This window comes from Prunus persica, chromosome G5 (genome assembly GCF_000346465.2).
Source record: "Prunus persica cultivar Lovell chromosome G5, Prunus_persica_NCBIv2, whole genome shotgun sequence".
NCBI lineage: Eukaryota > Viridiplantae > Streptophyta > Magnoliopsida > Rosales > Rosaceae > Prunus > Prunus persica.
Genome location: NC_034013.1, coordinates 14,171,006 through 14,292,901, shown reverse-complemented (window position 1 = coordinate 14,292,901; position 121,896 = coordinate 14,171,006). Strand labels below are relative to the sequence as shown.

General features: G+C 37.7%; 23 protein-coding genes, 1 non-coding gene and 1 pseudogene across 31 annotated transcripts in view; 18 read left to right on the top strand and 7 right to left on the bottom strand.

The window, feature by feature from the left end:
• LOC18776031 (cytochrome P450 71A1) lies at positions 3,293–5,239 on the top strand. Its single transcript, XM_007210740.2, has 2 exons — positions 3,293–4,281; positions 4,388–5,239. Exons 1-2 carry the CDS (start codon positions 3,340–3,342, stop codon positions 5,003–5,005), a joined length of 1,560 nt encoding a protein of 519 aa, XP_007210802.1. The 5' UTR covers positions 3,293–3,339; the 3' UTR covers positions 5,006–5,239.
• LOC18776735 (serine/threonine-protein kinase AFC2) lies at positions 5,583–9,062 on the bottom strand. Of its 4 annotated transcripts, XM_007209095.2 has the most exons (11): positions 8,837–9,062; positions 7,966–8,158; positions 7,591–7,771; positions 7,438–7,486; positions 7,228–7,342; positions 6,865–6,959; positions 6,598–6,754; positions 6,453–6,517; positions 6,268–6,365; positions 6,069–6,171; positions 5,583–5,976 (listed from the first exon to the last, which is right to left on the bottom strand). In XM_007209095.2, exons 1-11 carry the CDS (start codon positions 8,933–8,935, stop codon positions 5,830–5,832), a joined length of 1,302 nt encoding a protein of 433 aa, XP_007209157.1. In that variant the 5' UTR covers positions 8,936–9,062; the 3' UTR covers positions 5,583–5,829. The 4 variants fall into 4 exon arrangements, with proteins under 4 accessions (XP_007209157.1, XP_020419435.1, XP_020419437.1 ...); XM_020563846.1 differs by lacking the exon at positions 7,966–8,158 and having other exon boundaries at positions 8,837–8,950; XM_020563848.1 differs by lacking the exons at positions 7,228–7,342; positions 7,438–7,486; positions 7,966–8,158 and having other exon boundaries at positions 8,837–9,060.
• Positions 13,152–15,509, top strand: LOC18777741 (cytochrome P450 71A22). The gene is made up of 2 exons (XM_007209846.2): positions 13,152–14,477; positions 14,630–15,509. The coding sequence occupies exons 1-2, from the start codon at positions 13,563–13,565 to the stop codon at positions 15,263–15,265; spliced, it is 1,551 nt and encodes a 516-aa protein (XP_007209908.1). The 5' UTR covers positions 13,152–13,562; the 3' UTR covers positions 15,266–15,509.
• Positions 21,224–24,891, bottom strand: LOC18777749 (rhodanese-like domain-containing protein 11, chloroplastic). 2 transcript variants are annotated; one of them, XM_020563772.1, is made up of 10 exons: positions 24,588–24,891; positions 24,382–24,477; positions 24,007–24,114; positions 23,818–23,914; positions 23,522–23,561; positions 23,363–23,437; positions 22,631–22,718; positions 22,428–22,495; positions 21,854–21,926; positions 21,224–21,755 (listed from the first exon to the last, which is right to left on the bottom strand). In XM_020563772.1, the coding sequence occupies exons 1-10, from the start codon at positions 24,747–24,749 to the stop codon at positions 21,672–21,674; spliced, it is 891 nt and encodes a 296-aa protein (XP_020419361.1). In that variant the 5' UTR covers positions 24,750–24,891; the 3' UTR covers positions 21,224–21,671. The 2 variants fall into 2 exon arrangements, 1 of the variants encoding a protein (XP_020419361.1); XR_002271654.1 differs by having other exon boundaries at positions 21,672–21,755; positions 21,854–21,960; positions 24,588–24,761.
• Positions 26,772–28,769, top strand: LOC18777008 (cytochrome P450 71A9). Its single transcript, XM_007210879.2, has 2 exons — positions 26,772–27,778; positions 27,947–28,769. Exons 1-2 carry the CDS (start codon positions 26,879–26,881, stop codon positions 28,580–28,582), a joined length of 1,536 nt encoding a protein of 511 aa, XP_007210941.1. The 5' UTR covers positions 26,772–26,878; the 3' UTR covers positions 28,583–28,769.
• On the top strand, positions 33,539–35,343 carry LOC18776019 (cytochrome P450 71A9). Its single transcript, XM_007210123.2, has 2 exons — positions 33,539–34,438; positions 34,620–35,343. Exons 1-2 carry the CDS (start codon positions 33,539–33,541, stop codon positions 35,253–35,255), a joined length of 1,536 nt encoding a protein of 511 aa, XP_007210185.1. The 3' UTR covers positions 35,256–35,343.
• On the top strand, positions 42,945–47,015 carry LOC18776786 (E3 ubiquitin-protein ligase RGLG2). The gene is made up of 12 exons (XM_007209083.2): positions 42,945–43,346; positions 44,032–44,306; positions 44,653–44,737; positions 44,813–44,953; positions 45,035–45,151; positions 45,240–45,337; positions 45,466–45,545; positions 45,621–45,726; positions 45,829–45,956; positions 46,069–46,246; positions 46,388–46,444; positions 46,528–47,015. The coding sequence occupies exons 2-12, from the start codon at positions 44,055–44,057 to the stop codon at positions 46,606–46,608; spliced, it is 1,323 nt and encodes a 440-aa protein (XP_007209145.1). The 5' UTR covers positions 42,945–43,346; positions 44,032–44,054; the 3' UTR covers positions 46,609–47,015.
• On the top strand, positions 47,565–49,271 carry LOC18776922 (aldehyde oxidase GLOX). Its single transcript, XM_020564774.1, has one exon. The coding sequence runs from the start codon at positions 47,565–47,567 to the stop codon at positions 49,269–49,271; it is 1,707 nt and encodes a 568-aa protein (XP_020420363.1).
• LOC18777563 lies at positions 50,011–50,421 on the top strand. The gene has a single exon (XM_007210037.1). The coding sequence runs from the start codon at positions 50,011–50,013 to the stop codon at positions 50,419–50,421; it is 411 nt and encodes a 136-aa protein (XP_007210099.1).
• On the top strand, positions 51,398–53,874 carry LOC18775825 (putative pentatricopeptide repeat-containing protein At5g37570). The gene has a single exon (XM_007210692.2). It carries the CDS (start codon positions 51,453–51,455, stop codon positions 53,154–53,156), a length of 1,704 nt encoding a protein of 567 aa, XP_007210754.2. The 5' UTR covers positions 51,398–51,452; the 3' UTR covers positions 53,157–53,874.
• Positions 53,965–55,644, bottom strand: LOC18777052 (annotated as a pseudogene).
• Positions 56,417–59,503, bottom strand: LOC18777561 (proline transporter 1). Of its 3 annotated transcripts, none has more exons than XM_007210167.2 (8): positions 59,158–59,503; positions 58,190–58,414; positions 57,997–58,091; positions 57,702–57,888; positions 57,463–57,587; positions 57,174–57,389; positions 56,832–57,062; positions 56,417–56,750 (listed from the first exon to the last, which is right to left on the bottom strand). In XM_007210167.2, the coding sequence occupies exons 1-8, from the start codon at positions 59,273–59,275 to the stop codon at positions 56,601–56,603; spliced, it is 1,347 nt and encodes a 448-aa protein (XP_007210229.2). In that variant the 5' UTR covers positions 59,276–59,503; the 3' UTR covers positions 56,417–56,600. The 3 variants fall into 3 exon arrangements, with proteins under 3 accessions (XP_007210229.2, XP_020419653.1, XP_020419652.1); XM_020564064.1 differs by having other exon boundaries at positions 56,946–57,062; XM_020564063.1 differs by having other exon boundaries at positions 57,463–57,581.
• Positions 57,032–75,532, top strand: LOC18777731 (protein SIEVE ELEMENT OCCLUSION B). The gene is made up of 10 exons (XM_020564062.1): positions 57,032–57,036; positions 58,560–58,567; positions 66,070–66,075; positions 72,149–72,412; positions 72,523–72,627; positions 72,928–73,385; positions 73,471–73,580; positions 73,754–73,890; positions 73,991–74,470; positions 74,648–75,532. The coding sequence occupies exons 3-10, from the start codon at positions 66,070–66,072 to the stop codon at positions 75,266–75,268; spliced, it is 2,181 nt and encodes a 726-aa protein (XP_020419651.1). The 5' UTR covers positions 57,032–57,036; positions 58,560–58,567; the 3' UTR covers positions 75,269–75,532.
• Positions 61,741–64,480, top strand: LOC18776273 (probable galactinol--sucrose galactosyltransferase 2). Its single transcript, XM_020564065.1, has 8 exons — positions 61,741–61,964; positions 62,052–62,284; positions 62,672–62,762; positions 62,863–62,976; positions 63,081–63,200; positions 63,284–63,694; positions 63,799–63,939; positions 64,059–64,480. Exons 1-7 carry the CDS (start codon positions 61,795–61,797, stop codon positions 63,800–63,802), a joined length of 1,143 nt encoding a protein of 380 aa, XP_020419654.1. The 5' UTR covers positions 61,741–61,794; the 3' UTR covers positions 63,803–63,939; positions 64,059–64,480.
• On the top strand, positions 64,972–67,371 carry LOC18777996 (28 kDa ribonucleoprotein, chloroplastic). The gene is made up of 4 exons (XM_007209349.2): positions 64,972–65,558; positions 65,676–65,777; positions 66,438–66,719; positions 66,978–67,371. Exons 1-4 carry the CDS (start codon positions 65,112–65,114, stop codon positions 67,041–67,043), a joined length of 897 nt encoding a protein of 298 aa, XP_007209411.1. The 5' UTR covers positions 64,972–65,111; the 3' UTR covers positions 67,044–67,371.
• Positions 67,382–70,144, bottom strand: LOC18777908 (protein-L-isoaspartate O-methyltransferase 1). Of its 2 annotated transcripts, XM_020564066.1 has the most exons (5): positions 69,844–70,144; positions 69,463–69,618; positions 69,015–69,285; positions 68,646–68,810; positions 67,409–67,843 (listed from the first exon to the last, which is right to left on the bottom strand). In XM_020564066.1, exons 1-5 carry the CDS (start codon positions 70,102–70,104, stop codon positions 67,593–67,595), a joined length of 1,104 nt encoding a protein of 367 aa, XP_020419655.1. In that variant the 5' UTR covers positions 70,105–70,144; the 3' UTR covers positions 67,409–67,592. The 2 variants fall into 2 exon arrangements, with proteins under 2 accessions (XP_020419656.1, XP_020419655.1); XM_020564067.1 differs by lacking the exon at positions 69,463–69,618 and having other exon boundaries at positions 67,382–67,843; positions 69,844–70,140.
• LOC18775789 (cyclic nucleotide-gated ion channel 1) lies at positions 77,389–81,726 on the top strand. The gene is made up of 8 exons (XM_007210861.2): positions 77,389–77,737; positions 78,238–78,360; positions 78,699–79,152; positions 79,342–79,545; positions 79,703–79,992; positions 80,314–80,425; positions 80,643–80,888; positions 81,004–81,726. Exons 2-8 carry the CDS (start codon positions 78,302–78,304, stop codon positions 81,517–81,519), a joined length of 1,881 nt encoding a protein of 626 aa, XP_007210923.1. The 5' UTR covers positions 77,389–77,737; positions 78,238–78,301; the 3' UTR covers positions 81,520–81,726.
• LOC18775917 (cyclic nucleotide-gated ion channel 1) lies at positions 84,330–87,143 on the top strand. The gene is made up of 7 exons (XM_020564773.1): positions 84,330–84,397; positions 84,583–85,015; positions 85,149–85,355; positions 85,576–85,859; positions 85,967–86,078; positions 86,204–86,449; positions 86,573–87,143. The coding sequence occupies exons 1-7, from the start codon at positions 84,330–84,332 to the stop codon at positions 87,125–87,127; spliced, it is 1,905 nt and encodes a 634-aa protein (XP_020420362.1). The 3' UTR covers positions 87,128–87,143.
• On the top strand, positions 91,087–93,310 carry LOC18776648 (leucine-rich repeat receptor-like serine/threonine/tyrosine-protein kinase SOBIR1). The gene has a single exon (XM_007208979.2). It carries the CDS (start codon positions 91,188–91,190, stop codon positions 93,087–93,089), a length of 1,902 nt encoding a protein of 633 aa, XP_007209041.1. The 5' UTR covers positions 91,087–91,187; the 3' UTR covers positions 93,090–93,310.
• On the bottom strand, positions 93,450–96,635 carry LOC109949136 (centromere protein X). Its single transcript, XM_020563558.1, has 7 exons — positions 95,573–96,635; positions 95,443–95,491; positions 95,305–95,345; positions 95,134–95,173; positions 94,964–95,017; positions 94,760–94,864; positions 93,450–93,779 (listed from the first exon to the last, which is right to left on the bottom strand). The coding sequence occupies exons 1-6, from the start codon at positions 95,594–95,596 to the stop codon at positions 94,761–94,763; spliced, it is 312 nt and encodes a 103-aa protein (XP_020419147.1). The 5' UTR covers positions 95,597–96,635; the 3' UTR covers positions 93,450–93,779; position 94,760.
• LOC18777768 (probable pectate lyase 18) lies at positions 102,384–104,588 on the top strand. The gene is made up of 4 exons (XM_007209123.2): positions 102,384–102,617; positions 102,798–103,544; positions 103,658–103,796; positions 103,972–104,588. Exons 1-4 carry the CDS (start codon positions 102,484–102,486, stop codon positions 104,191–104,193), a joined length of 1,242 nt encoding a protein of 413 aa, XP_007209185.1. The 5' UTR covers positions 102,384–102,483; the 3' UTR covers positions 104,194–104,588.
• LOC18776062 (4-coumarate--CoA ligase-like 5) lies at positions 109,749–111,271 on the top strand. The gene is made up of 5 exons (XM_020564772.1): positions 109,749–109,770; positions 110,170–110,350; positions 110,470–110,535; positions 110,937–111,039; positions 111,146–111,271. Exons 1-5 carry the CDS (start codon positions 109,749–109,751, stop codon positions 111,269–111,271), a joined length of 498 nt encoding a protein of 165 aa, XP_020420361.1.
• On the top strand, positions 116,118–118,999 carry LOC18776476 (BTB/POZ and TAZ domain-containing protein 1). Its single transcript, XM_007209127.2, has 5 exons — positions 116,118–116,508; positions 116,651–116,784; positions 116,968–117,271; positions 117,445–117,761; positions 118,507–118,999. Exons 1-5 carry the CDS (start codon positions 116,200–116,202, stop codon positions 118,682–118,684), a joined length of 1,242 nt encoding a protein of 413 aa, XP_007209189.1. The 5' UTR covers positions 116,118–116,199; the 3' UTR covers positions 118,685–118,999.
• Positions 121,021–121,102, bottom strand: TRNAS-AGA. The gene has a single exon. It is a non-coding gene; the product is annotated as a tRNA-Ser (tRNA).
• LOC18776143 (peptide methionine sulfoxide reductase) overlaps positions 121,254–121,896 on the top strand; it is a 1,545-nt gene continuing 902 nt past the window's right edge. The window contains exon 1 of the mRNA XM_007209566.2: positions 121,254–121,643. Coding sequence (XP_007209628.1) covers positions 121,311–121,643 — 333 coding nt within the window. The 5' untranslated portion in view covers positions 121,254–121,310. The remainder of the gene's footprint in view (positions 121,644–121,896) is intronic.

The window sequence follows — 121,896 nt, the reverse complement described above, 5'->3', positions numbered from 1 at the left end:
GGTGAGGGGCAGAGTGTGACCCAAAAAGAAACTTGCAACATGGGGCAACAGGAAATGAGCTTAATTGTTTTTGTTCAAAATCGTGTAAGCTTGTTTTGGTCGTCCAAGATTCTCAAACAAACCATTTAAGTTCAGTTACTAGTTTTAAGTTTTGACACAAATTATTTGTGAATTGGTTGAAATGAAATCTACCCCGCATGTTGTTGCAGCACTTAAGAGCACTTTCATTCATTTGCCATGGCAAAGAGCAAGGGGAGGTAAGGTCTATTACTATTCACATGAATAATGCTAACCCTTGCAAAAGGCAAAGTGTATTTCCACTCATTGCCATGACAAATGGCAATTATTATTCACTTTAAATTATTTTTATTTTTTATGCATAAAAGATTAATTTTGATAGGGTTTTGGCGTTGCAAGTAAAGACTATGGTTTGATATTTATAAATAAAAAATTCTGAATTTTTTGGTATTTTTTTCTTTTTAAATTTTATTATTATTATTATTTTAACTGACTACTGATGTCATCATTACGTCACTTGCCCAAGCAGCAGCACATGTTGAATTTGCCTATGGGCTTGCCCAGGTTGGTGGGCCCCACACCTTGCCCAAGCTTGGCCTTGGGCGCTGAAGCCATCACGCGGGCCTAAGCCCTCTCCTGCCGAGCTTCCCCTCGCCGCTGGAAGTGCTCTAATTTATGTCATTGCTGCTTCACAAGTATATGCTTAATTGCTTGCACACAACACAACTTCAAGGGCTGACTTGCACTCTATTTTCAATTGTTGCTTCTTCACGATATATTCCTTTATCCCACAAAACAATTTTTCATGGTCACCATTTTATTTATTATTTTACTTTTTTCTCTCTGTCCCACTATTCCAAAAGCTTACAATATAATGACACCTTAATTCATCGTTATGACGGGTTCAGTTATGATACATTCATTGTTGGGTCATCATGATCCATTGATTGGTACATTTAATGGATCATGATGATTCAACAAGTAGAGTATTTCTATTTTCTATGTATTTATACTGCATATGTGAATGAATGGTAGAAAATTTGCATCATGATGGTTGAGTCCTTAGATCGTGTAGGTTTTAAATCAGCTGGGTGACAATAATCCTTCACATATGCTTTCATTTTAATTTTTCACATAGGCAGTCAATGTGATTAGGCCTGGACCAAAATAGAAGGGAAATAAATCAGCTTGTCTTCATGCATGGCTTGTCTATCTTATTTTGGTAAGAAGCATGAAGAAGTTAGATTTTGTCTTCACGTAACAACCGTCGTCGGCCAATTCAAAGCCGGACCACATCAGACTTTGGTCCACAACCTCATGGACCAGTTTTTGCGGTAGCAGGCAAAAAACGTGTTTATTTGAGTTTAAAAGCATGGCATGGCATGGCATGCATGGCTCAGACTCTGAGCTCACTCAAGACTACCTGGAAAGCGATCCTACACCTCTCCCTCTGCCCTTGATACCACGGCAACATCTTCCCTTGTTTCGAATTTAAATTCTATGTTTATTTTCCAGAAATCTGTAAATATAGCAATTATCATTACTTTTATCGACATTACCTATAACTGAAAAATCTAAGATCAATGGCAAATTATAGATTTGCAGCAGATTTTGATCAAAGAAGAGTAGGCTTGGTTCTTAAGTTGGTGGTGGATATTACGTCTACATATACATCGGGTCCATGAGGTTGTGCCTCAAATTGTGATGTGGTCGATCGGATTTGGAATGGCCGAGAACGGTTTGTCACTAGTAAATACATAAAGAGAAGAAACTTTTGAAATGACCATTCTACTGTAATGTTCTATAATTTCTCAATGGTGCAATAGTAAGGTGAAGAAGATAAAAGCGGCAACTGCGGCGAGTAGTTGTGTGCATGCAATTAATTACGACAAAACTGGAACTGAAAACCAGCATGTCTTTGTTATCCAAAATGGGTTGAAAATTTTTCATCCAAAATGGGAAAATCTTGGACCATCAAAAGGGGGCAATGTCAGAATCTTTCCCAACACATCCAGAAATTTTTTTGCCATGTCGTATAGTAGGTTGGTGGAAGAAGACATCCTGGTGGACCCGATACTTATTGTCAATTTGTAGCAGTTTCACTATTACACCAAATCTCTGGCGCAGGCTTAATTGCAAGCTTCAATAATTGTGGAAGACGACATCTGGTGGATATTAATTCTTCTGCAACTTCAAAAGAATGCGTGCATGCATGGCTCTCTCTCTCTCTCTCTCTCTCTCTCTCTCTCTCTCTGCCCTCCATCCTTCCCTTGATGCTATGACAACATCTCTCTGTTGTGTTGGCTTTAATTCTAACTTTTATCTTCCCTTGATATGCTACGGCTAAATCTGGTCCACGAGGATGTGCCGGCTCGAATTCTGATGTGGTCGGATTTGGATGGGGCCGAGGACGGTTGTCATAAGTGTACGTGAAGACGAATCTAACCTTGTCATGCTTACCAAAATAAGCGAAACAAAAATCTGAAAAAATTCCATGCAGGAAAGGAAGACAAGTTGAGAAAAGACTAATCTCTGATTTAATTCCTATGAAAATAAAATTCCAGTATTGTAATCCTCCTAAGCTACATTACTAACATCACAGTTGGAATTAAAGCCAACAGAAACTAAACACATAACTCATCAAATGTATCCCTCCACAGACAATAATTATTGTCTCCACGAGTGTGATAACTGTAGCATAACCGAACTCTGTCATTATGTAACTTTTGGTTCCTATGTAGTTTACCAGTTTTTTCATTTTATTCTCTGTAGTTTTAATTTTGTCAATTTAACATCTAAATTCAATCAGAAATACCCCTCCAACTAAGAGACACATGTTTATTTCGTTAAGAAATTAGATGGAAATTTAAGCATATCCTTAAATTGCAATAAAATCAAACTACAGAGATCAAATTGCCAAAATTGAAGTTAAAGCCAGCCCTTCGTGCAAAGAATTTCATTTCATTACAAATGATATCTTTAAATTACAATAAAATCAAACTACATAGATAAAATTACCAGACATGTTCACAAATAATTTGAGTGGTTGAAAATTAGCAATTGAATTTGTTGATTTGAAATGGTGTTTGAAAATCTTGGACCACCATTTTGAACAAATATCTCAAATATTTATATCGACATTATATTGAAATCAACCCTTGCTCTGAATAAAAAATTATATCTATTTGACAATTACAACCGACCTCTGACGCAGGCGTAATTGAAAGTTTCAATAAGTGTGGGCTCCCAAGCTGGACAACTTATCTATAAATAAGAAGAAGAAGGCCCTCAGATTTCAACTGGCAACCCAAAATTAAAGCAATGGCGGTACTTTCACTTTTCAATCAAATGTGGCAGCAACTACAGAGCAATCTTTTCCTGCTTCCTCTTCTCGTCCTTTCAATATTCATATTGTTTGCACTTACAAGATCATCCTCATCAAGTGGGAAAAACCAGAAAATCAAACTGCCACCATCCCCACCAAGGCTGCCTTGGATTGGGAACCTTCACCAGCTAGGATCATTCCCACACCGCTCTCTTCAAGCTCTCTCGAAGAAGTATGGCGATGTTATGCTTCTGCACTTAGGAAAAGTTCCAACGCTGATTGTTTCATCTGCAGAGATGGCCAAGGACGTGATGAAGACCCAAGACATTGTGTTCTGCAGCCGGCCTCAAACCACGGCTCCAAGTATATTGTTCTACGACGGCCATGACATTGCGTTTGCTCCTTATGGGGAGTACTGGAGACAAGTTCGAAGAATTTGTGTTCTTGAGCTTCTGAGTCTCAAAAGAGTGCACCAGTTTCAGTACGCAAGGATGGAGGAAGTTGCAGAGTTGGTCAGCAAGATTCGCAAAGCCTCCGCCAGCGCGAACGGGGCTCCCATTAATCTTGGGGAGCTGCTGGTGTCAACCTCCAACAACATTATCTGCAGGTGCATTCTTGGACAGAAGTTTGAGGACAAAGAAGACAATTGGTTTGGAGAGACCACAAAGGAGTTGATGACTCAGGTGATGAGTTTCAGCTTTGGAGATTTCTTCCCTTCTTTGAAATGGATTGACCGTGCCAGAGGCTACCTTGCGTATTTGAAATCCATTTGGTTAGAATTTGATAAATTTTTCGATAAGTTGATTGACGAACATAAGGCAGCACAGAAAGAAGGTAAGCCTCGGAAGAAGGATATTGTGGATATTCTCCTCGACGTTCAAAAGAACGGCTCACTCGACTTTGAGCTCACTACCTCCAATGTCAAAGCAATTCTGCAGGTATGTATATCCCCCATCCCCCTCTCCCCCCTCCCTAGCTTTAGTCACATTGATAAATATATATGAGGCTGAAGATTGATTTGGCTTGTTGATTTTATGATTTTAGGACATGTTTGTGGGTGGAAGTGATACTAGTTGGACAGCAGCGATATGGTTAATGTCAGAGCTTTTGCAAAATCCACGGGTGATGAAGAAAGTCCAAGAAGAGGTAAGAAGAGTGGCGGGGAGAAGGGGATACGTAGAGGAGAGTGACATCAAGGAAATGAAATACATGACATGTGTGATCAAAGAAAATTTAAGACTTCACCCTCCAGCGCCTCTTTTACTTCCTCGGGAGGCAATGTCAGATGTAAAATTGGGAGGTTACGATATACCTGCGAAAACACAGGTGTTTGTGAATGCATACGCTGTACAAAGAGACCCCAAAGTATGGGACAAACCAGATGAGTTTATGCCAGAGAGGTTCGAGGAGAACTCCGTTGGTTTCGTAGGTCAGGAGTTTGAGCTGATCCCATTTGGCGCTGGGAGAAGGGTGTGTCCTGGACTCGCCTTTGGGGTTGCTTCAGCTGAATATGTGCTTGCTAACATCCTGTTTTGGTTCGACTGGAAGTTGCCTAGTGGTGGCAGTAAATTGGCTGAGACCTTGGACATGTCCGAAGTTTACGGTCTCACAGTCCATAAGAAAACTCCTCTGTATCTTATTCCAACACCATACTCCCCTTAATCCCTCCATCATCGCCCAGAGTTTTCATGGCCTCTTTATTTTATTTATGATCTAAATCTAGTTCTTTTTTGTTTTTGTTGAGCAATAAGTTGTATCTGCAATGCCTGCAGCAACATAAATAACATGGTGGTACGCCATCAAGAGTGTTTAGTCTTCCATTCTCTCGGCAAAGTTAGGCAACTTCGTGTTGCCTTCATAACAGTAATGATGACAGTAATGAGATTTGCCTGCTCAGCTTGTCCTCATGCATGGAAAATCAGATTTTTGTCTCTCTTATTTGGCTATGTGAAAGAGCATTTAATTGTAGTTTCTCCTGAAGATCTCAAGATAGAATGGACACGGTGAAACGAAAGGAGAGAAACGAGAACCAATAATAGCCACACCAAAATAAAGACCCAATTGATTGGTATAATGGCCTGACTGATACAAACTAATTTTGTATCAGTCGTGCATGGAAGAACCAAATTATCAGTTGTGCATGGAAGACCCATGTGTATATATAGCAGAGCTCGCAGAATTATTACTCACACAGAAGTGTCTGATTCATTCAGGTAAAATTTAACAAATAACAAGGTGGCCGGAAAGTAATGTGAGAAGACATTTGTTCATTATTTCAAACTGTCAGTTCTGTACAATAATCAAAGGCAGGTGGCGTTGGGCAACTGGGAGAGCAGAATGGGTGGGCCGCTCGCGGTTAACAAATAATCATCAGTACATTCGGATATATCTACATGAGGGGGATGTTATTAACAACACCTGTCAGGATTTCAGGCCAGCCACATTGCACACTTCACTCAGCGGCAGGCACAAACACAATAATAAACTCATCTTCTAAGATTGTCCTTCGTGAAAAATGAATGTCTGAGGGCTTCCCGAGCTGAAAGCCTATCCGATGGGTCGTACCTAAGGAGACCCTGCAAGAGGTGAATGAGGTCCCCTGCGGAATGGTCTACATGCTGCATTACAAGATTCTGGAAAAAGAAAAAAGAGCAACAAGTTAAACATTAAAGTACAAAAATGAAATTAAATGGCTCTAAAAGTCCACCAAGTATGTAACACAAACCTGAAGACGAGGAAGTTTCTGAACAGCTCTGATACTCTCTCGCGAGGCTGCACCCTCTGGCCAATCCAATCTACCCCTCCTGACATACTTCTCAGCATGTCGGCTGTAAATTTCCACAAGCAACATTTAAGTAAGAACATTTATCATCTTCATGCTTCCAAACAGAAATTACAGAGAAGGATAGAAAGATCTCACTTACTCTGCTCTCTTCAATATGTGCTGGGGCAAAGGCCCAAGTACCCGCTCCATCATGGCAAGATGCTCCAAATTTTCATGAGTCTGGAACAAAGCCTCACCCTGTTGCAAGGAGAAGAAGCAGCATAAGTATGGCTTGTATTACTTAATACATACTGATAATCAAAAGCATATAGTCAGCAGACAAACCGTGCATAACTCCACTAAGATACAACCAATGCTCCATACATCACACGGGTAGGTCCATCCCATTCCTGCACCATCATCATAAATATTAAGACTACTTACAGGTATACAGCACAAAGACATCATTACAAATTGAATTCAAACTTACCAAGAATAACCTCTGGAGCTCGGTAATGTCGCGTTGATACAATATAGTTTTGTTCTTGACGTTCATAAGTTGTGCTTCCAAAATCAATAACCTTAATAGCACTTGACTTTGGAATTCTTTTAAAATATGAGCTATCTTTGGGTGATCGAGATGAGTTCTACAGTTAGCAAATTGATAGAACGTCAGAGAAAAAACAGGCAAAAGATCTAACCATATGATACAATCAAACAACAGGCAAAGAAGGTAACAAAGGAAAAGGGTAAGCACCTTATTATAATCAGGAACTTTACTGTAATCGTGAGAAACAAGGAGTATATTCTCTGGCTTCAAGTCGGTATGAATCAGGCGAAGGTCATGCATGACTGTGTAGAAATGGGAATATCATCAGAAAGCAGGACCACAAAGAAAAACAAAACCAATTAACTTATAATTATGACCATTTACAAGCAAAAAATTAGAAAATATATCAGCACCCATTGTGAGTTTTTTTTAATGAAATAAGACAGAACAAAATAGATTTATTACTCTAAACACTAGAGGACGTAATTTCATTGCAGTGAACTTGCAAAAGAAAAGCAGACAAGCAATATATAGTTATTGAAAGAGACTAGCTTAGGTTTTACTACACACATGCTACACATTCCAACAGTTGTCGGCCAATCTCACGGACAAGGTCAATGGGAAATGAGCGGTAATTGTTTTTCTTGAGAAAATCGTATAAGCTTGGTCCAAGCTTCTCAAACACCTGTTGAAACCATTTAAATTCATGCACAAGTTTTAACCCCCGAGTTATTTGTGAATTGGGGAAATCAATCCATCACAAATTAATCTCATACTTACAATACAAATATGGTTACGATAGTCAAACCAGTTCCGTAATTGCACACAACTGCAAGGAATGAACCCATTTAACATTGCTAAAAGTTCAGGAAAAAACTTCTTCAAGCACTCCATTGAAGTAAAAAATTTGAAAAATTAGGAACAACTACTCACCGGTTGCCACCTTTGTCATGTTTACCAAGCTGTTGCAGCACTTCAATTTCGATCATTGCTGCTTCACGATATTTCTTGACCCCCCGAACAATTTTTATGGCAACCATTTCCTTTTTTTCTCTGTCCCAACATTCCAAAACCTGACCAAAGGTACCTTCACCCATTTTGCTCTGGATTTTGTCTGCATGAAGTAAGACCAATAATTAAAGCCCACAACTAGGTTGTAATGTTAACAAAAACAAGTCCATAGAGTTTAGTGAAAAACTTGCACACACTGGAAATCAATTGAAACATCAGAAGTTAAAAGATCAAATAAACCAGAAAAAATTGCACCAGAACATAAGAAAGAAAATTATGTGTTGATTGTGTAATTACAGCGAGATGTTAAATTTTCTCCGAGCGAAAACACGTAATGCCCATCTTTGTCATCCTCTCTCCATGGGGGGGAACCATTTCGAGCCACTTCCTTATCAAAAAGAGAGATAGTAGTGTGGTCTGATGGTGCCATCAAAGATGCAAAGCTTGTCACATTCCCAAGCTCTTGTCCACAAAACATTCCTACCTGAGCCTACACACAGCCATCCATTCAAGCACCACCCAACAAATTAAGTCAAATTCTGCCATCCCCAATACCGTACCCCCAGCCAAGCCATACCCCTTGGGTTACGTCAGAATCTCATAAATCATAACCAAAACCTAATAAATTACCAGAAACAAGAAAGAGCAAATTCTACACACAGATATGCATTAAAGCACACATAAGAGAGGTAAACCTAAACATCAACAACAAAGGTATCACCAAACATTACAAACAACAATATTACAACTATAAACATCCTTCTCGGGAAGCTTTCAAATAAAAAGTTCAAATATTAGAGCATTAAAATAATGAATAAATCGAGCTAGTTGTATGTAAATTAATCATTCAAACGAGATAGAACAAAAGGGCTACTGGTAACTTGATAGTTTTCTTGGCAATAACACGTTCTGATCAATCATTCAAAGTTTTTTTTCATGTATATTCAATAAACTTATCCATGCTGCGATCTGAAAGGCTGAGATTCTAAAAATCTTCCAATAAATTCAGAAACTTTAATTTCAAATCTGGATGCATAAAATAAAGATAATGTTTAATCACCGACTGTAATAGCATCAACCACAAAAATCGAGCGATCCCTGAACAGTGCCAAACAAAAACCACAACAAAATTGAATCAGGCATAAAATTTTCGGGACAAAGATAATACCTTTGGGGCCTGAGGAACATCCCAGCCCAATCGCGCTCTCTTTCGAGGGCGACGATCCAAGTGAGTGAAAGGAAACTCCGTCACGCGCTCAGTCTCCATGGCCGCAGATCAAGAAATCGAAGATCGCTAGAAAGAAAGTAAAAAAATTTTGACGAGAACGGAAAGGAAGTAGAGGATCGGCGAGATGAAAAATAGGGGAAGAAAGGTTGTGTTGTGTGAGAGATCGGCCAATGCGAACCCTAATTTTAACCTAACAACGATGCGTAAGACGATTCAGCCGACATCTAACCGCACACGTGTCGCGTTCCTGTCCGTGTGTTTGACCGATCATTGTTATCCAGCTAATCAATGCTTTTCTTTTACTATGGTCAGAATTTGGGTTGGGATTTAACCGTGGTTGAGTTAGCTTTATTTTACAGCGAATTATATACCCACGAAAAGGAATTATAGTCCAACGAGAAAAAGACGTCAAAGTTGGGCCTAAACCAGTCTTGTTCTTCTTTGAATTGTGGGCTAAAAGTCCAATTAGGATAAGCTAGATTTGGCCCAATGTTTATCCCTCTCTAAGTAGAGTCAAAATAGTCATTAATAATTAGGGTTCATTTCAATTTAGTACCTGAATTCTCACTCTTAAGGCATGTTTGTCCATACACTCTTAATTTTAACATTCATGTACCCTAATTTTTTTTAATTTTTTGCAATATGATTCTGATGTTAACGTCACGGTCAAAATTTATGTTAATTGCCTACGTGGCAAGCATGTGTTCCTCCTATTAGCTTATTTCAATGTCAATTGAAGCGTATTTTTCGGCACTTGGTGTCATCCCACTCGAACTTGTAGAAAATGTGTCATACTTTCTTAACAACAGTACTAGCATAAGACAACAATATCCCAAAAATATCCTTCAATTAACATCAAAAGAAACAAATAGGTGGAAACCAGACCTGCCTCGTAGGTAATTAATGTAAATTTTGAAGGTAAAGTGACACCAGAACTAGATTACAAAAAAAAAAAAAAAAAGGTACATGATTGTTAAAATTGAGAGTATAGAAGCAAACAAACCTTAAGGTAAGAATTCTTGGTATTAAATTGATATTAACCCTAATAATCAATACGAACATAGAAAATGGTTAAGCCAACAACCTTTAATTTGCAATGCATAACTGTCAACTCAAAAATGATTTTTTTTATTGAGAAAAAGAGCAATGATTTTATATTAATTCATAAAATAAAATCTTTGGTAAGCATTATATCAGTATTTTTATTTCGGCATAATAAGACCATATGAGTATAATATTTTCGTTTCATAAAGGCTGGTAACTTTCCTATTGATAGAGTTACTATAAAGGCTCTCATATTGTTAAGTCTCTATGTTTGTGGCATATATAGCACATTATATATACACACAACGCTTGAGAGCGCTAACCGGTTAGAAAGTTAATTTGAAAGCATTGCTAGAGTGGGCAATGACTGAGCTTTTGAGGCATCCCAAGGTCATGAGTATGTTGCAGAGCGAGGCATGAGGAATCGTCAAAAACGAAACAGACCTAATTACAGAGGATAATATGGTTGGCATGCACTACTTGAAGGCAGTGATCAAGGAGACTCTTCGCTTACATCCTGCAGCTCCATTGCTAATGCCAAGGAAGGATGGGCAAGATGTGATTAGAAAGTGGTGCTGCTAAAAAGAAATGGTCGTAGGGTGTTATCTTTTTTCATTTTTGGTACAAGAATTTTGACTCATCCCAATTTTGTATCCGAACAATAGTTTGTCTTACTTTAGTTTTAAAATTAATTTTGTTTTTAATAGGTAGCAAATCAAACTAGGTTTAAAACAGTTAACATCTCTTATATATGAGGAATTTTGCGTTTTTCTTCGCATTACCATTGAAGACACACATGATGTACTTTATAGTAACCAAGATTGTCCTACAAGATCTGTTAATTACTCTAAAAATAGAAATATGAAAACTACCCTTTGAATAATGCTTGCTTGAACTCCGGTTGAGAATGATTGAACTTCTTTCGAGTAATGTTTAGTGTTGGAAACCGCTTCTTTCAATTTCAGTTAAAATTTTAAAGAAGGGTTTAGAGTAACTACTTTTAAAAAAAAATTGGAATCGAGAATGGACATTTACGTCTTATAAACTTCACTAAGGAGCTATTTCGCATAATCAAATATTTTTATCCAGAAAATGAAATTGAAACTAGCAAATTTGCAATTAGGCAGAAGTAAATTAATGTCAAACGTTTGACCCCCTCTCCCCCCCCCCCCCCCCCCCCCCAAAAAAACGAAAAAAAAAGTTAAAAAACATTTTTCTAGTGATAGTTTGTATGTATCACCCTTTTTCTTTTGGCCTTTCCCACAATTGCTTGGTAACACTGGGAAAATACAACTGCAACTCCTAATAGCCAAAATTTATTCTACTAGTATTGCTACTTCTTAACGTGCACTTCCCCACACTCGCTTATTGCTAGATTTTGTCCCGAAAAGGAAAGAAATACCATGTTCTGGTCATTGGTGAATCATAGGCAGTTAAGCTTTTTGCCTCTAAAAGATTTAGTTGTCATTATCTTAGAGGTAGCAAATCCAGTTTTAGCTCTTACATTAATGGCAGCACTACGAATTTCCAAGAAGGATTGAGCATGTCAGTAGATAAAAAGGGATTTTACCTTTACGAAGGAGCTGCATGAGAAACTCGCACTAAATTTATTTTCCATCCGATCTTGTCTGCTGAACAGATTGCGGAATGTTTATGTATCCAATTAAATAATTTGGACAGGATTTTAATGATGTTTTCATGTAATGTGTGTGTATATATGTTTTTAAGACAAAGGAATTTAATACATCTTTATATATAAATGCGGAGAATTGTGAAACATTCAAAATACCAGAAAATATTATTGGTTAATGCAAACATTAAAAATTGAAATTATTAATTAAATAAGGATAATATGGTATATTCACACTTTTTCATATTTTTTTTTTAAAAAAAGAAGATAATACATCCTATTTTTATGGAACATAATTATTCACTAGCCCCTTGACACATGCTCACGCATGTGCCAATTGGTTTTCTTTTTCTTTTTTATTTTATTTTTAGAATTAATAAAAGATAACAGAGTAGTTATGTTCCATAAAAGTAGGACCTATTATCTTATTTTGTTTTTAATTTTAATTTTTTTAATATTAAAAAATGTGAATTTACCATATTATCCTCATTTAATTAATAATTTCAATTCTTAATGTTTGAATTAACAAAGGGCATTTTCTAGTATTTTGAATGTTTCACCATTCTCTGCCTTTTGCTTTATATATATAGATTATCTTTTTTAATTCTTAAATAAATTTAAAATTTTCTAAAAAAAACCCTCTAGCAGGCGCGGCAGCGCGTGCGGAGAGGCTAGTATGCGTATGTATAAAGAGAAAAGGAAGTATCTCTTTTGGGTCCGTCGTGTAAACTTCACATAATCGGGAGGGGGAGAGATTTGAATCGACTTTTAGCGGCGGCTTTTTAATTCGCTGACGGTTAGCAGTGGCTTTTCCCATCGCAAAAGGCATTTTAAGGGGTAGTTAATTCATCACGAAAGGTAGAAAAATCGTCGTGAAAGATGAAAAACTGCAGCCAAAACAATTGACTGTGACATATTCGCAGAAATATGGTGTTTTCCCTTGCTATTTTCATGTAGGCTTTGTTTTACTTCCCCAAAAATGCTACTGCACATTTGGCAAGTCGCATAGAAGCTGCAATAACGTTCATTGCACCAATGCAACCCAAAATTTCAATAATTGAGAACCAAGCCCCAATTGCATAGTTAAGAGTCATAAACAAATGCTTAATGTGTTTGGAGTAAGTTTCATATTTTGTGAATTATAGTTTTGATGATTATTATAATTTGATTCCTGATCCCCCTTCAACTTTGTTATTGTATAATAAACATTAACATACTTAGACACAAATAGTTTATTAATTAATAATTTACATGGTATTAAGCAAATAAAATGGACTTGTTCCTTTATTTTGTCCCAATTATATAAGAAGAGCAATACCTACACGCTCAAATAATTTTCTGCTTGTCTTTTTCTTAATGGTTTCATTTGTATTTCTCTGTCACTGTGATGAGCCTGATGCTCATATGGTATATCTGCTAAATAAACATTTGCTGGAGCTGGTGGAGAGCCAGAAAATCACATGAAGAGACCTGAAATTTTTATATACTAAATTGAACAAGTGTAGGTAAACATCTAGTGTGATGACCTGAAATTTTCTATGTTATAGCAGCCATGTCTTGCTCTTTTTTTTGTTTTTTTTTGTTTTGTTTTGTTTTTTGTTTTTTGTGGCTGCGTTATAACAAAATGACCCTTACTTATAATCTTATAATCACATTGATGTAACCGCATAAGACTGTGCATTGACTAATACTAATCTGATAATGTTTACTAATGAGAAGTGATCACACCGGCATTAATGGTATCACTTAATATATTGATGTAACCGCATATTATATTCTGCCATTCTCACTTAATATATAGCGACGAGATTGACTAGTATTCAGAGAGAGAGGAAAGGTCATACTGGGAACCCTCTCTCCTCACTGTCAATAGATATAAAAAAATAAAACATAAGAGAAAGAAAGGTCTCAAAAGAAGTTAAGAAACATCTATATATGTGGCTATGATCAACATTTGACATTGAGTTCTTAGGTATTGAGCAACCAGTAGCTATGCACCTATTTGTAATTGCCCTTCCCTTCCTCATCTTCACAATCTTCCTCATCAAAAGGCTTACAGATACACCAAAACACAAAAACCTGCCTCCTTCACCACCAAGTCTACCAATACTTGGAAACCTCCACCAACTAGGCACTTACCCTCACCGATCCCTACAACGACTAGCTCAGCACTATGGTGAACTCATGGTGCTTCGTTTTGGTATGCAACCAGTGCTCGTAGTTTCTTCTGCAGATGCTGCTCGTGAGATCATGAAAACAAATGATATCATCTTCTCTAACAGACCCAGATCAACCATTGCAGATAAACTTTTGTATGAAGCTAAGAGTGTGTCTTCAGCTCCTTATGGTGAGTATTGGAGGCAAATGAGAAGCATCTGCGTGCTCCAACTTTTAAGTAACAAAAGGGTTCAGTCTTTTCGAGCAGTAAGAGAAGAAGAACTAGCCTTGCTGACTGAGAAAGTGAAACAGTCTTCTCTGTTGTCATTGCCTGTGAATTTGAGTGAGTTGTTTGCTTCACTAACTAATGATGTGATTTGTAGGGTGGCTTTTGGGAAAAAGTATAGTGGAGATGAAGGTGCAAGGAAATTTAAGAAGTTGCTTGGGGAGTTTATGATCTTGTTGGGTGGTTTTTATGTAGGGGATTTTATTCCATGGCTTGGTTGGGTTAGTCAAATTAATGGTTTAGATGCAAGAGTGGAGAAAGTTGCTAAGGAGTTTGATGAGTTTCTGGATTGTGTAGTTGATGAGCATATGTGTACTCTTAACATGAAAGGAGAGAGCTGTGGTGATAATATGAGTGTTGAAAGTGAAGATGGGAAGGATCTTGTGCATGTTCTGCTTGAAATTCAAAAGCAAAACAAGGCTGGCTCTTCCATTGATAGGGATAGCATCAAAGGTATCATTTTGGTAAGTCTCTTCTCTGTCTCCACAACTAAAGCAAGAAAGCTCAATAGCTTTATGTGCCTAAGATACCTACATCAGAATATATAAAATCTTATATCTCCATCCATTGCTAATTGATTTCGGGGGTGAACTAAGATCTTTCTTGGTTTATGCAGGATATTTTTGGTGGTGGAACTGATACTAGCTACACAGTTCTAGAGTGGGCAATGACCGAACTCTTAAGGCATCCGAGAGTCTTGAAAAAACTGCAAGATGAGATGATGGGAATTGCTAATGGCAAAGCAGACATAACCGAGGGCGATTTAGATAAATTTCCTTACTTAAAAGCAGTGATCAAAGAAACACTTCGGTTGTATCCTCCAATACCGTTACTGGTTCCTCGCGAATCAACTCAAGAGGCTAAAATAAAGGGCTATGACATAGCAGCAAGAACCATGGTCCTGATCAATGCTTGGACAATTGGAAGAGACCCCTCAATGTGGGATGAACCAGAGGAGTTTAAACCAGAGAGGTTTTTGAACTCTTCTGTAGATTTCAAAGGGCATGACTTCCAATTAATCCCATTTGGAGCTGGAAGAAGGGGCTGTCCAGGATCCTTGTTTGCCATGATCACTAATGAGATTGTGTTAGCAAATCTTGTGCACAAGTTTGACTGGACATTGCCCGGTGGAGCAAGAGCTGAGGATATAAGCATGACAGAATGTACTGGCCTTGTCATCCACAGAAAAGCTCCTCTTGTAGCTATGGCAGCGCCAAGGTTTTCTGAGAATTCCTGCTTTCCCATTTTATGATTGTGAAGGCCTTTCTGCAGTGTCACCTCAAAGTTTCATAACAGAAGCCCAAAGGAAGCATAAGATCATGAAATGCTGAGTCATGCTTAGCCTATATAAAATGATTCTTTATATTGTTCCTTGATAAAAAAATAAATTAAATTATAGGAACTTAGACTGTCATCCTTAGATAAGATGTATTTTCCATTAAACTTGGATGTTAGATTGGATTTTGATTTTAAAGTCTTTTGGATCCACACGAAAACAAATTTCTACCTTGAATTTTCCTATGCACAAGATAGAAACTTAAATGAGGCACGGAACTCTTTTAAGTCAAAAGTCAAACACTCCATGCTTTCCAAAATCATCTAAATTTTTTTGTTGTCTTCTGCCCAAGTGGATGAATTCGTGTGGACTAACTCATCCCTAGAAGAAGAAGAAGAAGATAACGAAGATAACAAATTGAAACAAACTAACTCGTCCATAAACTTTTATGTGGCTCTCCTCTTACAAATGACTAACTCATCCCTGAAATTTTCTATTTTACTAATCTGATAATGTTTACTAATGAGAAGTGATCAACCGGCATTATATTCTGCCATTCTCACTTAATATATAGTGAGGAGATTGACAAGTATTCAGAGAGAGAGAGGAAAGGTCATACAGGGAACCCTCTCACCCTACTGTCAATAGATATAAAAAAATAAAACATAAGAGAAAGAAAGGGCTCAAAAGAAGTTAGAAACATCTATATCTGTGGCTATGATTAACATTATACCAGAAATGTACTTGTCCGTTGTTGATGTGAAAAAGTGGTTCGGCAGGTGTCTATCTTCGGAAGATGTCTAACTTCAGAAGGGTAAGTACCTGCAAAAAGACACGTTCGGTAAGACCTTGGGGTATCGGTGTGGTACCGGCCGAAGGCTCTCCGATGCTTTAGTAAGTACGGTTTTAGTAATGTTAACTGACAGATCAATCGGTAGCATACCGTTAGTTCTGATTCCCCCCTTTTGAGGATAGGGGTCTTCTTATATAGGCCTTGGGAGGCGTGCACTATGCTCATATTTCCGATGTGGGACTGTAGGAGCGGATTGTGAGCATGACACGTGTCCGGTAGAGTAATGATCAAAAAAGAAAACGATCGGTAGGCACCATGCCGAAGGTCATCAGTGATCAATACCAACCCTGTCCACGTGTTCGGAGGTCATAGGTCGTTTATTCCGGGTATAAACATCCGTAAACTTTTATGCGGCTCCAAGTTGGCACACAAATTTGTGAGGCGGTGGTTTCAACTTTTAAATACATTGGATAGTCCTATCCTATATGTTGTTTTGTTTTCTTATGATCTTTGCCTTTATTTAAACACACACAACACATTCGTTTCTAGTACCAACTCTGAAGATGCTAAATCCCTTGCAATTATTGCAAGAGCTAAATGAAAGCTCCTCCTTTTTGCAACCTTTGGCCTTCACACTGCTGGCCATTTTCCTTGTCCTCCTATACACATGGTACTCTTCGACTAAAACCACCACCCAAAAATCAACACAACCACCTTCTCCACCAAAGCTACCTATCATTGGAAACCTTCACCAGATAGGCTCGTACCCTCATCGCTCACTTCAAGCCTTGTCCCAACGCCATGGCCCTCTCATGCTTCTCCACTTTGGAAGTGTCCCGGTGCTTGTTGTGTCTTCAGCTGAGGCAGCTCGGGAGATCTTGAAAACTCATGACCTCGCGTTTTCTGGTCGACCCAAGTCCACCTGTAGACAAAGAAATTTTGTTGAAATAAATTCCATTGGACGAGAAAATAATTAGGGTTCGGTGGATTGAATTGTGGGCCTCATAATTCGCACATGTGGCGTATGACTCATCAAAATCGAATTAGTTGTCAAAAATTGACACGTGGCGACATCCGACGGAGTGCATCAAACAGTTCAAGATGAAAACAAAATTAAGGGAAAGAATCTTCTGTGATTGACTATGATTTAAATCAAATATTAATCAGGTCAATCAATTGAAGATAATCTGGTTAAATTGTCAGATTATGGGAATTGATTTAAATCAAATCAAAATCCCACAAAACAAGGTTTTAAATAGGGAAAGTTATTTAGGTCAAGCATCCTACAAGAGCCTATAAATAGGAGGCCTCAAGACGAAAGTCAAAAAAAAAAAACCTAGCACTCAGAAGAAACAGAAAACTCTCTGCATTTTTCACCCTACTTTGGAAGAGCTACCAAGCACAATAAATACGTGCCGGTTCCTTTACCATAGAAAAATCCCAAACACCAAACAAGCTTCGTGCTACCTGTTTGATCAAGATCAAGTCTCTACGACCCTTGTATCAAACACATATTTTCTTTAAACACATTGGAGATCGAATCAGAGGATTCAATACAGAGATTGTAACCCTAAATTTCATAAATACAAAATTATTTTGTACACGTGTTCTTGTCTCATTTGTCGCAGGAAATTCGTGTTTACAAATTTGGCACGCCCAGTGGGACCATCTTTGCCTCTCATCTCTTTCTCCAGTTCCAAAATCAATCAACACATCGAAAAACGATGGCTTCCAAGAAGATTCAATCCGTTCCCGCGACGAGAGGTAAAAGCGTGAGCGCCTCCTTCTCAAGCGAAAATTCTGCTGGGGTCGTCACCCGGAGCAAGGCCAAGGCGATATCCGTAACTCGACATGTCACTTCCATACCGACTCAAGCCAAGGCGAAAGATGTGAACCGAAGGCGTGAACCAGTCATCAATTTGGCAAAGAAGACTATCGCCAAAGCGGATGAGAGAAACTCTTCGAACGAAGAAAAGAGTTTTTCATGTTCGAAGAATTCAAGAGAACGCTCACTCTCGCTTGTTTCAGATGCTGACTCGAGCACAAGTTCATACCATGGATCCCCGCCTGACGACCAACAGAAGAAGATTGCCTCGGCGTCTGTAGGTGAGTCTTATTCTATGGCTATGCAGGTCATGGTGACGGGAGCAATGTCTATTGAAGAACAGCTGGCCCATATGAGCGAAGCGGTCACGAAATTGATGAAGATGGTCGAAGAGAAGGATGTGCAGATTGCTTCTCTCATTAACAAGTGGGAGACACATCAAGATAAGGAACCTAGTGAAGACGTGCATAAGAAAGAATCACATCATGAAGCTGAATCTAGCGAGAAAGGATTGGGTCATGAAACAGAGTCGGGTGATAAGTCGCACGGAAAAGGCAACACAGCCTCGGTGGGTTCTTTATCTATCCAACAACTTCAGGACATGATCACGAACACCATCAGGGCTCAATATGGTGGGCCTTCTCAAGATACATTTATCTATTCCAAGCCTTACACCAAAAGGTTAGACAACCTTCGAATGCCAACAGGCTATCAACCTCTAAAGTTTATGCAGTTTGATGGAAAAGGTAACCCTAAACAACATGTTGCCCACTTCATCGAGATGTGCAACAGCGTTGGCACTAACGACGATTATCTCGTGAAGCAATTTGTCCGATCACTCCGAGGCACTGCATTCAACTGGTACATTGACTTGGAACCTGAGTCAATTGACAGCTGGGAACAAATGGAGAGAGAATTCCTCAACCGCTTCTATATCACTCGTCGCTCAGTTAGCATGATAGAGCTCAGTAGCACAAAGCAGCGAAAAGACAAACCTGTTGTTGACTACATCAATCGTTGGCGTTCATTAAGCCTCGACTGCAAAGATCGAGTCTCAAAGTTATCGGCTGTAGAGATGTGCATTCAAGGTATGCATTGGGGTCTGCTCTACATTCTTCAAGGGATCAAACCCCGTACCTTTGAAGAATTGACCACTCGTGCGCATGACATAGAGCTAAGTATCGCTAATCACGATGGAAGAAAGGAAATGGTGAGTGGTCATCGAAATGACAAGTCATCGAGAAATGGGGCAGACTCTTTGAGGACACGCATCTTGGAGTCAATGACGATCAGTGCTACTCCAATGAAGATTTCCACTCGAGGCAAGAAAGATGCGAGGAAGGCCGAGTCGACTCAAGATCAAGAACCGCGAGGATACACCCTAAAAGAAATGAAGGAGAAGAAGTATCCTTTTCCAGACTCTGACATAGAAGGCATGCTGGAAGACTTACTTGAGAAGAAGGTGATTGAGTTACCTGAGTGCAAACGCCCTGAAGAGATGAATCATATTAACCACCCGAAATACTGCATGTACCATCATGTCATCAGTCACCCAGTGGAAAAGTGCTTCGTGTTGAAAGATCTCATCATGAAGTTGGCACAACAAGGAAGAATCGAAATGGATCTTGACAAGGTGGTAGAGTCTAGCCATGCTACGATCTCGTTTGTCTTATCTGGTTAGGCACATTCGCCCTCACTTCAATCACTGGGGGCATTCTCTGAAACCCATCAACTCAATCCGTATGAGTGTGTTGGAGTGAAAAGTCAAAGTAGTGTCGATTCATTCGATGACGATAATGAAGGATGGGCATTGGCTACTCGGAAGAAGTTACATACGAGTGCACCTTTGCCAAGAACTCCTCGATCAAAAAGATTTGTAAGCAAAAGAAGTTCTCCTCAATCACATAAAAGGCATAGAGGAAATGAATTATCAAATATGAACAAAATGGTTCCAAAAGATGAACTCTTGAAACAAAGGTCGCCTAGCCCCATCATGCTACATGACTTCTTCCCCAAGGGATTCTTCAAGAATAATGCGTCGAGCACCTCCCGAGGTGAAAAACATAAGGAGGATACTTCTCACTTCGCTTAACACAAATTCGACCAAAATGCTCCTTCGCCTGCACGAGCCAAAACTGCACAAGGCACCAAACGCTCATTCGCCAGCGCGAGCCAAAACTGCATAAGGCACCAAACACTCCTTCGCCTGCACGAGCCAAAACTGCACAAGGCACCAAAATGCTCCTTTGCCTGCAAGAGCCTAAACTACACAAGGCACCAAACGCTCATTTGCCTGCACGAGCCAAAACTGCACAAGGCACCAATTGCTACTTTGCCTGCACGAGCCAAAACTGCACAAGGCACCAATTGCTCATTTGTTCGCCTACTCGAGCCTAAACTGCACAAAGCACCAAATGCTCCTTTGTTCGCCTACTTGAGCCTAAACTGCACAATGCACCAAAAGTACGAGGTGTTGTCGGAGAAAGAAGAGTCGTGTTAGAGAGTGATCTGCCTCAGCTGGACTACATGAAAGCTGTCATCAAAGAAATATTTAGATTGCATCCACCTGCTCCAGTACTAGTCCCTAGAGAATCCATGGAAGATGTAACCATTGATGGGTACGATATTCTAGCCAAAACACGAATTTTCGTCAATGCCTGGGCAATAGGGAGGGACCCTGAATCTTGGGAAAATCCAGAAGCATTTGAACCAGAAAGATTCATAGGTAGCACTATAGACTTCAAGGGGCAGGATTTTGAGCTTATACCTTTTGGGGCTGGTAGAAGAGGTTGCCCTGCTATTACATTGGGAACAGCAACCATTGAGCTTGCTCTAGCTCAACTTCTGCATACCTTTGATTGGGAGCTTCCCCCTGATACTGCAGCAAAAGATTTGGACATGACAGAAGTTTTTGGTATCACAATGCACAGGATAGCCAATCTGATTGTTGTTGCCAGACCACGGTTTTCCTGAGACGAGAAATCATCAATAAACTACATGATACTCTATGTATCATCCAATTATCTCTGCTTTCATCAAACATACAAGAGACGAGCAAGATGCACGCAGTGCCTTTTGCCTGTATCTCAAAAACAGACTCTTATAGTTAATGGAAGAATATATACTTGTCTTTTTTAAATAAGATATGCTTTTTCTTTCCTTTTCCCTCCCTCCTTTACCCCAACTATGATCTAAACCCAGTGTCAAGGTTGGTTTCCAAGAACAATGTTATGGTTATAGCTTCGCAAGGAAGAACAAGTTAATTCCCCTACTTGCCTCCGCATGCATATCAGGGAGCTATATACTTCAAAAAATATTCAAAAGAATTTATTCAAGTTCTTTTCAATATAAATTGATTGATAAAAGATGAATTTTGAAAAGTAGTGGAGCTCACAGAAGGTATACATTGCTAGGCCGTAAAACCTTCATGGGAAAGAAATAAAAAACAAGACTAGTACTAGACTAGGACTTGTTACAAGGCATAACTGTCTTGACAAAATTTTCTGGACTAATCATTGTTCTACTTCTCATGGAGCGAGCACATGCATGGTAGATCATGCATAGATCCAACTTCATTGAAAAGCATGGAACAATATGAGAATAGAGGGATATGTGGTTAAAAGTGGAGAACGCAATCTTCTCTCTGAGGTACTCTGGCTTCCAAAATTGTTATCCTTGGCAAATCTGTTCTCTGTGGTGAACCAGTACTGCAAAATGTTGTACATTGATATTCAATCAAGTACTTCAAGCACAGCTGTTGAATCTCATTGTGACCTTATATCCTGAAGATAATGAGCTACTTTCTGAGCACCAAAAAACAAGGCATCAGCAAGGAGAAAGACTCCAACCTGTGCCAAAAAAGAAATCACATTTGAGATTGGACTCTTAAAAGTGAGGTGACTAAACAGCAGGCCATTTTAGCAAACATGTTAAAGAAAATAAGTACCAGCCGGGCAGAGAACACTAATCGGTAACTCCAACCTTCTTTGGCAGCTGCAGCTCTTTGCTGATCAGTCCAACTGTGGATTGGGGATTCATAAATAAATGCACTTTCTGTAAAGTTGTATAAGAACTGCCTTAAAGTTGTACTCTAATATGCACCAATAACTTAAGGCCACTGTGCATCAGCAGAAAGTAGATACCAAGTAATTTGTATTATAAGCCATAAACTAATGGAAAATATACAAAGTAAATCACCAAATCATAGACCTTGAGTCAATCTGGCAGCAATAACTTGAAGATTATAGCTGGAAATTACCTTTTCAATGGTCAAAGTAACGTCAACCTTGGTCAATTAAGTATACCAGATTCAATCTACATGCGTATTTACCTGATTATGCATCTAATAGCTATCTAGTTATCTGTACTAGATGGCATTGACATAACCTTTCAACCCAGTTTCATGATCCTTACAGTTTCATCTTATCTTCCCATTTGAAACAAGAAAAAATGAAAAAGAAAATTTTGGTCTTCACAATGCACACATCATAAGGAGAAGTGAGTTAAGATCAGATAGTTACCCAAGGAATTCTGAAACCCCACCAATTCCAGCAAACTTAAATGGCTGAGGGCCTTCTCTGACAAGATCCTGCTCCGACATAAGATGAGACTCACTACATTAACAGACGTTTTCAGGTTGGCTCACAACAAAGCACTGAAAAAGTTATAAATTTAGAAATGCTAAGTAGAAAAAAAATATCTAAGTTACACAAACCACAACTACCTCTTCTTCAGCAGCCTCTAAACCCCCTTGAACCCAGAAAAGGTTTCTGTATCCCGCATTGTACAGCTGCTCACAAGCAGCTAGAGATCTGCCCAAGAAAGGCGACAGTGGTGAAATTTGATTGATTCATTTTAATTAATATAGGCTATTCTCTTCATTGCCATCTTTTCTTCCATGTATTTAAAGTTAAACCATAGTATTAGTTAGTTTTTTTAAAATAAAAAAAAAGTATTGGGTAGAAGTATAAGTTACGAACTGCTGTTCTCTATTTGAGCTGGAGATATGTTAGTGATCAAAGATTCATATACACAAAAAATTCAACTTGGACAGAAACATGGGTCTGATGTCTAGAACATAGAAAATAAAGGGCTGAATAAAGATTCCCCCCTTTTTATCCCTTGACAATTTCCTCCAATTATATGGTCACCTTGTGGGGAGAAGATAATAAATGATCATATAATATTCATAATTTTGGGACAACTTTCACTAAAGTTTTCTAAAAGCTTTTCCAGTCTAATTTTAGACAACTATGAAAATGAGGAAAAAAAAAATGGATTTGCAATGCATTCTGAATATAGGATGACATAACTACATATATGATGCAATAAAAAACTCAATCATATCAATTATATAAAAACCAAAATAGAATTATGTTATAGCAGAACTTCCACATTCCTCATTATTAAACCAAAGTTATAACCGAAACTACAATTAGTTGAACATAAAGCGCACCTCAATCCCTTCTGACATGCAACAATAAGATCTGTATCTTTTGGAAACTTCTCATCAACTTTGGACAAGAACTGGCTGTTGCAAAAGAAAAAACAATGAAAATGCAATTCATCATGTGAACAAAGCAAATCACGCCAATAATATGATTTTTTGAAATACCTATTATAAGACAATGTAGGCACACCACTCCACCAACCCCCTACACGAAAATATTATGTCACATTTAGGAGTACAGCCGCCACAAGATTCAAAGCAATGACAGGTTACAATTCAGATGTTATTTGAGGAGTTAAGAAAATACTCTCTTGTTCCCTCCAACATATCACAAAGATACTATGATTTGACTATTGACTAGAAACCTATTCATTTGTTGCCAAAATGAAAATATAAAGCACGCAACAATGCAAAACTGGATAGCAGTTAAGAAAGACAAGATAGCAAGAATTGCATGATACCCATCGTGAAACTCATGAACTTTCTGGAAAGAGTTCCAGCGTCGAATTCGTTACCAACATCAAATATTGGAATCCAGGTTGAGCCTTTAACCCATGCCTATAAAAGAGGGGGAAAGAAGAGGTTTATTGAAAAATAATGAAAAAGGATGCTATAGAGAAAAAAAAAAAAAATCATGTTAGGATGTCTACCTTTTTGTGTTCTGTAGAGGGACGAACATCAAGAAGGGTTTTGTTAGATAGCTGAATTGCATACCCAGCTTCCCTTGGTGTTAAAGCTTTAACCTTTCCTTCCCTAACCTGTATTAATCAAGTAGCTACTACTTCAAAAAATTAACAGAGCACAAATAAATTCAAAAGCATATGCAAAAGAAAACACACAACCTTATTCAACAACAACAACAACAAAAATTTCAACTGAAATAAGGCGCAGCAAACGAAAGAATGTTGCTTTCTTTTCTTAAATCCCCAGCTCACTTAAATATATTACCATAAGTTATAAAACCAATCGTTTTTCGGTTTTCTTTTTTTTTTTTCTTCTGATTTTATAGGAACTGAGCAACATACCAGAGCTTCCCATCTCTTCTTGGCAGCAGCCACATCCCTCATTTGCTTCAACTCGTAATCTTCATTGTCAGCTTGCATTCGAGTAGCACTCCTACGCTGAATCAAAAACAACAAGAAGAACAACCCAGTTGAGAAAACAATTAAAAACAAGAAAAATAAAACAAAGCCACTAATTAGAATATGAAAAAGGTGCAGAATTTACATACAAAATGGAATGGTCTGTAACAGGGTCTAAGTTTTAGCGAAGATAAAAGTGAAATGCTTGAAAAGCGTTCTCTTTGACATGGTATTTTGGTCGTTCTTTGTTTCTGAAAACTAGAGCACGAAATGGTGTGGGTGTTGAGAGAAGGAAATCCCAGAGCTTCCATTGCCAAAGAGCTTTTTACGATACTGAGAACCGATTAGATGATTATCGGATTTGGTTTATCTTCAGTTGCGTGTCGTTTGTTGCCCAGTGGCCCGAAACGCTGCGTTCAAGTGGACATGAAAAGAAAGACTCTTTATTTTTTTATCAATCACCATGGCGGGGGAGAATTATATTGAGTTGTCTAAAAATTATCTTATACGTGAATTAAATATGGATGCACTTGAAGAAAGGAAGAGTTTGGCCCGCTTTTCCAATGCGATGGTGCCACCCGTGTGTGACTTGAAAGGAAAGATTCACAATTTTACAAATTTTTGAATAAGACCTAATTTATTTACAATATATAAAAAATTATATGTCTAGTATGTTTTAAAATTGAAAATAAGTTTGGTCTTTTCCAAGGTTATGTTTTTTGGTTTCTTTTTCTAATAGACTAATTTCATTATAGGGAGCGCTAGCAAACTTCTCTCTAACATTCTCTTTTGGACCTTCTCATGATAAGTGTCACTTTCCTTACACTTAAAGCAATGTCATTAATGCATCACACAAACTAGTTTTTGTTTTCCAAGTTTACCCTTCTTGTATTAATTTTTTTTAATAACAAGCTTTTTTTTTTACAACTTTTTTACCACCTTGTTAAAAAATTAAATAAGAAAATAAAAACTGAAGTTTTTTTTAATTTTAATTTTTCCAAAGAGAGCACGTGTTTTTGTTAAAAACAAAATAAAGATGATAACAATGTCATGAAACAAACTTTATTTTTATTTTTTAAAAATATGACATTTTTCTTCTTTTGTTAATTATTTAATTTTTAACAATGTGCTAAAGAAGTTGTAACAAAATTTGAATAAATTGAAAAGAAAATATAAAAGAACAAAAACTAACTTATGTGATGTATTAATGACATTGTTTTAAGTGTAAGAAAAATGACACTTGTCATAAGGAGAAGGGAGAAGGTCCAAAAGAGAAGGTTGCTAGCATAACCTTCTCCCTTTTTTGCTCATTCTCCTTACACTTAAAACAATGTCATTAATATATTATACAAGCTAACTTTTACTTTCTAAGTTTACCCTTATTAAATGTATTCAATTTATGCAAAAAAATTTCACAACTTTCTTACCATCTTATTAATTTTTTTCTAACGTCAATTATTTTTTTTAAAGAAAATATCTGCTTCTAAGAGGAAATGTCCCTTTTTTTTTCTTTTTATTTTTTTAACAAAAAGGGTTTAGATAGGGAAAAAAAAAAGTCCTTTGTGTTTTTAAAAAAACAGGCATTTCCTCTTTTTTGAAAAAAGCAGACATTTTTTAAAAAAAATAATTGACGTTTAAAAAAAATTAATAAGATGGTATGAAAGTTGTGAAATTTTTTTGGATAAATTGAATACATTTAATAAGGGTAAACTTGGAAAACAAAACTTAACTTGTATAATATATTAATGACATTGTTTTAAGTGTAAGGAGAATGACACATGTCAAGCAAAAAAGAGAGAATGGCCAAAGAAGAAGGTCTAGAGAAAAGGTTGTTAGCATTCCCCATTTATTGATTGGAAGTTGTGAATATGGCAATGATATGAAAGGCAATTTGATGTGAATTTGATTAAACAAAAGAGGAATAAGAAAGGGGATAATATCTGTTGTTTTATACTTAAAGTAGAATATTATGTCTTCATCTTCAAAATTGAACTGAGTGTTGATTGATGACATGTGGTGTCATGCCACCCCATGTCCGACATGAAAGGAAAAGATTCACAATTATAGAAATTTTTGAACAAGACCTCTTATTTATTTACAATAATTAAGAAATTATCACATCAAATGCTAATAGACTAATTTCATCACCTGTGAGTTAAGCAAAGCCTTCACCTTACGTCATCATTAATACGAGAAATTTCACCACTGATTCTTTAGTTGAAGGATTGACAATTTCCATCGATATTACTGTATTACACACATTCCATTCCAGTTAGTTTTAGTCGGCTTCAATACGACATAATATTTTAATCCAGTTGCTTTTAGTCTGCTTTCCGCCGGATATTTTAATCAACTTGCCACTAGGCTCTGCACCGACTGACTGCCATCCTTAAATGCCTATCAGCAGCAACGGCCTTGTTTGCAGCCTCAGAAACCAGCCATGGATTCTCAATCTTCCTTGGTCATCCTCTTTGTTTTCCTCCTACCCTTTATTTTATTGCTCTTGATCAAGCAGAGGAAGAAAAGCTCTGCTTCTCAAGAGAGGAGGTTGCCTCCTGGTCCTAGGAGGCTACCTCTCATTGGGAACCTTCACAAGCTTTCTAATGGCTTACCTCATCATGTCCTTGAACACCTTGCCCTTCAATATGGACCCCTCATGTTCTTGAAATTAGGCTCAATATCTACTTTGGTAGTCTCTTCAGCCCATATGGCAAGAGAGATCTTCAAAACTCATGACCTTGTTTTTTCCGGTAGGCCAGTCTTGTATGTTGCAAAGAAGCTTAGCTATGGCTGTGTCAACCTATCATTTGCTCCCTATGGTGAGTATTGGAGGGAGATGAGGAAGATTGTGATCTTGGAACTGCTTAGTGAAAAGAGGGTTCGAATGTTTCAGTCTGTGAGGGATGAAGAGGTCACGCTTATGCTTGACTCTATAGCTCATTCTAAGGGTCTCATCAATCTCACTCAACTGACACTTTTCTTAGCAAACAAAGTCTTGTGCCGTTCGGCTTTCGGTAAAAAGTATGATGATGGAGGAGGAATTGGCAAGAGCAGAATTCATGGATTGCTTGAAGAGACAGGGGCCCTGTTAGGAGGATTTTTCATGTCAGATTTTCTACCATGGTTGAGTTGGTTAAACAAGTTCAATGGTCTTGAGAAAAAGGTAGAGAAGTGTTTTAAAGGCTTGGACAATTTCTATGACAGAGTGATTGAGGAACACCTTGATCCTAGAAGGCCTGAACCAGAGCAAGAAGATCTTGTCGATGTTCTGCTTCGGGTTCAGAGGGATGCCAGTCAAGCAATACCCCTCAGTAATGACCAAATTAAGGGTGTTCTCACTGTATGTCGCTTTTTCTTTCTTCTTGTATTTGAGGTGTTACTTATTTGTTAATATACTTTTGCTATTACTTCGGCAACCTTCATATTAGCTTGATATATACAATCGGTATTCGTATGGATATATATGGAATTTCAGCTGGCTTGATATATACAATCGGTATTCTTGCAGGACATGTTTATTGCAGGCACTGATACTTCCTCAGCCACACTGGTGTGGACAATGGCTGAACTGATTAGGAACCCCCTAGTGTTGAGGAAAGCACAAGATGAGGTGAGAGGAGTTTTAAAGGGAAAAGCAAAAGTGGAAGAAAGTGATCTTTCTGAACTCATGTACCTAAAGCTGGTCTTGAAGGAAAGTTTTAGACTACATCCAGCAGTGCCCTTACTACTTCCAAGAGAAACCTTAAAGAGTTGCACTATTGAAGGGTACGAAATTCCCACCACAACAATGGTGTTTATCCATGCAAAAATGATAGGAAAAGACCCAGAATGTTGGGAGAATCCAAATGAGTTCTGGCCTGAAAGATTCTTGGACAGCTCAATTGACTACAAAGGAAACCATTTTGAACTTTTACCATTTGGGGCAGGAAGGAGGGGTTGTCCTGGTATTAGCTTTAGTGTGAAGCTAATTGAGCTTGCACTTGCTAATCTCCTCTATCGTTTCGACTGGGAACTCCCTCATGGGGTGAGAAGAGAAGACTTGGACATGGAAGATGCTGCTGGGCTTGCAGTTAGCAAGAAAGTTCCTTTATTTCTAGCTGCTAAACCTGTGTATCCTTCCTTGACAAGCTATGTTGCACAATAAACAGTCCCCATGGCACCACAGTTATTTCCATATATGGTAATAAAAAAAGGTGGTTGTTCAAATCTAGTTATTCTGTTTATCTTCTAGAAAAGTGTTGCTTCCTTGGTTTAAGTCATGAATAAGACAGCTGACTACAAAAATATATTTATTGTTCCGTAAGAGTCTTCTTTGTTTATGTTTTATTTGTCATTGTTGTTTCCTCTTCTTCATACTCCATTAATTAAAATAAAGAAATAAATCCACCTGGTTATTAAATAATTATATAAAAAAATTCAATATCCCCAAAATCTCTTATGAATTATTGTGTTGGTTTGTGGCTCTGTTTTGGTATTTTGAAAACCCAAAATTTCAAAGTTGCCAACAGATTATCAACTATGTTGAATGTGATCAGCTCTTCTGAAGCTGAACAGATCATCAAACAATTACAAAGTTACAAAAGCATACCTGGCCTGAAATATAATTGCATGTTTAGTGGAAGAGAAAGGAGAGGACAACGAAGAGACACAGATTGGGTAGTCACTTTTCGTTAGTGTAGCTGGACGAATCCCATACGTAGTTTTAGTTTTGGCAATATGACTCATGTAGTTTGATTAATGTAATTTAAGGACACGTTTAAATTTCTGTCCAATTTTTTGATGGAATAAACACATGTCGTGTCTCTTACATAGACGAGGCATTTTGGATGAAATTGGATGAAAATTTGAATGTGTCCTTGAATTGCGAAAGAATTAAACTACATAAGTTAAATTGAAAAAATTAAAACTACAATAAACAAAATGAAAAAACCGGCAAACTACATATGCAAAAGTGACTTTATTCCTTCTTCTTTTTTTGGTCGAAAAGTTACTTTATTCCTTAGTTTTTATTTTTGGTATGGCGAGGTAGGACAATGGTGCTGGGGTAGTTAATTAGGTACCAATAACATTTGATTGGAGAGAAAGAGCGCGGGCTACAATATATTTTAGTCTGTTCACATTGACTTGGACAGTCCTGACTATTTCTCATTGAAAGTGTTTGGTTGTATTTGTTTTGTTCTTCGTCCTCCTGTCGAAAATACAAAATTATTTGCTCACTCTGCTATGTTTGTTTTTCTTGATTATGGCAAAGGACAAAAAGGTTATCGATGTTATGATCCTAGTGTACAAAAATTGTATGTATCTCGTCATGTGGTTTTTCTTGAGCATATTCCTTTTTTCTCCATTCCTACTACTTTATTGAATTCTAAGCTCATGTATATTGATCCTTTTTCACCTACTAATGATGATTTCTCTTATTCTGACAATGTTAACATTTCTCCTGTTTCTAGTTCTCCTTCTAATCCTTGTGTTACTTCTCCTCCTATTACTCAAGTGTATTGTCGCAGGAAACATGTCATAAGTTCTGACACTAATAATCCTTCATCTCCTTTGGCGCCTGCTTCAACTTCTGTGGATGTAGATCTAATAGCACCTTGTTATCCTTCGCGCACTCATAAGCCCCCTCATCGGTTTGGTTATTCTTCTAATGATTTTAGTTATTCTTGTTATTCTCATGATTTCTCTTCTTTCTTATCTCTGAACCCACCTCCTACAAGGAGGCTATATGTAATCCTCTTTGGCAACAGGCTATGACTGAAGAACTTTCTGCTCTGCATAAAACTGGCACATGTGATTTGGTTCCTCTTCCTCCCGGTAAATATGGATTTAGTCCCTAAACCCTAAACATGCAGTTGGATGTCGATGAGTCTATAAAATTAAGACTAAGTCTGATGGTTCTCTTGAGAGATATAAAGCTCGTTTGGTTGCTAAGGGATTTACACAGGAATATGGCCTTGATTATGTAGAGAGCTTTACTTCAGTGGCCAAGATGACTTCTGTTTGTACCTTACTTGCAGTTGCATCAGTTCATCAATGGAGTTTATCACAAATGGATGTTAAAATGCCTTTTTGAATGGGGATCTTTTCGATGAGGTGTATTTGGTCCCCCATGGTCTTCATAATCCCAGGGAGGTGTATCGTTTACGGAAAGCTTTGTATGGTCTTAAACAAGCTCCACGTGCTTGGTTTGAGAAATTCTCTGCTGTTATTGGTTCTGTTGGTTTTCGATCAAGTGCTCATGATCCTGCCTTGTTTGTTCGTTCTACCTCTGTTGGTCATATCCTTCTCCTCCTTTATGGTGATGACATGATTCTTACGGGTGATGAATTGAATGGTATTGCCCAATTAAAATTGGCTTTACATGATCAATTTGAAATGAAGGATTTAGGTCCCTTACATTATTTCCTTGGGATTGAAGTTCCATCTTCCCCTAAAGGTTATCTCCTTTCTCAGTCTAAGTATGCCGTTGACGTTCTTCAAAAAGCTCGTATTACAAATACTAGAATGGCTGATACGCCTCTTGAGCTCAATGTGCGTTATTCTTCGTATGATGGTACCCCTTTGGATGATCCTACTCTTTATCGCACTATGGTTGGGAGCTTGGTTTATCTAACTATTACTCGCCCTGATATTGCATATGCCATTCATATTGTTAGTTAGTTTGTCTCCTCTCCCACTACTTTTCACTGGGGCTGCTGTGATTCGTATTTGCCGCTAACTTCGAGGGACGTTGTTTCAAAGCTTATTGCTTCCTTCCACCTCAACTTTGGAGCTTCGAGCCTTTTCTGATGTTGGTTGGGCTAGTGACCCTTTTGATCGGAAATTTACTACTGGTTATTGCATTTTTCTTGGTGATTCCCTTATCTCCTGGAAGAGTAAGAAACAATCAGTTGTTTCTCGTTCTTCTACTGAGGCTGAGTATCGTGCTATGGCCTCTATTGCTGCTGAAATTGTTTGGCTTCAGTGGTTGCTTCAAGATATGAGTGTTTCTCTCTCTATGCCTACTCCTATGTATTGTGATAATAAAAGTGCCATTCAAATTGCTCACAACTCTGCCTTTCATGAGTGCACAAAGCACATCGAGTTGGACTATCACTTTGTTCGCCATCATTTCCAGCAAGGCACTATCTCTCTTCCTTTTGTCTCCTCTACCATGCAATTGGCCAACTTCTTCACCAAGTCTCACACGCTTGCTCGCTTCCGCTTTCTTCTTAGCAAACTCTCGATGCTTAATACTGTAACATCGTGAGTTTGACAGGGTTTGTGACAATTGTATAGCCAATATTAATATATATTTGAGTCGGTGTCTTCTAAGGGTAGTTAGGTCTTTTACTTATATAGGGCATCTTTATATGCCTATATATTGTAATCGTACAGCAGCTTTATAATTCAATTGATTTGTGAATATATTGGCATTGTCTGCTTCTGCTTGAATTGTTCACACTCACTCACCAACTGAATTTCTTGCCAGATGTTGTATCCTGCTGTACTGCACAGATGGAGGGAAAGTGATTGAGCTAATAGGCAATAAGAATGACAGAAATCACAAGACCAAGGTAGTAAGGTACATGGCTCCGCAGAGAAACAAGAAAGATACAAGTAAAGCTCTTCAGAGTCAGAAAAAACCACTCAAGTACGGCATAAGAGTATCCCTTGTAGTTTGTCGAGCAAAAGAAATCAAAATGCATAAAACAGATCAGAAGGAAAGCTCTCAGGCAAAAGTCTTATATATTAACAATAAGAAGCTCACCAAATGACACTCCATCCACAACCAGTCCAGCAAGGACACTCTTCTGCAAATTTCTCAGCATCATCACTAGAACGAACTCTACGGGATATAAGATCATCATTACAAAATATCTGCATTATTACAATTAAACATTACAAGACATGTATACAAAAATAGGCAGTTAACTTGAGGATCAAAAATAGAGAATGGCTTGAACTCTGTACGAGATTTGTATCCTTCAGAAGTCGTGACCAGTTGAAGCTCTTATCTCATGCAGTACGTGGGTACGTAATGCGTAATCTACACAGGTAGTCGTCGCTGTGGATTAGTCCAGGACCTAGCAAGAGCTTCAAGTAGTCGATAGTTTGGTTCAAGTAGTCGATAGTTTGGTTTTATGATAGATCTCACCAGAATTGGTGCAAAAACTACCTGTTATTCTAGTGTAACTACAAAATGGTTGGAATATTAGTGCTTTAGGCTACTGCCATCAGCTGCTCGTTATCGGTAATTTGCCTATATTTATGTTTTCCTTTTAATTTTCATCTCCCTCCGAGTATTATTCCATACGTGTGGAAAAATTGTTTTGGTGTTGCTTGCAGTGTGGTTTATCATCTCTACTAAACAGTATAGCCGATAGGCTGTACTTGTAAAATATTCGAAGAATTATATCCAAACAGTAGAGCAGCCGGTTATACGATTAAAATATACGAATTTATTTTTGAAATACAGCCGTCCGGCCATACTTGTAAAATGTTAAAATATTCGAATTTATTTAATTATATAAGAAGAGCAATACCTACACGATCAGAACTCAACAACCTTAATTTCCAATGTTTATAACTGCCAACTCAACAATGATTTTTAGAAAAAAAAAACACCACCACCATATATAACTGTTAGTATGTAATTCACCTTCTTGTTTGTTTTGGGGGCGACATGCATGAGTATAATACAAGAAGAAAGAGCAAGGAAAAATTGTTTTCAAATCATTTTCTGCTTGTCTTTTTCTTAATGTTTCATTTGTATTTCTCGGTCTCTGTGATGAGCATGATGCTCATTTGGTATATCTGCTAAATAAACATTGGCTTGGAGCCGGCGGAGAGCCAGAAAATCACACGAAAAGACCTTAAATTTTAATATACTAAGTTGAACAAGTCTAGGTAAACATCTAAATTGAACAAGCCATGTCTGTTCTTTTCTTTTTGTTTTGTGTGGCTGCGTTATATCAAAATAATCCTTTTTTGTTTTTGGGGGGTGTCTTCAAGAATCCAGGGCCATGTGCAGTGGATCACTTGCACCACCCCAAGGCCACTGCCTTCCTTAAATGCTTATCAGCAGCCATGGCCTTGTTTGCAGCCTCAGAAACCAGCCATGGATTCTCAATCTTCATTGGTCATCCTCTTTGTTTTTCTCCTACCCGTTATTTTTTGGCTCTTGATCAAGCAGAGGAGGAAAAGCTCTGCTTCTCAAGGGAGGAGGTTGCCTCCTGGTCCTAGGAGGCTACCTCTCATTGGGAACCTTCACAAGCTTCCTAATGGCTTACCTCATCATGTCCTTGAACACCTTGCCCTTCAATATGGACCCCTCATGTTCTTGCAATTAGGCTCAATATCTACCTTGGTAGTCTCCTCAGACCATATGGCAAGTGAGATCTTCAAAACTCATGACCTCGTTTTTTCAGGTAGGCCAGTCTTGTATGTTGCAAACAAGCTTAGCTATGGCTGTGTCAACCTAGCATTTGCTCCCTATGGTGAGTATTGGAGGGAGATGAGGAAGATTGTGATCTTGGAACTGCTTAGTGCAAAGAGGGTTCAAATGTTTCAGTCTGTGAGGGATGAAGAGGTGGGGCTTATGCTTGACTCTATAGCTCATTCTAAGGGTCTCATCAATCTCACTCAACTGACACTTTTCTTAACAAACAATGTCTTGTGCCGTTCGGCTTTCGGTAAAAAGTATGATGATGGAGGAGGAATTGGCAAGAGCAGAATTCATGGATTGCTTGAAGAGACAAGGGCCCTGTTGGGAGGATTCTTCTTGTCAGATTTTCTACCATGGTTGAGTTGGTTAAACAAGTTCAATGGTCTTGAGAAAAAGGTGGAGAAGTGTTTTAAAGGCTTGGACAATTTCTATGACAGAGTGATTGAGGAACATCTTGATTCTAGAAGGCCTAAACCAGAGCATGAAGATCTTGTCGATGTTCTGCTTCGGGTTCAGAGGGATCCCAATCAAGCAATACCCCTCAGTAATGACCAAATTAAGGGTGTTCTCACTGTATGTCGCTTTTTCTTCCTTCTAGCATTTGAGTGTTACTTATTTGTTAATATACTTTTGCTATTTCTTCGACAATCTTCGTGTTAGCTTGACATATACAATCGGTATTCATATGGCTATATATAGAATTTTAGCTGGCTTGCGGGCAAGATAGTAAAGACAGTGAAATTTTTTCTTGCAGGACATGTTTATTGCAGGCACTGATACTTCCTCAGCCACACTGGTATGGACAATGGCTGAACTGATTAGGAACCCCCTAGTGTTGAGGAAAGCACAAGATGAGGTGAGAAGTGTTCTAAAGGGAAAATCAAAAGTGGAAGAAAGTGATCTTTCTGAACTCATGTACCTAAAGCTGGTCTTGAAGGAAAGTTTTAGACTACATCCAGCAGTGCCCTTACTACTTCCAAGAGAAACCTTAAAGAGTTGCACTATTGAAGGGTACGAAATTCCCACCACAACAATGGTGTTTATCCATGCAAAAATGATAGGAAAAGACCCAGAATGTTGGGAGAATCCAAATGAGTTCTGGCCTGAAAGATTCTTGGACAGCTCAATTGACTACAAAGGAAACCATTTTGAACTTTTACCATTTGGGGCAGGAAGGAGGGGTTGTCCTGGTATTAGCTTTAGTGTGAAGCTAATTGAGCTTGCACTTGCTAATCTCCTCTATCGTTTCGACTGGGAACTCCCTCATGGGGTGAGAAGAGAAGACTTGGACATGGAAGATGCTGCTGGGCTTGTAGTTAGCAAGAAAGTTCCTTTATTTCTAGCTGCTAAACCTGTGCATCCTTCCTTGACAAACTATGTTGCACAATAAACAGGCCCCATTGCACCACAGTTTTTTCCATATATGGTAATAAATTTAAATAAATTAATTAATTATATAAAAAAAGAGGTTGTAAAGTTAATCTTAAATTCTCATGTAGAACAGTTTGTATAAAATTTCAATTATTCTGTATTTCTTTTAGAAAAGTGTTGCTTTCTGTATTTCTTTTTAAAAAGAGGTTTAAATCTAGTTATTTGTTTTCCTATAAGCTCCGGTGCACAAGGAAGCCTATTATGTCATGAATAAGACAGCTGACTACAAAAATTTATTTCTTGTTCCATACGAGTCTTATTTGTTTATGTTTTATTTGTCATTATTGTTTCCTCTTCTTCATACTCCATTTATTAAAATAAAGAAATAAATCCACATGGTTATTAAATAATTATATTAAAAAATCCACGAGCCCCAAAATCTCATATGAATTATTGTGTTCGTTTGGAAAATTCTTTAATTTTCTTTTTTAAGACTTTTTTAATTTTATTTTAAAAGATAAAAGTTATGTAAGTCCAGCTGTTATAAAGTAAATAATTTCTTTTCAAAAGTGGACATGTGTTAAAATTGGAATTGGAGTATCATATGCTGACGTGATGCATCTGTACTATTCTATAATTTCTCATTGGTTTATGGCTTTGTTTTGGTATTTTGAAAACCCAAAATTTCGAAGTTGCCAACAGATTATCAACTATGTTGAATGTGATCAGCTCTTCTAAAAAGCTGAACAGATTATCAAACAATTACAAAGCTACAAAAGCATACCTGGCTGGAAATATAATTGCATGCTTAGTGGAAGAGAAAGAAGAGACACATATTGGGTAGTCACTTTTCGTTAGTGTAGTTGGACGAATCCCGTATGTAGTTTTAATTTTGGCAATATATGACCTATGTAGTTTGATTATTGTAATTTAAAGACAATTTCAAATTTCTGTCCAATTTTTTTACGGAATAAACATATGTCTCTTACATGGAAGAGGTGTTTTGGATGAAATTGGATAAAAATTTGAATGCGTCTTTAAATTACGATAAAATTAAAGTATGTGGATTAAATTGAAAAAATTAAAATTACAAGAACCAAAATGAGAAGACGGACAAACTATATGATCAAAAGTGACTTTTTCCTTCGTCTTTTCTTGTGTGTGTGTGTTAATAGGTATGGGCTGCTGGGGCAGTTAATTTTTTTATTTTTTTGGGGTCAAAGCTGGGGCAGTTAATTAGGTACCAATAACATTTCATTGGAGAGAGAGCGCGGGTTACAATATATTTTAGTCTGTTCACATTGACTTGAGAATTACAAAATATTTTACTCTCAGTTCACATTGACTAGTTTTGGATCTGATCTGATTCCTAGCTACTTCCTCCCCTCTGCTAAGAGGCATTGAGTTCTAGTGTAGAACTGGTGAGATTTTGAAAATATGCAGAGCTTAGTTTCTAGAACAGAGGGAGAAAAATTAAGCTAAGAGAGGATAGAGAAGAGAGAGCAGAGCGTCTGTTACTTCGTAATGAATATAGCAATGCATGCACACACTCTAATTTCATTCCAACGGAATTATCCCTTTTTCAATGAATGGAAAAGAACAGATTTAGCCTTACAAAATATGTCAGCAATGTGAGCTATACACTTGGCATAAATTTAGGACATACAAGTCTTCCAATATGATGGCATCTAAGCCTTACACTTGTCTAACTATGGATTAAACCAGAAAACAATTTATATTTCAACATTCCCTTCTAAATTGTTAACTGGTTTAACTCCAAGACAGAGCTTTTGTGAAAATGTCAGCCACTTGTTCTTTAGACTTGCAGTACCTCAAGTCCACTACACCTTCTTGTAAGGCATCTCAAATGAAGTGATATCTGCAGTTGATATGCTTGGTCTTTTGATGGAAAATAGGATTTCTAGTCATTGCAATGGCAGAAGTATTATCTATCATCCATGGAGTTGCTTCTGTCTGCAATTCACCAAAATCCTCTAGCACAAACCTCAACCATATAGCCTGAGTAGTTGCTTCACTTGCACTGACATACTCAGCTTCAGCTGTGGAGAGAGCAACACTATGTTGCTTGATAGATGCCAAGGAAAACACACCACTTCCAAAAAAAAAAAAAACATATCCTGAGGTGCTCTTCATGTCATCTTGAATTCCACTCCAGTCACTGTCGCAATATCCGATTAATACAGCTTCTTTTCCCTTCTGATATTCAATACCATAATCAATTGTGCCTTGGATATACCTCAAAACCCTCTTAGTTGTTTCATAGTGTTTATTTGTAGGACAATGGATGAACCTAGCTAATACGCTAGCTGCAAACATTATGTCAGGCCTTGTAGCCGTTAAATACAACAAGCTTCCCACAATCTGCCTATATTCATTCTCATATACAGGATCACTTCCATCATCTTTGCATAGTTTCTCACTTGCCACCAAAGGAGTACTAACAGGCTTACATTGCTTTAAACCAAACTTTCTCAACAATGTCAATGCATACTTCTTTTGGTTTATGAAGATGCTATTTTCAGTTTGAATCACAGCCATTCCAAGAAAATGATACAAAAAACCTAAGTCAGTCATTTCATACATTCTCATCATTTCAGACTTGAACTCTATAATCAACTCTACACTGCTTTCTGTGTACACTATATCATCAATATAAATTGAGACAATCAGTGTTCCTGAATCTTCCTTAGTATTGTAGTACAATGTAGCCTCACTTGTGCTTCTGACATACCCACAACTGACGAGATAAGCATGAATTTCTTCATACCAAGCCCTTGGTGCCTGTTTTAAACCATACAAAGCTTTCTTCAATTTGTACACCTGATCCTCATATTGTTTAATCACAAAACCATCAGGCTGATCCACATATACCTCCTCCTTAAGCACACCATTTATAGATGCAGACTTCACATCTAACTGGTATAGCTTCCAACCTTTCTGAGCAGCCAAAGCTATGAGAGTTCTAATAGTATCTGGCCTGGCCACATGAGCAAAAGTCTCATTAAAATCGATTCCAAGCTTCTGTGCATATCCTTTGACCACCAACCTAGCTTTGTGCTTCTGTTGAGGCATCAAGATTCAATTTGGTTTTATAAACCCACTTAACACCAATTACAGGTTTCTCACTTGGTCTGTCAACTAGCTCCCAAGTCTCATTCTTCTCAATCATTTCCATCTCGGCTTTCATGGCTTGTTGCCAAGCTTTGTCCCTTGAGGCTTCTTCAAAATTTTCTGGCTCAATGATGCTCAAATTGCATCGAGCATATATCTTAGTTATATCTCTGAGCTTCACAAGAGTAGAACTTGGTGATTCACCTTGTGCGTCAGCATTAGAGGAACATGAAATTATTTTAGTTACACCAGCGTCATCTTCAGTCTGAGATTCTGATGCAAATGGAGTTGTAACATTATAATCTTCTTCAGTAACATTAGAATGCTTTTCAAAACTCATAGGAACTATGACATATTCCACATTCTGCTTCTCCCAATTCCATAAAGATCTTTCATCAAAGATCACACTTCTAGAGACTTCAATTTTCTTAGTGTGCAGATTATAGACTCTATAACCCTTCTCACATTTGCCATAGCCAACAAAAATGCATTTGACAGCTGAATCATTTAACTTTGATCTCAATTGACTAGGTACATGACAAAATCATATAGAGCCAAATACCTTTAAATGTTTGATTCCTGGTTTCCTTCCACTAAAAGCTTCAAATGGGGTTGAACTTTCCAAAGCTCTTGTGGGACACCTGTTTTGAATATAGACAGTGTATTCACTGCTTCTCCCCAGAACTTGAATGGAAGTCTCTTCTCATTCATCATTGCCTTGCTCATTTCAATAGTAGTTCTATTTTTTTCTCTCAGCAACCCCATTTTGCTGAGGTGAGTAAGCCACAGTGAGCTGCCTTTCCATGCCTACATCTTCACAAAACTTTAGAAATTCCAGTGAGGTATATTCTCCTCCTCTATCACTTCTAAGCCTTTTGATTTTGTAGCCACTTTGCAATTCCACCATAGCCTTGAACTTCTTGAAAATACCAAACACTTCAGACTTATGTTGCATGAAATACACCCAACACATTCTAGTACAGTCATCAATAAAAGTCAAGAAGTATCTATTTCCACCAATAGTTGTGGTCTGCATTGGTCCACAAACATCTGAGTGAATGAGTTCTAGTGGCTCACTTGCTCTCCAAGTATTTTCTTTACCAAAGGATTCTTTATGTGCTTTCCCCATTGCACAACCTTGGCAAATTCTCTCTGCACTCCAAATTTCTGGCAGTCCATAAACCAGTTCTTGATGTTGTAACAATCTCAAACTTTGCATATTGAGATGACCAAACCTCATATGCCAACACCAAGTAGAGTCTTCAACTGTTGCCTTCATAGCCACAGAGGTCACATAATTCAGTGAGAGTGGAAAGCATCTATTTCCTGTCATTGGAACTTTAGCAACCAAGTGCTCCATTGAACTGTCATCAAATATCTCCACCATTGATTTTCCTAAAAACAGAAAATATCCATGTTCCACCGTCTGACCAACAATGAGCATATTTTCATCCAACCCTGGTACAAGCATGACTTCTTTAATATATCTAGGCCCAAATTTAGTATCAATCACCAAAGTACCTTTCCCAGTGGCCTGCACCAAATCTCTTGTGCCCATTTTTACCTTTGCAGTGACATTGGTATCAATATTAACCATAAGTGATTCATGTGAGGTCATGTGATTACTACAAGCACTATCCACATACCACACATCATTGTTTTGCACTACAGTAGCAGAATGACAGGCATAAAACATTGTACCTTCTTCCTCCTTATGTGTTGCATAGTTAGCTGTCTGAGTTGGTTTGCCTCTGCAGTCCTTGGGCACGCATGACGTCTTTGCTCCAACTTGAGGGGGAGTGTTGGCAAGATATCCTAGTCCTATTAGGATATTTCTTTCTTATTCTATTATGATTTTATTTCTTTCCTTTTGTATAAATATTATGTAATTAGGACTTTTTTTATTTTCCTAGTATAACCCTACTAGGGTTTGTAATCTTATATTATAAATACCTCCTTTTGGAGAATAAAATATATTTGAAAATATTCTACCCATATTGTTTTACTAATGTAACAAAGGAATCAATAATAAATTAATTACTTTAGCGCCAAGAAACACCACAGTCAATTGGGGATTGACAAAGATATTGCTATAAAGATTGCCCTATCAAAACTCTGTGATTAAGGCTGCATATAATCACCCTTACATTCTCCCCAAGTTTTTGCATAGTTCCAATATTATTCACGAATCTCGAGTCTTTACATTTACCAATTACGCATTTACATGCATTTAGTTTAATATGAACCATCACAATAATCCAAAGGTTAAAAGCATGACACAATAATTCTTTTCACTGAAAATGAGGTTCTATGAGGACCAAATTCATCTTAACCACAAGATTGACCGCTTAAAAAAATATCCAACTTAAAAGGTCAAAACCTTTTTTTTATTGGGAACTTTTTTTTTTCTTTCTAGCTCCTTCGTCAATCCCATTCTCCCTCTAACTCTAATATACAATCGAGAGAAATATTAGCAGGGGGTTCCAAAAGTTAACACCAGGATGTAGTGGAATTTACTAGAATAAGAGTAGTTAAGGAGATTTGACTGCAAATTATTTGTTGCAGACGTAGTTGACGTTGTGGAAATTGAGTTTGTTCTGAGTCAAATTCTGTGTGGGTTTTGACTGCAAATTATTCACATACTTTACCGAGTCACAACTCAGTTTTTTTTTGTTAGGGGTTTAGTTTGTGGTTATGTCCTTTATGACATGAATTTATAACTAAACAAATTCAGAATTGGGTTTGTTGAATCTTGGATCTAGACAAAACCATTTTTATTTGGCTACGAGGGCGTACGGTTCTTTTACTTTGAACTGATTTTCTCCTCTCTTTGTGTTTAACCAGAATGAATTATATTACACAAGCTTTCATATATTTTTTGCTACAGAAACGAATTCAAGGATGATGGGTCAGAAATCAGATCAAATTTCTAAATCAATCCTCTAAAACAAAAAATTGTTATGTTGTCGTTCAGGAAGAGCACAATTGACTCAACCATGAAATTTGATTTCTATCGTAAATCAAAGAGGGAGAATGGCATTGAGGAATGAGTAAACCAATGTGAACTTGTTGGGAAAAAAAAGGGTTTTGACCTTTTAAGTTGCAAAATATTTTAAGCGGTTGGATTTAATTAAACATAATCTTATGGTTAAGATGAATTTGATCTTCACACAAGACCTCATTTTCATGTCCTTAGACGAACATGACTGATTCTTTTCATATTCCAATTTTCATTTAACTCCTTGAAGAATAATAGCAGTCTTCTCTCTATTATCTTTTGTTTTCCAAGTTTATCCCTATTAAATGTATTGGTTTTTTTTACAATTTTATTGCCACCTTATTAAAAATAAATAAATAAGAAAAACGACAATTTTATTTATTTATTTTAAGAAGTGTAATTTTTTTTTCAAAGATAACATTTGTTTGTTTGTTTGTTTGTTTTTTAATATATCTGTAAAAGAAACTAGTTTATTAGCAACATTTGTTTTCTAGAAAGAAAAAAAAGGGACATTAAACAAAAATTGACGTTTAAAGTAAAAAAGGCAAAAAGAGAGAAAGTTTTAAAAAGACTAACTTCTTGTAAAAAAAAAAAAGTTAATATATTTAATACAGGTAAATTTGAAAAATAAAAATTAGCTTGTGTGATACATTAATGACACTTTTTTTTTTTTTTTAATTTTGAAAAGTTTAGGGGCAAGAGAGGTTACCCCATCCTAGGGCCAGGGAATACCAAAGCCTCTTTCAAGACTTAGAGAGGGGGGTCTTAGCCCATTTTTTGATTTTTACAAATTACCCACCAAGAGGGTTTGTTAACAGCGGGACTTGAACCTAAGCCTTGATAGTGAAGAGAACGATCCTTACCAACTCAACCAACCCTCCTTGGCTTAATGACATTGTTTTAAATGTAAAGAAAGTAGCACATATCATGAGTTGAAAGGAGAAAGTAAAAAAAAAAAAAGTTGGAAAAAAGATTACTAGCATCTCCTTAAATTCATTCGGCTTTCATGCCAGGACAAACCCTTAAAAAAGAAAACAAATAATCATGGTGCATAACATGTGACTGTGCTTCCAAGTTCCCCACCATTAGCAATTGGTTCATGAAGGAAGAAAGAAAGGTTCCCTTAAATCCTGAGTCGAGCAATATTTTGACTATAATCTTGGGAAAGCGTAGGAATATCAACTCAAGTCCCTTTTTTGATTATTTTTGTTTATTATCGTAATTAGTATATTTAATCATCCCCACACCAATTATTGATGTTTAAGCAAGTTTTTAAAACTATGTAAGGAATGATACTTTTCTTTGATGAGATTCACACGGTTTCAAACATCTCTTTTCGCGTTAGGTGTAAAACTATGCATTAATCATTTGACTCACTTGTGATTTTCATGACAAATTGACAATACTATTTACTTCAAGATCAAGAAAAGGGCTAAAAGTGGAATAATTGTTTGTTGATTATAACAACGCGTGACATCTCTCCACAAAATGTCATATCACGAATCACTTATAATTATAGTGTGCTCTGTAATTTGAGTATAACACATTTACATTATTAATAATCTAATTAAATTGATAACACAATCACACTTTATCTTTGATGTCTATCATGTTTACACAAAAAAATAAAAAAAAACATGGAAAAAACAAACAAAAAAAAGAAGAAAAAGAAAGAAAGCAACCAAGTCAATCAGTGGGAGGGTGACGCTATCAGCCAAAACCAGAAAAGAAAATACAGAGACTCTTCCTTTTGTGTAAGGAAACTTCCTAGAACCAGCCTCCACCAGTAAACTCCGAACGTGAGTATATCCATCTGTCTCTCTCACAAAGACTCAAGACTTTTTACTCCATTAGCAAGAACAACCAACCTTTGCCAAGTTACCACTTTAGCCCTTTGGACTTCTCCGCCCACTGACAACATCTTCAACTCGGAAAATGCTCCTCAGCAGCACCTTCAACTCAGAAATGTCTCTCTAAGAGGTTCCAATTCTTTCTTCTTTCTTTTTTCTTAGCTTGTGAAGTTTTCATGTCTTTGGTCTTTTCTGAAAATTGGGTATTAGGGATTGGGGCTATATTTTTTATATATTTGTCGGTGAGCTCTAAAAAGTCTGCATCTTTCTCTGACTTTGAGTCAAGTGGGAGATAATATAAAATGTGGGTTGTGAAAAGTTTGGGTCTTGTTAGATAATAATTATGAATTCGAAGAAGAAACTAGATATCTGGTTTTAGGGTGCAAAAGATTTCTTTGATTTACATTCTTTTTGCCCTGAAAATGTGCTGATATCTTCTGGGTTATGTTCTTACGTTTCACTAATCCCAATATGAAGTTGTCTTAATATTTCCAGCATTATCGAATTCAACCCCATTTCTTTGCCTGTGAATGAGGCTTGGGATAGATAGTTGGCCCTGGTTATCTTAAACTTTTTGTTCAATTTTCTTGAGAATATTTTATTTCATTTTTTTGTCTTTATTTCACAATTCTGTTTCTTGAGGTTATATTCAAATCAGAATATGAAGCAAATGGGATTGATTGTTTTAGTTACTTTTTCCATATATGATCCTTTTATAATGATTGTTAGATTAATAGAACAAGCCTTTCAATGTGTGAACTCCATGGGAGATTGATTTATAACATTTACTTAATTTTTGTTTGTTGAATGTGTAGTGTTCCTGTAGAATATACAATTGATGGGTGGGATAATTTCGAAACGTGCTACTTCGAGACAGGCTTCTTTTGGGTCTGGATCGCATTCTTGGAGTCAACAAAGTTATCCAGAGGTACCATATGCACAACCATATGTACCACCAAGCCAAGACTATGGGCAACAGCAGCATTTTGCACCACCACCTCAAAGCCACGGTAGTGCTTGGCCAGGGTCGAAAAAGAGGTTGGAAAGGAAGTATTCAAAAATAGATGATGATTACAACAGCCTGGAGCAGGTAATTGAACTGATGCAATTGCAGCACATAAAAAGTACAGTCAATTTCTTTTATGTGGTGGAGAGCTTGCTTTTAGTCAGAATGTACTCAACGGTTGTCTACAAATGGAATAGTTCATCTCAAGATGTTCTTTTTTATATATATCTCAAGATTTTTTTTTTTTTTTTATATCCCCCTTCTCTCTCTCTGAACATGAAAAAAAAAAAAAAAGACTATTGATTACCTACGTGCATTTTTATATTCTTGTCATCTGTCTTTGAAGCAAATATGATTTCAGATCGTTGTAATTGCTAATGTCACTTGAGTAATTATGATGACATTCTGTTTTACTCTCATCTTTTGATAGGTCACAGATGCATTGGCACGTGCTGGTTTGGAGTCATCCAATCTTATTGTGGGCATTGATTTCACAAAGAGCAACGAGTGGACAGGTTTTCCCCGGTCTGGGTGCTTAGAAGTCTTTTTATCAGTTATAGTGAAACATTCTTAACCTACTTTTGTACCAGGTGCAAGGTCATTTCATCGGAAAAGCTTGCATCACATTGGAGAAGAGCAAAATCCCTATGAACAGGCAATATCAATTATAGGGAAAACATTGTCTTCCTTTGATGAAGATAACTTGATTCCCTGTTTTGGATTTGGAGATGGTATTTCATCTAACAGTTGTCTCATTCTTCAAATTTAGCCTTTTGACAATAGTGTTTTGATATGATTTCATATATTTGCAGCATCAACCCATGACCAAGAAGTTTTCAGTTTCTACCCAGATGAGGGATCTTTTTGCAATGGATTTGAAGAAGTATTAAGACGATATAGAGAATTAGTCCCTCAGCTACGACTTGCCGGTTGCAATTTGTTTTACTCCCTTTTCCCTTGTTTTTCTTGGTTGATTATTTGCTTATGGAGATTCATACCCTTCTTTTCTTGTGACAGGGCCCACATCATTTGCCCCTATTATTGAAATGGCCATTACTATTGTTGAGCAAAGTGGTGGTCAGTACCATGTGTTGGTGATAATAGCTGATGGACAGGTACATTGTTTTTGGTTATATCTTATAGTTATACCTTTCCGAGAATTCTCTGATCAAGCAGCAAAGGCTTTACATAGTGATATGATTTCTTGTGTTAAATTATTAAAGGAGACTGAAAATTGTCACAGGTGACCAGGAGTGTTGATACAGAGCGCGGCCAGTTAAGCCCACAGGAAAGGAAAACTGTTGAAGCAATTGTGAAAGCAAGGTAAATTCTTAGACTTGTTTCCTTGGTCTTATTCTTTTTGCCATTCTACCTTATGATGTACTTGTTATATTGTAGTGAGTATCCCTTATCAATTATACTAGTTGGAGTTGGAGATGGGCCGTGGGATATGATGAAGGAATTTGATGATAACATCCCCGCTCGGGCCTTCGATAACTTTCAGGTAAATATAGCAGATATCATCTTGATGGAGTATGTAAGCTTTCATGTCTCTTATCTCTTCAAACTTTAACTGAAAGTTGCTGCTTTCTTTTGTCTTCTGTAGTTTGTGAATTTTACAGAAATTATGACAAAGAATATGGATCGTTCGAGAAAAGAAGCAGAATTTGCTCTTGCAGCATTGATGGAAATACCCTCCCAGTATAAAGCAACCCTCGAGCTTAATATATTAGGGTAATAATCTAACTCCTGTCTAGTGGGGTTTGAGGGATTTGCTATTGCAGCTGGGAGCCTGGGTGACATAAATTCATTTGCAAATCATCCTTTCCTTTCATTGCTTATGTAGTTCTACAAGAGGGAAGGCTGTAGATAGGGTACCTCTTCCCCCGCCTCATTATGGTTCGGCTTCTTTTAGCATGCCAAAACCGTCACAATCAAGTAATTTTCGTCCAAGTGCACCATCCAGGCAACGTGATGAGTTTGTTAGCACAGCACGTCCTGCAAGTTCAGCTTCTGATAATCATGTACTTGCCCTCTTTCTACTTCTGTAGTTGAGCTGCATTTGTTTCTAGCATAATTATGATGCTGTGCCACTGAATCTTTTGATGAGTAGGCTTAACATACGTCATGGACATCAAATACTTATATTTTTGTGATTCTGACAGGTCTGTCCCATTTGCCTAACCGATCCGAAGAATATGGCATTTGGTTGTGGACATCAGGTAATCCATCTATACGTTGTTTACACCTTAAAGAATTGCATGCAAGAATGAATACCTGAGTTGGACTTCAATATAATTTGCAGACATGCTGTGACTGTGGACAAGATCTTCAATTATGCCCCATTTGCAGAAGCACCATTGAAACCCGAATAAAGCTCTATTAAGCGTTAGTCCGCCTGAAATTTGGACCATTGCAACTTCAACTCCAAGACTATTTCAATTTGTTACAATTTTCTTTCATCGAGAGGAACTCGGCTCCTTGTACATATCTTCAGTTTTTTTGGATTGCTGGGAATATTTCTCCATGCATCATGTCTAATAGCTTAAGCACCTACAGAACGAAAGACCTCCACTTTTGAGGTATTGGCTGGCATAGGACACTCGCTGTTAGACTTGCTGCTATGGCTAGTTCAGTGTTTGTTTGAATTTTGTTGCTTGTCGTTTTTTTTTCTACTTATTTCTACTTTTGCCCAATTAAATTCAACATGTAACAAGTAGTTTTATGGCTCCACATATATGTACACAAGATATACCTTATATAACCTGTCAGTAAAGTTTACCTTGTGGCTCATCTACAGAGGACCTCTCAGCTATGGCATGTCATTCTGAGACCAAGTGATGAATAAACGGCATGTCATTTTTATGTCCAACACAAACACGAAATTGACATGTCGTGTGTCAACTTTTCTGGCTGGGGTTCTTAGCCCCAAGCCAAAGGCCATTGGCTATTTGTTAGCAGAGCTGAGAAAACTGCATATTCAATAACATTTTTACCCTACACTTTGTCCAAGTTTGGCGGAGTCTTGTGCCATCAGCCAAAGACTCACTCTTCAAAAGCATGGTTGAACCATTGATTTTTTGCAAGCCAATTGCCAATTTCACCCCTTGATTGCAAGAAAACCGAACAAGCAGCACACTAGATGATTGCAAGAAAACCAAACACGCCAATAATAAAATAAGCTTCCACTCTTTCACAGCAAGACTCTGTTTCATAAAATTCTACTACTTCCAAGGACTGGGCAAACTAAATTTTAGCAAACAAGTCTATATATAAAAAAAAAAAGACTTAAAACTGTTCCCACATCACTCATGCACAGAGAAAGTACACTCTCACTCTCCCATGGCGCAGCACAATCACTTTCTCATTGCAATCAAATCCATGATCACTGCTTTGTTCTTCACATTGCATTGTATTGGGTTTAGTGGTGCAGTCGGGAGGTTCTCTGCTGTAGGCCGGAAAGGGCAATGGCAGCTGCTGCTAAACAACACAGGCGTAGTGGCTATGCATATGGCATTGACACATGACAACACTGTCGTTATATTTGATCAAACAGAAGCTGGCCCCTCTGTGTACAGGCTTCGAAGGCGCCACAATGGAAACAGATGCACAGAGAGCCATGACGATTTAGCAGACTCATCCTGCTATGCTCACTCCGTGGAGTATGACATTTCAAGCAACAAAGTTAGACCTCTGAGGCTTTACACTGATACCTGGTGCTCCTCAGGCTCTTTCTTGAGCAACGGGACACTTCTACAAACGGGTGGATATGGAAGTGGCACTCGAAGAATTCGATACTTCAAGCCTTGTGGGGATGGCCAGTGTGATTGGAGGCAATCGGAGAGATCACTGGCTGATGATCGTTGGTACGCTTCCAATCAATTGCTCCCAGAACATGATAGGATCATTGTGGTTGGTGGAAGAAGGACCTTTACTTATGAATTTGTACCAAAAATGTCTTCCAATGAAGGCTCTCATGACCTATCATTCTTGCACCAAACTTATGACAGAAGTGAAGGAGGGAACAACCTCTATCCCTTCCTTCACCTCTCTTCGGATGGAAATTTGTTCATCTTTGCCAACCGGGACTCCATTCTCTTCAATTACAGAAGTAACATAGTGATCAAGACCTTCCCTCGAATACCCGGTGATGGCTCTAGGAACTATCCAGGCTCTGGCTCATCAGTGATCCTCCCATTAGACCACACAAACAATTTCGAAAGAATGGAAGTCATGGTGTGTGGTGGTGCTGCCTCTGGAGCCCACAGAGCAGCAGGACAAAACAGATTCTTGAAAGGCCTAAGCTCCTGTGGAAGAATGGTGATCACAGGCAACAGACACAAGTGGAACATGGAGAACATGCCGGGCTCTCGTCTTCTCAGCGACATGCTGATCCTCCCAACTGGGAATGTTTTGATCATCAATGGTGCCAAAAGAGGCTCTGGAGGATGGAACAATGCAAGAAATGCTTCCCTCCAGCCTTATCTCTACAACCCAAATCACAAATTAGGCAAAAGATTCTCTGTCCTCAAGTCCACAAAAATTGCTAGAATGTATCACTCCTCAGCCATTCTTTTACCTGATGGGAGGGTCTTGGTTGGTGGGGGCAACCCTCATGAATGCTACACTTTCAGCAATGTGGCCTACCCAACTGAGCTTAGGCTCCAAGCATTTGCCCCACACTACATGGGAAGGCAATACCATACATATAGACCAATAAATTTGACCATAAACTATGGCCATGGTGATCTCTCTGGTGTAAGGTATGGGGTAGATTTTAATGTGAGCTTTTGGTTGGGGAGGAAGCCAAGCAAAGTGGTGGAGTTTAATGCTTATGCACCACCATTCACAACACACTCCATATCCATGAACCAGAGGTTGCTGAAATTGAGGTGCAAGAAAGTGGTGAGAGCTGAAGGTGGATTGGTGCATGCAGTTTTGGAGGCTCCCCCATCTCCTAATGTTGCTCCCTCTGGTTATTATATGCTCACTGTTGTGAATGGTGGAATTCCTAGCATATCTCAGTGGGTTAGGTTCCTACATCAGTGAGGACTTTGAGGTCCTTTCCTTTTAATTAGTACTACAAAATCCCAAAAATGTTAGATGGGGGCTGAGAATAATTCATGTAAAATAACATGCCAACACAGTAAAAGAAAATACCACATTAATATAGAAGCTTTAATTTCATATAACCAAAGGTGTCTAGTATGATGGTCGATGATATCGATGTTGGTCCATTTGCATGTGAATGTTTTCAAGGTCATGAACGTCTATGTCGTATATAATTAGAGTGAGGAAGGTTTTGCTGCCTAATTACCTCTAGTTGGAAGCATATCCTAATAAGGCTTCCCAAGATAACCATGAGAAATTTTTGTAAGACGATTCGACATGTTATATTAGGCTACTAATCTGAAATATTGATCAATGTGTGACCGGGATTAAAATACGCTAGACTATTTTGACACGAGAAGGATGATTACTCTTTATAAAAGAACCTTAATGTGAGTTTGTGACTAGTTTTGAAGGATTGATTTCTGTGATTGTGAGATACTACTCTGATTAAGCATAAAGGAACATTATACATCACGGACTCATAAACTACCATGACCAAAAATTTCAGCTGCATTCATTAAACCTGAGCTACTTTGTTCACTTTTTAAATTGTCAATTTCATTTTGAGAGAGACCTAAAAAAATCACAAAAACAAAATAAAAACAAAAATCAACCCTCTTTAATTACTCATACAACTCCTCTATCTACTATTCCACCACAACCATTTCCACTCAAAATGGCTTCAGTCTCAGAACTTGCTTACCAAAGGCTGAGAAACGAAGGTGTCTTTGATGAAGAACCAGAGCAAAACAGAGCAGTTATATTCAAGAAGACAAGTGGTGGGTTGTCCAAGATCAGAAAGCTAACAACTAGTAGGAGGAGGCCAAGGGTTCGGGTTTTGGGCTTGAGGAGGTTTCTGAGGAGAAGAGCTAGGCTTTTCACAAGGATCAAAGTTTCATGGAGCAAAGCTTTGAAGAGGTTGAAGAATGGGCAGGCTCACATGAACGACTTGTTTGGTGGAAACTATTTGTTCATGCAGGCCAACCCTCTTCCTTTCAAGTGTGGTGAGAGGCCTTATAATTTAGGTCATGGTGGCGGCCTTCACGGCAGTTTGCCCTCAAGGTATTCTGTTGGAAGAATGGTTTGAGCATAATTATTTATAAAGATTAATGAGAAATTCTCTATAGCCATGCCATGTGCATGGTGTGAGGGTGTATATAGAGAAATTTTCCTATGCAGTTAGGAGTGAAACCATTTATTATAAGTTATAATTTATTTAGTCAAGTTTTCGATGTGGGACTTTATATTCTTCAACAATATACATGCATTGTAGAAAGGATCTCTCTCTACCGACATATGTATTGAAAGAAATAAAAAACTAATTTTATTATAATAAAAAGAGCAGCTATTGTTGATACAATTTGTTATGCAGTACTGTTGTAAGTATAACAATACATATTAAATCAAATCTTAAGGGGGTTGCAAATTCTTGCAACAAATAAATCTTCACCCTTTTTCCCACGAAAAAAAGAAGAAGAAAACTTGATCAATTCAAGATCTCTCTTTTCTTTTCTTATATCCCCTTCTCTCATTCATTTCTTTTTTGGTCGCAACACTCCTTTTGCATTATTGACTCCAAGATCTTTCCTGCTAAAAGAGAAAATGGCATATTATCCATTGAAAGAATCTAATTTATTAATTTCTCTTACAATCTCTTATTGTAGTTGGACGAAAATTACGCGAGATTCATACTAGCGAGATGATTTGAGTGACAGAATATTAATTCATTACATACATGAGTTTAGCCAAGTTGACTAGAGTGAATGTGCTCCTTACTCTGTACTTAAGTTCAAATCTCTCTCTCCGTAGTTTAGATTAATTTAAGTAAAATATCGTTTATATTTATAAAAAAAAAAAGAGAAAATATTAATTCATTTGTATTATAACATGTATAAAAAATAAGATAAAATTGTGAGTGTAACAACCACACTATTAATTAATCCATTCATATTATAATAGTGTTAAAAAATTAGATAATATTGTTGCGCATAATTTTACATTTAACAAATTTAAAAGCCCAAAATGCTCACATAATTTTCTTATGTTATATTTTTACCGGGAAAGGATCAAAGAGCCGTTAAACCAACGAACTTCGAAATTTTTGAGAAGTGAGATGAAATGAGACCGACAACGGTCACCAAAAGCCATCCGAACAACAAAGCAGATGGAGCTGCCTCTCTGCTAAAAGCTTGCACATCGCTTCGCCACCTTAAGCAAATCCACGCCCATATCGTCCGGTCCATTCTCCATCGAAACGCCTCCTTAGCCTCCACTCTTATCTCTCTCTATGCCTCTCTCTCCTCTTCGCCTCGAAATACCCACCTCGTCTTTACCTCTTTTGCGAACCCAAATCTCTCTCTCTTCAACCACGCCATTAGAGCTTTCTCTAAGACTTCGTCGCTCTGTGCCGAAGCGAGAAGTTTGTATTCTCAGATGGTTTGCCTTGGAATAAGACCCGATAACTATACGTACCCTTTTGTGCTTAACTCGTGTGCCGCGTTAAATGATCTTTGTGCTGGGATTGAGGTCCATGGACGCGTTGTTAAAATGGGTTTTGGCTTTTGTGTTCCGGTTTCAAATGCATTGATTGATATGTATGGAAAATGTGGGAAATTGGTGAGGGCTCGGATGGTGTTCGATGAAATGTCTGAGAGAGATGTTGTTTCTTACAATGCCCTTTTAGGGGCTCATGCGAGAGGTGGGGTGGATATGGAGGATGCCTCGGTTTTGTTTGAGGGAATGCTGGGAAAAAATGTTATATCTTGGAACGCGATGATTGTGGGTTATGTAAATAGTGGGGGTCTGGTTTCAGCGAGGGCTGTGTTTGATAGGATGCCCGAGAGGAATGTTGTTTCTTGGACTACAATGTTGGTGGGGTATACTAAAAGTGGGCTTATTGATCAAGCAAGGGGCCTCTTTGATGAAATGCCTGAACGAAGTTTGATTTGTTGGACGGCCCTGATTTCAGGGTATTCACAAAATGGGAGACCAAGCGAAGCGCTTTCACTTTTCTGGAGAATGGAAAAGGCACCGGTAAAGCCAGATGCTTTCACCATGACAGCTGTGATTTCTGCATTGGCACAATTGGGCCGTGCAGATCTGGCAAATTGGATTGGGTCATATGTGGATCGAGAAGGTATAGAACAGAATGAACAAGTGCTCACTGCACTAGTTGACATGCATGCCAAGTGTGGGAATATGGAAGAGGCATGTGGTATATTTGAGAAAATCCCCCGGAAGGATGTTTTCTCTTATAGTGCATTAATCACAGGCCTTGCTTCTCATGGTCATGGGGTTAAAGCGCTTGAGATCTTCCAGAGAATGCTAGCAGAAAATATTGAACCCGATGGCATCACATTTGTTGGGGTATTCACTGCCTGCTGCCATGCAGGACTCGTTGAAGATGGAATGAAGTACTGGGAAAGCATGGTTAAAGATTACAATATTGAGCCTGATGCTGATCACTACACATGTGTGGTCGATATGCTGGGACGTGCTGGGAAACTCAATGAAGCCCACAATTTGGTAAAGAGAATGCCTATGGGACCACAGCCTGGAGCATTAGGAGCTCTGCTTGCTGCATGTAGAACTTATGGAAATGTTGAGATTGCAGAAAGTGTTGCCGAGAAACTCTTCGTGTTAGAACCTGGGAATACTGGAAATTATATGCTACTTTCAAGTATCTATGCTTCGACAGAACATTGGGATGAAGCCAGAAAGGTGCGGGAAGCAATGAATGAGAGAAGTGCAACTAAGCTTCCTGGGTGCAGTTGGGTTGAAATTAGCAAAGGTCATGCAACACAAATGAAGAACCAAATGTAAACGGAATTCCCTGGTAGAATTCTGCCATGCTGTTCTCATTGAATTATAATGCACACTTTCTGTTGCTAGTGCAAGACTGGGTTTAAGTTGTCAATTCAATGAGGTTATGTAGGTTTCATTCTTATAACTTGGTCAGTATGTGGTCTGAGATGGTTGTGAATTCCCAGCCCCAAGATGAACAGAAGAGTTTAAAAGGAATGCAACAATAACTAAACATTGTGCTGCCAGTTACAGACAATTCAGTGCTGGAACTCCTCGCTATTCAACAAAATCCTGGCAGACTTTGTTCTCCTCAGTCATGCTTAAGCTTCCATTCATCAAGGCATTAATCCTCTTGATACTTGTATGCTTACAGGTAAGGAAGAGCAGATACCCTGACTGGTGAGCACCCTATGTTGTCCCCTTGTCCCCTTACCCCAGGATAGGCCCGCTTACACATGGTAACCAAGAGCAGCTACCAAGGAAACGTATTTCTATCACTTCTGGGAACATGTCAGCCAGCTACCAAGTCTAAAAGTGACGTGTTCTGGTATGGGATCTGAACTCAGAGAATTGTGTATGGAAACTCATCATTGCAGGGAATAGAAAAGTAGTGGACAATGTACAGTATTAATTACTTGCAAATTGTTTTCCAGAATAAGGAACTTGCTGCAATCAGTCTTCTTCTGTTGTGCACTGTATCTTTTGAATGGTATCAAATGATTATTATCTGTGATAATTTACATGTCTTTATCTATCTGCAAAGAAATTATATTTCTGAACATTGTTGAGTATCAAGCGAACTGCAGCAATTGTGGTTACAACCGCAAGGAGAGAAAAAATAATAATGTTGAACCAATGCCATAAATTCTTCTCTGGTCTAGCTGTCTTTCCCTTGATCTGTGAGAAAAGAAAGCCAAAAATATAGCAACTTAGGTTTTATAATCTTTTATTTTGTCCTGATTATGATGCAGTATCTTTTGGTGGGGGGTGGAGTGTGAGGTGAGAAAGGAAGAGCACAGTATAGCAAAGTTACCTTGATGAAAATCATGCTTAGGAACACAAAAGTCAGAGGAACGAGTGAAAACGATCCAAACAAGTTCACGAAGTCCCCCATGAAAGGAATAGCTAAGGTCACAAATGTGTTTGCTATGAAGAAGAAGGCTCGTAGGAAGAATCTGCGCTTCAAATTTTCTTTCGAGTTCGTGGACTTATCGAGTTTGAAGAACTTGGTATCAAGGGCCTCGTGAATTGGTGCAACAACATCTGTTGAGGTAAAAAAACTGAAGTCCAGTTGAAGAGTAAGTCTTCTGCAGTGATATGTATGAGAACAGAAGCGAACATGCATGGTGGGAAGAATGAAAAGAACCTTAATAATAATTACACATTCATCATCAGTATATCGCTTACATGTTGGGAGACTATGGATTGTAGAAAGACAGCAGCATTTATAAGAACCTTAGCCCATTTAGGACCATTTAGCTCATTAGGAAGGTTTTCAGGTACTTTCAAGCCATAAGCCCAGTATCCCATCATGGGGACTGCATGGTAAAATAAGATACCCCCACTAAACTGCGCATTTAATGCTTTCCTCATATTTGTGACTGCTGGCTTCCGCAGAGTTGACTTCATATTCCAAAAAGATAAAAACATCAGAATTAGAATCTTTACTGTTTTTTGCACCATTAGTTTCTCACAGAATCTATTCTAGAGGTATGAACCTGTATTGCCGGTAGCTAGCCGGAGTTGCTGGATACGATTATAGCTGAAATTGCATCGAAGGCATTGAACAACCTGTCTACTTTGTTTCCGTGGATTGCATAATCTTTCTGTTTGTTAGTCTTCCCTTCAGAAGAAGAATTGCATGTGTTAGTAAGCATTGTAAAATTCATGTATATTGTGCTATTACAGTATTATTGGACATGAAATTATGAGAGGGTTGGAAATAAAAGAAATGGGAAAACAGAGGTTTTCTGTGTACCATCTTTAACCACCACCACCAAGAGTGTGACAATGTAAGCGAAGATGACGATGGTAGAGGCTTCCAGCCAACCTCTCATTGCAGAAATTGTTGGAATAAAAAAAGCAAATATGAAGAACGTCACTCCGGTGATAGCGATGAACCACTGGAGCCTCAATGGAGAGTGACTGAATTCTGAGTTGATTTCCTGTTTGCAGAGAAACATATCCTTTGAATATCCACCACCACTTCAATGCTCTAATTGCAGAAACACATACTCAGCATATTGAGTTAGAGCATACCTTCAGTGCTCTTCCACCAAGGAGAATGAAACCCATATTTCCTAGAAGAAGGGTCACAAATTGTAAAACCCAAGTGAAGTAGCACATTTTTCTGCCTTAAAAACACAGGGCCAAACATAAATTTAAATTAAAAACACAAATCATATAATTTGTACTCAAGCATTTTATGGTATCTTATGCGATGTACACACCGGATAAATATCCCATGAGATCTCTGTATCTGATGAACCTCTGAACCTCTGGCCATTGATGAAGTGAAAAGCAGCCAAAAGCCAGTTAACATAGAGAGAATAGAACCCTACAACCACCATGCATACGACACCCCATGTCCAGCCCAATGGTACCAACATAAGATTTGAGAAGCTCAAAATGTATCCACAATTGAAGCTTGTTGCCAGCATGAAGCCAACTTGTTGCCATGAATCTGAAAGAGAGTATTTTTGGGAACTTTTGGGTGATTTGATAATGGAAACTTATGAATTGAACATACCATGGCCAATGGTATGAGCAGATGGGAGGGAAAATTCATGATCTTGGTCACCCTTTATTTGGCCTTGTTCTGTGCTCCAGGCTTCTTTCTTACCTTCTCCTTCCTTTCATACGAGATCTTATATATTAAAAAGAAAATCTAAAATGGGTTATGATCTTTTTCTTCTCTTTTGTTAATGAAAATCAGAGATTGACAACAACTTTTTCAATATATGCACATTCCCGCTTCAATATATGCAGAAAGGCACTTGAATTACGGGGAGCTATACATATTACTACAGTCTACCGGAGTCTCCGGCCATAACCACACATGCAAAGACAATCCATGCATGAAAGACAGAAATGTCAAGTTCAACTGAGATCTTGACCATGGTCCTAATAGAATCAATTGGCTGCCTATTTATGATGGATGTGCTACAAGTGTCTGCTTAAATAGCCCATGGTGTATGACCATCTGAAGAAAAAATTATTGTGTGTACTCGATACACCACGTCGGCATTGCATGAATATTTTTCTATTGTAAGGCATGATGACAGAACTAATATTTTCCTTTGGTTACTTTAGATGTAAGCTCCCAAGTCTTCATGTATCTGTAATAATTTACATGTTTTTATGTATCTGCAATAATTTACATGTCTTCATCATGTATCTACAATAATTTACTATAGATGAATATTTTTGAAATGTAAAATGCCTGTAATAATTTACATGTCTTCATGTATCCGCAAAGAAATGATATTTCTGAACATTGTTGACGATCAATCGAACAGCAGAAATTGTGGTCACAACAGCAAGGAGAGAGAAAATTACAATGTTGAACCAATGCCATAAATTCTTCTCTAGTCTAGCTGTCTTTCCTTTCACCTGTGAGAAAAGAAGAAAGCCAATAAGATAGCAAGTTAGCTTGTACTTTGTCCTGATTGTGGTGCGGTATAGCAATATTACCTTGATGAAAATCATGCTTGGGAACACGAAAGTTAGAGGAACAAGTGTGAATGATCCAAACAAGTTCACAAAGTTCCCCATGAAAGGAAAAGCTGCTGTCACAAATGAATTCACCGTGAAAAGAAGGGCTCGCATGTAGAATCTCCTCTTCATGTTTTCTTTCGTGTTCATGCCGGTTTCAAGTTTGAGGAACTTGGTATCAAGGGTCTCATGAATTGGTGCAGCAAACATCTGTTGACGCAAAAAAAGATGGAAAGTTCAGTTGAAAAATATAAGCCTCTGCATGAAAAATCAAATATACAGTCACTATGATTTTAGTGTACCATCATCATCATGGCTTACATGTTGAGAGACTATGGATTGCAGGAAAACGGCGGCGTTTATGAGGACCTTAACCGATTTAGGACCGCTTAGCTCTCCAGGAAGGTATTCAGAGACAGTTGAGCCATAAGCCCAGTATCCCACCATGCTGACTCCATAGTAGAACACCAGCCCCACACTAAACTGCAGATATAAAGCTTTCCTCATATTTGAAACTGCAGGCTTGCGCAGAGTTGACTTCACAGACAAAAAGCACGAAATATCAGAATTTTAAACTTTTTCTTTTGGGGTATATTTCTAGTGATTCTACCTGTATCTCTAGTAGCAGGCCGGAGGTGTTGCACACAATTATAGCTGAAATTGCACCAAAGGCATTCAACACTCTGCCTGCTTTGTTTCCATGGATTGCATAATCTCTCTTTGTGTTAGCTTTCCCTTCACAAGAATCATTGCATGAATGGTAAGCATTGGAAATTATATATGGGATATGATTCTGAAATTAGGAGAGGTTTATAAATTAAAGAAGTTGAAAGAAAAAGGATTTTGTACCATCTTTAACTGCTACCACCAAGAGTATGACAATGTAAGCGAAAGTGAGAACGGTAGAGGGTCCGAGCCACCTTCTCATTGCAGAGATTGTTGGAATTAGAAATGAATAGATGAAGTAGGTCGCTCCAGTGACAACGATAAAGTATTGGAGCCTCAGGGGAGAATCACTGAATTCTGAGTTAATCTCCTGTTTGTTTGCATGTCCTTTGAACTTCAGCCAACTTATAATTCTCATTGCAGAAAGCATATAATTAATAGAGTGTTAGAGTTAATTAGTAATACCAATACTAATTACCTTGAGTGCCCTTCCTCCAAGTAGAATGAAACCCATATTTCCAAGAAGAAGGGTCAAGAACTGGGAAACCCATGTGATGTAATACATTTCTCTACCTTTGAAATATAAGACAGTGCAAAAACAAGAAAAAACACTATCAGTTTCCTCTATAAGTCAATCATTGTTGGTTAAATATGTTGCAAATGAAACTGACCAAACAAAAGTCCCATGAGATCTCTGTATCTGATGAACCTTTGGCCATTGATGAAGTGAAAAGCAGCCAAAAGCCAGTTGGCATAGGCAGTATAGAACCCCACAACCAGCAGGCATATGATCCCCCATGTCCATCCCAAAGGCACCAACATAAGATTTGAAAAGCTCAATATGTAACCACAATTGAAGCTTGTCACCAGCATCAACCCAACTTGTTGCCATGAATCTGTAGGATTTTGTCATTCACTTTAAAGAGCATAATTCAACAATCCCATATAAGAAATTAATGCCTTGAAAACACAGAAATGACTTTCTTGCTTCTTTTAGAACCTGGTTTTAGCAAAAACCCAGATATGAAGAACAACAAAAAGCAGAGTACTTCAGAAGACTTGAAACAATTTGTTAAAATTAATACACATTTGTATAGAAAAATCTAGAAGCTTGAAGAAAGTGCTATAAGCTTGATGGGAAGTCGGCAACTACATGCAACGTTGGAGAATTATCTAGAGAAAGCCACACATATGTGGCTGGGGTTAATCTTCCTAAGTCGGTGGACCAAGGTATGGCGGTGGATCCTGTCTATAAATAGACATACACATACATGTGATCATACAAGGTGGTGCAAAAAAGCTACCCAATCCAAATCATATGGAGGGAGTCCAACGAAAAGAACTCCCAAACTAAAGGAGAGCCAATAAGCTCACCAATCTAAGTGAAGGGCCAAATAGCCCAAACTAATCTAAGAAAGTGTGATGGCCAATAAGCCAAAAAAAAAAGAAAAAAAAAACTGAGGCCAATTAGCCTACATATGCTGTGTATTATTCTCCTCCAAATATAATAAAATCACTTTGTTTCAACTATTGTCCTATTGTCCTAAACCATTTTATCACATAAACCAACAACGGTATCAGAGCATCACAAATACTCATCTCACACCTCCTAAAATTTTACTAACACAATTGAACATACCATGGCCAATTGTATGAGCAGAGGGGAGGGAAAATTCTTGATCTTGGTCACCCCTTAATTGGCCTTGTTCAATGCTCAAAGCTTCTTTGTTGTTTGTTGTGATATCTTCTCCTTCCATTGCAGCTACAAAGAATCTTAAACCTCACAAGCAAGTAAGCAAGACAAAGCTTCTTATTATAAAGATCCATGTAAAGCCATAGTGCTTAAAAGTCAAGATCCAAATTTATCCCCACATGACCATTTCCCACCAAAATATATGTAGAAAGACAATTCATGCATTAAGGACAGAAATGTTACTTACGTAACCACATTGTCTTGATCATGATCCTTTTTATTGCATGGAGTGGACCCCATATCGTTGACTACACAGCCACTGTGCTGCAAAATGTTCTATGTGAAATATATGTAATATGTACTCAATCCTCATCAAGAGGCACCAATTTATAAATTTTAACTTGACATCAATTTCAAGTTGGAAACTTTTCCAAAATGCACAAGAGCTAAAGCAACCATTCATCCAAGTTCTCCCTCAGCTGTAGAAAACTGGCCTGCAGTCTATGATGTTATGGTTGATTATCATAATTATGATTAAGACAATGAGTGAAATGAAAGTTGACACCCCACCATTATGTTCAAAACATTATATCAAAGACCTTAATTGTGACAAAGGTCACTTCCTAAACCGCAGGATTCAATTTGATGGAAGATATGACAGGCACCAGAAAATTTCGAATGATTCAATTTCAAGTTATTAAATCAAAATCCTTAATCTGGGATAATGTGGCACTTGCTTTATCAGTTTGCCCCGCCATGTCGTGGAAGACATGATAAACCAGTAAAGTTCATATGATGCTGGCCAGATGTGGGGACCAAATCTCATTTATCATGGCTTAATTCATATGCCACAACCAAAAGACGTGGGATGATCGAGTCATGGCTTAACCCATATGCTACAACCAAAAGACGTGGGATGATCGAGCTTCCCTCCCACTAGAGAAGTGCAGAGCGAGGGAGATGCAAATCACTCATCTGATCCCACTACAACTCATCTGATCCCACTACCATGAAGTGGGAGACGGGATGTACAAAGCTAGGGAAGCATGGCCAAACCCAAGAACTCGAAGCGCTATAAAAACCCGGCTAGATCTCCAGCCAAGGTACGAGAAATTCAATTAAACACTAAGAGTACGCTACGCAAATACTGACTTGAGAGTTGGAGTGACTTTTGCAGGTACTCATCCCCTTTCCATCATTTGACCTCGGGAACAAAATCCGGAGTTCTGTTTCGACCAAGGAAGCGTGCGGACTTCAGTCAAGAACCTGTATAGGTATTTTTTCTTGAAAGGAATCCTGCTCCAACACCAGACTCAGTCATTCACCCTAGAAAATTGAAAGAATTTATTATGCACATGGCATACCAGAGAAGTTAATGTCATTTTTCACTAGACTAGACCTTGTTGACTCAAATGAAAGGTTTATATTTTTCTTTTTGATTTTTAGTAGTTCAATTTAGGCCCTAACAAGAAAAATATAAACCTGCCGTGGCCATAGTAGGTCCATTGAGGTAAGCTCACCCCACAATTTCGTCAAGTTGGGCCACCTCATATGAGAGAATTTGAAAGAAGAAAACAAAATTTGGTTCAATTTCACAGCATTAATTTGCTTGAAATTGTGTTATATAGGCCCACTCCGTATTGTATTTCACTAATTTAAACCGTTTATTTTGTAGATACTCATTCAAAGATCATCTCTACAAAAAATCACTTCAATCCGATATCATTTAACCACTTAATTGAATTATTGAAATTTTAGTACTCTCATAAAGCACAGTATTTATTGATTTTGTAGGACACAACTGGATATCAAAACGGTCTCTAATTTGTCTAATTTTTTGCAAAAATCATCTATAAATGTAAACTTAAAACATAAATGATTTAAATTGTTTAAAAAAATTCATAAGGGACCCCAAATGTCCCTCAAATAAAGATCCCTCAATAGAATTAACAGTCCCCTTCTATTGAGGGATCCCTCAAATAATTTTATTTGAGGGACGCCCTTTAAGGTACCCTATAAATTTTTTTTCAACGATCCAAACAATCTATTTTTTAGGTCTTCATTCATAGATCATCCTTACAAAAAATTAGACAAATCGGAAACCGTTTCGATATCTAATTGTGTCCTACAAAATCAATGAACACGGTGCTTCAAGAAAGTACCAAAATTTCAAGAACTCAATTGAATGATCAAATGATATCGGATTCAAGTGATTTTTTGTATAGATGATCTTTGAATGAGTATCTACAAAGTAGACGGTTTGGATTAGTGAAATACAATCTGGAGTGGGCCCTACAAGGGGTGTCCCTCAAATAAGCTTATTTGAGGGATCCCTCAATGGAAGCTCTTTGTAGAATTAGACTATATATATATAGGTGCACTTAATATACAAGAGACATGTCACCATGAAACTCGGTCGGTGTGACGGTCTCAGAATTTTCTGGTCTTTGTTTCGGTGCGCTGCAACGTCATCTGATATGAGCTCATGTTCTTCATATATGGATGTATAAAACCCCCTAGCTTGCTAGATCATCCATGATATATAATTGAAAAGTTGAAGTTTGTGAAGCGACTATAGCAAAGATGATTGTCCCAAGCATCAAAGATGACTGCCTCATGGTCCGGGACAATGTTGTTCTGTCTCATGTTCCAAGAAACATAAGTGTCGCACCAGCTGCCGATGAGGCTGCTTTCATTGGAGCCGCTTCTTCAAACTCTAGCTTTCGTCATGTCTTCTCTTTTGGGGTTCTTGAGTATGTGTAACAAATTTTGTATTGTTGGCTATATATATGTCAAACATTTGCTTTTTTTTTAAAGAATAATTTTATGTGTCTCTTCAGATTCAAGCTCTGGTGGATGATACCGAGTTTCGGAGATTCGGGCTGTGAAGTTCCAGCAGAAACTCAAATGCTCCTCTTGGAAACAAGAGAAAAATCCACTGTCCAAAATGGGCTATCTGAGCCAACAACTGAGAACAGTTTGTACATTCTGTTATTATCAGTCTTGGATGGACCATTCAGGGCTAGTTTGCAAGGGAACACTGTAAATGAGCTTGAATTTTGCATCGAAAGCGGTTCGTTCAATTTATGCAACTTTATTTTGGATGTTGATCAATGCGGTTTTAATTTGTTCTGCCTTTTGATTCTATTCAATATTTCTGAGTTTTGTGGTTTGTTTATTTATGCCTCAGGAGATCCCAACGTCCAAACCTCCCAAGTAACAGAAGCAATTTTTATGAATTTAGGAGACAACCCTTTTAAGCTCATTAGGAATTCCACAAAGTATATTTAGTAAATTTTCAAAATTAATTGATTTGAGATTTGTGATTATAATGTGCCAGATACTGAGAAAACAAGAAGGTAATTGATATATATATATATATATACACACACACATACAATTTCATGAAAAACTATGGAAAACAGATAGCCTGCTAAATCTGTTGTGCTTGAAATGGCAGATACCAGCACATGTGGACTGGTTTGGTTGAGCACCTGGGATGCATTTTATCATAAAGTTGATCCTGAAGGGATTGAGAAGGGGCTTAAAAGGTGAATTAGTTTCAAATGAAATAGACAGCTTTGATTGTTCAACTTGGTTATAGAAAAAAAAAAAAACTTAAGTACATATCATCATGTTTTTGTTTTCCAGTCTTTCAGAAGGAGGCTTCCCCACAAAATTTCTTATCATTGATGAAGGATGGCAGAACAAAGTAATGGAAGTTGAAGCTGAAGCTGATGAGACTGATTCATCTTATCGTGCCGCGTGAGACTTCTTTAAATAATTCATATTCTACCTCTTTGCTGACTCTGATCACGTTCTGCACCATGTTGAATTGTTAGATGATCTCATTTGCTCCCAATTTATAGGTCTGTGGACAGATTGACTAGCATAGAAGAAAATGATAAGTTCAAGGGCTTCCGGTCAGGAAAGTCATATGCTAATCTCCGTGAGTTTGTAAAGTTCATCGAAGAGGAATATGGACTGAAGTACACTCTTTGCTTTAACATTTGTTTTGAGTCATTTTTGAAAAATGTACATGATTAATCAAAGATTATGAGTTAAAATGCAGATTAGTATATGCGTGCCACGCTTTAATTGGTTCGTGGGGAGGGGTACTTCCAACATCTGAAGAAATGAGGAAATACGACCCCTGGATCAAACACATAGTTCAGTCCCCTGGAAACGTGAGTCACGTTATCTGTACAACCCTTGGCCCCATGGAGAAATATGGGATTGGCATGATTGCCCCCTCAAATATTTATAGGTTTTATGACGATCTTCATAGCTACCTTGCAAGTTGCAATGTAGATGGAGTTAAGGTGGATGTGCAGAATGTACTGGAACTTCTTGGCTCTTGTTATGGAGGCCGTGAAGCATTGATGAGGCGGTACCAAGAAGCCCTTGAGGCATCTGTTATAAGAAACTTCCATCGCAATAACCTTATTTGGGGCATGAGCCTTAGCAATGACCACATTTACAGGTTAATTTGTTGAAACTTTGACATCAACAAAGAAAAAAAAGGAAAAAGTGATTGATCAGTTTTAATTAGATGAGTTGTGTTGTGTTGTGTTGTGTTGCTTTCAGCTAAAACAGGGTGCAGCTACTAGGATATCAGAGGATTTCATGCAAATGGAGCCAACATTTCAGACCCTACATGTTGCTGCTGTAGCTTTTAACAGTCTTCTCATGGGAGAGATTGCTGTTCCAGATTGGGACACGTTCTTTGTAAGATGAATTCTGCTGACATATCTTTGATTTACTTATCCAACTCATATATATATATATATATATATATATATCAGCACCTAAATTAATTCCTAATGGTCTTTCTTCTGCATTTTCAGAGTGACCATTACACGGCTGAGTTCCATGCTGCAGCAAGGGCATTGGGGGGATGTCCAGTATATGTACAACTCAGGAGGAACCATTGAATCTCTACATTGCAAAAATGAACTTTCCGAATGTGTCGTGAAGGTTCGAATCCGAGGATGTGGTCGATTTGGAGCCTACTCCAACAAAAAACCAAGGTCTTGTATGGTGGACAAGAAAGAGGAGTTTATAGTCTACAATGCTAATAATGGTTTGTTGCTACTTAAACTTCATGGGCAATGCAGTGTAAGAGAGACTGAAATTGTGTATTGAGTTTTGCGACTGCAAGTCTGCACCTCCTGAGGGGCTCTAAACTTTGTTTGAATCAATTTAAGTGTCGTGTATTTTACATAAGCTTTATCTTTCCATATTCTGATCCATTATATAAAATTCAGCTCATCCCATGTGATATGGTCTCGTGTTACATTTAGATGCTCCAAAACATTCTATAGTCATACAGTCATAGCTTGCAAGATGAATTGCTAAAACAAATCAACTCAGATATACCCTTTAATATGCCATTAAATCTCTTTTTATTCACTAAAAATGAAGTGAATGTTATTAGTTATGAAGAGTGTTTAGGTGTAATCCGAATTACTCACGTGTTATAATATAAAAGCAAAAAGAATGTTTGGGTGTAACCCTAATTACTCACATATTATAATATAAGTGCACAAAAAAATTATATACACATGATAATACTGAAAATTTTATTGACGCTATTAGATCCCAAAAAAGATTTTTATTTTATTTTTTAAATTGTAAAATTTGTAAAAGTAGAAAAGCAGTTGGGCTGGACTTCCATGAAGCCATGAGTTAGATTTGGGCTCCTATATGATAATTCTAAATCTGAAAGCCCATACATGCTTTTATGTGCCCATAAAAAAGAAAATCTCCTTCTCTCTCTCTCTCTCTCTGTCCCAATAACCCCCTTCCTTCTACTCCTCTAGGACCTCTCCTCCACCCTTATCCTCACCCCCCTTTTCTAAAACCCTTCGCTCCTCCATCTTCTCCGCTCAACACAGAAAATGGCTTCTGCAACCTCAAATTTGTTCAAGACCTTGTCAATAGCAGACTCATGTCTAGTCTCTTTACCCTACCTCTCCTCGACCAAAACCGCCAACTCGTTTCTCTCAATCCCATCCAAACCCATTAAACTCCACCTCACGTACACTCATGCTTCACACTTTTCACCACCTCTGTCCCTCAAGAACAAAACCCAGTTCTCATCCATAGTCTCTTTTGTGGCCCAGACCTCAGACTGGGCTCAGCAAGAAGAAGACAGCACACTTACCATTGACCAAGACGAAGGAGCAGAGAGTGGTGAAGAAGGGGTCTTTGCAGAGAGGGAAGAGGAGGCGAATGTTGAGCCACCTGAGGAAGCCAAGGTATTTGTTGGGAATTTGCCTTATGATGTTGATAGTCAGAAATTGGCTGAGCTCTTTGAGAGGGCTGGAGTTGTGGAGATTGCAGAGGTGAGTTTTAATTGCTTTGTTTCATAAAGTTTGTGTCTTTGGGTTTCGATGTTGTTGTGAAATTTGTGAGGTTTAGATATGTGGGTGAAATTTTTTATTTCTCTTTTGTTGTTGTAGGTCATTTACAACAGGGATACTGAGCAGAGTCGTGGATTTGGATTTGTGACTATGAGCACTGTTGAAGAAGCTGATAAGGCTGTGGAACTGTTCAGTCGTTATGTAAGTTGTTTCTAAATTTCGTTTCTTTAAGTGGTTTGTTTTTAGTGCTCTTTTGGTGATTTTGATTTCTGTAAATTTATGGCATGCATAAGATGGAATAAACTCAATATGAGTAATTACAATATTTTGAAAGATTAAAGAAAATTAGGACAAATGATGTGAATTGATGGCTGAACAGCATGGGCTATGTTTGTGGAGGGTAACCGATAATACATTGTATTAGGGTGCTGGTGGTTTAACTCGAAAGTTGAGTGTAGCCATGAGCAATGGGTTCTATATTCATATATCTAGTATGGGGGTAACTTTGAAGTTAGTTCTCAAAATTAGTATAGAACTTCTGATTATAGGAGAATGTGTCCTAAGAAGTGCTCAATAGGTTCTTGGAATGGCCCTGAGATTTAGTATAGAGCTTCTGATTATAGGAGAATATGTCGTGAGAAGTGCTCAGTAGGTTCCTGGAATGTCTTTTGTAGTAAAGCATACTGCCCATATGTAATGTGCATCGCTTATTCAACTTTTGGTGCATATGAATAGAATATTATTCAAGTGTACCGCACGCAATGTTCCATACTATTTTTCATTTTTATAAAAGCATTTTATGTCATATTTTAAGGATTGTGTTGATTGCTTCTAAGTTTTTTGTGTTTACTGCTGCGATAGGATTTAAATGGAAGGCTCTTGACTGTCAATAGGGCTGCTCCAAGAGGAACACGCCAAGAACGCACACCCCGTTCATTTGAACCTTCTTTTAGAATCTATGTTGGTAACCTTCCATGGAATGTGGATAATGGTCAACTGGAGCAGGTCTTCAGTGAGCATGGTAGCGTGGTGGAGGCACGAGTAGTCTTTGACAGAGAAACTGGACGGTCGCGTGGTTTTGGCTTTGTAACAATGGCCAGTGAAAACGAAATGAATGATGCCATTGCTGCTCTAGATGGACAGGTATTAAGCGTTTACATTTTCAGCCTTGATGATTCATTAGGAAAAGGGGATCCATCATTCGTGTAATGATGGACCAAATTCTTAGGTTGAATTGACATGCTTTAAGTTAATTATGCTTTATATGGTTTGTCTAATTTTGCCTAATGGACTTGATTGATAAAGGGGTGAAAAACATAGTTGATGGAAATGTTGTATGGATTCATCGGTGCATCTTGGATACGATATAAACTATCTTACTTGAGTTGTCTTGTGCTGCAGAGTCTGGATGGAAGGGCGATCAGAGTAAATGTTGCGGAAGAAAGACAAAGGCGCAGCCCCTACTGACTTAACAGGGATGAAACCTAAGTTCTGGTTTTGGTTCCTTTTTCTTTAGATGAGATTTTGTGTCAGCTGTTTTTCAGCGAGGTTTTTATGATTTCTACTTTACAGGTGTTGTTCTAGTTGGAAACGATATATAGCGTCCAAGTTTGACTCCGTTAATTTTGGGGCACTACTGATGTGGTTGCTATTTTATTTTGATCAGCTAATGGAGCATTTGAACGTCATTATAATGAAATAGTTTCATTTGTATTGTATGTCAGTGGATGTAAAGCCTTGTACTTTTAGATTCTTTTGTAGCATGAAAAACGCATGGTGCAATGCGGGTTTAAACATTCAGGAACTGAAAATCAGAACGAACATTTCAGATATAGCAGAAACTACATGCCGTATATTTAAGTCATTTAGCCATAAACAGGCAACAGGTTTGAACACCCTTTGAGATTAAGCGAATTTACAGTGGCAAGGGAACAAACTACTATACCAAAGCAAACCATTACTGCGAAGAGAAACCAGAAAATCATCTACGCACAAATAGTGAGCCAGTAGCAGGCCTCAAGAGCCTCGCAACTGAGCATCTTTGCTTGTGAGAGGAACATAACGAACTGAAGTTTCAGTCCGGACACTGATAGAACCATCCAAGTTCTTGTCCACAACCTTCAAATCCTGGAATATGTTTCCCACTGGAATCACCATTCTGCCTCCAGGCTTCAACTGGTCAATAAGCGGTTGTGGGATTTCTGGTGCAGCTGCACCAACATGAATGGCATCATAAGGTGCAAATTCTGGCCAACCTAGCCTTCCATCTGCAACAATAATTTATCAAATCAATAAAACGAGTAATTAGCATTTGGCAGTAGTAAAATCGTGTCTTAAGCTGATGCATTTTTTTTTTCTAGAAAAAGACCGGTATCATGGGTGGAAATACTTGAGCATATAGTTCAGGTGAATGGCAGCAAAACTTTGGCAACCAGTGTATGGAGCTCAAATATGTTTAGTAAAAGTGTTATAGGCCTTGACTGGCAATTCCTTGAATCATATTGGATGAAAAACTGGTGTTTTGTTGCTGGTGCGCAAACTAAGCTGAGTGAGTTTTCATTACAAACTGACAAGATGGAGATTACACTAGAATCAAGGCATGATAAGTATGATTCCTCTCAGCACCCAAAAAGGACTAAGCTATTTCACTCCAACAAAAAGAAATTATCAGAGGAAGTCCTAGAATATAGATTTCATGAACAGAACATGATTAAAGAAAGAAGTCCAGAGAGACAGGGAAATTGAATGGGAGGAGAACACCCAACGGTTTTTCATCTCCAAAACATAACAGCAAAGAATAATTCTACAAGCTTTCAAACATTTTAAATATCTTTCCAACTTTCCTTGAAGCCCAACAAGAATTGAATCCATTTTATGAATTTCTAAAACAACAACCCTCAACTCATATCATGGAACCAGCCCGCATGGGTACACACCATATTCATGCAAGTAATTTCTAAGACTAATCAGGGTGGTATACACTCTTTTCATTTAGCTTCAATAGAAAAATGATTTTCTTTTTCTTAGTTTCAATTTCAAAAGTGTAACCCTGGGTTTCAGGAAACATACCACCGACATGCACTGAGAGAGAACCTTCTTTCAATAATGGTGCTGCTGCACTTTTTTTAATATTCTCGATTGAGGAAGAAGCCAACTCAGGAATGTGCTCTACACCAACTGCACGGCCTTGTGGCCCAACCATCAAGGCAAAACAAGCTGTCAAATATCCCGTCCCTGCAAAGCAAAATACAGTAAAGGAAATTCAGGATCTCTAGTACTGCCTTCAAGATGCAGCACAGCTAGTGCAAAGAATTCAGGTTTCCATAGATTCAAATGGTCAAATGTCAGTGTGACATTTCACTTCCAAGAATGTGCTAGCTATAAAGACATAAACACATGATATTAACATGTTATAATAAAAATTCCGTAGATAAGCACCTGAACCAATATCCAAAGCACGCATATTAGGCTGCAAATTCTCTTCCAACAACTGAAGGCATGTTGCATGCATATGAGGTGCAGAAATGGTGGCATTATAACCTATTGCCATGGGGGAGTCAACATAAGGTGGGGTCCCATCAGGCACAAATAAAGCTCTATCAATAGTCCCCATCACTTCAACAACCTTTTTGGAGCTAATCACTCCATAACTCTGCAAATTCTCCACCATCGCCTTGTTCTTCTTAACGCTACTATGGGACCAGAATTGCTGTAAATGATAGAAAATAATTACGAAAAACAAAGCTCGAATTCAATGTTGTTCAACACTAACATATAACAGTAAAGCCCAAATTAAATTAAGCAACAAAGTAATTTAAATGAAACACAAACAAGCAGAACCCCTATTGGAATTTTGCCCATGAATGATCACAACCATCATTAATACCTTGTCTGGTTGCAAATCCAAATCCTCGACACTAGGATCAGTTATGGGTTGAATTGGTCCATCCAAGGCCCTCGGACAACAATACAATTGAATACCACCATTAACCAGGGTAGAATGAACCCCGATTAAAATGAAGACTAAAATTACTACAAATCCCTATTATTAGGGAACATAACTACAAGAATCAGATCCTAGCATAATAAGCAATCACTAAAAGTACATCATTACCAAAAACAAATGAACTTAAGCTCCAATGGGTTGATAAGAAAGTAGAAGTAACAGATTAATAAGACAAAAGATTAAATTTTTACATAGTTATCTATCTATAAGCTGAAAAAACAAATGCTTTGTTTGGATATAAGGAGAGAGAAAGAGAAATACCTCCATTCCGCGGAAGAGGGAGTTACCCGTGAGGAAATTAGGGTTTTGGAGGAGAGGACAGAAGGAGAGAGAGGTGGTGGGGAGAAGTGTGAGTGTGCGAGGACGATGGCGATGACGATGATGCGAGTGAGGAAAGAAAGAGAGAGTGGTAAAGGTTAAGAGGTGTTGCACAGTGGGCGCTGGATAGCGGGAACCATACGCTAACCGGTCTAGGCCTACTATAGCACTTGTTGCTCTCGCTGGGGAGAGTAGCTTATGCATTTGCCACGCTTTCTCTACACCTTTCTCCAATTTTCCATTTTTCACTGCTTTACTTTACACTTGTCTTTGCCCTGCCCTTGCTTCTTACACCCTCACCCGCCGACTCATGCGTACCCCACACATTTGGGTCAAGCTAGTTGGGCCATTTTATCTTTTTGTTTTGAGGCTGCACTTGTTAAAGCCCAAGATGTTGATAGGATTTCCCGGTCTAAAGTTTGACAGACAGTCCAAGAAAAGTTTGATACAATTACAAACCCGGGTTCGAATCTGGTGAAGCCCAAACCCGTCGGGACTTAAGGTTTTTCGAAACGCGCTCAATTCGAAGGCAAGTTTAGTTTTAAACTTAAAACTTACCCGAAAGAACGAGATGTTAGGATCAATGCCTAATTGAACAAAGGTTAAGCCAAAAAGTCATACCCAATACCCATACGATCAGGTATAGGTTCTCTTTTCTCTTCTCTTAGGTCATGCTCGACTCGACTTGACCTAAGAGAAATTTTGAGCATGGGCCAGCCCAATAAAACTTGTTTTACATTGTCCCCTGTTGCAAGCTGATCCTGCCTCATTTGGTTCTTGGGCCAAAGAGGGGAGCTGAGGCTTCCGCTTTCTGTTTACCACCAAGATAGCACAGTAATTCTCTTTTCTCTCATCCATTTTGTTCCCTCAGATGTTAATTATACAAAACTCAAGGACCAGTCTTAGCTTCTTAATTTTCGATCAATAAAGAGTCTTAGCTTCTTGATTACTAGTCCAGGTGAAGCAAGCATTGCTGACGAAAGCATTTAGATGCCTTAAGCATCACAAGCACATCAACTGTCTGATGTCCCTTTCTTTTCCCCTTTTGTCGAGAGTTGTCCCTTCACATAATTCCTTTCTTCAAGGAAATACATATCAGTGTGGGGTTGAAGCTCAGAGTTTACTGTTTGTTTTTTTTTTTTGGTCGAAGAGTTTATTGTTTATGACTTGATAAAAAAGTTCATATGATTCACGCACCAGTACAAAAGTATGCACAAAATAATGAGACATGATCCTACAAGGATTTAGTTTCTCTCAAGCACTTGATTCTTGCCTGGAATAGGAAATCCTTTCACAAATGACTGCTCATGGGAGCAGATTTTCCTGCCTATGTATATCTTAGTATGTGTACAATTTCCAAAAGAGAAAAGAAAAAGGGGAAAAAGAGTAAAGAAGTTACATATAAATGATTAAAGAATAGTACTGGGGTTTGGATGCTTGGCAAAAGTTTGATTTCCCAAGCATTAAATTCTTGTTTATGGTTGTTGCTTGGGAATCAATGTCCTAAAAGATCTGGATTACGATAATCTGAATGATTAAAATTTACTAAAATGACTAAATTATACACGTTGGCATGGCCTCCTCTATGTACAAGAAATTTTTTGAGCTTTGGAGTTCGAGCTATATATGCTTGTGTTTTAAATATATCAACAGTTGATAATCGTCCACGCCCTGTACGTGCGAAATTAGTTTTTTCCTTCATTGGAGTGTTTGATAGATTCGTCTATTAGCTCTATTAATTTCCAAATATTACTTATGTATTTACTGAAAACCCCAAATCCAAGAGAATGCTGGAGACTTATGTAAGATCCCACATTAACCAACGGAGAGGGGGTGATGTGCTTTATATGTGCACACCCGCATCCATTTAGCACGAGGCCTTTTGGGAACTCACTGGCTTCGGAGTCGTAGGAACTCCGAAGTTAAGCGAGTTGGGGGCCAGAGTAATCCCAGGATGGGTGACCCACTGGGAAGTTGCTCGTGAGCTCCCAGAAACAAAACCGTGAGGGCAGAGAGGGGGGCCCAAAGCGGACAATATCGTGCTACGGCGGAGCCGATCCCGGAATGTGACACTTATACCTTAGGGCCACCACAGCTGTGTAACAAACCTTATATCCTTATCCAGTATATGTCTGGCTTTAACTTTAATTAGACTCACCTTGCAAGCAAGGTACTTGTTCATAAGGCTTTAACTTTTATTCCATTCTTCTTGCTATTATATAAGGCTTAGCTTCTGAAACTGTAAAACCACTCAAACCTAGCATTTTCTCACTTTCTTAAGCATTTGAAGTTCCAAGATATGGCAAGCCAACAGCTGGTAGCTCCTAAGCTGAAAAATGTGAATATGAGGGATAAAAGAACATCCCCCCAATCTGATGATAGTGCATTGCTGAGGCAAATTCGGGAGACTCATTCTCCGGGACGATCCCACAGCGTCGATGTCAACCAAATTCTCCAAGTCATTGAGGAAATATTTCATCGTGCTACTCACAGCACTGCTGTCGTTCTAGCTGTATTTCCTTATCCCATTTGCTTTTGTTATAAAATTTTGAAATTAAAAAGAAGAACACTTTGTAACAGTTCTGTTTATTTTGGTCACCAATTGCTTTACTTGCTGTGTAGGGTACACGAGAACTTGCAGATACGGTGGAGGACAGGACCACTTTGCCTAGTGTTGATGTCTTGTTCCACGGATTGTCTTATCTCATACAAAAGATCTATTGCGAGGTACAATCTTTTTTGCTAAAGCTAAATGCTTTTACTCAAAGAAAAACATATAAATTTCTGTTTCTTTTATAAAGCATATGGCATGGCACTTCTCCTATACTGTTTCTGCATATGGGATGGATATATAGGAACATGTATGCTGCAAATAGAAGTTTCGAATGAGTCTCTTTTATTCAAATTAATCCTAGAAACCATAATTTAATGTCTGAGGACTATGCATGTAGGTCTCCTATTTTCTATTACATCCTTTCTATGCAAAATACAAATTAGCAATTAAGCACAGTGTCCATGTAACGGCAGATAAGTTGCCAATGCTCAGGAGGCGGCGATGTTCACGCGACCACAATGGAGTTACTCAGGACTCTTTCAAACTATTCATGGGAAGCAAAAGTGGTGCTGACCCTGGCTGCTTTTGCTGTGTACCATGGAGAATTCTGGCTTGTGGCTCAGCTTTGCACTACCGATCCATTAGCCAAGTCCGTGGCCATCCTGAAGCAACTGTCGGACATGGTAGAGCATGCCGCCTCAGTCAAGCCTCAAATTGAGGCAATTGACAACCTCATCACGGCTGTTACCAACGTTACCAAGAGCATTGTGGTGTGCAGTGAGATGGTCAAGCTGCAGTCTCACTACATTTCAGAAGACACACCTCCACTGTCAATTGCCCTGGCACATATTCCTGCTGCTGCCTATTGGGTCATTAGAGGCATCCTGGCTAGTGCCTCCCATATTGCCATCCTCGCAGGCAGCAGACATGAGTAAGCCATTGGAAACCACAATGCATCAAATTCATTTCAAACTATACCTAAGCTAATAGCAGCTCCTTTTTTCTACTCATTCTAGGTACATTGCATCAACCACAGAGGTTTGGGAACTCTCAAGCTTGGCTCATAAGCTGAAGAACATACATGACCACCTCACCAGTGAACTTGAGAATTGCCGTCAATATATTGGTAAGCTCTTGGATTTGCAAACTTTAGAACTGTGGACATGTACCTCTTAAACCTAGTCTAAAAATGATGAAAGTTTAACTTAGAAGTTAAACATATCTCTTGGCTGGTTTTTCTTTCAAATTTCACCTTAAATTTAATGAAGTATTGAACAAAATTCACCATATGGGATCCAGTGGCAAAGAGATATGATGAAGATTATGAGACGCTGAGACGCCTCTTCCAGGGCCTCCACCTGGACAACCTGAAGAACTTAAGGGCACTGATTTCCCACAAGGATGATGCACAACCACTCCAAATTGGTACAACCAGGGTACTGTCTACTTATATCTTGTACCTTGCATTTCCCAGTTTCGTATTCCTAATGAGCCATAAAACTGAATCATTTTATATGTTTCCATTGCCACAAGCAGTACAGTCTTGAAGTGTTGAGGAGAAGGCATGTGTTGCTGTTGATAACGGATCTTAGTCTGAGCAATGAAGAGATTGTGATTCTTGATCACATCTACAAACAACAGCAGAACAGGGCAGAAGTTGAGTATGGGATTGTTTGGCTCCCCGTTGTGGACGCAACCACTTGGGATGAAGCAAAACGGTTTAGATTTGAGGAGCTAAAGTCAAAGATGCCGTGGTACGCGGTGCACGACCCTCAAATAATTGAGCCACCGGTGATCAAGTTCATCAGAAACGATTGGCATTTTGACAAGAAGATGATTATAGTGTCCTTGGATCCACAAGGAAGGGTGTCCTCCCTGAATGCTGTTCACATGCTGTGGGTATGGGGCAATGTGGCTTTCCCTTTCACTGATGAGAAAGAGCAGGTACTGTGGAATGCAGAGAGCTGGAGACTCCAGCTCGTTGCCAATGGCATTGATCCAATCATACTGGACTGGGTAAGTGCTAGAAACTTCGGCATAATATGTTGACAGACTGTGACTCTGAACCATATATTACATTCAATCGAGAGTACTAAAGTTAGATAACATTTTCGTACATTCATATGTATCCATTTATTAAGTCAAAATTCATGAAGAACTAAAGATAATGTGGAAACTTTTTTGCTTTACCAGATCGAGAAAGGAAAATATATATGCTTGTATGGAGGTGATGATTTGGAATGGATTCGGAAGTTCACGGTGAGAGCAAAAGTTGTTGCAGGACTTGCTGGTATCTCCTTGGAACTGCTTTATGTAGGAAGAAGTACAGCAACCAGGGAGCGGATCAGGAAAGTGAACAAAGTCATTGAAACAGAGAACCTCAGCCGGTTCTGGCCTGATTACACATCCAATTGGTTCTTTTGGTCCCGAATGGATAGCATGCGATGCTCCAAGGCTAAACACCACAGGACTGTAGAGAATGATGAGATACTGAAGGAGGTCATGACTTTGCTGAGCTATGATGGAAGTGACCAAGGTTGGGTTATGGTGTGGAGAGGCTCAAATGAGACGGCCAGAGCCAATGGACAGCTCACTCTGCACACCTTGGATGAATTTGAAGCCTGGAAAAATAAAGCTGCTGAATCAGGCTTCGTGCCTACACTCAGTGATGAACTGAAGCGGCGCCACAAACCGCAGCACTGCACCCGTTTGATCATTCCAGGGTTCGGTCCAGACATCCCGGACAGAGTGGAGTGCGCAGAGTGTGGCAGTGAGATGGAGAAGTTCTTCATGTTCCGCTGCTGTACCGATTGAGACATGTTGAGTCAAGCATGAAAAATCCATATTGGATCTTATGTTATATTAATTATGGTGCTCTTTCTTGAGAGAGCTAAATGTTTTAGTATGCATTAAGAATAAGTTTGTTTGTGTGAACTTGCGAAATGGCTAGGACTCTAAGCGCCAGTTTGGGCTGTTAAGTCTGGCGCTAATTCGGATGATATATATATATATAAGCGTATAAGAAAGTAAAAATAATAGTACATGAAAGACTTTTCAGTACTAAAATTACTCTCACAATCTCTCTCTCTCTCTCTCTCTCTCTCTCTCTCTCTCTCTCTCCTTCACTTTTCTACAAGGTGTTAAGGGCTCATTAAGTTCATGTTTAGGACAGCAGAGCGAAATCTCGCTATAAATATTTGTTAATGATGCCATAATATCGCTTAGATCAAAGTCTAGCAGTTTAATGGTAGCTTCAATAACTATGGCCTGCCTGTTTAAAAATAATGCTCATGATTTGGGATATAAACATATCTAGTAGAAGAATCGTGAATGAAAATATATGAAGCTTAGAATTATGAAGGAGCTCATCAATAATGTCAACAAACTAAAGAGTGTTTGATAACCATTTTGTTCTCATTTTTAAAATTTTATTTTATTTTTTAAATGGAAATTAAAAACATTTTTGGTAACCATTTTTGTTTTTAATTTTCTAAAAAAATAAAATGTAGTTTTCAAAATCAACCTTATTTTTTAAAACAACTTGAAATTGTTTTTAGTTTTCAAAACCTAACTTTACATTCATTTATCATGACGAAGGGTTACGGTGTATTTACATACTTAGTATAAATAGATAAAAAAATGTCACATTCATTGAGTTATTATCGTCTTTAGAGTAATATATGTGATGAGTTTAGAGTTGTAAATAGGTCGGAGATGGATCATATCACTATATATCTGATCCGATCAGGTAGAAAAAAAATATCCACCCAATCTAATCCGATAACCTGACAAATCATTCACAACTAGATTCATATTCGATATGTTGGATTATCGGATATCGAATCCAATAATACGATCCGAATTATTTTTCCTAATAAGTTGAACAATATTCTTATTATTTACAAAAAGTTCACAATATTCTTATTGTTAACAAAAAGTTCACAAAATTATTACATGTGCATATTATTACACGTATTTAATATAGAAATATCACGTTTGTTGAGTCATCATGATCTACTTAAGTGTATCACTTAATGGACCATGATGACCCAATGAATATGCATTTCCACATAAATGTACTCTGAGATAAATTAATGTGTCATTCGGAACCAACAAGTATGTATTTCCACGTGAATGTACCATAAGATGAATGAATTAGTGTGCCATTTGGAATGCTATGCGTTGGTAGTAAATTTTTCGCAAGGCTTAGCTCCCTCCTTTGGAACAAGGCTTTAATGGCGATGGAGGATGGGCTAGCTTCCCCCACAGTATTGGTTGGTACAAAAGCATTCCACACATAAATTATTGTCCTACTCACCGACTCAAACGTTTTTCATGTTGTATACTTGGCGTGCATTATTTAATTAGGGTTGGTGCAAGAGGACATCCTTGTGGATCCCAAACGTCAATATGTTGTCCCTTGGCACAGGTTTGATTGTAAGCTTCAATCATTGTGGCCTTCCAAGCCTAGACAATTTCTCTATAAGATTAAACAAGAACTCAGATTTTTAGTGTGTAATCAAAACCATAAGGTAAAGGGTAATCTACCGTTTTGTTCCATGAACTATATTATAATTTTCAAATTACCCATAGACACAATTTTTTTTGTTGAAAAAAGAGCGATGATCATAGAACCTTTTTTTTTTTTTTAAATTTAAATTTTTTTTAAATTTTTTTTTTTTAAAAAATGAAATAGAGATAGACCGATTTGAGACTTGTTGTCAATTTTTTGGATGTCTATTTAAATTTTTATCATGTGACTTGCACATTGTCTATCCAAATTTTTGTCAATATTAATGACTAAACAAGGAAAAAAAATTAGAACTTATTTTCATATAGTGTAAGTTCTTAATTTACGGGGAAAAAAAAGTAATAGAATAAATTAATAATTATGGTATAATTCAGTGGCAAAACGGTAGATTACCCAAGCCAAAAAAGTAGAGCACCAGCTCTTCTATTATCACTTTTAAATCAAACATGGCAACATCTACAAAGCAACCTTTTCCTGCTTCCCATTTTCTTCCTTTCTCTGTACATTTTGCTTTCACTTGCTAGATCAAGTGGGAAAACACTCAAACTACCACCTTCCCCACCAAAACTACCTATTATTGGAAACCTTCGCCAGCTAGGCGCCTTCCTGCACCCTCCCTTCGTGGTCTCTCGAAGAAGTATGGCCCTCTACGATCATGGAGATTGAGCGTGTGACGGAGTTTCCTTTCATTCACTTGGATCATCGCCCTCGAAAGAGGGCGCATTTGGGCTGCGATGTTCCTCAGGCCTAAGGTATCAACTTTCTTCTAAATAATTTTATGTCTGATTGAATTTTGTGCGGTTTTTGTTTGGCAGTGTTCAGGGATGGCTTGATTTTTGTGGTTGATGCTATTACTGACCCTTTTTCTTGTAGTGTTATGAGAGGGAATTTAAACAGTTGATCATGTGTTTCACACTGGTAAAAAAAGTAAGCAGCTGGAATAATTACAGTCAAAGTTACATGATGAGGGATATATGCCCTAGTTTAAAAAAGAAATAATAATTACACAGTGAATACCTGGCTTCAACTTGCAAGAAAGCAAGGTATACGAACTTGTTCGTACACAGGGCTTTGAATTTGATACCATCTCCATGTCACGGGTGCATTAATGCACCTATGTTCCTATAAAGAAATTCGTCATCGTGCTTACGTAATAGGCTCTACTTTATCGTTGTAGCAATTAAGAGTGCTTAAATGAAAGCTGCCAGGTTCCAATATAAATACTATAACTTTTAGTTGTCCATTTTTGCAGGGAACTTTGTGGGATTTTGAAAAGCTCCTTAGTTGCATCATAAACAAGCTTGAGCGGTTGAGTTATGGCGAATGGGAAAGAAGAAACACGTTTAGTTGTGGAAGAGAAACCTGCCACTGCCAGGTTAGTTTATTTAACTTTAAACCATCACACTGTGAACATATTCCAGGATTTTATCCATAACGTTCACAATGTACAGTGCGCTATACCATATCCCTTTTTCGTTTTGTACTTGATTTGCCTACTAACAACAAGAAACTCTTGAATACGGGCAGTCCTAGTGCAACTCTTTTCTTCACGAGAAAAACTTTTATGGGACGATTCCATGACATTTATGTATCTCTCTCTCTCTCTCTCATTGAGCAACATATAGCTACATAAGAGAAAAGCCTCAATGACGATTTTTTCATGTTTCTTCTACCTAGTGGGAGCAATACATTATTTGCTATGTCTTTTTTCAGTGGTGAACAACATTCAATCCAACAAACACCTATCCAGCATTGGAGAAAAGCACTAGTTCCGTTTTTGAAATCTGTCATCGAATATCCTGATCAACCAAAGTCATTCCTTCAAGAATGGTGGAACACCATATTTGTAGTATCATGTGTGTTGGCTGTCTTACTGGATCCTTTGTTCTTTTACATCCCTATCGTTGAGGAGGATAGGAAGTGCCTCAAATTGGACAAAAGGTTGAAGGCAATATCCTTTGCTTTACGATCGTTAACAGATCTCTTCTACATTGCCGACCTGGTGCTTCGAATTTTAGCTAGACCTAAAGCTAGGACAACAAAAGCAGAGGAGGCAGTTCCTTTGAAAAGAAGTAAATCCATGAGTATGAATGTTCTTGCAAAAGCTAAGAGGATTTTGCAATCTTACATCCTAATTGACATTTTAGCTATTCTACCCGTCCCCCAGGTAAGATTAAGTTTTATATGTGAGGTAGATTTATTTCCCAATTTCTCTATTTGTCATGGTTGATTACTTTAGAGCCGTATGAGCTTAGATTTTAAGTTTTAACTCTCATATATACTCATTAATCAAACATTTGTCATACAATAATTAGATTTAACAATTGCCTTAATGGTCCCCCTTATTTATTTCCAGGTAGTCCTTTCCATCTTTTCAAAAATGAGGGGCTCAAGATCATCGAAAACAATGAAGTTTCTAAATTTTCTTATTGTGTTGCAATATGTGCCACGAGTTCTTCTCATTTACAGATTGTGTTATGAACGTAAGAAGGCTGCTAAAAAGCCGGGCATATGGGTCAAAAGTTTTTTCAATTTCTTCTTGTACATTCTTGCCAGTCATGTAAGTTTCAATATTATCTTAATTAATTTTAAATGCTCAAAAAATTGAAAAAAAAAATGAAGTTACATTTTTTGTTTAAATATCTTTCAATTCAAATGTAGTTTTCTCTCACCTCCAAATCCAATAATCATTGACTAATTTTTTTGGTCTTATATAGGTAATCGGAGCGCTTTGGTATTTTTTTGCAATTCAACGAGAGACAGTTTGTTGGCAATATGCATGTCGAAGTGAAAAAGGATGTGAACCTAATACTTTTAGCTGTGAATGTGATGACCCTTCACCGAGAAATATCACAGTTTTATATGATTTATGTCCTATAAAGCCATCAAATGCAACTTTTTTCGATTTTGGTATATTTAAACATGCCATTCAGTCTGGCGTGTTACTGTCGACAGATTTTCCAGAGAAATTTTTGTATTGCTTTTGGTGGGGTCTACTAAATCTGAGGTTTGTAATCGTTTGATATAATCTTAATTCTTGCTTTTGAGTAGTAATTAAAGAGAAAAAAGAATTTACCCTCAACTGAAAGTCATCGAAAATTAACAAATAGTTCTGATTTCATGAACAAATATGTTATCTTGCATACATATGGTATGGGCTGAGCCAAGTTTGCTAGAGCGGATATGCTCTCTCTTTGCACCCGAGTTTGAATCCCCCTGTCCATAGTTTAGATTAGATTAAAGTACAATATTGTTTGGATAAATAAAATATGTATATATATATGTGTTATATCTTATTCTAAAAAGTTTGATCATTTCATTACTGCAGTTCTCTTGGTCAAAACCTCCAGACTAGCACCTACGCATGGGAAAATCTATTTGCAGTTTTTATTTCTATAATTGGTCTCCTACTATTTTTATATCTCATTGGGAATTTACAGGTTAGCATATGTACTGAATATATAAATCTGTTTCTTTAATTAGCCTTATTTTTCTTTTTTCTTTTTTCTTTCTCAGTATAATCTATACATGTATACATTGTTTAGGTTTCCTGGGATCTCAGACTCTGGTTAAATTTCCTTCAAGTGATCATAAATGAGTAGTTTATGTGGGGTTTTATGATCAAAATGTGATGAACAAATTTATTGTGTAGAGCAGACATATATGCAGTTGTCAACCACAACGTCAGAAAAGCTTAGACGGAAGATGAAAATGAAAGGTCTTGAGGTAGAATTGTGGTTATCTGAAAATGGCTTGCCTAAGACCATGAAAGCAAGGATCATGGAACATGTACAGCGACTACTTGAACAAAACAAAAATGGTCATGTGGAGATACTCTATGCTCTTCCCCCGGAATATTTAACCTATGTCACGCGCTGTATTTGCTTGCCCATACTAAGGAAAGTAAGTCATACATACTCTCTTGTCATTCTTTTTTTATATGACTTATAAGGAAGAATTACTCGTTACATGTAATTAAACTCGTGATAAATATATATATATATATATATATATGTAGGTTCCGAAGCTTAAAGAGATCGAAGGGTTGGATGAGTTGAAGGAAATCTGTGAGCATTTTAAGCCAGTGATCTATGCTAAGGACAGCTTTATCATTCGAGAGGGGGAGCCCCTTGAAATGATACTCTTGATCACGCAAGGGACTGTTCGGACCTACACAACTAGCAGTGGAGGGAAAAACCACCCCTCAAAACCTAAGTGTATTGAGAAAGGTGATTTTTACGGAGAAGAACTTATAACTTGGGCATCAAAATTTCCACCCTCCACTGAATTACCCATCTCGTATGAAAATGTTCGGTCCAAAACAAGAGTTGAAGCATTTGCTCTCACGGCTGATTACTTAAAGAATCATGTCATCCTTAGATATTTCCGGTGGCAATTTACCAAGAGAATTGATCTCGAGAATTTGACTGACTCTCAAATGCTGCAGTTGAAGCAATTATTTGCAGTTATAACCTTACAAACAGCATTTCGTCGCTCAAGAAAGCGAAGAAGCATTGAGCCTCCTCAAGGATAAGAGCATGTCCAAGGAAGTTTGCAAAGGAGTAATTCTGTTAACAGCTGTTTAGAATTAGTTGGAGTTGTTAATAGAAATAAGATTGTCTGAACCAGTTCTGTAAGAAAGTTGCTTTCTGTAACATATAAAATCAGATAACTGATGTACAAGTCATTCGATTCAGAAAAGCAATGAAATAACAGTCTTCTTCATGTTTTCGTCGCTCTGTTTCTATAGCTTTTCATTGCTTGTTATCACTCAATTGGCTATAATATATATGTACAAAGTCAAACTGATTTTCCATATACAAGAGTACTACATTTAAGATTTCTAGCACTCGGATAGGAGTTACTAGCTCAAGAGGTTAAGAGCATTTACTTCTACACTTAAGATAATTTGTTCGAAGTATTAACCGCCAGAGACTGGGAGATCAAAGATTATATGTGTAAATGAGGATAATCAAAACCAACCAGGCAACGTTAACCATCTGTTTAGATGATTGTCTAACAGACAGCTTTAGGATTGCTGTAATATATGTGCTGTTGTTAATTATGTTGAAAGCCTATGTAGTTTGTATGCATTAAAAGATATTTTACACATCACACTTGTCTAGCTGAAGCGAGGAATTTTACATGGCCAAGTTGAGTCATAATCTCACCATGTTTTGCTTAATAGTAAATATCCCAAAAACCTACAATTATTCAAGACATTGTCCTTAAAAAAACCCCTAACTTAAACATAACAACTAAGACCCGCCAGGCTATACTAAATTCTATTTATAAAGTATAGCCATGCGGCTATACGTTTGAAATATTCTATTTATGGGTTATATCCGTACGGCTATACTCTTTTAAAAAAACACGTGAGTTCTTTTTAAAAAATATCTCCTAAAAACACTCAATTTTTTTATATAAAAAAAATTAATAGTAAAGCCGCGGGGCTATACTGCTTCCTTTTTTTTAAAAAAATTTTAATATAATTATTTATTTTAAATATCTACTAAAATCCTTTTTTTTTTTTATACATATAATTCTTTTTCCTTGATTTTCGTTTATCGATAAGAATAGTTAGTAGCATTATCCATTATTATTAGGCCATTACATGAGTCTCTATTGTCCATTTTTTATTTTTTACTTTTCTAGAGTTATTACCCGTATAAAGAATTTAGCAGTTTCCCATTTAGTACTTGTATTATACATGTACGTATGTATTTTTCAATAATACTTTCGTTTTTCGTAAACGTCTTAAAGACTTGGTAAAATGCAAATTTTTTTAAAAAAGCAAATGTATAATACACGTATAATACAAATACTCACATATTATCGAATAAAAATAAATACTAATTGTTCACTTAGTAAATAATAAGTAAAACATAACTACTAATTAAAATAATTAAAAAAGAGAAATTCAAATTGTGCTATTTAATGGGTATAGCCGTGCGGCTATACGTTAAAAAAATATTTTATTTATAGCATAGAGCCGACCCAATCTGATTTGATAATCTGACGGATCATTCACAACTAGATCCATATTTGATTTGTTTGATTATCGGACATCGGATCCAATAATCCAATCCGAATTATTTCACCTAATAAGTTGAACTAATATTCTTATTATTTACAAAAAGTTCACAATATTCTTATTGTTAACAAAAAGTTCACAATATTATTACATGTGGGGCACATTCACTATAAAAAACCTCACATGAAATAGAATTTAGGAACATATTCAAAACTCATTTACAACATAACAAAGAGGCTTCAAATTTCCTATAAATTTCAAAATTGCCATCGATTCCTTAAAACAAGCCCAATCCAAAAACTTCATTATAAAAAAAACCCAAAACATTTAATTGGGTATCAAAGTAATTTAATAATCAAAATTATATTCAATAGATTCAGCTGTCTTTTTTTTCTTTTTCTTTTTTTGTTTATAGAAATTAAATGGTGTAGAGTTTATTTATATCACGAGTGCTAAAAATGGGTATGTAACTAAATATCTCATATAAAAAATAGTAGGAGACCAATTCTAGAAATAAAAGGGTGGTAGTTTTGAGTGCTTACACACAGAGAGACTTCCCTGTGACAGATGCAATGAACCTTTGTTCACCAACAGTGGTCATACCACGTCATCGTGCTTACACGGTTGACTCTACTTACAGTTCTGCAAGCTTTGACTTTTATATACAGTTGACCCGATCTTCGTAACTTACTTTATTTCTAGTAAATAAAATTACAAAAAAACAGTCACGCGTTTTGTGTTTAGATTTATTTATGTTAAGGGGTCATTAAGTTAATGTTTAGGACAGCAGAGAGAAATCTCGCTATAAAGATTTTTTCATGATGCCATAATGCTTAGATCAAAGTCTAGCGGTTCGATTGACTTCACATGCAATTTTCAATTGCATGTTTAGGCATGAGTCATGACATAATGTTTATTAATGTTTCCAGTCCAGACTCATCCTTTCCGAGGTCTTTGGTTTCTTTTTGGTTAAATGGGAACACGAGTTGCAATAATATTTGTTTTTTTTATTATTATTAAAAAAAGACTCTGCGATGAGGAGAAGACCCATTGTCAATATTGCCTTAGTTCAGCCTGTTCAGGTCAAACATGTCATTATATAAATTCTAATGCCTCCCCCCTGCTCTCTGCTCTACCTACTGGAAAGCTTCCTAAACTGAGTGCAAAGCTTTAAGGTTTTTCAACTCTCTCTCTCTCTCTCTCATCACATTTTCTAGTACAAACATGATAATTGGTTTAACTTTCCCGTTGTCCATTTTTGCAGGGGGGGTTCAACATTCAGAAAAAAAGCAAGCTTGAGTGGTTAAGTTATGGCTAATCGGAAGGGCGAAATACATTTAGATATGGAGAACTCGGAAGAGAAACCCGCCACTGCCAGGTTAGTTTATTTAACTTACGTTAAAGCTTTAAACCATCACATAAGGCGATCCTATAACATTGTGTCTTTCTCTCTTATCGCGTGACATAGTTATATAAGAGAGAAGAAGCATGAACGGCTATCTTCTCATGTTTCTTTGTTTCTATCTAATGGCCGCAATTTGTTATTTGCTTTGTCTTTTTCAGTGTACAACGTTCAATCTCAATGGGAGTTGTCCAGCATTGGAAGAAAAAATCCGATAAATGGACCAAACTAAGGAACAATATTGTTGGACATGAACAAAATCATGCTCAACCAAATAGGTTCTTTCCAGAATGGAACACCGTCTTTTTAGTATCATGTGTGTTGGCTGTCTCACTGGATCCTTTGTTCTTATACATTCCCATCATTAACGAGGATAGGAAGTGCCTCAAATACGACAAAAGGTTGAAGGCAATATCTTTTGGTCTACGATTATTAGCAGATCTCTTCTATATGGCCGATGTGGTGTATCGAATTTTAACTAGACCTAAAGCAAAGGAGGCAGTTCCTTTGAAAGCAAGTAACTCAGTGAATTCACGGACGACTTTGCAATTTTACATCCTACTTGATATTTTAGCTGTTCTGCCCGTCCCACAGGTAAGTTTAAAAGGTCTATGAAGTAGATTGATTTCCCAATTTCTCCATTTGTCATGGTTGACTACTTTAGGTTGTCCGAGCTTAGATAGTAGATTTAAAATTTGGCTTAAGAATCTTTGTTATTTTTGTCCAGGTAGCACTTTCCATTTTCCTTTCGAAAATGAGGGGCTCAAAATCATTGAAAACAATGAAGTTTCTAAATTCTCTTGTTTTGTTGCAATATGTCCCACGAGTTCTTCCCATCTACCTATTGTGTCATGAACGTGAGAAGACTCATAAGAAGGCAGGCATATGGGTCAAAAGTTTTTTAAATTTCTTCTTGTACATCCTTGCAAGTCATGTAAGTTTCAATACTATCCTAGTTAACTTTAAATATGCGCACAATGATATGTGTAGGCCTTCGAATCTGCTTCCCCAAAAATAAAAATTATACACACAGTTTGGCACTTAAAAATAATAATAATAAAATAAAATGGAGTTACATTCTTAGTTTAAATTTGGCTCAAACATACTTTTCTCTGAACTCGAAATTTCATTGACTAACTTGTTTGCTATTACAGGTAATAGGAGCACTTTGGTATATTTTTGCTATTCAACGAGAGATAGCTTGCTGGCAATATGCATGTCAAAGTGAAAATGGATGTGAACCTAATACTTTTCGTTGTGACGACTCTTCAGTCAGAAATGTCACAGTTTTAAATGAATTATGCCCTATAAATCCACCAAATGCAACTCTTTTCAATTTCGGTATATTTGTTGATGCCCTTCAGTACAGCGTGCTACAGTCGACAAATTTTCCAGACAGGTTTTTGAATTGCTTTTGGTGGGGTCTACGACATCTGAGGTTCGTATGTATAAATATAGTTTGATATAATCTCGTACATTAAATTAGATTAAAGTAAAATATCGTTGCTACTTATTCTAAAAAGTTTCATCATTTCATTACTGCAGTTCTTTTGGTCAAAACCTGCAGACTAGCACTTACGCATGGGAAAACCTATTTGCAGTTTTCATTTCTATAATTGGTCTCCTACTATTTTTATATCTCATTGGAAATATACAGGTTGGTACGTTCTGAATATATATATAAATTTGTTTCTTTTTTTAAGCTTAAGCCCCTAGTTAAAACTTTTTTTTTCTTTCTATTTGTATTTGTATTTGTCTCCTACTAACTTGTGTGTGGAGCAGACATACATGCAGTTTTCAACCACAACATCAGAAAAGCAAAGACGGAACATGAAAATGAAAGGTCTTGAGGTTGAGTTGTGGTTGTCGGAAAATCGCCTCCCTAACACGATGAAGACACGGATCATGGAAAATGTACATCGAAAACTTGAAGAAAACAAAAATGTTCATGTGGAGATCCTCTTTGTTCTTCCCCCGGACTATTTAAGCTATGTCAAGCGCTGTCTCTGCTTGGCTACGCTAAGGAAAGTAAGTTACATATGTACTCCCCTGTGATTTCTCTTTTCTTTCTATATACTTTTTGGTTTAATGAGCAATCGTTTCTGGTGTATACTATGACTTGTAAGGAGGAATAACTCGTTACATATTTAGGTTCCGAAGCTTAAAGACATAGATGGATTGGAAGAGTTGAAAGGAATCTGTGATCATTTTAAGCCAGTGATCTATGCTAAGGATAGTTTTATTATTCGAGAGGGCGAGGCCCTTGATATGATCCTCTTGGTCACGCAAGGGACTGTTCGCAGCTACACAACTAGTAACGGAGTAAAAAAGGATCCCACAACACCTAAGCATATTAAGCAAGGTGATTTCTATGGAGAAGAACTGATAAGTTGGGCATCAAAATTTCCCCCCTCCACTGAGTTACCCATCTCGGATAAAAATGTTAGGTCCATTACAAGGGTTGAAGCATTTGCTCTCACGGCCGAGGACTTAAAGAATCATGTGCTCCTTAGATATTTCTGGTGGCAATTTACCAAGGGAATCGATCTCAACAATTTGACTGACTCTCAGATGCTGCAGTTGAAAGAATTGGCAGTTATAAACCCACAAAGAGCATTTCGGGGCCGCAAGAGAGCGGAGAAGCCTGCCGCCTTGCCAATGAAAACTCGGTCCATGTCAGTTGTCCCAATTCTGTCAGAAAGATGAGCTTTCTCTTACATATAAAAATGTGCAATTCATTCTGTTCAGAAAAGCAATGAAATAAAGAGTCGTCTTCTTCATCTCTCGGTTCCTCTGTTTCTATAGCTTTTCATTGCTTGCCAAGTACAAGTCAATCTGATCTTCCATATTAAGCTTTATAATTACAATGACTGCAATGAAGACAAAAACATTACATGCAGTCAACGTGATAGCCTTCCTAATTGGCTATAGTAGAGGATCCTATTTCACACATCCCCCGTGTAGCCGAAGCAAGCATAGCTTACGCAAGGATTTTATGCATGGCCTAGTTGCGTCATAATTTCTTTCTTGATCATGAACGGAAGTTAAAAAATTGATCATGCATGTGTTTCGCACCGGTTAAAAAGTAAGCAGCTGTCAAAATGACATGACGAGGGATATATGCCCTAGTTTAAAAAAGAAACTAATCATTACAAAATGCATCCCTGGCTCTGGCTTTAACTTTAACTAGAGAACTTCTTGCAAGCAAGCAAGGTATGTACTTGTTCACATGGCTTTAAATTTGATACCTTCTTCATCACTTATTATATGTAAGGCTTAGATGCCTATAACTCCTTCAGCTTCTATAACTTAGAGTCTGATTAGATTTTGATTATTGATTAGGAGAGTGCAGGGTGCACGTTGTTAAGGTTTTATGTATCTGTTCACTTGTTAATTCATTTTGGTCTACTTTTCTTTTTTATGACTTTATACGACATGGGTTCGTGTTCTAAGGAAAGTTGTACGAAAGAGACACCAATATAAGTTGCAATAGCATTCAACAAAATATTCCGCCCGATCAAACAATGCATTATAAAGTTTAAGGTGATATTGACAGAATAGTCAAAAGAAAAGAGAGATTTCGGTGTATAAGGCCCGTTTGATAATTATTTTAATTTTAGTTCTTAGTTTTCATTTTTTGTGCTAGAGTATAAAGTAAAAAAGAGGGAGAATGAAAGTGAGAGGGAAGATGAGATTGGAGGAAGGACAGTGGCGGATCCAGGAAGTTTTCAAGGAAGGCGCAGTAACAGTTTGATAGGACGGAATTTAAAAAAATTAAAGAATATATTAAAATTATTATTATAATATATATATATATATATATATATATTACAATAGCTATAATTAAGTAATTGAAGCAAAATAATCAATCTTAAAACAATTTTTATCTAGACTGACTTGCTAAAGAAATAAGAACAAGCTAGGGGAGGTTTGTGGAATTATACATACATATATGTTGTACTGATAACGATTTGGTTTCAACAGAGCGGTCAAGATTCAACGTTTCACTTTAACTAGTTGGGCTGTAAGTAAGGTTTTTATTCATTTATTGTTTATTTATTAATTTTGTCAAAGTTTGGGCAGAAAAAGGAGTTTTATTTCACCAAAAACAGTAGAGGTTGACTTTAAAAGCTTCAATGAAACGTGCGTTTCATTAAACAAAACTAAAAGACGACGTCTGTATGTGAAAAAGAAAATTAGGGTGTAGATTTATCTTCCTCCTTTGTGAACCATCTCCTCAGCCTCCATTAGAGATGCCCCAGCCTCCATTAGAGACACCTCTACAACACATCGTGCACCTCGCATCGCCTTGAACTATGCTAGTATGTGTAACTTGCCAAATGATTAGCTCCAGGAGGTGATTTCCAGAACCCTTATTTAACGCTTTCAAACCTTGGGCGCTAGCGCAGAGGGGCAAATCTAACACATCCATGGCTTTTTTCCGACGAGGAGATGTGCAGGTGCACCTCCTTGCGCTTCTGTAGGTCCGCCACTAAAGAATGAGTAACAAAAATGAAAACAAAAAAGATATATTGAATTGTAAAATAAATATAAATTTAATAAGTACACCATACTCACCATATTCGACTATAATCAAACATAAAAGAAAAAGAAAGAAGGGAGGACAGAGGAGAATGGGATTGGATTGGATTGGAAGTATTTAAGTATGCAAGAGTCACAAAGAAGAACAGAGAAAGAGAAAATCTGATAATCAAGCCCATTATTTTGCGATACCCTTTATTGTTGTAGACTTCAATGGTTCGATCATTTTATCCCTAGATCCACTGATCTATTAATCCGGAAGGCTACTTTTCTCTTTATCGGCTGATTATGATTGCTAATGAATTCAAGCAATATAATTATTGATATTTAAAAAGGGTGGAATTCCAATGATACTACAGGAGTAATCTTGGTCTTTTTTGGGGGGTCACAGAAGAACCAAAAAGAAGCAGAGGAAAGTGTGATTTCTTGGCCTCTTTGATCTTTGTCTTGGGCTCACCCCATATTCATTTCTTGGCCTCTTGTTGCTTCCTGTGCTATCTCTGTGTATTTTGATTTGTGTCTGATTTGGTTTTTCCAAAGATTATAAGGAATTTGTCAATTTCTTGGCCTATTATGATCTAGGTCTGTTTCATTTGTTGTACTCATAATTAACTACTTAGGATTGGCATTAGGGTATTGTGTGATAAAGTGTATTAGGATGTCGAAGTATTTTTGGTAGTTAAATAGGATGTACTTAGTTAATTTTTCATTTTAATTAAAATATTAAGGTGTATTTAGATCATTAGATGTATTCAGTTAATTATAGAGTTCGTTTAGTAACATTTAAAAATGAAAACAAAAAGTTAAAATTAAAATTGTTATCAAACGGACTCATAATACTATTTTTCCAAACCTTATCACTAGAGACTGGTAGGTGAAACATATTTGCGTCGATAGACATAATAAAAAACCAACCATAACTTCTTCTTGTGCTTCATTTTCTTGGAGCCCGTCCTTGGAATTCAACACGGAGTGATGACAAATACACAAATAATGGGAGAGGCTTGGCGACTGGGCTAGTGGTGACTTTTGTGAGCAACTTCTGGCCCACCAATGAAGCGGGTGGGAATCTTTAATCTTAATCCTTTTCGGGTCAATATCAAATACGTATTTAAAATATTTGATCCAACGGCCAGAAATTTCCCAAAGACTTGCCTTGTTTTTTCCGTTGACTTGACCGATGGTGATTTGAGAGGCGATGACCCGAAGACTAAAAGACTATGGGAAGTTTCCAAGTCAAGCTAATTAGTTTTGCCCGATGAAAGGGGGAATAGGAATTAGAATTGAGTTTGCAGACTATGCATCCATTTGGCATTCACCTGTTAGCGTGTATATGGGGGCTCGAAGACCATTACAATTGTGAATCTTGTTTTTTTTTGTTTTTTTTTATTTTTTTAATCATGAGTTAAACGTTTCTTCACACGAAAGATAAATAGGGTTTAGTTGGCTAAGACTAAAAGTGTTCATCCATACACTTGAAGTTCTATATTCGATTTATCATCTCCTTATATTGCTTGTATCGAACAAAACAGTACTAATTAACCCTCCTAAATGTCCTAATTTATGAGTTGAGTCATATTACCTCTTCAATCAATTTATGAAGTTAGTATTGTGAGGCCATTAACTCCAGGGTGGTCAGCACTTAACCCTACTTTCAAGGCCATATTCTCCTCTCTCTTTGACTATGGCATTCCATGTAACCGAAAGAAGAACTAATAGTTAGTATATTTTAATTATTCTGGAAGAAAAAACACCTTAGGGATTTAGATTTTTACAAACAACTACTAAAGATCATGCAAACACAAGATACCATGTAAATGATGGAATTTACAATAAGAGATCAAGAAAAAGTAGACTAATGGTAACTCAGTTTGGGTTGGGTATCACTTTTACTCTTATTTTATTTTTTCTCTGTATCGTTTCAATTTTATCATATGTCTCCGAAGGGACACTCTTATGTTATTTTTTCAAAGATACATTATTAAACTAGCTTAATTTAATTTAAATAGGGTTAGAAATGTGATGGTTAATTTAATTATATTACAAAACTAGAGTAGGTTTGTCTGATTTGAGACTTGGATTTACTGTGAATGGGCTCCACATACCATTCATAATTCAACAGCCTCCGGCTATAAAGAACCAAAAAAACAAACAACCAAGCCAACCAACACGAGTATGAGCTAGCATTAGTTCAAACTTCAAACACAGCTTTTCCGGCCAAAAAATGGAAGCCTTCTCAGGCAAAGCCCACCTCTGCGTCCTCACCTTCCTTTCCCTCCTCCTCCTCATCCATGCAAGGCTCAATCTCGACCCTTCAGATCTCCAAGCCCTCTCCATCATCCAAAAAAACTTGGGCCTCCAAATAAGTAAACCTCAAACAACACCATGCAACACCCCTGGTGTTTTCTGTGAGCGAAGGCTCTCAAACAACAACACTTACGTCCTCAAAATCACCAGGCTGGTCTTTCAATCCCAGCGGCTTCACGGGTTTCTGCCTCCGGCAATTGGGCGGCTCTCCGAGCTCAAAGAGATAGCTCTTGCAGACAACAGCCTTGTTGACCAAATCCCGTCTCAAATCGTTGACTGCCGGAAACTTGAGATTCTCAACCTCAGAAACAACCAGTTCTCCGGGGAAGTTCCAGCCCAGTTGTCCAAGCTCGTTCGCCTTCGAATCCTCGACCTCTCGTCCAACAAGTTTTCCGGGAACTTGAGTTTCCTCAAGCTTTTTCCCAACCTGGAAAAACTTTCCATTGCTGACAATTTCTTCTCTGGCAAAATCCCAGCTTCCATTCGTTCCTTTCGCAATCTTCGGATCTTCAACTTTGCTGGAAATGAACTCCTTGAAGGCTCAGTGCCTACAATGAAAAGGGTCGAGATTTCAGCATCTGAAGTGCCAAAACGTTACATCTTGGCTGAGAATTCGAGCACAAAAAGGCACAACAATACTTCAGGTGCAGCTCTTGCACCCTCTGGGAGCGGAGCTTCTAATGCTCCAGGTCCATCTCCAGCACCAAAGCACAAGAAGCATAAGAACAACAAGAAGAAGCTAGGAGGGTGGCTGCTCGGATTTTTCGCTGGCGCTCTGGCTGGGAGCATATCCGGGTTCATCTTCTCTCTGCTTTTTAAGCTGCTCTTAGCTGTGGTAAGAGGTGGAGGCAAAGACTCAGGCCCAGCAATTTTCAGTTCTCTGATTAAAAGGAAGGAGGACTTGGCTTTCCTGGAAAAAGAAGATGGGTTGGCTTCTCTGGAACTTATAGGAAGAGGTGGATGTGGAGAGGTTTATAAAGCTGAATTACCTGGAAGCAATGGCAGAATGATTGCTATAAAGAAGATTATTCAACCCCCTAAAGATGCTGAAGAGCTGACTGCTGATGAAGACAGTAAGCTGATGAACAAGAAAATGCGCCAAATCCGATCAGAAATCAACACTGTGGGTCAAATTAGGCACCGAAATCTTCTTCCTCTGTTGGCTCATGTGTCTCGACCGGATTGTCATTACCTGATCTATGAGTTCATGAAGAATGGAAGCTTGCAAGACATATTGAATCAAGTGTCGGAGGGAACGAGAGAGTTGGATTGGCTTACTAGGCACAAGATTGCACTGGGAGTGGCTGCAGGGCTTGAATACCTTCACATGAACCACAAACCTCACATCATTCATAGAGATCTCAAGCCAGCAAATGTCCTGCTTGATGATGATATGGAAGCTCGAATTGCAGATTTTGGGCTTGCAAAAGCAGTGCCGGAATACCACACGCATATCACAACTTCGAATGTGGCGGGAACTGTTGGCTACATTGCACCAGAATACCATCAAACACTCAAGTTCACAGACAGGTGCGATATATACAGTTTCGGAGTGTTGTTGGCGGTTCTGGTGATGGGAAGGCTTCCATCTGATGAGTTTTTCCAGAACACTAATGAGATGAGTTTGGTTAAGTGGCTGAAGAATGTGATGACTTCAGACGACCCTAAGCAGGCAATTGACTCAAAATTGTTGGGAAATGGATATGAGGAGCAAATGCTCTTGGTTCTCAAGATTGCTTGCTTTTGCACTCTGGAGAACCCCAAGGAGAGGCCTAATAGCAAGGACGTTAGGTGTATGTTGTCTCAAATCAAGCACTAAGCACCCAAGCATGTGTTTGAAATCAATGGGAATCCTACTAGATAGATTGTCTCTGTTTCCCTCTTTTCATATGTTATATGATCAAATAGCATCGTATGTTATGTAATGAGATAGTATGATGAATAAGAAACCATTGTGTTTCACTTTGAACGATATTAGCAGTTAAATACAGCACAGAGATTTGTATAGATTTGTATTCAGACAATTTGGTTCAAGTTTTATCCCTGACTTATCTTTCACAGAGCTCATCTTTACTAATCCAGTCTCCGGTCACCTAGTGGAGCTAATTGAGTGAGTGGAATAAGGGTGGAATGAGAGTCAATTTCATCATGTACCCTAATACTAATTAAAGGAAGGCTTACAATAATCATCTATGTAATTATAGCCTGTGGGTATAGATAAGGAAGAATGTATACATTCAATCAAGAGTGAGTCATTAGCAAATCTACATATCGAATTCGGTTTACTCATATATAACAGAAAGGAAAAGAAAACAAAATGGCCTGCTCGTATACGCCGTAAACCTTGCAACTCCCATTTCTCAAGATTTTCAACAGAAATAGAAGGGAGTACTCTAGCTTAAAAATGACAAAGTGAGCCCGTATTAGTGAAACAACAGTCTCATACAAGATGTGGTTCCTAAGAAACATTCTTATTGTAGATGCTTCCAAGTCGGGCAAGTTTTGAAACCTGAACCAAAACAGTCTGTCAAATTACCAAAAGACATGCCTCGAAAGAATTCATGCTTCAAAACAAAATGAAATTTCCACTGAGAAAATGAAATTTCCATGCAAGTGCAGCCCACAGAAAGGAAGGTTCCACATAAGTGCATTCCATTACTATCCCTAAAGACAATAAAAGTGCCTTTTGTGAAGAAAAAAATCAACTTCTCCGGCAAGTGCTTTTCATGCCTAGTGCATTTTCACCTATTCTTTTGGAAAATATTTTTCTCTTTATCTCATTTGTCCTTCATAAGAAAAATTTATCAAAGCATTATGAAAATCACTGGTGATGTCAACACCTTAAATGCACAGAGCAGTAATCAGGTCCACTATCCTGTTTAATAATTCAAAATATTTACCGTAACGAGAAGAAAACCAAAGAAGAATTTTCTCAGATTCACCATGTGAATCACGTGGTAGCAGAGAAAATTGAAAACAAACATCAAGACTTCAATTTCAACAAGTAAATTAAAGTTGACCTAAGGGTTCACTCGAGTAAAGAAGACATGTTTTTGTGTCTCATGGACAAAAGAAAAAACATTTTGAGCAGTATGAAATTATGAATATAAGTATAGATTTCACCTTATGCGTAGGCAGTAATCAAGTCCACTTACCTTGTTTATATCTCTAGTTTTCAACCAACAGAAAGAGAGAGAAAAAAATTTATTGGTTTCACCATGTGAATTATATGGAAGCACAGATACAGAAAATAAACATCAAGCTTCAGTTTCAATGGCAAGTACATTAAAACTGATGTGAGGGTTTTCTTAAGCAAAGCAAACATTGTTTTTGTGTCTCGTGGACATATAGAGGCCTATGAGGGCTCCAGTTTATCGCAAGTGTATTACTTTCCAAAGAAATCATATTCTTAAGGATTCAAATTGTAAGCATAAGAAAAACAAAATAAAAGCAACGGAAAGAAAAAAAGAAAAAGATCCTTTTCAATACCTCAAAAATCCAAAAGCAATTGTGGGAGAACCCGCTCCAAGTGAGTTGCTTCAATCTTACTCACACCCTCTGCTTCAGCAATTGTAGCAGCGCGCTGCACAGCCTCTGCCTCAACACAAATTGCTTTCTTAAAATGTCACAATAAACACACACAAAGTATGAGCACATAGTCTCAATTAAGCAACCAAAAGTTTGTGTAAAAACCTATGACAAAGTTACGGAGAAGTTCACAACTCAGTTTTACGGCATTCCCATTAGCTGCATAACAAATTTGGAGCGGAGAAACAACAACAAAAATAACATGAATAAGAAAAAATTCCATTACATATAAAAAAGAATCCCATCAAAATTGTAAAAACTATAATGTGAGAAACCTGATGTGGGGCGATTTTTCTTAGATGTTCCAGCTCCTACCTGCCCCAATTAGCAGCCCAAAATTAGCTGATCAGTAAAGCTGAAGATTAGGATTTTCTCCCTTGCCCTAAATCAGTTCCATAAAGCTTAATAGCAATCAATTTGTGAAAATGAGAAAGAACAATAAGTACCTCGCAGTCCAAAGCATCGGTGCCTTCAATCATTTGACGCTCTGGAAATCGAAATAGAAACGGACAAGACATATGAGAAAGAAGAAGAGGTTGTAAATTAATGGAGCAAAATGAACAAAAATGGCGCGGAATTCAAACCGAGAGCTCTACTGGACCAGACGAGCTTGAAAATGGCATGAACAAGATCCTGAAAAATATATAAAACAAAATGTAAGAAGTATAAATAAACATTCAGAAGTAAAATTGAGAGAATAAATTAGGGTTTTACAGGTTCGAAAGTATTTTCCTCCATGGGAGAGACGAGTGAGAGATTCAGACGCCCTTTTTTCTTTTTTTTCTTTTTTTTCTTTTTGTATGAGTTGCTGGCGCTCTTTTTATCTTGAAGAAGACAGTGTCGTTTTACTCACACTGCTGTCGTTTACAAAGTCTATTAGCGAAACGACGTCGTCGTCTCTCTCTTCTTGTAGCGATTCACAGCCAACATCGCCATTCTCCTCTTCGAAATGAAACCCTTTTCGGCATAAGCAAACTCCAAGGAGTGAGTTACTCTGTAACACTGTAACTTCTTCTTCATCGATTTCAATACTTCTCTCTGCCCCCAAATGGCCAGCTTTCTTCACAAACTCAACAAAAATACACCATCCCTACGAACAGTAACATCACTCAAAACCCATCTTTTTCCCAAGCCCACACCTTCTGTCATTTCCCATCACAGCCATCTCGGCCATCCCAAACCCGAGTGCTCAGAAAACTCAGTTCCCCATTTGGGTCCTTCAAGCTTTCACAATGTTGAAACTTCCAACTCCTTTCCCATTTTCCCCAATTTTCCATTTGGGTATTGCATGAATCCAATGTCCTCAACTGGGTTCGAGCAGTTGGGTGCTTTTGAGGCTGTTGAGGTCGAATCTGATGATGCACGGACGATTTGGGCAGACAGTGTTAAGAAGAAGAGGAAGAAGAAGATGAACAAACACAAGTATAAGAAGCTCAGGAAGCGTCTTCGTCGAAAGTCCAGGGCTTGATGTGGTAGTGAGGGTTTAGGATTAGACTTTTGTGTTCTCAGAAGATTCTGAACTCTAATTTCTTCACTCAGGTTTACTTTTAGAAGTATTATGCATTGTCTGAGAAATTTTAATGGAATTATCGGCTTGTTTTGCTTAAATTATAGAATATGAGAATTGTTAAGTTTACAATAAGATACATTACACTTTGGGATTAACAATCAACAATCTCATTTTTCTGATCAAATGTATTCATATATTTGGTTTGAATAGATGTTTATAGCGTATTCATTCTCTTAGTTATATAGCAGTCGTCGTCTTAGTATGGTTGAAGAGTGCATGCTTCCTTCGCAGATGATTGTGCGTATGGTTTATAAGTGCTACAGTTCTAACCATATGCACGGATGTTTTCCCACAATTTTCATGTTTTCAGTGTTACCTAGAGTGTCGGTAAGTGCTAATTTTTGTACTCTCTTACTTTCGGTGTAGGCATCATAAGGTTATATGAAAGATAATCTTGCTGATAGATCACATCCATTAGGATTTCTCTTTCTGTTACTATCCTAAGGTTCCTCCAGGTTTCTAGATTTTGTCTGACTTAGTTTTCCATTTTTCTGAACTTTAAGATATACAGCAGTTACTGATTGTTTGAGATGCAAGTTATGCTTTCAAATCAGTTTTGTGGATAGAGTCACAATATTAGCATTACAAAGTATCCTAACTGTTAGTACCTGCATTTCTATCAGATTTGATTCATTCCTAGGTTGGTGCATCAGGCTAGATATCTAGGCTACACATGGATCATTTGGTTTAAAATCTTTATCATTTTAGATTATATGCTCAAGCTTCGTTTTACTTCTCTTAGTAGCATATAAGACATTAATTGAGTTATTAGCTATATTTACTTTTGTCCCAATGCTAGCTTTCATGGTAGTTTCAAGATTTTGTTTTGCTGTTGTATCCTTGTTTGATTCAGTGTTCTTTTGGTGCTTTCTGGTTTTTCTGAATTGGTTGTTGATGCTCTTATGTCAGTCGAAATGTTAATGCACTTATCAATGTTCAAGGGGTTGACAACCTCGTGTCAACATACAGTTCAATGGAACATCACATTTAACAGAAGTTCCATTCGGTCCCCTGTGGTATGTTATGCTCGTTTTTCTTTTGTAGATGATATAGGCTCTAATGAGTATCGCAAAAGACAAATCAAGATACTATTTGCTTTGCGCTGGTCTGATGCTTGCTGGACTAAAGAATGCTTGTCTTCGTGACATGGTTGTGCTTTGAAGTGGTTCCATAGTTCAGTACAGTAAAATATTAGACTCACATAGGATTTCTTTTGAGGTCTCTAGGGATTGATAGTGTATCTGTGTTGACTTTAAAGTTGTATTCTCAACCATCTACTTGCCCATCTGCCAGCATATCAGATAACATCCTGGTATTCCATTCTGGCAGTTAGATTGGTCGGACGGTGCTCCGAGAAGACAAGTAGTCAACCAGATGGTCAAATGTCCTCACCAGTATAGATGGTGGAATTTATTGTTTAGTTTGCACTCTCTTTATTCGCCAATGGGCATCCACCCTTCGTCTCTAACGTGCATTAGTATGGTAGGTAGCGCAATGAGACAACTAAAGGTATGGTGCTTTCAAAATTCAAATTGGTGATCCCTTGATTGAGTTGTCGAATTGGAATCTTTTGATTCTTAGCTAAGCTGAATCTCTACTTCCTATAGAAATGGTGAATTTGCTTGTTATAGTTGTACACGAGAAATAGTACGAAGTCCTCTTTACCTTTAATTGCTTCAATTGAAAAGTGTATCAATTTGAAAGAGTGGTGTGTGATGATGATGTCGTCATTGTTCTTTTTGTGTGAGATGTGTAGTTAATTCATCCTTAATCTTTTAGATCTTCCCTAGCTATTGTGATGTCTCTTCTTTCTGATATGTTTCTTGACCATGGTCCTTGTTGGAAACTCATCCTTCCCTCGTTGCTACATCTTGCTGTTCTTTGTTTTAGTAGTAACCTTCCTTATTTTTGGGTGCTAGCTAATTGACAGCTGAGTATTAGTCACTCGTGTTTGCTTGATTGTTTTATTAGACTCAGTATAGTTGTTGTGTTTGATTTGAATTAAGTTTGGTTACTGATACTTCTGTCATAATTTTTTTCTACAAAAAAGGTATTATGTTCTGGAAAATAAAATTATATTGTAATTAGGATTAAATGAAGATGTGGTTTCTTAGTTTGCGGGTGCTATTTAGTTTATTAAATTAAAGATTTGGTTCTTAGTTTTTGTTGTGAATAGGGTTCAACTTTAACTTCAATAATATTGTTCACCCTCTGTTTTAACTAATTCATATTTACGACATTATGTATTTATTTATTTACTTGTTTGATACAAGATTGTGGGAGATATAGCTAGTGTTACTAGGCCTGCGAGAAGCCCTTCTCCCATTGCTGGCCCAATATGTAATCGATGGATCATCATCTGTTTAACCTTTATATAGATGTTTCTGCTTTTGCTGATATTCAAATTGGTACTGTTTGAGCTGAAACTTAGCCAATTTGGGAAGGGGAGACAAGGAACAAAATTGGAAAAGGTATATGCAGAAGAAGAAGCACCCAAAACGATAACAAAAGTGGATGATTGCATTGCTAGTAATCAATCATTTGAACATGTGAAGGTTTTGACATTTAACCAAGAGTCGTGCTCTGTTGATTAAAGTGGGAGACAATTATGCCTCGGTTAAGTAGCTAAGAAGACAAAGTTTTGATATGATTAGGTCTAGCAAATATTGAGTTAAACATGATAGTATTGAGACCATGCCACATGACTTTATATGATTATGTGATGTGTTGTTCAGATATAAAACTCCCTCCCCCTCCTCTCTTCCTCTCTCAAATTCTGGTTAAGAATTACCTGCTGCTATCATCAATCTTAGGTTCATAATTTACAAGTACCGTTTTGCTCATAATTCATTAGTGAAATTACTTTGCTTTTGCAATCTATTTATCTGACTTGGAAAATACTTCCTGATCCCATTTCATTATCCCCTCTCTGTCTTTCTTCTCACGTGATTGACCATAATAAAACCGAGACAGGAAAGTTCCTCTCGACTGAATTTAGCGATGTATAACTTTCGTATACATAATAATTGTCTTGTGTACCTGAAGGCTTCTATGGGACCTCATCCCTGTGTATCAAGCATAACGCTACACCACTTATTTTGCATTTATCAGTTGTATGGATTGGCTTTATGACTCTCATCTCAAGTGCTGGACTGCTGGCTGCTTCAGCATTCATGTTATCTAATCTATTTTGTAGGTTGGGAAGATCCATCAAAGGCTTACATCAAGGCTTAAAATGAGAGCACCAAATAGCCCCCACTTGAACATGGTAGGGTTTGCTTTGCTCTTTCCTCTCGTGTCTACCAGTGGTTAAAAGGCTTGTCTACCACTGGTTTAAAGTCTTTACAATCAGAGATTAGATTGCTAATAATTGGTGTGTTTGTCTAATACACCTAAATTAAGTTAGGTGATTACTGGCCATGTTGGTCCACCTTTATGCCCTATTCACCTTCTTGTAGGATTTTCTGTTTGGCAAATGGATTCTTCTTTTCTTTGTCTTGACAAGATAAATCTAAGAAGAAGACGAATTGAAAACAAAATTACGAATCTTCATCGAAATAAAATGTCGGTGGCACATCCTACCAAAAAGTCTATGTAGAAAACTTGACTAATCTTCTCATACTTGAAATACTCCTCAATTAGCTTGTAAAATTTGGACCCACTAACTTAAACAGTTAGACTTCTTAACTCACAAAGCCAAATTCTAAGAATATACACGTGAGTGATTGTCGGATGCTACTGTATCTGTGTGTAATATAAACCGCAATACACCTCGAGAAAAACAAGCTTAGTCCACAAAATCAGATTTCACACGGGAGAGGGGGAAGGAAACCCCTAAATTAGGCAGCCGATTTGGGAAAATTGGACTCAAAAATTTTGTGAACATCGTCTTTGATTGATGTTGAAATAACAAACTTCAGCATGTGCATCTGAAAGAAAACTATTGGATGAGAGATGATGCCAAATGGCATCACACCTGGCCACCACGTGTTGAATGGATGTGTAGGTTGATATGTAATTTTCACTCACCCTCCACTTCCACTATCCAAAAATACCAAAATACCAACCAAAATAAAATATAAAAATCCCCACAGCTAACATGGCTTTGCTTGGCCCTGCCTTTTCTATTTCATCACCCTCTCTGCCAACTGCATATAACAAAGACCTTCACGTTGCTTTTTAAAAGTCGATCCTACCCCACCATCGAACAATTCGACGGCTGCGACCGGCCCTCGCATCCACGATCCACGGCCATGATTCGTGGAGACGACAGTCGTATCGTCGGCTGAGAATAAAATCGTTGCGAGCAAATGGGCCGCCACCACCATCCTTGGTGACACGTGGCATCTGAGGATGTCACCATTGTTCCATGTCAGCATGGTGGGCCCGAGGTTTTGGAATAATCCCGGCGAAGTTTGCGGCTAAGAAAATTTATTATATTGAAGAAAATGAAGAGGGAGGGAGAGTTGGTTGGGCCTACTGGGCTTTGCGGTTTGATTTTGTGAGCAAAAGCATGTGCCTATGTCAGGAGGATTTTACGTCTAATTAATTGCTTCAATTAAATTCTGAAATAACAGATTTCATATGCTTCTGCTTCCTCAATAATTTCTGGCATTGCGAAAATACATCACAGTTGTGTCACAACTTTGAGTGCCTTATCCAATTATAGCTCATGCGAGTACCTAAGGAAAAAAAAAAATTGTAGTCGCTTTCGAATTTATTGCGCTCGATGTAATGTATTATCATAATCACATTATTAATCACGTATCTTCTATTTGTAAATGCTTAAAGAAGTATAACTGTTTTCGAATTTATAGCTCGATAGAGTATGCTTCTAATGCAAAAAAAATCTCGCGATTAGAGATAGCCCAGAATATAATTATTGCATGATATGTGTAATTACTCAAAAGTAAAAATCCCAACTAACTATATGAATCATTACTGAATCAAACTTTGTCACGCATGGCTAGTGTACTGATGAGTCCTTGGTGTACTTAATTTTCTAATATAATAAAATAAAGTAGAAACATCTTCTTTTTATGATCATCTTCATGTCTGCTGCCGGAAACTCGCATGTGACATTTTCTATTTTAGTGCTTCAATTTTTCGGATTCATAGAAAAAAATAGTGACAATGGCAAATAAGTCAATTTTAGGGGCCAAAAAAATAGACTAAAAAAATGTGTAAATAAAACGGGAAGCAACAACCACCATTTTTCTCCCACTTATTTTTCCACCCCGTGTTGAGGTCTTCGTTTGTGTCACTGTCGTTGGCAACGTGAACTGCGACCAGGCTTTAATAATTCAAAGGGAATGCTTTTGGGTCTTACCTTAAATTGTGCATCGTCTTAAAGAGTAACCTACTCTACCGGCTTAACTTGATGCAGTGGAGAAATTAATAAGGATCGGGAAATCATTATTATAAAGCAGGTGTTTTCAACACATGCAGGTCAGGTGGGGCTTCTAGTATTATCAAAAGATTTTCAATCTCCATGTTTGACAAACGAGTCGTGTTCCAACGTATACTTTACATTTACATGTCTTGTAAAAATTTACGAATTTGTCACGAGATTAACAAGAAGAGTGTATCAATACGCATGTTCCTTTCGGAGCTTTACATTTTGTTTGAGCTTAGCTTGTTTTACTAACAAAAAAACAGAATCCTAACTACCCGAAACATAAAAAGAAATCAAATGAAAAGAAAAGTGAAGCAAGAAAGCAAACCAACATGCCCCCCACTGAGAGTAGAAAACAAGATATTGAGATGGGGTTAGTTTTCAATTTGGTTTTTGTTTTTTTTTATTTTTCTACCATTATTCAAGGCTTGCTTAACGGCAAAAACTACCAATTAGAATCCCGTAAAAAACTGAAATCACGAAGGCCTTGGGTCCCACATGTTTAGTTTAATCATGCTAATTAGCCCCTTTTAAAATCTCTTTATATACACCCTCCCTCCTCGTCTCTTTTCCATTCATCTCTCACAAACACACTTCCTTTTCTCCTCTCTGCTTTGCTACCCTAGTGCCTTGCACACCTAAAACACACACAAGGCCAAAATGGCGAGGCCCTCCTTAGGCCCCTCACCTCTCTCTCTCCTCAGCTTCCTCCTCTTCTGTCTCCTCACCCCAACCCTCATTGCCTCCAGACCACTGCAGCAAAACCCTGAATTGGTTGTACAAGATGTACAAAGGTAAGGCTCCACCAATAATTATTATGGTAGCTCTCAAGAACTAACTTGCATATTTATATTTATAACATCTCTTTTGTCACGGCATTGTGCCCGTCTTTTTGCATCCGAGTTCAATTCCTCTCCTCGTACATTAGACTACACTTGAAAAAATATGACATTTTTTCCTTGTTGGGGCTGCAGGAGCATCAATGACTCTGTTTCTAGGAGGAACTTGGGCTACTTGTCATGCGGGACTGGAAACCCCATTGATGATTGCTGGCGATGTGACCCAAATTGGGAGCAGAACAGGCAGAGGCTGGCAGATTGCGCAATTGGGTTTGGGAAAAATGCCATTGGTGGAAGAGATGGCAAGATTTACGTGGTCACGGATTCAGGGGATAACGACCCTGTAAACCCAAAGCCAGGGACTCTACGACATGCCGTTATTCAGGACGAGCCACTGTGGATCATCTTCCAGCGTGATATGACAATCCAACTGAAGGAAGAGCTGATCATGAACTCTTTCAAGACCATCGACGGTCGAGGAGCCAGCGTGCACATTGCTGGTGGGCCATGCATCACCGTCCAATTTGTGACCAACATTATCATTCATGGTCTGCACATACACGATTGCAAGCCGGGAGGGAATGCTATGGTGCGGTCCTCCCCAGAGCACTACGGGTGGAGGACTATATCCGACGGTGACGGTGTGTCCATCTTCGGTGGGAGCCACGTGTGGGTGGACCATTGCTCTTTGTCAAATTGCAAAGATGGGTTGGTTGATGCAATTCATGGGTCCACTGCCATAACAATTTCGAACAATTACATGACTCACCATGACAAAGTGATGTTGCTTGGGCATAGCGATTCTTATACCGAAGATAAGAACATGCAAGTCACCATAGCCTTCAATCACTTTGGAGAAGGTTTGGTCCAGAGAATGCCAAGGTAATTAAGAAGCTAATGTACCAATTAGAAAAGTAAAATTTAATTAATTGATGATGGTCCATGATTTTGATGTTGCTAAACTTTCAATTAATTTTTCTCTGTCACATTTGTAGATGTAGGCATGGATATTTCCATGTGGTGAACAATGACTACACCCATTGGGAGATGTATGCCATTGGAGGCAGTGCCAACCCTACAATCAATAGCCAAGGGAATAGATTTGCTGCACCAGATATCAGATTTAGCAAAGAGGTTTGAACCCAATTACTATAAATTCATTCGAGCGATGTTATTTGTACCATATTTATTAACCACAACTCTAATACAGGTGGGTCTCACATATATTAGTGGGGTCCATCTTTATTAGAAATGTGATTAGTAAATTTTATGATGGGTTCGGTTTATAATCTAGTGTAAACTTGTGCAGGTGACAAAACATGAGGATGCACCAGAAAGTGAATGGAGGAATTGGAATTGGAGGTCTGAAGGAGACTTGATGATAAATGGTGCATTTTTTACAGCATCAGGAGCTGGAGCTTCCTCAAGCTATGCAAGGGCTTCAAGCTTGGGGGCAAAGCCATCTTCTCTAGTGGGTTCAATAACCACAGCTTCTGGTGCACTTAGCTGCAGAAAGGGTTCTCGTTGCTGATCACATTTTTAGATTGTGACCTATTGCGAGGGACATTCTTAAAAAAAATTATATATAGGTTGGAGGGAAGTGAAATATGTGAGGAAAGAAAAAGGCTATGCAAAAATGGGTCAAATATATATGGCTCAAAAATTCTATAGGATCTCTTGCCTTTTTTCTTCCCTTCAATTCTTCTCTCTTTTTTACCCAATGTTTTGTACTTTTCCCTTTTTTTTCTTTTCCTTTATTTAGTCAATTTTCATGATGATTACAACCTCGGCCTGTTACTCTTAGGCAGCATTAGGGTTTCTGTTTGGGAATCTTGATGTACAAGAGAAAACAAGTGCGGAAGTGTTGATTATACTAAATTATCAATCTATTTCTAATATTGATGAAATAGCTCTGTCTTTCCTCCTTCTCTATCTGCATTGAACATTTTTTACGAGCCATACTAAGAATTCAAACATAAAAACTCGAGTGCACTGATAACTACTCTTAATGAGCTACAAATCTCTTTCCACTCAATTTGAAATTACCCAATTTTTCTATTTTGAATTGGTGCGGTAAGCCATGAACAATGCCCCAATAAGAAGCAACTTAGACCCAAAAGACAAAAGCAGCAGAATAACAGAATCCAATACTTGAATTTCAATAAGGACAAACAAACAGTCTCCCAGAATTTTTGACCGTGTGAGAGAGAGAGAGAGATACTGGCAGAGAGTGCACATCTACCAAGAAGATTACATACCAAAAGTTAAAACAGAGTACCACTACCAACAAAGTGAAAAAAAACCCTACCAGAATTGTCCCTTCCCGACAAATCATAAAAACATTTGGGTGGGACCAGATTTTGAATTTTAATTTAAGGGGACCTTGATTAGGCGCTAGGACTTCAAAAGCAGAAAGCACATGCAAGCCTTAAAACTGGACCTGCTTTTGATGGAGCTATTAGCCGTCTCTGCTTTTAGAATATAACTATTTAGGTTTAGCTACAAGTTACATACCAACTACGTCTTTGACAAAGTTGCCCGCTTCCATCTTTTTGGTTGCTGGGCTCAGTACCAAATCAGGGCAAGCCACGTCTAAAGCGAACACATGCTCACTGCAGTAGGGAACAAAAGTAGCCCTTTCTTCCTTCCTACGTTGATTTTGACTCCACGAGTTCTCACATGGGAAATGCATCAGGTGATAGATCTCTGCAGGTTTAGTTATGCAGCTTTTGCTTTGGACTTGGAGAGCTCCAATGGATTACTTGTTTATCTTTCTCACATCGAACGTCACATTAAAAACCTTATGAAACTTGTTTAATTATATTCACATGGCAAATATAAGTTAGATATAATATGTAACTTGATTTTAGATACATTTAATTAGTTACATTTTAAGAATAGTTGCATCATTCAACCTAATTCTACCATTGTAGGCATGGTCTAACACGTGAAACGGGTTTATGTGATGAGAAGCATGTAAACAGTGCATTTGTATACACGTATGATAGGTAAGTTTTTCTTCTTTCTTGCACTAAAAGTCGAGTTTGGATCTCATCCTTCCACTTCATGACAGTCAAATTTTTTTTTTAAAGAAAAAACTTAACAATTTTGAACTCGAGAATCATGTTAAGTTTGAATAATCCACAAACTTTAAGGGGCATGATTATGGATACATAACTTGTCTAATATCAGAGCAGGAATAGCCATCGATGATTTGAAGTTTGAGGGAGGGGGACCAAGGAATTATTCTCATATGAAATGCAATGTGGCAGACATTAGTGGAAAGAGACCTACTAGGAATATGAGTACGACTGAGACCAATAAACGAGCATTATCCCCAGAAACCCAGGCGTTGCTTTTTACTCACCTCATGCTCCACAGAATCACAACTAATTATGCCCAATGCGACCAGACGATTAGAAGTATGAACCAAAACGCAAATTGGTCAATGGTTTTGCGTAGAGGGCAAAGACTCATTTGAGTTTATTCGCAAGGAATTGAATATCGGCAAGTGACACATTTATGTCATAATGCGAATTGCTCCATCCAAATGCACCGTATGATCCTGTTTGGTGATTAGTATTGAATTGGATTGGATACTTCCTATATTTAAAGCATATTTAAGGAAGAAATGATTTTTTAATTTTTTTTATAATCAAGTTGAAAGTAGAAGATGGATTACTCATGAAGAAAATTTATCTCATTTAATCCCTATAAAATAATAGGATAACAACACCTTATAACTAATCCCTCTTAATCCCCCCAACATGGAAAGTCATTCACCCCTACCTTCATTTCCTCTTTCAATATACCTTAAATTTAGTGACTTTTCCAATCCAATCCAATACTAGTCACTAAATATGGCCTATGAGTATTTAACCGTGCTAATTTGACATCCATTTTTAATTCAACACAAGTTGAAAGCATGTGCTAATTTAAATTGTTTTCTATTTAGGAGATAAAAATGCTTATCTTGTACTAATGAACCTTAGTTACCATCATACGTAGATTAGGTTAGTTGGTTAAGGTGGTGAGCTCATCTTTTGACACCCAAGTTTGAATCTCAAAATACTTGTAAATTAGATCAATTTACCCCGTTTTTAGTTTTCAATCTTCAATTTTTCAGTTTTCATTTTTTTTTTTTATAAACTGAAACTCAAAAACTTGTATGGTAACTAGTTTCAATTTTCAAAAAAAATGAAAATTGAACAAAAGTTGTTTGGTAACTTATTTCATTTTTCAGTTATATGTGGAACTTGAAAATGGAATTTGTTGTGATTAAATTGTGAATTTGAGATCATAAAATGAAAGTGCATGTTACAAACAGTTCGTTGTATTTTTCAATGAATTTTTTAGAATTAGATTGGGTGAATTTTGGATTTGGAGGTCCCATGGCTGAACGCAAGAATCAAGCGGCCATATCCAAGTCGGGAGGTCCCAAATATCAAGTTTTGGTAATTGGAGTGCATTTCATATGTGGTGATGTAAAATTAGTGAATAAAAAAGAACGCAAAAAAAAAAAACTAAAAAACTAAAAAACTAAAAATTAAAAACACTTTCAAGTTGTTTTGAAAAATAAAGGTGATTTGACAACTAGTTTTCAGAACCCCTTATCATATTATCGCTTATATTCAATTTGATGAGTCATTCTACAGTGAGCGTCTATATAATTCTACTCGGTGTGATATGGATAGAGCCACCTGCAAGTTATATCGTAGCCCAATGCACAAAAGGAAGGTAAAGCCCATTGATATGAGGATCAAGCGATCAAGCTGGGCCATGAAGCTTCAGCAAATTCACAACTCAATACCTTATTAGGCTGAGAAAATCTTTTGTCCATAAAATCATATATAATTCATACTTCTCCGGTGTCTTTAGATGTGGGATTGTCAAATCTATTTTTGACAAAAAAAGAAAAGGAAAAACTCAATTAGAAACAGATTCAAAACATAACACCTTTGAATTTTTAAATTTTCACCTCATGTTTAGCACACAAGAGAAATGAAAAAAACAAAAACGGAAGAAACACGTAATTGGAAGATGAAAATAATTCTTAAATAATTTGTATGCATTTAAAAAGTATAGTCACTTGGGTATACTATTTAAATATTCGTATATATAAATTAGAAACAGTTCAAGAGATTAAGTTCAACATTGCTGTTGAATGCTTATACAGTTCGAGAAACTTCTACAATATTTTGAACTTAATCGCTTGAACTGTTTCTGATCTATTTGTTTTTAGTTGGTATTCAGGTTCAGATGAATCAATGTTGATTGTGCATGCATTATTGGAAGTTGCTTGACACCCACTCACTAGTACAATATCGCCTCCGACATGCAATTTTCGGCAAAGTCTTCAGGTGAACTTCACCAAAAGGTCAGTCATTCTAGAACTACAGCCTACTTGATTTTGCGTAAACGAGTATTGACTATAGTAACTCTACTCTTCCAGGAATTCGTATATTTCGTTTGTCAATGAATCTTCCATTGAAGCTGAGAGAAATAGAAGCCTACAAGTTTCAAAATCTCCTATTTATAGAGTATAGCCGCGCGGCTATACTGTTAAAATATTCCATTTATAGAGTATAGCCGCGCGGCCATACTTTTAAAATATTCTATTTATACTACCTTTAAATATTCTCTTGTGACTGCCATTTGTCTTGTTTGTATTTCTTACAACCTGAAAGTACGGCATTCGAAGGTTCTTGTTGGTGGATAGCTCCCTTATTTAATTTCTTTCCTTATCATTTTATGCTTGTGAGCTCTATGTTTCTACCTGAGTAATTCTACTGTTGGGGGATAAAAATTTGATGCAGATAGTTGAGTTTATGTAAAAATCAATTTTAGTTGAAAACAGAACCTGAAACTTAAATTAACAAAAACTTTTACTACAATTTACTGTCAGTTTCTCCCTTTGACTCATTCTGTATCTTGTACTTGGGTGAAGTTTTAGCTATCAATTATCAAACCTTGTTCAAGATTCTGCATTTAGCAAATTTTTCATCTGTAAGGGTGGGTTCCTACATAATACATTACTTGCTGAATATTACTTGTGGTGTAACAGATTTCCATACTCATATATCTTAATCTCCTTTCCCAAAATTGTTCTCTTTTCACTAGAGTTGTTGCTTCATGTATGGATCCAAAACCAAAAGCATATGATTTTTCTGTACTTATATTGTCATTCTAAATATAATCTTTCTTTCCCAAAATTTTTGTTGTAAAATTACATCTAGAGAGAGAGAGAGAGAAAGCTGAAATTGTCATTGATAATTAAGACAACTAGTCTGGAATGTGTAGATTAACAAGTGCCAGCAAACGTTTTGCAAACAAAAGAAGGAAAAAACAGAACGGAAGAAAACGAGTCTGGAATGGTAATATTTCTCAAACAATTCGTATATATTTATAGCGTACAGCCGGGCGGCTATACGTTTAAAATATTCTATTCATAGAGTACAGCCGCGCGGCTATACTTTTAAAAATATTCCATTTATAGCGTTAAAATATTCTATTTATAGAGTATAGCCGTTCGGCGATACGGTTCAAAATATTCTGTTTACAGAGTATAGCCGAACGGCTATACCGTTAAAATATTATATTTAAAGGGTGTAGCCGCGCGGCTCTACGTTTGTAATATTAACCCCCGTTCCCCTACATATTGGAGTCAGAAAATATAAAATATGAGCAGAGCCATACAGAGAAGATGAAATATAACCAAAAATATTGTGGCAAAACAGAGTAACCTACCAAGACCAACACACCAAGGTAAAATCTATCGATCCTTCAGAGCTAACTGCCAAGCCAACACTGGTTGCGTTCAAACTGTAGAAGATCTCAGAACCCTGGGCCTAACATAAAAGAAATAAACTATTACAACCCTTAATTATCAAGAAATCAAAAGCTATGAGGAACAAAAGTAATCACCACTAAGCACTCCCTTAAAATGTTCTAAAGAACCTTACAGAAAACAGAACCATAATTTAAAATTCAATCATACGTGTAAAAGACACCAAGATTTTAAAATTTCCAGAACCAGCAAGGAGTTGATCAACAGTCAGAACTTACAACTGACCTGGCATTCTGGCAATGCAGATGTCCAACCTTAATGGTAGATATGGGAACTTCATAAGGAGGATGAGAGGCCAAAACATGAGCCAGTTCTTTCAGTAAGCACTCCAATTGAAAGAGTCCTGACGAGCTGAGCTAAAATTGATCTCTATTAGATTTAGCACCCCATATATCATGATCCTCATCTAACCAGAATGCCCCGCATGGTAGGGTAGATTCTCACTCTCGGCAGATGTGTTTATTTTAACAACATCTTAAGATAATGAGACTTTGTCATGTCACAAGTGTCCTACATTGCAGAAATAGTTTATCTTAAGATAATTTATAAGTTTTCGGTGCCTTTTCTTACAAGTCGGTTAATATAGGAGCAAGTTCTAGCCATGAGTCAGGACACCATTACCTAATCTAACTGATCTTTGTAAAACCATTTGACTTACAGGTTATGTAGGATATGACAAGGCAACTGCTGAGACCTTGGACTCAGACGGGTGGTTGAAGACAGGTGATCACTCAGACGGGTGGTTGAAGATGGGTGATCTTTGTTTCTTTGATGATGAGGAGTTCCTCTACATAGTTGACAGGTTAAAGGAATTGATCAAGTACAACAAGGCCTATCAGGTGATTGCTAGAGAGATCCTTCGAGAGTTAAAGTCATAACGAAGACGGTTGTATAAGTATTTGATCAGTCCATTTGAGTAATGTGTGGTTTGGTCTCCCTATGTCTGGAACAAATTGCAGGTACACCAGCTGAGTTGGAACATATACTTCAATCCCATCCCGACATTGCCGATGCCGCTGTGATTCCGTATGTATCTAGTACTATGACATTCTTTGCTTGTGAAAAGCTAGTTTCTTTCCATGCTCTATGGCATCAATCTATCAATTGAAGACTTTAATCTCTTATTTGTCACTTTTGTTTTAGAAGTATTTAGCTAGGAAAAGAAACTGGTCCATAGAAAAACAAAAAACAAAAGAAATTCAAGAACTTATGAGATCATTGAAGAAAATTTTGACGGATATTTTGCCGATAAGTTTGCCTTTATGAGAAATCTGGTCTTTTGCCTCCACTTTCTTGCATAGTTAGTGGCATGGTTACATGGTAGAAGATCATAGTTTCTGAAAGAATTTGCAGTATATTTCATGTATCTGTTTACCTCCTCAAGGTATACTAGTTCTGATTTCTGCCCGTTGCTGTTTCTGAAGCAGGTATCCTGATGAAAAAGCAGGGCAGACTCCCATGGTCTATGTAGTTAGAAAGCCTAGAAGCAATATCAATGAGGCTGCAGTTATGGATTTTGTTGCAAAACAAGTATGCTCCTGAATACTTGTAAAAAAATCCAATTGATTCTTTTCATAATTAACATCCATACTTCCAAAGTTCCTGTTCTCACATTGAAGTTGGTTTCTTATTGTAGGTTGCACCCTACAAGAAGATTCGACATGTATCGTTTATCAACTCGATTCTGAAATCTCCGGCAGGAAAGATCTTGAGGAGGGAGCTCGTTAGCCATGCTCTATCTAGCCGTTCATCTAAATTATGATTTACTTCTTCAAACAAAGGAAAGCTTGCTGAGCATTGCATTCCAATTCAACATATCAACTTGTTCATGTTCTTTAGCATGTATACAAATGCAATCGATCCTGGAAGTCACAGTTACATAATGCAATCGAACTTGTTCATGTTCTTTAGCATGTATATATATTTTCCTTTTTGTTGCTGTTTGTATCAATCTTCTATTTACTGGTTTTCCCAAGAAATGATTCTTTCATACATGGATCTACCATGATACCTTTTGTCACATAAATTAAATGGCTATCAAAAGATTTGAGAACTAATTTCCTCATTTATCATAATAAGGTATCGACCCGCAGCTATGCTTTTAAATATTCTATTTATAGAATATAGATTTGTTTATGGGAAAATGGTTAATAATTTTCCTACAACTGAACTTCAACTTAATGGAAGAACAAGAAGCAATGAAATACCACATTACATTCCATTTGGACATTCTTCGATTGCACTAATCTGTGAGGCATGCCTGCTTTCTAATTTAAGCGTATAGCCGGGCGGCTCTATCGTTGAAATGTTATATTTCAAGCGTATAGCCGGCCGGCTAAACTGTAAAAACTTTACAAAGTATAATTGCCCAGCTATAATTTTAAAATGTTCTATTTGTAGAGGATAGCCGGTCGGCTATACTTTAAAAACTTTCTATTCAATGAGTATAGCCGAGCAGCGATACCTTAAAATATTCAATTTATAGAGTATAGCCGTGCGGCCAACGTTTAAAATATTCTACTCATAGGGTATTGCCGTTCGGCTATACTGTTTAAATATTCTATTTTAAGGGTACAGCCGCCCGGCTAGACATTTTAAATATTCTATTTAAAGGGGCATACCTGCAAGGAGTTGATCAATAGTCAGAACTTAGAACTGACCTGGCATTCTGGCAATGCAGATGTCTAATCTTAATGGTAGATATTGGAACTTCATAAGGAGAATGAGAGGCCAAAGCTTGAGCCAGTTCTTTAATACTAGTAATGTTCAGGCTTGAAAAGCACTGTCTGAAATATTCAAGGATTAATATATCTTCTTTGAAGGAGTGATCCTTTTCAAAGAAGATATATAGTAGTTGAGAATGAAGTAATTCCCAAGGTATGATCTAATAATACTCACTTTTTTAAGGGTTTATTTTTATATATATGTTTTTTTATGTGAACAGGTTATGGATAGGCTTCTAAAACTACCTCAACATCCTCAAGTACTTCAGACAGGTAATGTATTTTTAATACTTATAGTTCATCTGTCATGGATGGTTCAGCTGAGCGTTCGTTGCATCTAGTTGAGCCTTAAGGTAAACTATATCTTCTGCATCTTCTGACGTTGCGTGATCAATCTAGTACCTCATTCTGTTGATTATCTGAACATCTACTGAACTCTCTTCTGCAGTAAGGTCATTACTGAACTTCCACCTGACCATGCTAAGAGAGCTTTGGAGGCCTTGTGCTTGGCCGTCGTTACTCCTTTACAGGTGTGTAATTCATTTCCAGAAGAAAGTGTACATATAAGTTCTTCTGTGGGTGATGATACTGAATTAATGCTGTCAACAACCAGGAAGTTGTCAGCCAAGGCCCAGACACATTAAATAGCAAGCCTGCTCGTGTTTTAACAGTTCACATTGATCGATTTAGGTATATCTTTAGGTGCGTACGTATGATCAATATCTTGTTGTTATGCCTCTTATTTCTTTTTATTTTGTTCAGATGTGCTAAACATGCTAGTAAATATCAATTCCAGATATGTGATTCAACTGTGATACCTGTCTTTTTGCCCGCAGCATCTTGTTTGGTCTTCAAAACTTTTCCTTTTTCCTTATTTGATAAGAGGAAGAATTTGTATCAATAGTGTTCTGTTTCCTTGTCGTTGGTGGTTCGGTGTGAGCCATATGAATGTTTTGCTCTGGCAATGCTGTTTTATTCAAAACTTTCTCATCTTATCATTGTCCTTCTGGAAATGACGAAGTTAAAAGAATCTGTCACTAGGCTTATTGCCACAACCACAAGAAGCTGTCTGATATAAGAAAGATGTGTGAGGCATGCCTGCTTTTTATGTAAAGAGTATAGCCGCCCGGCTATACTGTTAAAATATTCTATTCAAAGAGTATAGCTTTAAAATATCTACTTAAAGGGTATAGCTGCGCGGCTATGTATTTCTTACAACCTCAGAAAGTATGGCATACGGAGGTTCTTGTTCGTGGATAGGTATCATGGTTATAAGCTTCGGTACTGTGATGAATATATACAGAAGATCAATGTGAGTTTGGCAATACCCATAGCTCCCTTATTTAATTTCTTTCCTATTCATTTTATGGTTGTGAGAGCTTCATGTTTCTACCTGACTCGAGTAATTCTACTGTTGGGGGATAAAATCAAATTTGATGCAGATAGTTGAGTTGATGTAAAAATCAATTTTAGTTGAAAACAGAAGCTGAAACTTAAATTAACAAATCTTTTTAGTACAAGTTACTGTCAGTTTCTCCCTTTGACTCATTCTGTATTCTGCACTTGGGTGGATGTGTTAACTACTTTGGTAGGAAAGTTTATCTACCTATTCTCGTGGTTGTCTCACACTCATTGATTATTGGGAACAACTTGTTTCCATTATTTATTATAGCTAATACAGCAGTGAGATCATAATTTTGTATATCCCAATTTTATAGAGTCTAACCGCACCGCTACACTTTTAAAATATTCTATTTAGCCGCGCGGCATCCGGGCTATATCAAGTTATGTTTCAGCAGTCGCAGTTGAAGTAATGCCCAAGGTATGATGTTGTCCAAATTTCTTTTCTACATCAATTCGAATTTTACTATTGTCCTTCACAGTAGTTATGGATAGGCTTCTGAACCTCAATATCCTCAACGACTTCAGGCAGGGTCTAGCCGAACGGCTATACTCTTTAAAGATTCGTGTAGGCTATACGCTTCAACTATTTGAGGGTATAGCCGCCCGGCTATACTTTTAAAATATTCTGTTTATTGAAATATTATATCATAATTAAAACCCCAGTTCCCTACATATTGGAGTCAGAAAATATAAAATTATGAGCAGAGCTATACAGAGAAGATGAAATATAACCAAAAATATTGTGGCAAAACAGAGTAGCCTACCAAGACCAACACACCAAGGTAAATCTATGGATGCTTCAGAGCTAACTGCCAAGCCAACAATGGTTGCGTTCAAACTGCATAAAAGTTCCAGAACCTGCAAGGAGTTGATCAACAGTCATGAGCCACACTGCTTTCAATAAGAACTCCAATTGAAAGAGTCCTGACGAGCTGAATTGATCCTCATCTAACCAGAATGCCCCGCATGGTAGATTCTTATTCTCGGAAGATAGCCCCTTGGATCTTGCATCAAACAGTACGTGGCTACTAGCTACGGTGGAACCCCTGCCCTTGGATTCATAAGAAATCATTATCATTTTTAATTTTTCTTCAGGTGCATGCCATAAATGCTTGTTAATAACATGCTTAGCTATGCAAAGGTTTGCATTATTCTCTTCTAACTTCTGAGAAAGACACCACATAGCAAAGTTTCGTATCCCATTAGGTCAGCTCAGGTATTTGAGAAGTATAAAATAAAAATAGTTTCGTTTGCCTGAAAAACGACAGTTAGCACGCCAGTACCGACCTCACTGGCACTCGAAAACGTGTCGTCTGCTCTAAACGCAAGCGGTGATCGCCGACTTCCTGGACACGTGTGAGGAAATAAGACCTGTCGTTTCAGTGGGCCCAAATACGGCGCTAATTGATGGCTAATTTTGCACCCGACTTAATTAAACTAATATCTTGATGTATTTATTTATTTATTTTTGCAGTGAAGATGGGCTGTTGACACGTGTAAGTATACGTGGATATTAGTTTGTGATCGGAGCAGGTGAGATGGAAAGGATGAGGACGGGCACGTCGGATTGAGTCATCCTCTCCCTACGGCGAAAGGCCGCTTATTATAATTTGGCCTTCTGGTTTTTTAAGTCCGGCCTTATTGGGTTTGTTCGTAGAGTGCCAAGTGGGTATTGTGGGCTAAACCTTACACGTCAGATCGAAAATATTATCTATATAATCTTGGATAATCACTAAAATAAAAAAAGCAAGTTCCCAAGTTGGCAGGGGTAGAGATGGAAATATTGTTATTAGCTAGCAAATGATGGATGCTTCCCACACGCACAATTTACTTTGGACATTTCCGTCAACCAAGTAATAATACAAATTAAGGTAAAAGTCAAGGTAAAAATGTAAAGAAATATATAAGCATAGAGGCCCCGTTTGGTTCATGAAAAAGGGGGTTTTGAGATAGGAAATTAATTACTTTTTCATATTTGGTAAGTCCATGCATGGGAAATAGTTGCCTAGTACATGGGAAAGTATGAGGAAAGTGAAGCCCTCCTCTCAATTTAGGTTTTGTTTTCCCTTATTATAGGAAAGTTTGAGAAAATGAGCCAACATTCAATGCACATCTTTCCCGACATTATCAAACGTGGAAAATGAATCTTCCATTTCCCATCCCTCAGGAAATGACATGGGAAGTAATTTCCCCTTAAATCTGTTCAGTGAACCAAACGAGATCAAAGTGTATAAGAAAACAATATTTTTTTCTATATTCATTTTTAAGATAAGCAATTAGGGTTGGGTACAGCCTTGTTCGGCCCATTCTAGCCCTCAAATTGCCAAAAGAAAATATTATCAAAATCTATACCATGTCTACTCTTTTGGTAACATATATTTTCTTTGATCAATTTATAATCACACAATAAGAGCCTACATAATGTTTATGTGGCTCTTAAATGGCGCGTGAGACTGAGGCGCACAAACAGCAGTCGCACTGGGTTGTTTTATATTTGTTCTTTTGCGTTTCATTCTCGGAACCTGACTTAACAACAAAAAAAATAAAAAATAAAAAATAAAAAATGAAAAAATCTCAAATTCTCTATAAAGTCAGGGGAGACCATCAAACATTTTCATCGTCTCACAAACACACTCACAAAAAGACTCCTTTCTTTCTACTCATAATATCTCTGTCTTTCTTCTCTGACTCTCTCTCTCTCTCTCTCTCGCTCTCTCTAGAAATGGAAACTAATCCCACCGTAGCCATCAACATCTCCGATGACCTGTACGGACTATCCGGCACCAAATCCGACCCACGAGACCTACCCGAACCCGATGTCCACATCGTCACCTGCGACGCTCTGCGGATCCCGGCGCACTCTAGCATTCTGGTACATTCTATTCCACCTACCAAACACCTCTCCTCATTTCATTTCCCTTTTTTGTTTTTCGTAACGCAAAAACATTACTTAACTTTCTTTTATTTTTGAAAAGAGATCTGAATTTTCCTTTCTTCATTTTTGCATTTTGAAGGCCTCAGTGTCGCCGGTGCTGGAAAACATTATTGATCGGCCACGTAAGCACCGGAGCTCCGAGCGAGTCATTCCGATCACCGGCGTCCCAAACGACGCCGTATTGGCCTTCCTTCGCTTCCTCTACTCCTCTAGGTTCGTTGCCGTTGCCCGCTTTTCCTAATTAGCACGTTTTTACTCGTATCAATTATCTGCACCGACCATTTCATCGCGACCGTCCGTTTCGGACATATTTTAATTTAATTATTAATTTCCAAAATTGGAGGAACATTTAAAATATGATTATTAGTGAATTGACGAAAATGCCCCCTGATGCAGGTGCACGGAAGAGCATATGGAGAAGTACGGGATCCATCTACTCGCGCTGTCCCACGTGTACCTGGTCCCACAGCTGAAGCACAGATGCATCAAGGAGCTGGGTCAACGTTTGACCATCGAAAACGTTGTGGATGTGCTCCAACTGGCCAAGATGTGCGACGCAGCGGATCTCTACCTCAAGTGCTTGAAGTTGGTCGCTAATCACTTCAAGGCTGTCGAGAATACTGAAGGCTGGAAATTCCTCCAAGATCATGACCCTTGGCTCGAACTCGACATCTTACAATTCATCGACGAAACCGCGTCGGTAAGTTAATACGATGTTTATTTATTTCATTTCGTAAGACAAATTTTTAGAATTTCACGCATGATTGTGAACTGTTGATGTACATCGTACTTGGAATTTTTATTTATATTTTGACCCCAATTTGATATTGTAATTGTAAGGACCGAAAGTTAATTTTCCCTTTTTGTGAGCAGAGGAAGAAGAAGACAAGGAAGCTGAGGGAGGAGCAAAGGTTGTATCTGCAGCTAAGTGAGGCCATGGAGTGCTTGGAGCACATATGCAAGGAAGGGTGCACGAGTGTTGGGCCCTACGATATGGAGCCAGGTCACAATAGGGGCCCATGCAGCAAGTTCTCTACGTGTCAAGGGCTGCAGCTGTTGATCCAGCACTTCGCCACCTGTAAAAGGAGGGTGAATGGAGGGTGCTTGCGTTGCAAGCGCATGTGGCAGCTTCTTAGGCTTCACTCGTCAATGTGTGACCAACCCGACTCTTGCAGAGTTCCTCTTTGCAGGTAAACATATAATTAACGATGATCAAATTAATGCTAATTATGGTTTAATGAATAACCAAGAAAAAAGGAGGAGTTGTTGGTAGGATGCCAAAAGATTCTATCAGCTAAAATAAGTAATGGGTTTTCTTTGCATGTTTTATTTGTATATATGTTTTGGTATGCCACCTGAAATTAAACCAATTTTATAATAAATAAATAAAAAAACTCACTTTTTAGAGGGGTTGGCCTTTTCTGGTTTGGAATCTCATAATAGGACTAAGATGGAATTGACTAGTCTATACTCTATATGAATGAAACCTACTTCAACGATAGAGGCATCTTTGGCATGGGGGTGGAACCTAACTCATGACAACCCAAAGTTATATCGCGGTTAATGTTCTTTTGTCAAACTGTAAATTTCGACCATACAATGCGTACTACTAGATATTTTAATTAGATGCTGTTCCCTTAATTCTGATAGAAGGTACCAGTGTGACAGCTTGTGCTTATCATGATTTAATAGGGAGGAAGGAGACATAAGTTGGCTAATAAAGCCAAACAAATGAGGTTCCCTCAATCCCTTGGCTTATTTTGGTTCATAAAATAACAAGTGGCAAATAAAATATCATGGATGGGTGGGGCATTAAGCTCAGCTAATTGTGCTTTTCCTTGTGCAACTAGTCCATTAGTCAATTATGAGTATCCAATTTATTTAGCAGCTAGCATTGATATTTATTAATATGGCGTCGTTTTGGGAATGCGACAGGCAATTCAAGTTGAAAATGCAGCAAGAGAAAAAGAAAGATGATGCAAGGTGGAAACTGCTTGTGAGGAAGGTGGTGTCAGCCAGAACAATATCTTCCTTGTCCCTGCCCAAGAGGAAGAGAGAGGAGGAATTAGGAGAAACCAGATGCAGCCATGGGATTCGAACCTTCAGATTGTGATTAATTAGTCGTCGTTAATTAGGTCTGCGGCAAATTAGTGGTATGAATTTTTTTTTTGTTACCACAATGTCAATTTTCCCCCAGATGTCCAAAATTTGTGTATTGTATATTGAAGTGGGAGTTGTGCTTCTTCCTTGAGGGAGGATAGAAGGTTAACCCTAGTAGAAATTTGGGTTAACATAGTTTGCCTTGTTACCAAATCGGGGGGGTATTATCATGTCCTGTTTGGTTTCATATTTATATTTAAACATATGATTTCTCATGTGATTTGGTATAATTTAGAATATCTATACATTTCCGTTTGATTTTGTTTAATCTCGTATTTAAAAACTTATAATTCAAATGATTAAAAACGTTATCCGTAAACCGATTTGTGAAAAGAAAATTGATAGCGTGTTCTGCGTTATGTGAATACTTAAATTGTTACATTAGTGTGTTGCTTAAAAAATAAGAAGACTTATAGTGTACATCAAACATTTTCCACACTTTATTGTTTAAAAAATATGTAACTTGCAAATGTTTTCTTTGCCCGTCCTTAAAAACGTACATAACATTAACAATACTGATGTTGAAGCCTCAACCACTGCTAAGCCGGCCGGAGCATGTTGAAGAGCCTCTCCCTCTTCAAACTTGAGCCTCCTTCGAATACACATCATGGAAATTAGAAAATATTATAAAAACTGATACTCAACAAGAAAATATTAATATTTTGATCCTTTTAATGCACATGTACTTCTAGATTAGTTCAAGGTTCTATTCATTATCAGAATAATTAATTATACAAAACGTCCTAAACGAAGTGGTTAAAAGGACATTGTTTAATGGCCAAAGTTGGATTTCTCTGTCAACATGATATATATCCGAAATCCTAATAAATCCTCATTAACTTTTTTAATCATTTAAATGCTAACGGTTGTTTTCACGTATAACACCGTACAAGCCTGATGAAATCCTTGTACAAATATAATAATTTGTCACATAACGTATCATATTCAAACATATACACCTCGTTACATGTAAGTTTCTGTCAACCATAAGATGTTATGACGTCTCATAAAATCTTATCGGTAAAGTAATAAAAGTCATGGCATAACCAAAACTAACCTTAGTAATAGTAATACTATTTGTGTGCTTACAAAGATCTTACATATGCCTCTCTTGTTTTCCATTTGACTATACGCTACTATCTTGTGGAATTTTTAGTCTTGGTAGCTCAGTAGGGGAAGAATCATTCCCAAGTAATGTTGATTGGTCAATTTGGTAGCTGTGAGAGGTCAATACAAGGGCACAATTGGTGGAAGTTAGTGCAAGCCGACAACGTTTTGGTCCCTTTCTTCACTGCAAAATGCAAACTAGGACTCTAATGCTAAACAGACTGAAAAGATTAAAGATGTAATTATAGATTCGATCTTTCTTTGGTCTCATTGTTGGTGCTGCCTTTTTAAAGATTTTTTTTAGTCCAGACACCATCAGCAGCCCTCACTTACTGACTTCATGATTATCATGAAAATACTAGGATGATTACGTTTATACTCCGCCTCGTGTACCACATCTCGAATAGAAATAAGATCAACCGCTTGATGAGTTCCATAACATTACTCTTATTACCAAACACATAATGATATTATGTTCCTTCCTATTGCCTTGTCTGACATTAATGTTTTGTGCACCACTTTCTAATTACCATCTGGGTCAATTGGGAAATCATGGTAGGGGAGGGAGGATGCTAGAAGAAAGGGCAAACAAAACATAGTGGAAAAAAAAAGCTGAGCTAAGCACTTATGCAACAAAACAAAAGCATGCTTGGAATCTTCTCATGGCCCCCTTCTGGTTGGAGTACTTGATGTTGTATACTTCCATTTGCAAACACCATTCTCAAAAGCCCTCTCATCTCACGACTTTTGTGTTCAAAGATGCCATGAGAGAGGGATCTGCAAAACATCATCATGACTAACCGGACCATGATACAAAGCCTACAACATCATATCAGCATATTGCCTTGTCAAATCTCATTCATCTAAACCCTTTGTTTTGGTCAACGTCTCATTCATCACATTTGTATAAGCCCGATTGCGTCCTAGTCCGAACCCCCTCCTTCTCGTACATTAAAATAATTTTAGAATATCGATCTTATTTATTAAAAAAACACACACACAACAAAAATCTAGACATGTTATTCACCCGAGCCCAGCCAAAAATTCAGCCCAATTTTTTTATTTTTTTTTCCTTTGCCAAAGCCCAATCTCATTTATTCATAGAAAGTAATTGGGCATGTGTTGTGGTCTCAACTCTCAACTAGGAAAAAGAAAAAAGGATTTAATTTCGGACTGCAAAAACGTGGACGGCAGGATTCGAACCTGCGCGGGCAAAGCCCACATGATTTCTAGTCATGCCCGATAACCACTCCGGCACGTCCACCACACGTTAGATTAATTGTACATTTATGGATTTATATTCAATAAGCACGTGAAGTAATACGAAGTGTGGTGGTGCAAGTTCAACGACATGTCGTTCGGGATCGCTGGGAATGTACGTGACGAGGATTGGCGGCCAGATTCAACGTTGAAGACTAATTCGCATTGCTCTGCATCAATCATATTTCGCAAAACTCAGTCAGGAACCAACAATGGCCGCTACTTCAGAAAAGACGGGACCCGCCAACCCTGCTCTGTTACCGGACCTCGATGCTCCGGACAATCCGGGTCACGAGTTCGCTCAATTCGGATCCGGGTGCTTCTGGGGAGCGGAGCTGAGGTTCCAGCGAGTGGTCGGGGTGGTCAAGACCGAAGTCGGCTACTCCCAGGGCCACGTGGAGGATCCGAATTACAAATTGGTTTGCTCCGGAACCACCAACCACGCGGAGGTGGTTCGGGTCCAGTTTGACCCGGAAGTCTGCCCTTACACTGATCTGCTCTCTGTCTTTTGGGCTCGTCATGATCCAACGACGCTCAATCGCCAGGTAATCTTGTTTGGTTTTCTGGACTGTTGATTTTGTAACCCAGCCCAGCCCAGTCCAGCCTTTTTTGATTCACTTTTGGACTTAATTTTGTGCTGAGCGTTTTCTTTTGAATTTTGATGTACTGTCAAATAAAATTGATTCTACAAATTTCTTTTCTTTTTTATTTTTGGGTTTGTCAGGCTGTCTCAGTAATTGCTGAATTTCAGCTAATTCTGTATTTCTGGCACCAAAAAGTTATATGATGGGACAGTGA

What these genes read in the sequence shown, in the direction of transcription:
- LOC18776031 (XM_007210740.2), top strand. Translation starts at nt 3,340, where the DNA reads ATGGCGGTACTTTCACTTTTCAATCAAATGTGGCAGCAACTACAGAGC. An exon ending in ATGTCAAAGCAATTCTGCAG is followed by an intron (nt 4,282 to 4,387) that starts GTATGTATATCC and finishes TTATGATTTTAG; the next exon opens with GACATGTTTGTGGGTGGAAG.
- LOC18776735 (XM_007209095.2), bottom strand. Translation starts at nt 8,935, where the DNA reads ATGGAGACTGAGCGCGTGACGGAGTTTCCTTTCACTCACTTGGATCGT. An exon ending in ATCGTAACCATATTTGTATT is followed by an intron (nt 7,343 to 7,437) that starts GTAAGTATGAGA and finishes TGGTTTCAACAG; the next exon opens with GTGTTTGAGAAGCTTGGACC. An exon ending in AAGTTCCTGATTATAATAAG is followed by an intron (nt 6,755 to 6,864) that starts GTGCTTACCCTT and finishes TGCTAACTGTAG; the next exon opens with AACTCATCTCGATCACCCAA.
- LOC18777741 (XM_007209846.2), top strand. Translation starts at nt 13,563, where the DNA reads ATGCACCTATTTGTAATTGCCCTTCCCTTCCTCATCTTCACAATCTTC. An exon ending in GCATCAAAGGTATCATTTTG is followed by an intron (nt 14,478 to 14,629) that starts GTAAGTCTCTTC and finishes TGGTTTATGCAG; the next exon opens with GATATTTTTGGTGGTGGAAC.
- LOC18777749 (XM_020563772.1), bottom strand. Translation starts at nt 24,749, where the DNA reads ATGGAAGCTCTGGGATTTCCTTCTCTCAACACCCACACCATTTCGTGC. An exon ending in CCTACATTGTCTTATAATAG is followed by an intron (nt 23,438 to 23,521) that starts GTATTTCAAAAA and finishes CTTTTGCAACAG; the next exon opens with CCAGTTCTTGTCCAAAGTTG. An exon ending in GCATGTCAGAAGGGATTGAG is followed by an intron (nt 22,719 to 23,362) that starts GTGCGCTTTATG and finishes TTTCTTGGGCAG; the next exon opens with ATCTCTAGCTGCTTGTGAGC.
- LOC18777008 (XM_007210879.2), top strand. Translation starts at nt 26,879, where the DNA reads ATGGATTCTCAATCTTCCTTGGTCATCCTCTTTGTTTTCCTCCTACCC. An exon ending in AAATTAAGGGTGTTCTCACT is followed by an intron (nt 27,779 to 27,946) that starts GTATGTCGCTTT and finishes GTATTCTTGCAG; the next exon opens with GACATGTTTATTGCAGGCAC.
- LOC18776019 (XM_007210123.2), top strand. Translation starts at nt 33,539, where the DNA reads ATGGATTCTCAATCTTCATTGGTCATCCTCTTTGTTTTTCTCCTACCC. An exon ending in AAATTAAGGGTGTTCTCACT is followed by an intron (nt 34,439 to 34,619) that starts GTATGTCGCTTT and finishes TTTTTCTTGCAG; the next exon opens with GACATGTTTATTGCAGGCAC.
- LOC18776786 (XM_007209083.2), top strand. Translation starts at nt 44,055, where the DNA reads ATGGGTGGGATAATTTCGAAACGTGCTACTTCGAGACAGGCTTCTTTT. An exon ending in CTCGAGCTTAATATATTAGG is followed by an intron (nt 45,957 to 46,068) that starts GTAATAATCTAA and finishes TTGCTTATGTAG; the next exon opens with TTCTACAAGAGGGAAGGCTG. An exon ending in GTTCAGCTTCTGATAATCAT is followed by an intron (nt 46,247 to 46,387) that starts GTACTTGCCCTC and finishes TGATTCTGACAG; the next exon opens with GTCTGTCCCATTTGCCTAAC.
- LOC18776922 (XM_020564774.1), top strand. Translation starts at nt 47,565, where the DNA reads ATGGCGCAGCACAATCACTTTCTCATTGCAATCAAATCCATGATCACT.
- LOC18777563 (XM_007210037.1), top strand. Translation starts at nt 50,011, where the DNA reads ATGGCTTCAGTCTCAGAACTTGCTTACCAAAGGCTGAGAAACGAAGGT.
- LOC18775825 (XM_007210692.2), top strand. Translation starts at nt 51,453, where the DNA reads ATGAGACCGACAACGGTCACCAAAAGCCATCCGAACAACAAAGCAGAT.
- LOC18777561 (XM_007210167.2), bottom strand. Translation starts at nt 59,275, where the DNA reads ATGGAAGGAGAAGATATCACAACAAACAACAAAGAAGCTTTGAGCATT. An exon ending in TTGGAGGAAGGGCACTCAAG is followed by an intron (nt 57,889 to 57,996) that starts GTAATTAGTATT and finishes GCAAACAAACAG; the next exon opens with GAGATTAACTCAGAATTCAG. An exon ending in AATCCATAGTCTCTCAACAT is followed by an intron (nt 57,063 to 57,173) that starts GTAAGCCATGAT and finishes TTGCGTCAACAG; the next exon opens with ATGTTTGCTGCACCAATTCA.
- LOC18776273 (XM_020564065.1), top strand. Translation starts at nt 61,795, where the DNA reads ATGATTGTCCCAAGCATCAAAGATGACTGCCTCATGGTCCGGGACAAT. An exon ending in ATTGAGAAGGGGCTTAAAAG is followed by an intron (nt 62,763 to 62,862) that starts GTGAATTAGTTT and finishes TTTGTTTTCCAG; the next exon opens with TCTTTCAGAAGGAGGCTTCC. An exon ending in GAAGAGGAATATGGACTGAA is followed by an intron (nt 63,201 to 63,283) that starts GTACACTCTTTG and finishes GTTAAAATGCAG; the next exon opens with ATTAGTATATGCGTGCCACG.
- LOC18777996 (XM_007209349.2), top strand. Translation starts at nt 65,112, where the DNA reads ATGGCTTCTGCAACCTCAAATTTGTTCAAGACCTTGTCAATAGCAGAC. An exon ending in TGGAACTGTTCAGTCGTTAT is followed by an intron (nt 65,778 to 66,437) that starts GTAAGTTGTTTC and finishes CTGCTGCGATAG; the next exon opens with GATTTAAATGGAAGGCTCTT. An exon ending in TTGCTGCTCTAGATGGACAG is followed by an intron (nt 66,720 to 66,977) that starts GTATTAAGCGTT and finishes CTTGTGCTGCAG; the next exon opens with AGTCTGGATGGAAGGGCGAT.
- LOC18777731 (XM_020564062.1), top strand. An exon ending in TACAAAAGATCTATTGCGAG is followed by an intron (nt 72,628 to 72,927) that starts GTACAATCTTTT and finishes ATGTAACGGCAG; the next exon opens with ATAAGTTGCCAATGCTCAGG. An exon ending in TCCAAATTGGTACAACCAGG is followed by an intron (nt 73,891 to 73,990) that starts GTACTGTCTACT and finishes TGCCACAAGCAG; the next exon opens with TACAGTCTTGAAGTGTTGAG.
- LOC18777908 (XM_020564066.1), bottom strand. Translation starts at nt 70,104, where the DNA reads ATGCATAAGCTACTCTCCCCAGCGAGAGCAACAAGTGCTATAGTAGGC. An exon ending in CCCTCTTCCGCGGAATGGAG is followed by an intron (nt 69,619 to 69,843) that starts GTATTTCTCTTT and finishes CCCTAATAATAG; the next exon opens with GGATTTGTAGTAATTTTAGT. An exon ending in TGCTTTGGATATTGGTTCAG is followed by an intron (nt 68,811 to 69,014) that starts GTGCTTATCTAC and finishes TTTGCTTTGCAG; the next exon opens with GGACGGGATATTTGACAGCT.
- LOC18775789 (XM_007210861.2), top strand. Translation starts at nt 78,302, where the DNA reads ATGGCGAATGGGAAAGAAGAAACACGTTTAGTTGTGGAAGAGAAACCT. An exon ending in GAGAAACCTGCCACTGCCAG is followed by an intron (nt 78,361 to 78,698) that starts GTTAGTTTATTT and finishes GTCTTTTTTCAG; the next exon opens with TGGTGAACAACATTCAATCC. An exon ending in GCTTGCCCATACTAAGGAAA is followed by an intron (nt 80,889 to 81,003) that starts GTAAGTCATACA and finishes ATATATATGTAG; the next exon opens with GTTCCGAAGCTTAAAGAGAT.
- LOC18775917 (XM_020564773.1), top strand. Translation starts at nt 84,330, where the DNA reads ATGGCTAATCGGAAGGGCGAAATACATTTAGATATGGAGAACTCGGAA. An exon ending in GAGAAACCCGCCACTGCCAG is followed by an intron (nt 84,398 to 84,582) that starts GTTAGTTTATTT and finishes TGTCTTTTTCAG; the next exon opens with TGTACAACGTTCAATCTCAA. An exon ending in ATCTCATTGGAAATATACAG is followed by an intron (nt 86,079 to 86,203) that starts GTTGGTACGTTC and finishes TGTGTGGAGCAG; the next exon opens with ACATACATGCAGTTTTCAAC.
- LOC18776648 (XM_007208979.2), top strand. Translation starts at nt 91,188, where the DNA reads ATGGAAGCCTTCTCAGGCAAAGCCCACCTCTGCGTCCTCACCTTCCTT.
- LOC109949136 (XM_020563558.1), bottom strand. Translation starts at nt 95,596, where the DNA reads ATGGAGGAAAATACTTTCGAACCT. An exon ending in CTGGTCCAGTAGAGCTCTCG is followed by an intron (nt 95,346 to 95,442) that starts GTTTGAATTCCG and finishes TTCGATTTCCAG; the next exon opens with AGCGTCAAATGATTGAAGGC. An exon ending in GAAAAATCGCCCCACATCAG is followed by an intron (nt 95,018 to 95,133) that starts GTTTCTCACATT and finishes TTTGTTATGCAG; the next exon opens with CTAATGGGAATGCCGTAAAA.
- LOC18777768 (XM_007209123.2), top strand. Translation starts at nt 102,484, where the DNA reads ATGGCGAGGCCCTCCTTAGGCCCCTCACCTCTCTCTCTCCTCAGCTTC. An exon ending in TTGGTCCAGAGAATGCCAAG is followed by an intron (nt 103,545 to 103,657) that starts GTAATTAAGAAG and finishes TCACATTTGTAG; the next exon opens with ATGTAGGCATGGATATTTCC. An exon ending in ATATCAGATTTAGCAAAGAG is followed by an intron (nt 103,797 to 103,971) that starts GTTTGAACCCAA and finishes AAACTTGTGCAG; the next exon opens with GTGACAAAACATGAGGATGC.
- LOC18776062 (XM_020564772.1), top strand. Translation starts at nt 109,749, where the DNA reads ATGCAGATGTCCAACCTTAATG. An exon ending in GCAGATGTCCAACCTTAATG is followed by an intron (nt 109,771 to 110,169) that starts GTAGATATGGGA and finishes TTTGACTTACAG; the next exon opens with GTTATGTAGGATATGACAAG. An exon ending in TACAACAAGGCCTATCAGGT is followed by an intron (nt 110,351 to 110,469) that starts GATTGCTAGAGA and finishes ACAAATTGCAGG; the next exon opens with TACACCAGCTGAGTTGGAAC.
- LOC18776476 (XM_007209127.2), top strand. Translation starts at nt 116,200, where the DNA reads ATGAAAAAATCTCAAATTCTCTATAAAGTCAGGGGAGACCATCAAACA. An exon ending in CGCTTCCTCTACTCCTCTAG is followed by an intron (nt 116,785 to 116,967) that starts GTTCGTTGCCGT and finishes CCCCTGATGCAG; the next exon opens with GTGCACGGAAGAGCATATGG. An exon ending in TCATCGACGAAACCGCGTCG is followed by an intron (nt 117,272 to 117,444) that starts GTAAGTTAATAC and finishes TTTTGTGAGCAG; the next exon opens with AGGAAGAAGAAGACAAGGAA.